This window comes from Oryx dammah, unplaced genomic scaffold, assembly GCF_014754425.2.
Source record: "Oryx dammah isolate SB20612 unplaced genomic scaffold, SCBI_Odam_1.1 HiC_scaffold_9, whole genome shotgun sequence".
Classification (NCBI taxonomy): Eukaryota; Metazoa; Chordata; class Mammalia; order Artiodactyla; family Bovidae; genus Oryx; species Oryx dammah.
Window position 1 is genome coordinate 8155064 of NW_024070193.1, and position 140818 is coordinate 8295881.

A 140818-nucleotide genomic window follows, 5' to 3' on the forward strand; every position below is an offset into this window, starting at 1 on the left:
AGACAGCCAGCTGTTTTGAGGTATCACTGGGTGGTTCCTCTTTTCAGTGTGCCAGGCCAAAGCTCTGCCGCTTCAAATGAGAAGCTGGCTAAGGCTCTAGCAGAGAGAGAAGGTTGTTTCCCCCTCAAAGTGACAGCTGGAGCTGAGTGAGGAAGCTGCCCCTACCTACTTAACCTCGCCTCCTACCATCCCATTCTGCCTTCAACAAATCCTACCCCCACCTGAGGATTCTCAGAAAACTGGTCCTTGGGAAATGCCAACTTGGGAAGGACATACAAGAACTAGGCCTTCAGTCCTATGGTTCCCCGGAGTTCCTGTCTTTGCCAAGAGGGGGCAAGCTTGGCAGTGGCAACAAATCCAGTGTGGGCAGTGTGAGCCAGGGCAATGTGGGAAACCCTGTCTCTACCCATGTGCTCCCACAAATATCTTCACATTGGCAAAATTCAGCCCATTCTTAATGGCCATAGCCCATGCTTAATAATGGTCTGCTGGTGTATAAAAGGTTGAATTTAATATCAGGCAGTTTGGGAGTATATGTGAATGATATACAAGACTGGGTTATATCAAGACCAAATGTTTGAAAGTTGAGACTTGCCAATACAAGGTTTATGAAGATCACAGCAGTTTGTAAGACACCTAATTACTTTCCTTGATTATTTATCTATTACCTTGAATCTATTCCTTAGTGTTAATGATCCTATCATCAATTTGTTTTTTTCTAGTCCAGTGTACTTTTAAATAGAGGAATTGTGTTACATATTCCAGAAATGTATTTTTCATTATTTGTAATGAAAAAACAAAACTGGCTGTTACTGTAGTTGCACATTAACCATAAAATCGTGACTGCAAACAAGTACATCCTAACATTAGAATAGAAACATGATTTGGGTATCAGTGAGCTGTTACATGGGCTTCCCTGGTGGCTCAAAGGGTAAAGAATCTGCCTGCAGTGCAGGAGACCCGGGTTTGATCCTTGGTTCGGGAAGATCCCCTGGAGAAGGGAATGGCAACCCACTCCAGTATTCTTGCCTAGAGAGTTCCATGGACAGAGGAGCCTGGCAGGCTACAGTCCATGGGGTCCCTAAGAGTCAGACAGGACTAAGTGACTAACACGTTCACTTTCAAGCTGTTATATAGGGTTTCCCAGGTGGTGCCAGTGGTAAAGAACCTGTGTGCCAATGCTGGAGGCGTAAGAGACACAGGTTCAATCCCCGGGTCGGGAAGATCCCCCAGGGAGGGCATGGCAGCCCACTCCAGTCTTCTTGCCTGGAGAATCCCATGGACAGAGGACCTGCCAAGTTACAGTCCATAAGGTCACAAAGAGCTGGATGCAACTGAATGACTTAGCACACACCATTTAATAAAAACTCTGTGTGTGTGTGTGTGTATGTGTATCTTTTGATTCAGCAAATTCTGTTTCTGAAATTCTACTTCATAGACTGTTCCTACCAAAGAATATTGTCATTAAAAAGAAAGAATTTTCATTGTACTAGATGTTCTGGAGGAGTTTTCATGATGTTTGGGGATTTTTTGAATGGGAAAAGCAAGATTTTTAGACTTATATGTAAATATACATATATACATGCATATACTTATTTGATTTTGTGAGGATGATGAACGATATGAACAAATATATGCCATTTAGTCAAGTTGTTTTGAGAGTTGGGAGTGAGAAAAAATAAGGAAAAATTACTACTACTATACCCTGATAAATATATATTGATCTATAGATGTTTGTATATATTTAGAGCTCCTTTAAGAAATTAGGAGAAAAAAGTGTGTATCTACTGGCTTAAAGGGGTGTTAACTTTAAAAAGTAAGTATTTGGAGTCTATGTCTATTAAACCAAGATATGCATGAAAGTGAAAGTGGCTCATTTTTGTCAACTCTTTGTGACCCCATGAACTGTATGGCATGGAATTCTCCAGGCCAGAATACTGGAGTGGGTAGCCTTTCGCTTCTCCAGAGGATCTTCCCAACCCAGCAATTGAACCCAGGTCTCGCACTTTGCAGGCAGATTCTTTATCAGCTGAGCCACAGGGGAAGCCCAAGATGTGCATGCTAACATATTAATAAGTGCTTGTGTAAGTATATCCAAACAATGAGAAGGGTGCAGAATGATACAGACAAGTTTGTTAATATTACCAGTGTTTTGTATGTGGGGTATGAGAGAAAGAAAGAAATCAAAGATGAATCCTAAATTTTTACCTCAACACCTAGATAACTGGTGAAGACTTGAGACCGGAAGAAAGAGGTTGGAATTAATAATTATGCTTTCAGTGTATTAAGGCAGGAAGTGCTGATAAACATTCAGATAGAGATATTCAAGTGAGCAGTTCAAAATACCCATCAGGAATTTAGAGGATTCCTCATAAGAAAATAGAAATTTTGGAGTCCTCAGTATACAAGTGATATTTAAAGCTATATGACTGCACAAGATTTCCTAGGGAAAAAGTACAACTAAAGAAGAAAAGCAGATGAAAGGACAGTATTCAGGACTGAACATTTGAGAACTTAGCCTTTACAAGTTATAAAGAATAATAAGCCAGCAAAGGGACACAGGTGAAATTAATAACAAACAGGAGAGTGTGGCCACATAGAGGCCATGAAAAGAAAGCTTCTAAATGAATTAACAAAAAAATTAAGAAGCAATATTGCTTTCTGCTCTTAGCTACTTTGCACATATATCCTTGTATTGGTTCTCAATTGTCAGGCATAGTGGGAAGCCAGAAATCTGCACTTCCATCCAACGAGAACAAGGCACTACTCCCCTCTGGGGTATCATAGAAGGTGAAATGGGAAACCTGAAATTTCACCCCCACCTGGCACTTAGGAGATGACACTGTATTCCATCTGGCCTAGTGTCAGAGAGGTCATTCTAAAATAGAAGGTTTACAAAAGATCCAGAGTCTCATAATGCTCTGACGGTCCAGGATGCCATTAAAAAAAAATCATTCATCAGGAGAATTACAAACTGAATGACAAAATACAATTTTGAAAGATGCTGACACCAGACAGAGAAAGACAAAACCATATGTCACTTACATGTAGAATCTAAAATATGACACAAATGAACCTATCTATAAATCAGAGTCAGAGTCCCCAAAGAAGAGAAGAAAGAAAAAGCTCAAAAGTATTCAAAGAAACAATGGCTGAAAACTTACAAATTTTTCAAAATAGATAAACCTACAGATTCAAGAAGTTGAACATATCCAAAACAGAATAGACCCAAAGAAATCTATACCCAGAAACATCAAATTTAAACTTCTGAAAACTAAAAACAGAAAAAAGTCTTGAAAACAGTGAAAGAGCAATAACACCTACAGGAAACATTTTTTGGATGGGAGATTTCTTATCAGCACCATGGTGGTCAGAAGGAACTAGCACAGCATTATCCAGTTTCTGAAAGAAAACTGTTAGGGACTTCCCTGGTGGTCCAGTGGCTAAGGCTTGGCACTCCCAATGCAGGGGGCCTGGCTTCAATCCCTGTTCAGGTAGCTAGATACCATATAGGCAAATAAAGATCCTGTATGCCACACTAAGACCTGGTGTGACCAAAATAAATAACAATAATAATAAAATAAACCTATGGGAAAAGAAAAACCCTGTCAATTCCAAATTCTACCTATGGGAAGATTATCCTTCAGGAATGAAAGAAAACTTAGAAAAGCTAAGAATTTGTCACCGATGAACTTGCTATAAAAATTTCTGGAGAATGTTCTTCAAATATAAAGGAAATAATGAAAGATGGAAGTTTAAGCTATCAGGAAAAAGGAAAGCACGATAGAACAAAATATTACTAAATACAATATACTTCCTGTTCTCAAGGTTTCTAAATTATGTTTGACGGTTGAAACAAAAAAAAAATCTCTATATAATATCTGATTTGGTTTGCAGTGACTATAGAAGAAATATTTAAGACAGTTATAAATAGGGGAGGGTACAGGGACTTAAAGGGAGCTACGGTTTCTATACTTAATTTGAACGGGTAAAATATTAAAACCAGTTCAGTTCAGTTCAGTCGCTCAGTTGTGTCTGACTCTTTGTGACCCCGTGAATCGCAGCACGCCAGGCCTCCCTGTCCATCACCAACTCCCGGAGTTCACTCAGATTCACGTCCATCGAGTCAGTGATGCCATCCAGCCATCTCATCCTCTGTCGTGCCCTTCTCCTCCTGCCCACAATCCCTCCCAGCATCAGAGTCTTTTCCAATGAGTCAACTCTTCGCATGAGGTGGCTAAAGTATTGGAGTTTCAGCTTTAGCATCAGTCCTTCGAAAGAAATCCCAGGGCTGATCTCCTTCAGAATGGACTGGTTGGATCTCCTTGCAGTCCAAGGGACTCTCAAGAGTTTTCTCCAACACCACAGTTCAAAAGTATCAATTCTTCGGTGCTCAGCCTTCTTCACAGTCCAACTCTCACATCCATACATGACCACAGGAAAAACCATAGCCTTGACTAGACGGACCTTAGTCGGCAAAGTAATGTCTCTGCTTTTGAATATGCTATCTAGGTTGGTCATAACTTTCCTTCCAAGGAGTAAGCGTCTTTTAATTTCATGGCTGCAGTCACCATCTGCAGTGATTCTGGAGCCCAAAAAAATAAAGTCTGACACTGCTTCCATTGTTTCCTCATCTATTTGCCATGAAGTGATGGGACCGGATGCCATGATCTTCGTTTTCTGAATGTTGAGCTTTAAGCCAGCTTTTTCACTCTCCACTTTCACTTTCATCAAGGGGCTTTTTAGTTCCTCTTCACTTTCTGCCATAAGGGTAGTGTCATCTGCATATCTGAGGTTATTGATATTTCTCCCGGCAATCTTGATTCCGGCTTCTGTTTCTTCCAGTCCAGCGTTTCTCATGATGTACTCTGCATATAAGTTAAATAAGCAGGGTGACAATATACAGCCTTGACGCACTCCTTTTCCTATTTGGAACCAGTCCGTTATTCCATATCCAGTTCTAACTGTTGCTTCCTGACCTGCATACAGATTTCTCAAGAGGCAGGTCAGGTAGTCTGGTATTCCATCTCTTTCAGAATTTTCCACAGTTTATTGTGATCCACACAGTCAAAGGCTTTGGCATAGTCAATCAAACAGAAATAGATGTTTTTCTGGAACTCTCTTGCTTTTCCATGATCCAGCGGATGTTGGCAATTTGATCTCTGGTTCCTCTGCCTTCTCTAAAACCAGCTTGATCATCAGGAAGTTCACGGTTCACGTATTGCTGAAGCCTGGCTTGGAGAATTTTCAGCATTACTTTACTAGCATGTGAGATGAGTGTAATTGTGCAGTAGTTTGAGCTTTCTTTTGCATTGCCTTTCTTTGGGATTGAAATGAAAACTGACCTTTTCCAGTCCTGTGGCCACTGCTGAGTTTTCCCAATTTGCTGGCATATTGAGTGCAGCACCTTCACAGCATCATCTTTCAGGATTTGAAACAGCTCAACTGGAATTCCATCACCTCCACTAGCTTTATTTGTAGCGATGCTTTCCAAGGCCTACTTGACTTCACATTCCAGGATGTCTGGGTCTAGATGAGTGATCACACCATTGTGATTATCTGGGTTGTGAAGATCTTTTTTGTACAGTTCTTCTGTGTATTCTTGCCACTTCTTCTTAATATCTTCTGCTTCTGTTAGGTCCATACCATTTCTGTCCTTTATCGAGCCCATCTTTGCATGAAATGTTCCCTTGGTATCTCTAATTTTCTTGAAGAGATCTCTAGTCTTTCCCATTCTATTATTTTCCTCTATTTCTTTGCATTGATCGCTGAAGAAGGCTTTCTTATCTCTTCTTGCTATTCTTTGGAACGCTGTATTCAGATGCTTATATCTTTCCTTTTCTCCTTTGCTTTTCGCTTCTCTTCTTTTCACAGCTATTTATAAGGCCTCCCCAGACAGCCATTTTGCTTTTTTGCATTTCTTTTCCATTGGGATGGTCTTGATCCCTGTCTCCTGTACAGTGTCACAAACCTCATTCCATAGTTCATCAGGCACTCTATCAGACCTAGGCCCTTAAATCTATTTCTCACTTCCACTGTATAATCATAAGGAATTTGATTTAGGTCATACCTGAATGGTCTAGCAGTTTTCCCTACTTTCTTCAATTTAAGTCTGAATTTGGTAATAAGAAGTTCATGATCTGAGCCACAGTCAGCTCCTGGTCTTGTTTTTGCTGACTGTATAGAGCTTCTCCATCTTTGGCTGCAAAGAATATAATCAGTCTGATTTTGGTGTTGACCATCTGGTGATGTCCATGTGTAGAGTCTTCTCTTGTGTTTTTGGAAGAGGGTGTTTGCTATGACCAGTGCATTTTCTTGGCAAAACTCTATTAGCCGTTGCCCTGCTTCATTTCGTATTCCAAGGCCAAATTTGCCTGTTACTCCAGGTGTTTCTTGACTTCCTACTTTTGCATTCCAGTCCCCTGTAATGAAAAGGACATCTTCTTTGGGTGTTAGTTCTAAAAGGTCTTGTAGGTCTTCATAGGACCATTCAACTTCAGCTTCTTCAGCGTTACTGGTTGTGATATTGAATGGTTTTCCTTGGAAAGGAACAGAGATCATTCTATCGTTTTTGAGATTGCATCCAAGTACTGCATTTCGGACTCTTTTGTTGACCATGATGGCTGCTCCATTTCTTCTAAGGGATTCCTGCCCACAATAGTAGATATAATGGTCATCTGAGTTAAATTCACCTATTCCAGTCCATTTTAGTTCGCTGATTGGCTAGAATGTCGACGTTCACTCTTGCCATCTTTTGTTTGACCACTTCCAATTTGCCTTGATTCATTGACATTCCAGGTTCCTATGCAATATTGCTCTTTACAGCACAGGACCTTGTTTCTATCACCAGTCACATCCACAGCTGGGTATTGTTTTTGCTTTGGCTCCATCCCTTCATTCTTTCTGGAGTTATTTCTCCACTGATCTCCAGTAGCATATTGGGCACCTACTGACCTGGGGAGTTCCTCTTTCAGTATCCTATCATTTTGCCTTTCGACGGGCAGCGGCCCAAGGCCAGGGGCGGCGGCCGAGAGGAGCAACCCCAGACATCCAAGGAGCGGTGGCTGCGCGGGCGCAGGAGCACCTAGAGGAGCTATCCCACGTTGAAGGTCAGGAGGGGCGGCAGTGAGGAGATACCCTTCATCCAAGGTAAGGAGCAGCGGCTGCTCTTTGCTGGAGCATCTGTGAAGAGATACCCCACGCCCAAGGGAGGAGAAACCCAGGTAAGATGGTAGGTGTTGCAAGAGGGCATCAGAGGGCAAACACAGTGAAACCATACTCACAGAAAACTAGTCAATCTAATCACACTAGGACCACAGCCTTGTCTAACTCAATGAAACTAAGCCATGCTCGCGGGGCAACTCAACATGGGCAGGTCATGGTGGGGAGGTCTGACAGAATGTGGTCCACTGGAGAAGGGAATGGGAAACCACTTCAGTATTCTTGCCTTGAGAACCCCATGAACAGTATTAAAACCAGTAGACTGTGTTAAGTAATGTATGTATAATGTAATATTTAGAGTAAATACCCCCAAAAAAATCTGTGCAAGAGATACACTCAAAACATTATAGAACACTTCCCAAGTGGTTCAGTGGTTAAGAGTCCGCCTGCCAGTGCAGCAAACGTGGGTTCAACTGCTGGTCCAGGAAGATTCCACATGCACAGAGCACTTAGCCCATGCACCACAACTACTGAGCATGCGCTGTAGAACCTGCGAGCCACAACAGTATACTCGATCCATGTCTCACACCATAAACAAGAATTAACTCTAGAGGAGTCGTAGGCCTAAATGTCAGGCCTCGCATTATAAACCTTTGAAAAACAGGAGCGACCTTTTGTGACCTTGACCTAGGCAATAAAAGCTCAGTCCATAAAACAACAAATTGATAAAATGGACTTTACCAGAATTAAAAATTCCTGCTTCTTAAAAGACAGTGTTAGGAAAATGCAAATACAAAGCACAACCTAGGAGAAATATCTTTGCATATATCTAAGACCTTGAATCCAGAATATGCAAAGAATTGTCAAAAATCACCAATAAGAAAACAGCACAATTTTTTAAATGAGTAAGAGTTCCGAACAGGCACTTCATCAAAGAAGATATGCAGATGGCAAAGAAGAACATGAAAAGTGCTCAACATCATTAGTCATTGAAAGTGAAGGTTGCTCAGTTGTGTCTTGACTCTTTGCGACCCCATGTACTATATAGTCCATGGAATTCTCCAAGCCAGAATACTGGAGTGGGTAGTCTTTTCCTTCGGCAGGGGATCTTCCCAACCCAGAGATCGAACCCAGGTCTCCCACATTGCAGGTGTATTCTTTACCAGCTGAGCCACCAGGGAAGCCCAAGAATACTGGAGTGGGTAGCCTATCCGTTCTCTAGTGGATCTTCCCAACGCAGGAATTGAGCTGCAGTCTCGCACTGTATGTGTATTCTTTACCCAGCTGAGCTATCAGGGAAGACATTGAGGAAATGCAAATTTAAAATGGAACAAGATGTCACTACACACCTATCAGAACAGCTAAAGTCAAAAAGGTTGACCATTTTCAATATGGGCAAAGATGCATTTTACTTTCTTCTTGCTGGTGGGAGGTTCAAGATGGAATAATTTGTCTTTTGTTTTGGAGGTGACATCCCCGACTACTGAACTCCTAAAATTTTTTACTGATGTGGTGGCCCCCAATTCTTCATAAGATTTATCTTCCAGTCGTTGTAGCACATAATGAAGACTCCTCCATGCTAGCCATTTATTGCTTATTTGGTTCATTAATATGATGTCATCTACATAGTGGACCAATGTGATATTCTGAAGAATGTCCATATTGTTTGGATTTCTCCATTTTATAGTTTGACCACAGTCAAAGAGTTAAGGTAGCTTTGGGAAAAATTGTAAATGTACACCATTGTCCATTTCAAATGAACGTGAACTGTTTTTGAGATTAGAGATTGTCCAGTGTTTACAGACTCTTTTAACCCTATTGTAATATGCAGAGCATCTGTTCATTTGGTTCAGACTACTTAACCCTAGCATATGACTGAACATAATTCAGTATAGCCAAGTACCCCATATGGTAGAGAGAGGTTTTTTTGTCATTTTGTCCCTGCTGCTGCTGCTGCTACTGCTGCTAAGTCACTTCATACGTGTCTGACTCTGTGCGACCCCATAGACGGCAGCCCACCCAGCTCTCCCGTCCCTGGGATTCTCCAGGCAAGAATACTGGAGTGGGTTGCCATTTCCTTCTCCAATGCATGAAAGTGAAAAGTGAAAGTGAAGTCACTCAGTCATGTCCGATTCCTAGCGATCCCGTGGACTGCAGCCTACCAGGCTCCTCCATCCATGAGATCTTCCCGGCAAGAGTACTGGAGTGGGTTGCCATTGCCTTCTCCGTCCAGTTGCCAACTCAGCCTAATACAGTCTAATTTCTGCCTCACCAGACAGCATTCACGACTCAGAGAGGAAACTCATGCAGTAATTTTCCATGCTTTTTTAAGATTGAGAAATGGTTTGTGTCTAGAGAACTGATGCTCAGATCTTACTGAAAAGGCTCATTTGTATTGAGTTACACAAATGATGCCCTTTGCTACTGTTTCATCTAACCCAAGGACCTAAGGAAGTTGAAATTAATCCCAAGCCTGGAGTAAATAAATTAGTAATCTCTTCTTTCCTCTATGAACATCCTTTATTTTTATTTTTTGGTTTACCAGTTATGATGGCACTAGAGAACTTTTTCAAAAACGTGCTCTTTCAACAGCAATTTCTTGACTCCTCTCTATCTGCCAAAACCTGTGGGTAGAAACAGAGGATACAGAGATAAATTAATCTCTGGCTTTGGGAAGCTCTCAGAGTAACTGGGAAAACACTTCAAACAGTTCAGGGACAGTACTGTGTTGAAAATACTGTAAAGATGGAACCAGAGTGCTTTGGGAAAAGGAAGTAACTCTTTATGTCTAGAGGAGTTTAGAAAGGACATGATACATAAGCTGAGCACTGATTAATAATCATCTGACAGAAAACAGGGCAGATGAGAGCAATCTAGGCAGTGAACGTTAGCCCCATTAGTGAGTTTCTTAGTAACTTTGGGTTATACTTAAAGCCAAGTATGGATCATACTTGAAGAAGGGTTTGCTTTGCTACAAAGAACCAAAGCAGTGGTTAGACAGCTTTATATGCTAGGTTATGGGAATCTGAGGGCTTCCCTGATGGTAAAGAAGTCTCCTGCAATGCAGGAGGCCTGGCTTGGGCAGATCCGGAGAGGTGAACAGCTACCCCAGTATTCTGGCCTGGAGAATTCCCTGGACTGTATAGTCCACGGGGTCACTAAGAGTTGGACACAACTGAGTGACTTTCACTTTGATGAGAATCTGAATGTCTTTACATGGACTTTCAACAATGGAGCAGCAGCTAGCTAAGGCGAAAGACTACCTGAAATCAGTCTTAAATATTAATACATGCTCATGTGAGAACGTCTGGCTCACCTGCCATGCCTGGCTTCCTAGGGTTTGTACTGTGCTATAGTATCACAGCCATCAGGAATGAGCCTCCTAGTCCCTTGGAATACATTTTCACAGCTTTAAACTTTTTAGTCCTTTACAAATTCATGCAGAATGAGGAATCCAATGGTCATTTATAGTTGGGCTCCTTGGTGGAGTGAGGGCTGTTTTTTTTCTCAAAGGATGCTTAAAGGATAGTTTGGGACATCATGGTTGAATTTTGTCAAAGTTTTTAAAATGTTGGAAACATGACTCATACAAAATGAATATGTGTCAAAGATTTATTATAATAACTTATTAATAAAGGAGCCAGTTAGTTAAAGCTGGTTATAAGAGCATGTTGAAGAATTGGGTATTCATAGAGATTTGTAAAAGAAGACTAAGAGTAAAAGAGAAATGTTAGAATTAAAATGTTAGATTTGATATAAAAGAGGAGAGCATTCAAACTGTACCCTTTGGGGTTATTTTTTCTATTGGATAATATCAAGCATATAATTTGAGATTCTAAGCTCATAATTGATAGTAATAACAATGCTTTATTCCCTTAGGCTATGTAATGAAATAACTCTTGGACAAGACCACCAGCCCTCTTAGTTCCCAGTAATGCACTGAAAGTACATGCCACCTACCTTCTTGCCTTTTTTCCAAGCAATTTTTCTTAACAACATTTCATGTTTCTAAAGCCAGGCATTTGTCTTATCCCACCCCACCTCTGTCTGTCCCAGCATGCCTTTGTAAGCCTAACTGCCCTCTACACCTTACTCTCTACGCATACCACTGTCTTCTACTTTAGAGCTATTGCCCACCCTGTCCCATCAGCCAAAGACCCTGAGGTTCATTGCCAGAGGTCAAAGAACAACTTCTCCTTCAAGGGCAAATGCAGTTGGAAAAAAAAAAAGAAAAACAAATGCAGTTGGCACCCTCTTCTCAGAATCAGTGCCGTAATGAATCCCACTTGACACTCTTCCAAATTACTTAGTACCAGTTTATCTTGGCTAGTCTGAAAAAAAAATGGTTTCTTGGGATTTCACTATTTTATTTGCTTGGAACATCTCTAGAGACAGCCTGATGTAAAACTAAGTCTTCAGCTATTAATGCATTTGCTCTTGTTTAATTGGATTTGATGGCTTGGGCACACCTGCACAAAAGCTTTCAAGTGAAATGTGCATTTTGTTGTGTGGACCTAATTTAAAACTGGCCCTAGGGGATATTTTGTACAATTGGTGGGAAATTTGTGATATCATGTTGAGTCTTAAAGTGACTAAATTCAGCTTTGACTGAATTTTTTATGCAAAAAAATAAATTAAAAAAACCTTGGAAATTGGACCACAAAAAGAAGGCTGAAAGGTCATTAATTCTGACAGTTGATCATGGGACAAACTGCATATCCAAATGCAAAAGAATGAATTTGTTATTATACTAAGTGAAGTAAGCCAGTTAAAGACAAATATCATATATATGTTTTATCTGAAAAACATGATACAAATAAACTTATTTACAAAACAGCAATAGACTCACAGACATAGCAAACAAGCTTACCAAAGGAGAGAGAGGGGTGAGGGACAAATTAGGAGTTTCAAATTAAAATATACAAACTGTTGTACTATATGTAAAATAGATAACCAATAAGGACTTACTGTATAGCACAGGGAACTATACTCAATACCTTGTAATAACCTACAATGGAAGAGACTGTAAAAATATATATATAAAACTGAATCGATTTGCAGTATATCTAAGTAATACAATATTATAAATCAAGTATATTTCAATGAAAAAAATTTAATGCAAAAAAGAAAGTGAATTTCAACTACTACCTCACACAAGTAGCTCAAAATAGACCAAACACCTAAATAAAACTGTAAAACTCTTAGATGAAAACATAGGCGTAAGTCTTTTTGACCACAAATTTGTCAGTGTTTTATTAAATTTGATACCAAGTGTTTTGTGTATTCTTCCCATCTCAGATGGAGTTCATTTCCTTCTTGTGCTGAATCTACTTGTGTCTAATCCATGGACTGTTTTCTCAACCCATCCTCTGATTTAACCTTGTTCATGGGAAAGCCCAGAGGACACTCCTTTTATCAAAGCAGTCAAGAACGCACAGGTGAGAGAGGTACTAGCATCAAGCAAAAACAATGATGACTGGTCTTTGGAGTCTGGGGCTAACAGTGGAGATGCTCTTAGACAACCAGCCTTCCTCATAGGATGCAAAAATATCAATAATAGAGGCCAAGTGATATAGCATGTAACTCTTAAGAAGCAAAGTGGGCACAATTATCTTAATTACATGAAAGCTCTAGAATGGGTTAATAGAAATGGTGTATAGTCATTATCTTACTTTATTTTCCCAACAGTCCAGTGAGGCAAATATTCAATCCCATTTTCTAGAGAATCTGCATGCAAGTCAAGGCTGAGAAGGACTGACACCTTTGCCAAAGATCCACAGAAAGAGGCAGACCTGGCCTCAACTCCAGGGCCACCTACCACCCAAGTCCAAGTATTAGCGTCAGACCACACTGCTTATGAAAGAAGTATGAGAGACACTTGCAACCCCGCCAGTGGCTGATAGATCTCTGGGAGACAGAAACAGCATGAACTTATTCAGAGGAGGAACAGAAATAATGTGTGTTGGAACTTGATTTTATGGAATTTTCATGAGAACTGAGAAGTTAGCACTGAACTGCTTAGATCTACTGCGTGAAGCTGATGAATTGAACAGCACAAAGGGTGCTGTGGTACATCACCCAGATTCCCCTCTGGACTTACTAGGCACTTAGCTCACTAGCAGCCCGTGGGTTCTAATCACAGGACATAGAGCTTCTGAAATTCCATACCGTGCTCCATGCTTGACCTCGTCACAGCAGTGGTGCGCCTTTAAAATTGTGGAGGATCATCCTCCTATCCTTGAACACTGCAAACTCACTTGCTCCCTTTACTTTCTCAGAGAATCATGGGTCAACTACTGCAAAAATTTCCTTTATCTTTACCCTGGCATCTGCTTTCTTCCCTTTAGGAAGCTCTCCTGCTCTTAGACTGAAAACCTGGCTGCTCTGTGTCTAGACGGTAGAAGTTCTGGAGATGAACAGTGCTGATGGTTGCACAACATTGTGAAGGGACTTAATGCCACTGAACAGTGCGCCGAAATACAGCACATGTCATCAGTGTGTTTTCTTCATAACCTTGGAACTGACTGCTACTTTCGTTCCTTTAAGAGATAGAAAATGTTAGCTATATAACCCAGATGTTAACAACTTTCTTCTTTGCCATTAAATCAGAATTACTTACTGCCAGAAGACATCCAAGTTTATTTTTTTACACGAAACAAAAATGTTAATGCTTACTTCAAGGAACATGACAGTAACCGCTAGGAAATAAATCTTATGAGATTTTTAAAATCCATCAGGTTTAGTTTAAAGTGATATAGATCTAATATAATTAAGTTGTCCATTCTATAATTATTAAAAACAAAATAATATATTAATATACTATTTCTTAGGACTTTCTTGGTGGTCCAGTGGTTAAGACTCTGTGCTGCCAATGCAGGGGACCCAGGTTTCATCCCTGGGCGGGGAATAGATCCCACATGCCACAGCTAAGAGTTCTAAGATGCTGCATGCCACAGTGAACACCACAGGTTCTTCGTGCCCCAGCCAAGAGCCTGGTACAGCCAAATAAGTAAAGGGGCGAAATATTTTAAATATAGAAATATATTGTTTCTTACCTAATTTCTAATACAATGTAATGTATAGCTAAAATTATAAATCACTTATGAAGCAAAGAGTATGATAAATGCATGGTTTCCCTGGGTAGAATGTACATATGGATGTGATGCAAATTCTGGCATTTAGCTTTTAAAAAAATAAAAAATCAAGTATGAAAATAGTAAATAACTCGATTATTTTCATTATAAGAAATCTTTTCCTATTTAATGAAGCAAAAAAGTATTTATTACTAAAAACTGATTAAACTAGCAGGTAATTTCTTTCCTTTTTTCCCCCCAGGCCAAAAAACAAACCAAAAAACCCCCTCAGTTTTTAAAACAACAAAGATTTACCATAATAACAAACATTTCATGATATGATTTGATAAAAATTTTAACTGCTTAGTCAAGTAATGCACAACAAATCTAAAATAAATCACTTAAAAGTTTTATCTGGGAGTTTTATCCAGTGTATCTGAAGAGACTTAGTAGTCCCATTAAAACATTCCAGGTATATTTAAAAGAATCACTGTCAATAGTTGATGCTTTTTTTCTTTCAGGAATGATCATTTAACGACCTTCTTATATTACATAAATAAAGATATTTTTGGCATTCAAGACAGAATTTCTTATGTTTTTTTAAATTGAAGTATAGTTGATTTACAATATCATGTTAATTTCAAGTGTATAACACAGTGATTCAGTTATACACACACACACACACAGACACGTATACACATATATTCCTTTTCAGATTCTTTTCCCTTATAGTACTGTGTGTATGTCATTCCCAGTCTCCCATTTTATCCTTCCTCCATCCCCTTTGGTAACCATAAGTTTTTTCCTAGGTCTGTGAGTCTATTTTGTAAATATGTTCATTTGTATCATATTTTAGTTTTCATGTATAAGTGATATCATATGATATTTGTCTTTCTCTTTCTGACTTAGTATGATAATCTCTAGGTCCATCAACGTTGCTGCAAATGGCAGTATTTCATTCCTTTTATGACTTATGCTCATGCTTTTTTTGGTCTGCTCACAAGTGATTATCTAACAAGAGCTAGGCATTCTTGGGCAATAGGGGATAGAGGAGACAAAATTATTTAATAAAAGTTACCAATATTCCCACTGCCTCACTCTATCATTTATCTGAATTCAGAACTTGGGGCAGAGTACCCTGTTCTTAATTTAACTTTACTCTTAATAGAAATGAGCCCAAGACAGAGAGAGAGACAGGAAACCCCCTCCAAGAGTAGAGAAGGGTAAGGTGTTGCCTTTTTCTTATAAAGGGACAAAGGGCTGTTGGTAATCCAGACCTAGATCAGACCAATGTTAGAAAATTTATGGGCAATGAGGACCTGGAAACATGTATCAAAGCCGTAGGAAGGCCTTCTCATGCGCTCAGGGGAATCAGATCCTGCTTTGCAAGACCACACATCTTAGTCACAGTGGAACTGGTGAAGTGATGTTGCCTCTTCACTCTGCCAAATTCAGAAGGAATTAGAGAAGTCCCTTCATTGGCCAGAAAAGGGAGGGACTATGACTTTTTAATGAGTAATTAATAATACCTTTCTTCTTAATTTGTACATGGTTTTCATGAATACACTGTTTATTTTTATGAACTGTTGTTTTATTATTTATGTCTAGTGCTCACACACACTGGTTTTCATGTTTATTTGACATTAAAATTATTAAGAGAGATCTTTTAATTCTTTTAATAGTTAGCCAAAATTTGATTTTCTCTTTAGAACTGTTTTGTTTGAAGATCTGTAATCACTTTGTGATTTTAAGTTCCTTTATTGAGACTACTCCCAAAACTTTTTAAAAGCTCAATCTACCTAAACTCTTACGCTCGGTAAATGGCTCAAGAGATGCTAATTTATCAACATAACGAAATACCATGCAGTCAACAGCAATGTTGAAGGCAAACAATATGGACTTGCACAATAGCAGCTTTTTAAAAAATTGTTTTGCTTTATGGTTGATTGACAAATTTGTGTTTTATGTGTACAGCATAGTGATTCAGTTATAGTGATACATATATTCATTCTTTTTCAGATTGTTTCCCCATATAAGTTAATACAGAATATTAAGTAGAGATCCTGGTGCTATACAGTAGGTCCTTGTTGGTTATCTATTTTATATATAGTAGTGTGTGTATATTAATCCCAAGCTTAAATAGCATCTTAAATGCAGAAACTAGAACACTGATTAGAATGAGTCAGATTATTTCAGTTCAGAGTTGAATTGGAAAAATTTAACATATTAAGTTGGGAGAAACATGAGGAATTTTTCCCTTAAGTCGTTTTCTTCAATGTGGTTAAAATATGTGTTACACAATAAAAATATGCAGTGTATGTCAAGAGCAGTGATCATTGTTAACGAGTAAACTAAAATATTCCTTGAAAATTGATTAGTAAAGAAAAGGACTTTCAAAGGGCAAAGAGCTTAAGTTATAAAAGGGAGAGTTGGTTATAGAAAACATGTATTCCACAAAAGCCTGCCGAAAAGACCGGAAAAACATCTCTCCTGAGGGTAAATTCAAGAAAGGCCAAGGTAATAGGCTCCCAGAGTAATCAACAGATCTGTAGAATGCAGGTCCAAAGACCTGTTGCTGTTGATAAGCTTGAATATTTTGACATTCCCCCACACACACACACAAAGGGAGAAAACCAGACATGGCAAACGGAAATGTAGTGTATTTAAGCTCCACAACCACATAGCAAATGTGTGTAAATCTCTGCCTCTGTGTTACAGCCTTTGCCCCCTGCTCAAGGATTGTCCTCTTCTTACCCTCCTTCCTGAGATCCTAGGTAAGGAAGCTTGAATGGGGGAGGGGATGGTCCTTCCTTGTTAACCTATGTGTACTACTTGGATTCTGCCCCTGTTCTGGCACCTCACTGGGATGTGCGGGCCAGCGAAGCTGAACTCAAGCTCCACTGCTGGGAGATCTCCTCAGGCCACAGTTACTCTGCAGCTCAGTTGCCTTGTTGGCTCTGATGTCATGTTGAAGTAGCGCCGTGTGGGGTAGAGTGCCACTGTGTCGTGCAGCTGTCTGGTGATGCGCCACTGTGCTGGTAGTGACAGCATGTAAAAGGAATTCCATGTCAGATGGAGTGCCACGTTGGCAGCAGTACCACGTTGGATGTAGCACCATGTTGGCAGTGGAACCAAGTAGAAGGGGGCATGTTGGTGGACCATCAGGGGTTACTGAGTGCTGCACAGGCTTTCTAAGTGGCTGCTCCAGGGAACCCAGGACAAAATGTCTACTCTAGGATTTCTCAGCTCAGTATCAGTTCAGTCGCTCAGTTGTGTCCGACTCTTTGCAACCCCACGAACTGCAGCACGCCAGGCCTTCCTGTCCATCACCAACTCCTGGAGTTCACCCAAATCTATGTCCATCGAGTTGGTGATGCCATCCAACCATCTCATCCTCTGTCATCCCCTTCTCCTCCTGTCCTCAATCTTTCCCAGCGTCAGGGTCTTTTCAAATAAGTCACACTTCAAAACTGTGGGTCCTTAATACATACATTGTCCTTGGAAATTCAACGCTGAGAGAAGTGTAGAACTAGAGCCCCTATCTCTGACATCCTCCTCTCTTCCAAAAAAATCATAAGAAAGTAAAAATCACCCATCATTCCACCCTACATAGGTAGGTACTGATCATATTTGGATAATATTATTTGTGTATATATTTGAGTGAAATGGCACACATTATACATAATGTTTTATAGTATTTTTATTTATAGTATATCTGTGAGTCTCTATAGTGTGGGTAATTTAATTTTTATTAAATATAATTGATTTACAATGTTGTGTTAGTTTCAGGTGTACAGTAAAGTGATTCAGATATGTGTGTGTGTGTGTGCATGCATGCACGTGCACACACAGTCTTGTCTTAACTCTTTGCCACATGGACTGTAGCCCACCAGGCTCCTCTGTCCATGGAGTTTTCAAGGCAAGAATACTGGAGTGGGTTGCCATTTGCTGCTACAGGGGATCTTCCTGACCCAGGGATCAAACCTACAACCCACATCTCTTGCACCTCCTGCATTGGCAGGCACCTGGGAAGCTATATATATATATATATATATATATATATTCTTTTTAGTTTCTTTTTTATTATAGGTTAACATAAGATATTGAGTATAGTCCCCTGTGCTATACAGTAGGCCCTTGTTGTTTATCTGTTTTACATATAGTAGTGTGTATATTTTAATCTCAAACTCCAAATTTATCCCTCCCCAAAGGGTTTCCCCTTTGGTAACCATAAGTTTTTTTTCTATGTCTGTGAGTCTATTTGTAAATTATCTTTATTTTTAATGGCTATATACTCCTCTGTAGTATAAATGTACAACTCCTTTAATCGATCCCCTCTTCATTTTGGGTGCTAACAGTTGTTCGCTCTCATATACAGGGGTGTTTATCCTTGCAGAGAAATCTGTTCACCACCATGATGTTTTCATTAGTGAATTTCCTAGAATTAGAATTTCTAGTTCAAGGGATAAGCTGAAGTGATGCATGCTCATGGTGAAAATTCAAACAACACAGGAGTTTCTATTACTGATAGGTATATACTCTTCCAGCCTTTTTTCTCTGCATGTTCCCACACTATGTGTACATGCGCACACACTACACACGCTCATGAAAGGTAAAACGGTATCCTACTATGCATACTGTTGCAAAGCTTGCTGTTGTATAAAAAGTACAGTAGATCATGAACATCCTCCTGGTGTATACGTTTACCTCATTTTAAGTTGCAAAGATTCCAGAATATAGGTATATTTTGTCAGCCATTCCTGTGTGGACAGACATTTAAGTTGCTTTCAATTTTTCTCTCATAAATTTGGTGGCAGTAAATACTCTTGTTAGTAGAACTTTCACATGTGTAATTCGTAGTATAAATTTCTAGAAGTGGATTTCTAGGTCAAAGGGTGTTAGGAATGTACTGAAGTTCAGTCTCAGTGTTGGTATTCTACCAAAATCTGATTTTTAAGTTTGGCTTTAGCCAAATATCAAAATGCTTACCTCATGATCACTTCGATTTCCTTAACCTTGTCATCAGTGCTCACATGGTAGCCTGGATGTCAACAAAATTACTGCTTTACTGCTTTACTGTGAATATGGTAAGTTACATGACAAAAGGGGATCAAAGATGCAGACAGAATCAAGTTTGCTAATCAGATGATATTAAAATAGCTTATCCTGGATTATGTGGATGGGGACAAGAAGGAAGCTGAAAAGGAGGGTCAGAGGGAGTCAAGACTATGGAAGAATAGTCAGAGAGATGGCTTTGAAGATGGAGTAAAGGGGCCACAAGCCAAGGAGTATAGGCAGCTTCTAGAAACTGGAAAAGGCAAAAAAATGGATTCTTCCCTTCTGTTACATTCATTTTAGCCCCATGTCAGACTTCAAACTATAAAATAGTAAAGTTGTATGTTTTCAAGGTATTAAGTTTGTGGTACTTTGTTACCAGGGCTTCCCTGGTGGCTCCATGATAAAGAATCCGCCTGCCAGTGCAGGAGATACAAGAGATGTGGGTTCAGTCCCTGGGTCGGGAAGATCTGAAGGAGGATATGGCAGCTGGTTCCAGTACTCATGCCTGGAAAACTCCACAGACAGAGGAGCCTGACAGGCTACAGTCCGTGGGGTCACAAAGAGTCAGAAACAACGGACCACACACACACAATTTGTTACAACAGCAATAGAAAACTAATATAGTGATCAAAAGGTTTCTGGGCTAACAGAGCAAATCTGGTTAAGTAAGTAGCATGGAAAATCAATGAAGAAAATATCTGTTGCGTGTCCAACAATGGAACACACATGGTAAAGATTGTGGGCAGTTTTGGAGTCATAAGCATATAGTGTTTGGTCTGTAGCCTTCAGCAGTTTCTTCAGAGTCCCTTTAGTGCACAAGGATGTGTTGGTGAAAGGCAGAGAATGGACGACTTTCATCAGTTTTCTTCAGGCAAAGAATTACTTGACCTGTCAGATTGAGGAACTGTCTTGTCACACATATACAAGTTGCTCAGACAAGAAACTGCAGCTATTAGGTGCAACAGGATAACAAGAAACCTTATCACTATATTTTGATAATACCACCATAGTAGGACTTAATAACAACCAATGGTTGCTTACAACAAAAATAGTTTGCAGGAACCTGATAAAGGGAACTGAAACCAATTTAATTTCCTCTCTTTGGTTTTAAAAAAAATACTGGGACCAGGCATACTTTCCTGTCCTTATACACTGAGAACAGGCAAAAATAACTTGGCTCTTTGCTTCAGTAAATACTTGATCCTAGAAGACTGTGAACAAGCAGAAGGAGCTTACTTGACAAAACTAGCATTTTACTCAATACTTGCTTAAAGGCTATTGCCTCACAGTGCCTATCAATCCAGAATTATTGTTATAAACTCTGCCAAATTTCAGTCAGTTTTCTGCTTTGCAAGATGTTCCTTAGATCTACCCAGTTTGGGTCCTATGTGTGTGTTACTCACTCAGTTCAGTTCCGTTGCTCAGTCGTGTCTGACTGTTTGCGACCCCATGAATCTCAGCACGCCAGGCCTCTCAGTCCATCACCAACTCCTGGAGTTCACCCAAACTCACATCCATCGAGTCTGTGATGCCATCCAGCCATCTCATCCTCTTTCGTCCCCTTCTCCTCCTGCCCCCAATCCCTCCCAGCATCAGAGTCTTTTCCATTATGAGTCAACTCTTCGCATGAGGTGGCCAAAGTATTGGAATTTCAGCTTTAGCATCAGTTCTTCCAAAGAACACCCAGGACTGATCTCCTTTAGAATGGACTGGTTGGATCTCCTTGCAGTCCAAGGGACTCTCAAGAGTTTTCTACAACACCACAGTTCAAAAACATCAGTTCTTCGGTGCTCAGCTTTCTTCACAGTCCAACTCTCACATCCATACGTGACCACAGGAAAAACCATAGCCTTGACTAGACGGACCTTAGTCAGCAAAGTAATGTCTCTGCTTTTGAATATGCTATCTAGGTTGGTCATAACTTTCCTTCCAAGGAGTAAGCGTCTTTTAATTTCATGGCTGCAGTCACCATCTGCAGTGATCTTGGAGCCCGAAAAAATAAAGTCTGCCACTGTTTCCACTGTTTCCCCATCTATTTCCCATGAAGTGATGGGACCAGATGCCATGATCTTCGTTTTCTGAATGTTGAGCTTTAAGCCAACTTTTTCACTCTCTTCTTTCACTTTCATCAAGAGGCTTTTTAGTTCCTCTTCGCTTTCTGCCATAAGGGTGGTATCATTTGCATATCTGAGGTTATTGATATTTCTCCCGGCAATCTTGATTCCAGCTTGTGCTTCTTCCAGCCCAGCATTTCTCATGATGTACTCTGCATATAAGTTAAATAAGCAGGGTGACAATATACAGCCTTGACGTACTCCTTTTCCTATTTGGAACCAGTCTGTTGTTCCATGTCCAGTTCTAACTGTTGCTTCCTGACCTGCATACAGGTTTCTCAAGAGGCAGGTCAGGTGGTCTGGTATTCCCATCTCTTTAAGAATTTTCCAGTTTATTGTGATCCACACAGTCAAAGGCTTTGGCATAGTCAATAACGCAGAAATAGATGTTTTTCTGGAACTCTCTTGCTTTTTCCATGATCCAGCGGATGTTGGCAATTTGATCTCTGGTTCCTCTGCCTTTTCTAAAACCAGCTTGAACATCTGGAAGTTCATGGTTCACGTATTGCTGAAGCCTGGCTTGGAGAATTTTGAGGGTTACTATACTAGCATGTGAGATGAGTGCAATTGTGCAGTAGTTTGAGCTTTCTTTGGCATTGCCTTTCTTTGGGATTGGAATGAAAACTGACCTTTTCCAGTCCTGTGGCCACTGCTGAGTTTTCCCAATTTGCTGGCATATTGAGTGCAGCACTTTCACAGCATCATCTTTCAGGATTTGAAATAGCTCAACTGGAATTCCATCACCTCCACTAGCTTTGTTCGTAGTGGTGCTTTCTAAGGCCCACTTGACTTCATATTCCAGGATGTCTGGCTCTAGGTGAGTGATTACACCATCGTGGTTATCTTGGTCATGAAGATGTTTTTTGTACAGTTCTGTGTATTCTTGCCACCTCTTCTTAATATCTTCTGCTTCTGTTAGATCCATACCATTTCTGTCCTTTATTGAGCCCATCTTTGCATGAAATGTTCCCTTGGTATCTCTAATTTTCTTGAAGAGATCTCTAGTCTTTCCCATTCTGTTGTTTTCCTCTATTTCTTTGTGTTGATCGCTAAGGCTTTCTTATCTCTCCTTGCTATTCTTTGGAACGCTGCATTCAGATGCTTATATCTTTCCTTTTCTCCTTTGCTTTTCACTTCTCTTCTTTTCACAGCTATTTATAAGGCCTCCCCAGACAGCCATTTTGCTTTTTTGCATTTCTTTTCCATGGGGATGGTCTTGATCCCTCTCTCCTGTACAATGTCATGAACTTCTGTCTATAGTTCATCAGGCACTCTATCAGATCTAGTCCCTTAAATCTATTTCTCACTTCCACTGTATAATCATAAGGAATTTGATTTAGGTCATACCTGAATGGTCTAGCGGTTTTCCCTACTTTCTTCAATTTAAGTCTGAATTTGGTAATAAGAAGCTCATGATCTGAGCCACAGTCAGCTCCTGGTCTTGTTTTTGCTGACTGTAGAGAGCTTCTCCATCTTTGGCTGCAAAGAATATAATCAGTCTGATTTTGGTGTTGACCATCTGGTGATGTCCATGTGTAGAGTCTTCTCTTGTGTTTTTGGAAGAGGGTGTTTGCTATGACCAGTGCATTTTCTTGGCAAAACTCTATTAGCCGTTGCCCTGCTTCATTTCATATTCCAAGGCCAAATTTGCCTGTTACTCCAGGTGTTTCTTGACTTCCTACTTTTGCATTCCAGTCCCCTGTAATGAAAAGGACATCTTCTTTGGGTGTTAGTTCTAAAAGGTCTTGTAGGTCTTCATAGAACCATTCAACTTCAGCTTCTTCAGCATTACTGGTTGGGGTATAGACTTGTATTACTGTGATATTGAATGGTTTTCCTTGGAAACGAACAGAGATCATTCTGTCATTTTGAGATTGCATCCAGGTACTCCTTGGAAGAAAAGTTATGATCAACTTAGATAGTATATTCAAAAGCAGAGACATTACTTTGCCAACTAAGGTCCATCTAGTCAAGGCTATGGTTTTTCCTGTAGTCATGTATGGATGTGAGAGTTGGACTGTGAAGAAGGCTGAGCGCCGAAGAATTGATGCTTTTGAACTGTGGTGTTGGAGAAAACTCTTGAGAGTCCCTTGGACTGCAAGGAGATCCAACCAGTCCATTCTGAAGGAGATCAACCCTGGGATTTCTTTGGAAGGAATGATACTAAAAGCTGAAGCTCCAGTACTTTGGCCACCTCATGCGAAGAGTTGACTCATTGGAAAAAACTCTGATGCTGGGCGGGACTGGGGGCAGGAGGAGAAGGGGACGACAGAGGATGAGATGGCTGGATGGCATCACCAACTCGATGGATGTGAGTCTGAGTGAACTCTGGGAGATGGTGATGGACAGGAAGTCCTGGCATGCTGCCATTCATGGGGTCGCAAAGAGTTGGACATGACTGAGCGACTGAACTGATCTGAACTGAACTGCATTTTGGACTCTTTTGTTAACCATGATGGCTACTCCATTTCTTTTAAGGGATTCCTGCCCACAGTAGTAGATATAATGGTCATCTGAGTTAAATTCACTCATTCCAGTCCATTTTAGTTCGCTGATTGCTAGAATGTCGACGTTCACTCTCACCATCTCCTGTTTGACTACTTCCAATTTGCCTTGATTCATGGACCTAACATTCCAGGTTCCTATGCAATATAGCTCTTTACAGCATCGGACCTTGCTTCTATCACCAGTCACATCCACAACTAGGTATTGTTTTTGCTTTGGCTCCATCCCTTCATTCTTTCTGGAGTTATTTCTCCACCTATCTCCAGTAGCATATTGGGCACCTACCGACCTGGGGAGTACCTCTTTTAGTATCCTATCATTTTACCTTTTCATACTGTTCATGGGGTTCTCAAGGCAAGAATACCGAAGTGGTTTGCCATTCCCTTCTCCAGTGGACCACATTCTGTCAGACCTCTCCACCATGACCTGCCTGTATTGGGTGGCCCCACACAGCATGACTTAGCTTCACTGAGTTAGACAAGGCTGTGGTCTGTGTGATTAGATTGGCTAGTTTTCTGTGATTATGGTTTGTGTGTCTGCCCTCTGATGTCTCTCGCAACACCTACCGTCTTACTTGGGTTTCTCTTACCTTGGACGTTGGGTATCTCTTCATGGCTGCTCCAGCAAAGCGCAGCTGCTGCTCCTTACCTTGGACGAGGGGTGTCTCCTCACAGCCGCCCCTCCTGACCTTGAACGTGGAGTAGCTCCTCTTGGCCCTCCTGCGCTGGCACAGCCACCGCTCCTTGGACGTGGGATTGCTCCTCTTGGCTGCTGCCCCTGACCTCGGGCGTGGGGTAGCTCCTCCCGGCCACCCCTGACCTCATGCGTGGGGTAGCTCCTCTCGGCTGTCACTCAGTTGTGTCCAACTCTTTGTGATACCATGGACTGTAGCCTGCCAGGCTCCTCTGTCCATGGGATCTTCTAGCCAAGAATATTGGAGTGGGTTGCCATGCCCTCCTCCAAGTTTGGGCCCTAAAGCTCTATACATATCCTCTCTGACTTTCCCTTCTGAGAAATTTTTTTATGACACTTTGGCAGTCTTTTTAATGCTGTAAGTTTATTAAATTTAACTTTACTTGAACAGGTTTTCAGGGGGTCCTTTGGAGAGGTTTACTCAACAGAAGTAACCTTGAGAGTGCTAGTCTACTGTGTGTGCACATGCACTCAGTCATGTCCGCCTCTTTGTGAACCCCATGGACTGTAGTCTGCCAGACTCCTCTGTCCATGGGATTTACGAATACTGGAGTGGGTTGCCATTTACTTCTTCAGAGGATCTTCCTGACCTGGGGATTGAACTTGCATCTCCTGCACTGGCAGGCAAAAACCCTGCTCTGAAGATGCGCCTATATTGTCACTCCAGGAAAAATGCTGCAGTTGGTGTGTATGCAATGGAAGCTGAGTACCACATGGATATTCATCGACAATTTTATTTTCTTAAACTCAAATCCCCTTGCTCCACAGCAACAGTTCTCGGTCCAAGGTCAATGGAATCTATATATCAGAAATAAAAATATATAAGTGAAAATAGCAATGTTACCTCTGATATTTAGTGTTTCCTTCAAGTAAAGCAAAACGCTTCAGTTTGTGTGTTTGCTTCAGTGAAATTGTATCATCAGCCTAGCATCAAGTCCAGGAATTGAAAAGGAGATAAATCTTTACCCATCTGTTCACTATTAAAAAGGAAGGAAACTTTAATAACTTGATGACAGCATCACTGTCAGCTGAACACTTGACTGTAGAACATACAGAAATAAATCTGGCTTCTTTACTCACTGCTGAAAATGAATGACTATTTAGTATCTCAGAAGTACACACAGCAATTGACAAGCCCATGGTACTTGGAAATCATGGTGCCCATGAGTATTAAAATGTAAAACTTACAAAATCTGGCAATAAATAAAATAATTATAATTATCTATAAAATAAATAATTCTATATAATAATATTTTGAAATAATTTTACAATAAAATAATTTATATTTGCATTTGAACAAAATATGCTTATGGTACACATCTGTTACACACAATTGTTAAAGATATGGCCAAATTTTTGTCCAAAAAGTTTATGCTAATGCATAAAGTGTGTACCAGTATATATTGTTAAGGCTCTGGAGATACACTGCCTAATTGTCCTCCAGAAAATGAGCCAGTTCATTCTCCAGCACTGAAGAATAATCCATTTATCTGTTGTTAAAAGAGAATTTTTCACGGAAGTTATGAACAGGAATAAATAATGGGTATTTCATGTGCCTGGCCACATCTGTGACCACATTCTCTATGCTCTCAGTTTATCTCCTCTAGGGACTGGGAGCCCAGTTTGTACCAAGATCATCCATTCTGCGGTTGGAAAACTCTTGTTCCATTTTTGCCTCCTAAAATAACAAAAAATGTCCCTTTTGGATTTCTCTCGTTCTTTCTCCATGCAGTGGGAAAGTTTTTCTAGCTTCCTTCTTTATCAGATGCCGCCACCTTTCTGCAAGGAGTTCCATTTCCATCTTTATATGAGGCATGCTGCTGCTGCTAAGTCGCTTCAGTCGTGTCCAACTCTGTGTGACCCCAGAGACGGCAGCCCACCAGGCTCCCCCATCCCTAGGATTCTCCAGGCAAGAACACTGGAGTGGGTTGCCATTTCCTTCTCCAATGCATGAAAGTGAAAAGTGAAAGTGAAGTCGCTCAGTCATGTCCGACTCCTAGTGACCTCATGGACTTCAGCCTACCAGGCTCCTCCATCCATGGGATTTTCCAGGCAAGAGTACTGGAATGGGTTGCCAGGGGCCAAGTCTTATTTCTCACACTTACGTGGACATGAACACTCAAGAGCAACCATCCACTCACACACCTCCCAGACACAGCTGGTTGACACTGACCACTCTGGTTTTCAGTTCTCCAGCTCCTGGCAGTTCCCTTTCTTTCCTACAAATTTAGCTTTGCATTTAAAAGAATGGTATACTTTAGACAGCATCTCTGTTTGTAGTCGGAGTATCTTCAGATTATCTTAATCTGTCACATTGATGGAACTGGAAGTCCCCTTCAGGGATGGCCATGATGATCAGATTAGCTCAGAAGGAACTACTTTCTAGAACAAAAGGTACATCTGAGTGGACATGATGCCCCTAGCTCCCTGTCATGTTGGAAGCATCTGCTCCTCTAAGGAGTTTGTGTGGAGGGTGAGCGACTAAGCGGCCATCCTGGCTTATTCCTGTGGCTCTGCCCACACTGATGATTACTTGTTTCCTTTTGTGCCAGAACTGACCAGAGAGGCCTGTGTAATGATGAATGAGCTAGAAACAAACGGGACCAACTGCCATGACAGAGGCCAAGCCTGCCCTGGCCTGCGGGCCCCAGGTCTGGCTGCCCAGGAGTTCTGTCCATGGACGTTCAGGATGCCATATGCTATTCTAGCCAATGATGGGAAATGAAGGGAAGAGGGACTTGTAATGCTACGAATGGCCACTTCCTTTGGCACCCAACAAAATGTACCCCTGTGTTTCTGTTGTTATTTAGTTGCTAACTCTTTTAAAACCAACTAAACTATAGCCCGCCAGGTTCCTCTGTCTGTGGGATTTCCCAAGCAAGAATACTGGAGTGGGTTGCCATTTCTTTTTCCAGGGGATCTTCCTGGCCCAGGGACTGAACCCAGGTCTCCTGCATTGGCAAGCAAATTCTTTACCACTGAGTCACCTTTACTATGTTCTATTTCCTGAGCTGTTCTAAAGACCCAGGAACCCCAAACAAGTCCTGGTAATGGCAAGGGCAACCAGAGAAGGGAAAGAATCTGAACTCTCTAAGGCCTCCAGCTGCTGGGACAATGAGTATTGCCTGGACACATCTGCAGTTTGGCCACATTTAAAGGAAACATGAGGACTGACCATCAAGGCTGTGTGCACACTGTCAGTGCTGATCAGTGACAGCCCCCATGTGTCATCAAGGAGAATGAAGTCTGGGGACTTCACAGCTGCTCTGGGGATCTGTTTTAGGACCACTGTGCACCTGCCAGTCAGTGAAAGAGAAAGGGGCTGGACGGGAGAGAAGGGACAGCCCTCAGGGAAAGTCTTTCAGGCTTCTCTCAATAGAACCCCCCATCCAGCTGCTCAGTGAAGGCCTGAAGAGCAGAATCATGGGGCCTTTGATTGGAAAGGTACTATTTAGTTCAATCTTGCAAATAGTGCAGTTTCTGCAATCTCCTTGTCAGCCTCCCACCATGGGGTTCTCACTACTAACTTCATGGCAGGAATGATCTCATTTTAAGCCTCTTATTATTTTGTGATAAAAACCTACAGTCATTTCCACCTACACCCCATCCTCTCCCTGTTGCTGAAGAGAGTCCTGCCTTCAACTGGCTCAGGAACACAGAAAGCTATGGCCTGAGCCATGAGAACTAGGGCTCCTCAGACCCAGCTCACCCAAGGATGGCCATTCAGGAAAGGAAAGAGGCTGACCAGTGGGACCAAGGCCTGCCAGGGGCTACTTGTCCACTTTCTGTCTGGAGACTTGTTAGGACCCCACCTCTGCATAGGGAAGACATCCTCCCAGATAGGAAATAAAGTTATTTGGGGACTTCCTTGGTGGTACAGTGGTTAAAGTGCTTCCACTGCAGGGGGCACAGGTTTTATCCCTGGGGGTGGGATTGGGACAAAGATCCCACGTGCCATGTGGCATGACCAAAAATAAAAGTTCTTGGATGAGCACTGAAAGTCGAGACCAAAAAGTTATTTTATCCTGTCCCTGCATATAAGAGCGTATTGAAACCAAAAGCGTTCTATGAACGTAGTCAAGAGTGTCCTTTGAAGGCTGTTCCGGCAGGCAGGCCACTGTGTTCCCTGGACTGGGCCCCAGTCTCGGAGCAGAGGGGTTGGAGTCTGGGCAGGAGTGCTGGCAGCTTCTCTAGAGCAGGCAGGACTTACTGGGGATCTCATCCTTCAATGCACTGGCTGTGAGTCTCTATTTTCTGTGTGCCTGCTGGAGGCCCATCATGGTTTTCAAATAATTATGCTGGACACAGAAAGGGGGAGAAAACAGCAACTGATTAGGACCTGCAGACCTAGCAAGGCCTCAGAAGCCACACCACCTATATCCACCCCAACATTCTTCCTGCAGGTATCACTGTTTGGGGACAAGTACCCCCCTTTGATGAGTCCCAGTTCTGTGAGGAAAAAATGTTCCATTCAATCTGTCTCATTCTTTCATCCTAAAGTGTATAAAATGTTTTAAATGTTGAAAAGCAGACATGCATGTTTCAAGGGCTCACTTGAAAGTTTCTCACAAGAATTAGGTTCAAAAAAAGAAAAGAAGAGGGCTTTCTCTCCAGAGGGATGGGGACCCATGTACTCTGAAGGGCTTTCCCTCTGCAAATCAACTAGATGTTCATGAATTCTTTTAATGCACTGCTAGGCTTTTGGGAAGCAGGTGGGAAAAGGAAGCTGAAACATCAGTGGACAGGGCAGTGACCAAGCAAATGCCAAACCCACCAACTTGGAATATGGGGGTGAATCCTAGATTCCCCACATGGTGAATCTGAACTGAAACTGAAACGTCCACCTGAAGCTGGAATTATTTTTTATTGTGGTAAAATACACATAAAATAAAAATTTCCACCTTGGCCATCTTTAACTATACAGTTCGGTGGTACTGAATACATTCATAACGTATAACCATCACTACCACCCATCTCCCTAACTCCATCATCCCAAACTGAAACGGCATATGCGTGGAGCAATAACTCCCCATTCTCCTCTCCTGCTAGACCCTGAAAAGCACTATTATACTTTCTCCCTTTATGATTTTTAAGTCATTTTATTTTTAAAAATAACTTACTGGCGAATACTTGATTTACAATGCTATGTTAGTTTCAAGTATACAGCAGAATGATTCAGTTATACATTATATATACATATAATCATTCTTACATTCTTTTCTCATATAGGTTATCACAGACTATTGAGTTCCTTGTGCTATCCAGGAGGTCCTCACTGATTATCTATTTTATATATAGTAGTGTGTGTATGTTAATCCCAAGCTCCTGATTTATCACTCCCTCCCCATGTTTTCCCTTTAGTAATCATAAGTTTGTTTTTGATATCTGCGTGTTCCTGTTTTGTAAATAAGTTCATTTTTTTCATTTTTAATTAGATTCCACATATGAATGATACCATATGATATTTGTCTTTCTCTGATTTGCTTAATGTGATCATCTCTAAGTTCATCCATGTTGCTGCAAATGGCATTATTTCACTCTTTTTTTATGGCTGAGTAATACGTACCACATCTTTATCCACTCCTCTGTCGATGGACATTTAGGTTGCTCCCATGTCTTGACTGTTGTAAATAGTGCTGCAGTGAATATTGGGGAGCGTGTATCCTTTTGGATTATGTTTTTCTCTGGCTATACCACTAGGAGCGGGATTGCCGAATCACATGGTTGTTCCATTTTCTAGCTTTTTAAGGAACCTCCATACTGTTCTCCACAGCAGTTGTACCACCTTACATTCCCACCAACAGGGCAGCAGTGCTCCTTTTTCTCCACACCCACTCCAGCATTTGTTATTTATTGTCTGTAGACTTCCCCCGCCTCAGCTTTATTGAGATATAAGTGCCATAGAATATAATACCGCATAAGTTTAAAGTATACAATGTGTTGGCTTGACATACTTATATATTACAAAATGACTGCAACCATAGCATTAGCTAACACTTCTATCACTTCACATAATTACTATTTCTTTTTCTGTGGTGAAATCCTTTAAGATCTCCTCTCTTAGCAACTTTCAGCTATTGATATATTATTAACAGCATTATTAACTATAATCGCCATTTTATACATTAGACCCCCAGAACCTACTCATCTTATAACTGGAAGTTTGTATCCTTAGACCAACATCTCCCTGTTTCCCACACTCTACCCCCATTCCCTGGTGACCACCATTCTAATCTCTGTTTCTATGAGTTGAACATGTTTGTAGACTTTTTAATGATCATGCTGACTGGTGTGAGGTGATATCTCAGTGTACTTTTGACTTGTATTTCTCTGATAATTAGTGATATTGAATATCTTTTTATATGGTTTTGGCCATCTGTATGTCTTCTTTGGAGAAATGTTCATTTAGATTTTCTGCCCCTACAATTTTTTTTTTCCAGTAAAAAACTTAGTTTTTTATTTGTCCAAGGCCACCTGTTGCAGGCACTGAGGCCCCAAGACTTCCAGAAGGGATGGGGGGAGCGAGCCATCCTGCCTCCCAGATGCTGCCTGCCCCATTCTGCTTCCTGCAGGAGATGGGAGAGTAGATAAAGTATACCCTTGTGCCATCAAGTATCTCCTCAATTTTGTGAGTGTGTCATTTATTCGTGTCCGACTCTGCGACCCCATGGACTATAGCCCACCAGGCTCTGTCCGAGGGATTCTCCAGGCAAGAGTACTGGAGTGGGTTGCCATTTCCTTCTCCATGCCCCTATGATTTTTGACTACCTCATATAAGGGGAACCATTTATTTCAACTTACTTCATCTAAGTGAAACCAAGTAATTTCAACTTATTCAGGACTCCTAGAGTTTAAGTTCAATCACATTTTTGGTCAGCTGAATTTCAACAGAGGTACCAAACAGTTCAACAGAAAAAGAATTATTTTTTCAACAATTGGTACTGGGAAAACTGAATAGCCACACGGAAAAGAATAAAGTTGAACCCCTGCCTCACCTCATATGCCCCCTCCTCTGGGCCAAGAGGGGTAGGCCTCTCTGTGGTCAGATAAGGAAGCTCCTGCAAAGTGGCCACAGTCAAATGATCTCTGAGGCTAGACTGCCTACGCCTAGTTGATCTCACTCCATCCTCTCTCACAGAGCCCTGCCTTTCCACAGAGGCAGGGCCCTGTGCACTGATCTGGGCCTCCCTTCAGGGGCCAGGGTTAATAAAGCTTAATGTTCACAGCATAAGACTAAGTGGCTGCCTGGGAAAAGCCATCCTCTTGCTGAAGGAGTGGGCCCAGGCAACTAGGATGGGCAGGTGACCCTGCCCCAAGCTACAGCTGATTGAACCAAGACTGGACACTTTACACAAGGAGAGCCTACCTGGCCTGCGCCTCCATCGGAGGCCTCCATCTGAGAGGCTCTCCCCAATAGGCAGTGGCCTCAGGGGAGCCCCAGGCCCTGCCCTGGCATGCGAACCACACATGGGCTGTCTTAGCACTCACTGACCATGTCCACGCCTGGCCAAGGTCTGTGGGACCACTACTGTGTGCCACTCTGGGGTTGGCAGAAGATACCCACTGACTCTGGGTGACTGGATTTCCCTGGGCTGGCGTTTTCCTCCTCTGCCTCTAAACTGGGGAGGGCCATCCTGGGTGTCCCAGAACTGAGGTCCCTGAGGCCTTGCCTTCCTGGAGACCCAGATCCCCCAAGTTACCTTCTGTTCCATCTTGACTTTGGCGTTGTAGAAGGAGACAGAGTCAGCGCCCTCGGGCAGCGTCGTCTGCTGCAGCTGGCCAAACCTGTCCTGGTCGTCTTCTCCCTAGAAGAAGCCCAACTCAGCACAGACCCTTCGCCTGGCATCGTCAGGATCTGCTCTGACAGGGCCTGTGGTGGGCATCAGGGCAGACCCTCCTCGGGCTGGCGAACCTCCACCAGGAGAGCTCACAGTCCTTCAGCCCCAAGTTTCCCAGTGTCATCACAGATGCCTGTAACTGCCATCCGGACAAGGTGAGCCACTCAAGAAGGATGGCAGCAGCACGTGGTGTTTCCTGGGTCCTCATCCCCCAAAACTGGGGAGAGATCTGTGCCTGCCCACCTGCCTGGGGCAGCTGTAGGAAGGCCAGGAGCAGCCCGTCCACTGCCATGCTTGTGGAGGGGGCAGGGGGCACTGCCCTGTGCTCATCCACCATCCCCACCCCTGCCCTGTGCCACTCACCAGAGACACAATCTTGCTGAGAGGCATCATGCCTGGCCGGATGCCACCACCTGGCTTCAGTGCCATCTGCAGGTCCTCGGGGACAAAGAAGGACTCATTGTACCAGATGTCAAATTCTGTAGGGAGATGCAGAGAGAGCATCATGAGGGTGGGGAGTCTTGAGGAAGCAGGTCAAGGCTATGTGTGCCTGTCTTGTGCCTGTCACAGGCTTGCCCGCTGTTCACTTCCTGCTCCCGGGTCTCACCCTTTCCCATCTTCATTTCCTGCCCTCAGAGTCCTGGAAACACATGTAAAGCCCTGTCTCCCTGCCTCTGCCACAGAGAAGTTCTGAAGTCACTTCTAGAATCCAGGCTGTGGCCCTGCCCCGAGCCTCCTGGAACCCCAGGTGGCTGGCCAAGCTCCCTAAATGGCACACCCGTGAGCAGGCGGTGTCGACACTGGTCCACCAGGTGCTGGCAGTACTGGACCTCAGCCCTGAGGTCGCGGAGGCCCTGATGCTCCGTCCGGTACTGCTTCTTGAGGTCTTTGAGCTTCAGGATCAGCAGGAATTCTTCCTCATCGATGATCATCAGCCCTTTGTTCTCATACTCGCCTGCAAGGGGATGGAGGAGGTCAGGGAATGAGGGGCCCACCTGGGGTGCAGGAAGGAAGGTGGTCAGAAAGGGGGCAGTGCTGGCAAAGCACGAACACAGGGCAAGGGGAAGGGCTGGCCACGCAGCGAAGAGGTGGACAAGGCATGAGAAGGCTGGGCTACCAGGACAGGTCTCACAGGGAGAGGGAGCCCAGGTGAGGGGACCACAGGAGAGGCGAGCAGAGGAAATGGTACAGATGGCCCACATTCCATGGTTATTTTGATCTTAAACCCCATTAACCAGAATATCCAGTAAATACCTATATTATACAGGTGTTTATCTTTCATAAGTTATATAAACAAGCTGCCACGACTGGCTAGTACCACAAGGCAGTTGGGCAAGATTCCTTATTAACAGTAGATGTAAACCCAAATTTCAAATTGTCTTCTTAACTTCAGCATTCACCAGCTACCTTGTTAGAGAGCATCAGACATCTGTATTGTGTCTGGTGGCTGGCAGAGGGCTCCAGGAGGGAGGGGTCAGTCATCCTATGAGTCATGTCCTCCACTCACGGTCTCTTTGCACAGTCCTTTTTAAGGTCTGTCAGTTTGATGAGGGTTGTTGGGTTAAGACAGAATTATCTGTGGAGCCACTCACCTGGCGGTCTACTGCCTATAGCACTTGAAAGTTCAGCAAAGGCATCATGTCAGTACCCAAGCCCAGGCTCCTGAAGAGTTATTCCTGTGTGTGACTGAGGTGTGTGGCCAGGGTGCATGAGGCAGTCCCCAGTACCTGGGGAAGGCATTAGCACTTCCGCTGAGGTTTCCGGGGGGAGGAGTGAGGCACATGAAGTGTCACTGACACCATTCATGGAGAGGCAAGGGCTCCAATTCAAGGTGTCTGCAGCGGGGAGGCCAGAGTTGCCCTCACCTTCACTGCAGGGCAACCTGATCAGCGGGCTGTGGGCCAGTCCCAGTGTGGTTACCTGATAGACATAAATCTGTCTTTTTTTTTTTTTTTTGAGCTGTACCATGGGGAATGTGTGATCTTAGTTCCCTGACCAGGGATCAAACCCACTCCTCCTGCACTGGAAGCACTGAAGGACCACTGGACTGCCAGGAAAGGCCCCAAGATCCATCACAGAGACTGGACAGCACTCTGTTGAGATAGGGAGTGATAACATCTCTTACGCTTCCCAGGGGTTCTCTGAGAATCTCCAAAGAAAAAAATTTCTAAGAGTTGAACTTAAGATGATTTTCATTTTTCTTTCATGGAAGACATGTCTCATGTCTAATGTCCCAAATTAAATGACCACTCTGGGCTGACAAGTGGCTGCCAGTCAAGGTACCTAGCAGGTATTTTTAAAAATGAACTACTTGATCTATTTCCTTAAGATAAAGTTATTTTACTTGGTATTTTACCAACTAATGGGAAAACAACTGCTTGGGGGGTAGGGAAGGGCAAAAATGTTTTCTGATATTCATAAAATTTTAACTATTTAAAAATACTGTTTATTTTTTCTACTTCCCATCCTTTAAAAATATACATTTTCAGGTATATTGAGGAGTAAGTGATATATCAGCATAATATGCATATGATTTAAAATATGTAAATATATAATCAGTTCAGTCACTCAGTCGTGTCTAACTCTGCGACCCCATGAATCGCAGCACGCCAGGCCTCCCTGTCCATCACCAACTCCCGGAATTCAAATATATAATGAGGCGTTGCATATTCAAAGACCTGGAGGAGGGTGTGGCAACCCACTCCAGTATTCTCACCTGGAGAATCCCCATGGACAGAGAAGCCTGGTGGACTACACACAATCCATGGGGTTGCAAAGAGTCAGACACGACTAAGCGACTAAGCACATATTCAAAGAAGCTGTGGGCAGAGGGAAAAGGACTCTGGCTCCCCAGGGCTGACCAGAGCCAAGTGATGCCCCAGGGAGGAAGGCTGCAGCCCGGCCTCCCCTGCGGCTCCCCTTCCAGCTCGGTCCTCCGGTGCCCACGTTTGCCCATCCTAAGCAGGGTGACTGAGATCCCACTGTCCCCCAACTACCTTCTCAGCGCGCTCACCTTGCTTCTCTCGTAGTGATTTCTGTGAATTGAGTGCCTCTTTGGTCATGTCGATCTCCCGCTTGATGGCATTGATGCGCTGTGTAGTCTCGCTGGCCCTTTTCCTCCGTTCATTCAAGATGGATTTGTTTTCTTTGAAGATGCGGTTGATCTCACTACCCCGCTCATTCTTAAAGTCCTCAAAGGCCACAGGCTTGGTGGGTGGGGTGCTGGGCCTGAAGATGGAGAGGGAGATGAAAGGAGAAAAGGGGCAGCTTGTCTTGGAGCCACCAAGCACTTCACATTTCTTCCCTGGGGCTTCTGTGAGCTGGGGGTTAGAATTCCTGGGCACCACCTACCCTAGATGAGAGGTAAACTGTATAGGAATCATTCTCTCATCTCTGTTCTATTCAGCCCATTGCAGAAAATTAAAATAAGGAAAAATAAAAAAACAAAGTACCACTCATTATCTACTGGCAACCACACTTTAATGTATCTCCTTCAGGAATTTATTTGATAAGTTTTTTGATATTTGGATCATGCAGTATATATAATCACAGAAGCATTCTTTCATGCTATTAGAAACTCTTTGAGAATCCTAGTTATTATTAACTAGATGTAAGATGAAGTGCCGTGTAGGTGAAAGTAGATTGTCTGCAACTTAGTTTGAAATCCGTTTTAAAGAAAAGATGGAGAGAAAAACACGTGATGAAATACTATAGTAACAGTACAATCAAGAGGGTGTTGACTATACAGATCTTTGAACTTCTCTGAATGTTTGGAAATGTTCACAAGCTGGAGAAAAATTCTTCATGTACATCTTTGTACATTTCAAGGGCAGAGAGAATCATTCATTTGGTGCCCTTTCCCTAATATTGACTATTGAAGGTGTTACCAGGAAAATTTTCCTTTTGCTTTTTAAGTTAATGACACAATCTTTTTATATAAAGTTTTGTCTAAATCTCTGATTATTTCCTCAGGACAGATTCCTAAAAACTTAATTACTCAAAACTCAATTCCTAAAAACTCAATGACCGGAGAGAGGAACTGGGTGGCTGGAGGAAGGGTCTCACACTTGAGAATTTTGTATCTTTTGAATACATTACTTAGCCATAATGTGCGAATTTAATTATTTAAACAATTGCTATTTGGAGGGTGGCCCCTGAGGTTGAGCCAGTTTGCGCCTGTAGAAGCCACCGTGTTTCTCCTTTGGGGCTGTGCTCCTAGTCTTTGCCTGTCACCCTAGTTTATCTCTCTTGTGTCTGCAGGTGCTCTTTCCACGTCATAGTCTGGTTTTGTATGATCTGGCGCAGGAGCTAGCATTAGATGGTCACCTGGGTGGGCGTAATTCCTCCTTTGGGGAGTCAGAGGCCAGGGGCTCAGTATTGGAGGTCTCCCGGTCCCGCACAAGCATGTCTTTGACATCCCCATCCTTGAAGGATGGAGTCAGCTGGGTCTTGGAGGTGGAAACATCCAAGTCCTTGCCACTCAGAGGGCTGCTGGCACCCTCCTTTCTTGCTGAGGAGCTGGAAGGAGAAGGGAGGGAGACCACAGGCTCAGTGTCTCTGACGCTGAGGGGAGTAATCCTGCTCAACACTCATACACCAGAACCCCATCCCACTCAGCTCCGGTCTTAACACACACCTCGGCCAAAGGGTGGAGAGTACAGCCCTAAGCCGTGTACGTGGGGAGGAGGAGGGGAGCATTTGTCTCCCTTTTATCAGAACAAGAGGTCCTCCCTCAGCCGTCCTGGCAGGAGAAACCTGGGAGGAATGGGGAGTCTCCAGTTTGGAAGCATGAGGACCTTGGGGTAGGCCACGGCTCTAAGGAGCACCCCGGCTGCTGAGGCAGGAGTCACACAGGCGCTCCTGGGAAGGAAAGCAGAGCCCTCACCCTGGGCGCATCTGTCTGAGGCCCAGCAGTAAAGACAGACACGTCTGCACCCCTGCTCTGACTAGCCCACGACCTGCTCGCCCACCTACCATCAGTGCCCACACCAGCTCCTGGGAAAAGAGCCATCCCTCTCCACATGATGGCGCCCAGGGCTCTGCCTCCCGAGAGGCAGGTGAGAGCAGGGCGGAACTGAAGGAAGGCTGCCACGGCTCCCTCCATGACTGCTTCCTTCTCTGGTCTTGCAACAGGTGTGGCCTGGGACCCAAGCTTCGATCTACTGTCACACTGATTGCCTGACCGCAGCACAGAGGGGTGACTGCCCTGCCTGAAGAGGCAGGAGGGGACCAGGATGCCCTGCTACCCGACGCCAGTCCTACATGGGACAGTTTGCTACCGCCACCTTGGACCCATGTCCTTTCACAAGGAAAAGGTGATGATGGTTAACAACATGGTGGTATTGAGGTCTTCCAGGGACGGGCACTGCGTTTACTCACTTATCCTCAAAACCACCCCCGTGACTGATGCTATTATTATGATTATTCCCACTTAGGGGGAGGAAACTGAGGCAGAGAAGCTCTCATGCCTCACAGAAAGTGACCCTCTTGGGTGAGAGAAGTACACAGCGAGGTGAGCCCATGAGTTACCCTCAGAGTGGGGGCTTTGTCCACCACAGCACTTCCCAGAGAGGCTGGCTCATTAAGGGAACCTTGACATTCCTCCCACCTTGCACCTACAAATGTGTCTTGCCTGCAAGGTGGGCTGGGGTTTTTAGGTGACATGGGTGCCAATTAGCTGGGTCACAGAAGGAATGTGGTGGTGGGGTGGGTTTCCACGTGAAGTACCAGTGGGCGAGTGGCAGCCCAGCATCTCATTTCCACTCTACCACTCCTCAGCAGTGTGACCTTGGAATGACCTCCCCTCTCTGAGCCTTGGTTTCCTCATTAGTAAACTGGAGACGTCAACTCCCACCTCACAGAACCACTGTGAGCACGACAGATGAGCAGTCCCAGCCTGGGCCCCACAGACACTGTTAGTATTGGCAGGGGTGATGTCCACTGTGACCACCCCAGCCCATCACTAAGACCGGGGGAAGGGAGGGACAGCTGTGTCCTCCCCTTCGCCAGCCAAGGAGGGCAAGGTGCTGATCAGCGGGAGCATCAGGAACATCACTCACCTGAGCTGCTCTTTAAACATCTTCTTGGACTTGGATTTCTTCCCGGGTTTGGTAGAGAAAGGGGCAACTCCAAGTCCGAAGCCTTGTCCATCAGGCTCGCCCACTAGGTGGCCATCAGCGTCTACGAGCCCTGCCTGGAGGCCAGTCACAGGTCTGTAGGTCAGATCAAGTGTTCAGGCCCCTGGGGGACCCAGGTGTATATGGACCAAAGGTGGACATGTTCATCCCACACACCGAGATGTGGCTCCTGCGGATGTCACTTCAGGCTGTCCCCACGTCAGCTGTCTCCGACCACCCCACCAAACATCCACCGTCTACACCAACTGTTCTCATAGCTGGGTGTCTCATCCATACTCTGAGACTCCTGAGGCCCATTTCCAACCTAACTGTGGCAATTGTCTTGTTTGCTGCTGGGCACATCTCCAATTTATGGAGATCATTTTGAATTCATACGTGGTTGACTCTTGCATGGGTCATTCCATGCTCATGCTGGTGTTAACCTTTACCTGTTACAACCCTGGATCTGCTTTAATGCAGGACACTCGCTGCCTCTGGCAAGATCTGGGAATGCAAAACTCTGATGTGAGTCTTATCGGCAGGAGGCAGTCGTCCTTACCTTCTGGACAGCAGAGATGGCTGCATAGTCATTCTTGTCTATGAGGGTGTACTTCCTGCGCAAAGTGGACTCCACTTCCTGTTCCTGTTGGCTTGGGAGACAGAGTGAAAGAACCCCTCGCACCTGGGCAAGCTGAGCCCACTGGGGCAAGCACCAAGTTCTGGAGTTAGAAGTTGTTTGTGTGTGGCCTCTGAGACAGAGCCACACCCTCACTGTGAACCAGACCAGACAGAACACACTCACTCCCCGCTCCCCGCTCCCCGCTCCCCAAAGCATGTACCCACTGTCCAGTCCCCAAATCCACAGGGGTCACCCTATGTGTCAAGGACAGCTGCTCTAAGATGACCTTGGACAAGGACCCCAAGCCTGCATCGTGCATCCCTATCTGTCTCTAACAGGCCCTTCGGAATCATGTGCCCAGCTTCTGTGATAACACCCAGCATGAGCCAGTCAGGCTACAGGTATGTCTGTACCCCAGTAAACCACAAATCCCTCTTGAGGTGGGGAGGAGGGTGCCAGGAACATCAAAACGCCCTGCTCTGGCCACATAAAGACCTCCTGTCCAGTGAACGAACTCAGGAAACCAGGGCCTGCCTCCTCTCTGCGTAGCCTTAAAAGGAGGCCTGTCCCCACTTCCAGGGGAAGGGAAGGGTAGGAGGACCTGAGAGCTCAGAGGCAGACTGCTGGGGTCACCCGGGGCTGCCATACCCAGAGGCCTCTGATCCGGCTCCGCGCACACCAGACAGAAGGCAGAGCACCTGGAGGTCGGCACCCAGACCATGGGAAAGGAGAATGGCAGCCTGATGCAGGACTGGGTGGGTGTGGTGGCTCCCTTACCTCAGCACCACCCGGAACTGGTTGAACACCTCCTGGATCTGTCTGAGGTTGATTATCTGGAGAGGAGAGCAAGGCAGAGGTTAGATCAGGGGCACCATGGGACTAAGGCTGTGTCTGTAGAGAAATCAGGACCCCTTGACTAAGCCTTGGACCATGTGTCTCAAGAAGGGGACATGTACCAACACCCTCTCAGCAAAGTGCCAGTCAAGCCCTCCTCAAGAACAGAGAAACCCTTGATTAGTAATTTGGAAACTATTTATTGAGGCAATAAAAAAATCACCTTTTCTGACCGAAGATTTATATAAAATTGAAATGACTCTAGTTCTTGAAGGTACTAAGAAAACATCTAAATAAAATCAACTGTCCTCAGCTCTCTCCTGCTTCCAAAAGGATCCATTATGAACCATTCTGTGTGGGCACAGACACATACACACACCTGCGGCTGAAGGGAAGACCATCGGCCTCTCTTGGCCCCACTGCCCTCTAGCATTAGCCTTGATGGTCATTCTGGGGCTGCCCTTCCTAGAAAGACCAGAAGAGCCCTCAGCTGTCCCAGGCTGCCTCTGACAGCTGCTGACAGTGACAGGCTGGACAAGGCTCGGGCTGTGAGCCCCTGATGAGAGGCCTGCCAGGCTGTGCTCTGAGAACAGAATGCCTCTCTCCCCCTGAGAGCCTTCCCTTTGTGGCTGCTCTATTTCTCCTTGGCCCACTCCAGCATGGGCCCTGGAGGGGTCCACCTTGTAGACAACCAGCATGACCGTCATCCTTTAATGTCCCCCTCTGCTGCCACAGACAAGCCCCTGAGGTGCTGCCTCTCAGTTCATCCCAGCCGGTTTCCCTCCCCACCGTACAGGTCAGGCCACCAGTACACGAGCTTGAGCATTTTCCTGAGGCCACTCAGCAGGGAGACTGCGGAGCTCTGAGATTCGACCTAGAGCAGCTTGGCTCTAGGATCTGTACTGGTGGCCCCGTGACAGACCACCCCCACTGTATTCAAGGCTTGGACCACCTCCCCTATGTTCAAGGCTGTGGGCCACACTGTGGGGCACCCACAGCCTTGCAACCCTAAACATGGATGCTGCAGCCTCAGTGGGCTGAAGGGCCCTGAGGCCAGGAGTCCAGCACCACCTCCCCTATACCCCCTGCACCCTCTCAGTGAGGTTCCCAGGCTAGCGCAGCATACATCACGGTGTGGCCGGGAGACAGAGGCCCGGGCCAGCTGGACATGGGGGTCCTGAGGGGCTCCTTACGTCAATCTCTTCCAGTGTTCCCTCCAGGTACCTTCGCACCTGGGAGTTGATCTCAGCAATCTGGATTTCATCCATAGGGTCATAGTTCACGAGGGTACGGTTGGCCTTGGAGAAGGAAGAGGAACGTACTGTTAAGCTCCAAGCACCCGAGCCCAAGCAGGGTGGCAGGGACCGTTCTGAGGACCAAAGTGGGGAGGCTGGGCAGAGAGCCTGGCTACCCAAGCCACTCTACCCCCTTCATAACCATGTCCTGGTAGGGAGGGCCTGACTCACAGGCCAGGTAGTTGGGTCAGCACGGGACAACCAGGTGGGGTGGGGAAGGAAAGGCTGCCAGACAAGGGCCTGCTCCTCCAAGCCGGGGGGCTCTGCTGGCTGAGTCTCAGCAGACTGTGGGATGAGGGCCACAGGAGGGAGTGGGGCGCCTCTGCCTTGAGACCCTCTGGACCATGAGCATCAGCTCAGACCAGCACTGGAGGTCTCCTGCCCCCCACCCCTACCTTCCAGCTCCCTGCTGCCCCTAATAACCATCCAGCCTGTCCACCTCCCTGACCTTGAGCCATCATCAGGCTGTCTGCCTCTGTACCCACACCTGCCAGGCCTGTGGCCCCTGCCCTTCATCCCCCTGCCTACTGCCTGGCTCTGCTCCCTGACCATCTGACAGCCCTGCCCACATCTTGTTCTTCCAGAGTCTCTGCCCAACAGGCATCCCTGTTCCCCCAGTCCCCTGTCTACTCAGCCCCTGACCCACGTGGCCCCCTGTCCACCCAGTCCCTCTGTTCACCCAGCCCACCCTCTGATCCACCCCTGCCCTGACCCACTGCCCTCTCCCACTTCTGCCCACTTGGTACCCTGACCCCAGTCCCTCTAGCATTCCGCCCATCACCTCTAGCCCCTTACCAGGCTGTCATGGATGGCTAGTTCCTGCTTGAGCAGTGCTAGCTCCTTCTCCAGGTTCTTGACCATTCTCTGCCAGGGAAGCATATGCGGAGACGGGGGTAGCAAGGAGGACAGTCAGAGAAGCCACTTAATAATTCCCCACCCTGTCCTTGGACATCCTGGCCCTTGCAGGTAATCCATGGAGTGTGATCTCAACATTTGGACGATTCCCTCCCAGCTGGTGACTATTCCCCAGCTGGGTGAGTTTAGGGTTTGAAGGGTTTCAGCACTTCTCTGTCCTTTGCCTCTTACTTGCAGGGGAGACAGAACAGAGTGAGTATGGGCTCCACTAGGACCACCCTAAAGCCCGACTCCAGAAGCTCCAGCATACTTCAGTCCACCAGGGTCACCGCCCTCTCCGTGCAGCCTGTGCCTCCAGGATGTCACCCTCATCCTCTCCAGCCACTACACAAAGCATCACCATTCCCCACTGATAGGTATGCCACCTCCATTTATTGCTGCTATAAACGCTACAGAACACCTTGCTCTTACATCTTTGTGTAGGATGACAGTGACCTATGCGTTATGTCAGAGAAGGCGATGGCACCCGGCTCCAGTACCCTTGCCTGGAAAATCCCATGGACCCAGGAGCCTGGTAGGCTGCAGTCCATGGGGTCACTAAGAGTAAGACACGACTGAATGACTTCACTTTCACTTTTCACTTTCATGCATTGGAGAAGGAAATGGCAACCCACTCCAGTGTTCTTGCCTGGAGAATCCCAGGGACGAGGGAGCCTGGTGGGCTGCCGTCTATGGGGTTGCAGAGTTGGACACGACTGAAGCGACTTAGCAGCAGCAGCAGAAACGCACTGTGATCTGCCACATTACTCCTTGCCTATGCTTCTGCCCCTGCTCATGCCACTCCCACCAAATGAGCACGCTCCTGCCTCTGTGCTGCCTGTCCCCTCTGCCTGGGACACGCTTCTCCCAGGTATTCGCATAGCTCACCTTCCTCAAGTCTCTGTTCAAACACTGCTAAATTAGGCGCCCCTCAGTTACCCCATGTAAAACTGCAATCCCCTCCCACTCTCACGCCACTCTTTTTAAAAATCTTGCTCTAGTTTTTTTTCATAGAACATACCCTAGAGCAGTACTAACAGAACTTGCTGTAATGATGGAAAGGTTCTGTTTGTGACACAAGCCACATAAAGCTATGGAACACTTACAGTGTGACTAGTGGGACAGAGGAAGTGAATTTTTAATAAATGTTTAATTTTATTTAATTTTACTGATTTCAGAGCACTTTCTTGGAGGTCCCGTGGTTAAGACCCCACACTTCCACTGCCGGGGCTATGGGTTTGATCCCTGGTTGGGGAACTAGTATCCCTGTGGCATGTTCAGTTCAGTTCAGTTCAGTCGCTCAGTCATGTCCGACTCTTTGCGAACCCATGAATCGCACCACGCCAGGCCTCCCTGTCCATCACCAACTCCCTGAGTTCACTCAGACTCACGTCCATCGAGTCAGTGATGCCATCCAGCCATCTCATCCTCGGTCGTGCCCTTCTCCTCCTGCCCCCAATCCTTCCCAGCATCAGAGTCTTTTCCAATGAGTCAACTCTTCGCATGAGGTGGCCAAAGTACTGGAGTTTCAGCTTTAGCATCATTCCTTCCAAAGAACACCCAGGGCTGATCTTCAGAATGGACTGGTTGGATCTCCTTGCAGTCCAAGGGATTCTCAAGAGTCTTCTCCAACACCACAGTTCAAAAGCATCAATTCTTCGGCACTCAGCTTTCTTCACAGTCCAACTCTCACATCCATATATGACCACAGGAGAAACCATAGCCTTGACTAGACGGACCTTTGTTGGCAAAGTAATGTCTCTGCTTTTGAATATGCTATCTAGGTTGGTCATAACTTTTCTTCCAAGGAGTAAGCGTCTTTTAATTTCATGGCTGCAGTCACCATCTGCAGTGATTTGTCATGAGGTGTGACCAAAAAGAAAGTTTTTTTTGTTTTTGTTTTTTTACTGATTTCAGAAGCCATGTGTGAGTAGTGGCTACTGTATTGGACAGTGAAGCTCTAGAACTTAAGCTATGTTAGTTTTAAGAAAAATTATATATTTAAGGTGTACAACATATGATGTTTTGATATACATGTACACGATGAAATGACTACTACAAGCAAGCTAATTAACATATCCACTAGTCACCATTTTTTGTGTATGTGGTACAGCTTCTGAGATCTACTTCACTTGCAAATTTTCAGTATACAGCACACTACTATTAACTATATTCACCATGCTATATGTTAGATCCCTGGAACTCATTCATCTTAGGACTAAAAATATGTACTCTTTGACCCACATCTCCCATATCTCAGCCTGCCTGCTCCCACTCCTGGTAACCACTGCTCTGCTTTCTGCTTCTGTGAATTTGACTTTGTTAGGTTCCACATATAAGTGAGATCATGCAGTGTTTTTCTTTGTGTATGTGGCTTATTTCACTTAGCACGATGTCCTCAAGGTTCATCCATGTTGTTGCAAATGGAAGAATCTAGAACTGACTGATTTCTTATGTTTATTACATTTGTCTCTCCCATCTCTAGTGAACTGTCAGCTCTTCAAGACAGCTTTGTGTTTCTATTGGTCCACTGACATGTCCCAAGTGCTTCAAAAAGTGCCCGGCACATAGTAAGTACTTCATAAATTTTAGCTGAATGAATAAATGATACATTTCTAGAAGCAGAATTGCTTAGTCATTTTACATCTGATATTGTCCTTGAGTCTTTCATATAAGCCCAGGACTTCATGTTGAGAACCTTCAGTGTGAACAATAGGCTTCTTTTAGTTGTTCAAAATGGTCACTAGAGGGAGCCCCTGACAGCTGGGTCTCAGGTTTAGTTGTTTGGTCACTACGTGATGTCTGACTGTTGCGGCCCCATGGACTGTAGCCTGTCAGGGTCCTCTGTCCATCTGGTGACCAAAGCAGTGACCAGTCTATAGCAAGGGGTCCTGGTGGCTCACTGGCAAATCAGAGCACAAAGCCTGAACTCAAGGCCCATGACCAGGGTCCAAATTCTGACTCTGCCCCTCTGGGCAACCTCAAGCTAGTCCTTCAGTGGACTTCCTATGAGCTGACTGAGGGAAGTCCTATGAGAGAGGACTGGTGGCCAGCCCCTACTCATCTTCATCCCCTTGTCCCACCTGAGGGGCCTCAGTTCTAGAAAATGCACTCTACGCAGCCAGGGAAACTGGCTGAGCTGCTGGGGACCTCCAGCTCGATGATTCCTCCGTCCAGCGTGGTGTGAGGAGCCAGGCTGAGACCTCTGGGCCAGTCAGGTGATGGAGGAAAAGGGCCATCTGCTGCCCTGGCTCCCTAGGCGCCAAGCTGCACCCTGAGAGCGTGAAAGTGAAGTGAAAGTGAAGTCGCTCAGTCGTGCCCGACTCTTTGTGACCCCATGGACTGTAGCCTACCAGGCTCCTCCCTCCATGGGATTCTCTGCACCCTGAGAGTGTGGAAGCCACTTTCTCAAGAACTTGTGCACAGAAAGGAAAAGGCTCATCACAAAGATTATAAACACATTTGCATTTCGCGACATGGCAACTTGGCTGTCCAGGACCAACAGTGCCGATTTCAGAACAGGAATTACATTAAAATGAAAGTCCTTGCCATCAGGTGCAATGCCCACCCAGCCAGGTTCACAGGTGGTAATGTGGTAGTCCTAAGCTAAGTGAATAGCAAATAAGAAAAATAAATAAGAAATGCTCCAAGCTACAGAAAAGCATAGAAAATAATGCCATGAAACTTTGGGAAGACCACCCTAAAATCTGACTTTTTAACAGCATGCTAAATACTGGCTGCAGGTATTTTTTGTTTTTAAAAGAGATAAAAAATTTAAGATAAATGTGAAGCCCCTGGACCCCACTCTGAGTCCATTCCCCACCCTGACATCCAGAGGGAACCCCCAGCTCAGTTTGATCTTTTCACTCCTACACATTTTTTTCTTTGGCTGCACTCACACGTATGCACTAACAATAATCAGCATTGCTTTTTATGTTCTTTATACTTGGTATGAATGATAGATGCCACCATTTCAATCCCCAAGTTGTTTTCTCCCTAGAGATTATCCATGCTCAGAGCTCAAGCTCTGCTCCCTCCCTCCACCACCTGCTTAGCTACTCCCGTTAAAGGCTATTAGTTGCGTTCCTAACTTTTCACCATTGCAGTAAGCGGTACAGCACCGCTTTCTGTAAGTCTCTGTGCGTCTGTGAGAATGCCACTGGACTGTACACCGAGGACTGACACTGCCTGTCTGCAGAACCGAGTGGACTGCTAACTCACAGTCCCTAAACATTTACGCCATGACAGCACTGTGCTAAATGATTTCTACTCGTTACGTACTCTTCACAACATCTCTTTGAGGGTGGACTCTGTTATCCTTCCCTTAGAAAGAACAAGTATCTCACTGAGGCTAGACAGCTGAGAGAACAGGCTACTGAACCAGGATAGCCCAATTCACGTGCCAGGGCTCTTAACTACAGTGCAAGTCGTTCTCCAAGTGAGGTCCCAGAACAGCAGCACTGGGAACACTTAGGAGAAATCTGAACCCTCAGCCCCACTCCAGACCGAGGCCATCAGGAACTCTGGGAACGGGTCCAGTGACCTGTGGTTCAGTGAGCCCTTGGGGTACTCTCTAAGCTCTACTTCTTCCTCAACCTCCACACCATGGTTTAGATACACAGAGCCCTGGGACTGTTATTTTCCTTCAGGATTTAAAGTCTGGAAAGTTTAGGTGATTTGTCATGGGTTTAGGGTACACATGTGCTCCTCTCCAATAACTATGATTGCATAAGCATCTTAAAGGAAAAGCAAATTATTGGTAAATGTATTTTTACTTCAGTAGATGTTGCCAAAATGCTCTCCAAAGTGGTTGGCAGTTACCCTTTGACCAGAAATAAATAAGATCTGCTGTTCTGCACATACTCACCCTGTTTTGCATTGTCAGAAAATGTCTAATTTTTGCTAGTCTGAAGGTGGAATTCCACTAAGGTTTTAAATTGCATTTCCCTGGTTGGTGTTGATGCTGAACATTCCTCCTGATTGGTCAGCTGTATGCCAAGAGGGATCACTCAGGCTGGGAAGAAAGCAGTTCAGTAGTGACCTAGCCAGATGAGTCTGAGAGACAGCCCACACAGATTAAGCTCAGAAGCAGCTCTAAGGACTCCCATGCAGAAGCCCGGGGTACTCAGAAGCCTTGAGGCCCCATGCATTGGGTGAGGCCCTGACCTAGCCCTTTCACCTTGGTGGCAGCCCCTAGGGGGGTCTTCAGGGACTCTGAACACTAACCTACCCCAGAACAGAAAGTGACTCACTCAGAATAGCATGGGTATCTTTGGCGGAAGCAGGAAGGGAAGCCAGGCTCATGGGACCCGGGCAGCAAACCCATACATCTTCCCCAGAGGGAGACACCTGCCTACGCCTTAATACCTCAGCATCATACTTTTCATTGATGGCAGGCTCAGTGGTGACCAGCTTCATCCTGCTGGCGAACCGCAGTGAAGACAACTGAAAAACAGATCAGACAGACCTCTATGTTCTCGGCAAATTACTTGTGACTAGAGACACTTGCTAAACAATGTCTAAAGGAGTCCACTAGAAAACAAATCTCCCCAAAGAGAGGAATGCTCCATGGGCCCATGGAGTGACATCTGGGGGGTCTTGTCTGTCTCTCCGGGGGCACAGGCAGCCAGGGGAGATTATGGCTGGAGGCTCATGGGTAGGCACTTGGGAGACAGCCCTGGAGCACTGATATTCCATGAGGAGTGGGGGGCTGCTCCCTGGTGTGAGGAGCAGCCAGAGGCACATGAGGCAGGCCCTGACATCCCAGCCTCAGACTACGCTGGGCTGACTCAGGGCCTGAAGCAGGGAGGCAGACTCAGAGGAGGGATGGGCCACCCAGAAATAGCCTGAGGAATGCCTGAAAGGGCTCTTCCACTGGACAGTCTCGCCTAGTGGTTAAGAGCTCTGCACAGACTGACCGACTGTACATCCTCAGATGGGTCTTGTAACCTCTCTGTAAAATCGAGGAGACCTGGCTCACAAGGTCACTGGGAGACTTAGTGCTTAGGTGTGTAATGTGCTCCGGACAGAACTGGCCCACAGTCAGCCCTCAGAGAGGCCCCTGTCATTAGAGTTACTTCTGTGTGGGGTGAAAGCAGACTCCTGCTGCAGATACAGCAGCACGTGTGCCCACGACTCCCTTGTACACACAGGCAGGGTCACTGCAGAAAGCAACACGAACCACAACAGGCACTGCTTTAAAGTTAGAACATTTGGAGAAGAGAATCATGATCTTCCACACTGCCAATCTGCCTTTGTCCCAAGCAGCTCCTTGGGGCTCCTGTGGGCCCAGTCCTGGGCAGAGATCCCAGGTGGTATGGGGACGAGCCTCTGGGGACAGCAGGTGCCAGGACAGCTGCTTCCAGTGTGACCATCTCAGAGGTGGGCATAAGGGGAGAGAGGGTCTTCCACGGTCTAGGACAGATTTCTCAACCGGGCAGCCAGGAGGCCCAGTAGTCACATGACTCCTCTTGGGGTTCACTCACGCTTTATGATACTCTGAGACCAGTAGGTCCTGAAGCCTTCCTCTGGGGATGCTGCCTGCACGTCAGCTGGAGCTCCCATCCCTGGCTTCCCACGTCCCAGGATGCTGAGTGTGCAGCAGGAGAACTCCCCCTGGAAGCTGGGATGGTCGCTAATGCACCAAGCTGGGAGGCCCTGCAGGAGCATCTCGCCCTGCAGTGTCTGACCTGTGTTACTGAGTGGATTCTGCATATGACTGAAACTTGCCCTGAGCCGTCCACATTTGAGCAAAATGTCTACGGAGAGATTTCCAGTCCTCTCTCACTTATGATGAGTTGGGAGGAGAGGCGGGGAGCCTCAGCTATGTGGACTCTCCTGTGTCACTAGCTCAGCTTGCATTCCTGCCTCTGGTTCTCATAAGCCTCTCGCCTCCTCAGATCACCTGTTTCCTGCTGCTGGGTTCATCTCCCTGAGTCACGAGTCTGGCCACAACCCTCTTTTACTAACGCCCCGTGACAACCCTTGCCATCTTCAGGAGAGCAGCCAAGGCCCCAGCATGGCCACCAGGGCCCATCCAGCCACTCACCTTCTCCTTCCTCTTTCCTGAGCCTCCCGCTGTGTGGGTCAGAAAACACAGTGCTTGTCCTGCCTAGCTGATGCATAGCCTCGTCTCCTCACAGAGGCTCCCACACTGAGCTTGCTCCCTGCCTTGCCTCTCCCTTGACACAGCTTCTGCCCCTTGGGACTTGGTATCTGGATCCCGGCTGGAGCCCTTTTGGCTCAGACTCATCCCCTGGATCCGTCCACTCTTGACCATGTCTGTGTCTACTGAGTCAGTTTACCCAGTCCGGCACGCCTGAGGATAGATGCTAATCTGGCTGCACTGACTGCCCTTACGTACCGTCTCTTCTAACTGAGCAGCTTCTCCATAGATGTTTGTCACGAGGACCATGTTGCAATTTCCCCCTGCAGAAAGCAAGACACAGAAGGTCCATGAACCACGTGGGTTTTCTGCCAAGACAGTCCTTTGAGGCTGGTGGCGGTGATCTGTTATTATCGGAGCGCTTGTGTCCCCTCAAACTTCATATGTTGAAGTCCTAGTGCCCAAGGTGATGGCATCTGGAGGTGGGGCCTGTAGGAAGTGATTAAGTTTAGATGAGGTCATGAGGGTGGAGCCCCATAATAGGATCAGCGCCCTTAAAAGAAGAGAGAGAGAGAGACCAGAGCTCTGTCTCTCTGTGATCTTTCTCTTTTCTTTCTCTCTCTCTTGGTCATATAAAGACACAAGGAGAAAGTGGCCATCTACAGGTCAGGAAGGCAGTGTTCACCAGGAACCCTTCCTGCTGGACCTTGATCTGAGACTTCCAGCCTCCAGGAGGGTGAGAAACAGATGTCTGCATAGTGTAAGCCCCTCAGCCCATAGTATTTGGTTCTAGCAGCCTGACCCGACTGAGGGCCAGAGAAGACACACGGAAGCACGCACAAGCCTGGGAGGCAAGGGGAAGAAGGAGAGAAGAGGGAGAGGCCGCCAAACATACCTAAAAGAGGAGCTGGGGAGAAAGCAGAGGCGAGGTGGCTGGGGCAGGGCAGAGGCCTGTGGCCAGGGCTTTGCTTATGGGCGGCACACAGTTAATAATCACACACCCACCTTCAGGCCCAATGCAAAAGCTTGGGAACACAGGATGACAAGACAGCCCCTGCTCCTCAATCAGAGAGGCTGAAGGAAAGGGAAGACCTCACAGGAGAGCCCCTCCACCTGGGCTTCAAGGTGATGAAGGATCCTGCCAGCTGGTTCAGGGATGGCGGGACATGAGAGGGTGCCCCCAGTAGAGGCCAAAGCTTAGGCAAAGCCTCTGAGGAGGGAGCAGAATGGCATGGGGGACACGAGAGGGCACTGTGCTTGATTTTGCCTTTCCAGGTGTGTCTGAGGTCACTGTGAAAAGGCTGCAGGCAAGTCCATGCCACCGGGAGGGAGCAAGTCCATTACCACCAGTACTGCAGACACGCCAGCCCTGTCCCTCCTCCCTGCACACCAGCCACCCCTCACCTAACGAGTCTTTGAGGGCATGGGTGAGCTTGCACTGCCGGAAGGGGATGTGGTCTCGCTTCTGGTCCCCGAGGGCAATGATGGCCTGCTCCAGGAATGACAGTGACTTGTTGATGTAGGTGGCTTCCTTCAGGACTCGGCCCTCAGACTACAAAGCAAAGGTCAGTTCTGCTTCAGGCCAAGTGGAGAGGCTGCCCCACAAAAAACACTGCAGGTCTGTGGCCAGGCCAGAGCCTCCTGCCCAGAAGCAGGGTCTTCTCTTCCTGTCTTGTATTCCACGTTGGGCTAATAAGAACACTCCCAGGAACACTGATGCAGATATTCATATGAGTGGATGCTCATATGAATATGAATACTTGTGTGAATATTCATATGAATACTCCCTTAAGAGTCACACTGTTATGAACACACAGGGGAATATTTGTGCAGATATTTGAGCAAATAATCCTGGGGAATATACAAACATTCATTCAACACACCAGTACAAACATTCATCTGAATGCTCTTCTGAATGCTTATGCTAATACTCATATGAATATGTATGTGAGATGAAAAATTCATGCAAATATTCATCATATGAACACTCATGCACAGAGAAATGCTAATATGAGCATGGAGCACTGACTGCCAGGCACTTTGCTAAGAATTTAGGAGCCATCATCTCATTGAGCATTTACAACAGTCCTGCCAAGTAGGAATGGCCTCTCTGATGCAGCTGTTTCACCTCTGCTAGTTCTGTCCCCCCCAGCTGAACTGTGCCTAGCTAGGAACGATGCTCACGAATGCCCAGTGAGGGACAGTCCACGCACACAGACACTAAGCTGGAAACAGGGCCATGGCTTGTTGAGGAGGAACTTCCTGCTCCCCCACTTACCCTAGACTTCCCCAGCCTCTCCGAGCCTGCTAGATCCACCAAGTTAATTTTGGAAGTGATGTACTTTTCATCTGATAAGGTCCGTGAACGGGCCTGTGAAACACCCAAAACAGAGGTTAGGCTGTCACAGTGAGAAGCTTCTTACTGAACAAGCTCCATGGGAATCGACCTCCCTTCCCAAGCTATTCAAAGAGCTTGTACTTACCTCCACATAGATGGTGAAAATGCAGTGTGACCTGGATGAGTTCTTGTTCATTGTGTGGGAGGCTATAATCCTGTTGGTCTCTCCCTGAAGAAGAGAGAAAACATGTAGACATTTTGACATATTGAAATAACAAGGCATTTGAGTCATTTTTTAACTATACAGAAATGATCTTTACATCACAGCCCTCGGTCAGGCCTTCCAGGGAAATCTGATTTATAAACTAGTAGAACAGAAGACAAATTGGAGTCAGACCTATATTTTCACTCACTGCTAGCGACATGTGAATTTGTATAATAGCTTTCTGAAAAGCAAAGTGGCAACAAAAACTATGAGCCTAAAAAATATTCATAGATATTGAGTCATAACCAACCTACATATCCAACAATTCAGGAATGATCTGTCTGGAGAACAATGTTATGTGACCAGAAGAATGCTGACAAATAGCTTTTAATAACAATAATGCAGAATCCAAAAATCGGAGCAAACTGCCTTCAATAGCACAATAAAAGGACGTATCCACCACAGCCAAATGGAATTTACCCCGGATGCAAGGATGGTTTGACATACACAGATCAGTGTATATACACCTTATTAACAAAACGAAGGACAAAATCATATGATGGTACAATCTGAGGAATGCAGAAGCATTCATAGAAGAAAGAATAAACAGATGGTACTACCAAGATGTTACTAATGGTCACTTCTGGGTTGGAGTTTATAGGTGGATCTTTTATATATACAGGTTATGCTTCCATATTTTTAAAGTGAACATGAATTACATTTAAACATTAGGGAAAAAAATCAGTAATTTGTATCTTTAAAGAGACAGCCCTTGCCTCTAATTCACAGGATTAGGCACTGTGACCAGAATATACTTAAAAGGAGACATGTAGAAATGGCTGTACTCAGAGAAAAAGATTTGTACAGGAGGGACTCCTGTCTCCTTAAAGGACCCTGAGAAGTGCTATGAAGAAACCCCAAATCAGCGATACTGCCTTCCTCTGCAGAGAGTAGAGCACCTAAAGAGGAGGGGAGGCCCTGGGCTGTGGAGGAGGCCTGGCTGGCTCCCAGGCTACATCCCCAAGGTCTCACTGTCACATTCAACTAACCTAAAATTAAGCATATTTGTTCATCAAATTGACATATCAAGAAAAAAAGCCACAGGAGATAGAAAACAGCTGTAATACATACAACTGAGAAAAGAACTAGTTTTCAGAATATATAAATTTATACAAATGAGAGGAAAAAAAGATATCTGTAAAGATAATAATCAAAAGACATGAACAGGGAAATCCAAATGGTCAATAAACACATAATGAGGTCCCTAATCTCACTGGTAATCAGGGAAATAAAACCCAATGAGTGGGGCCATAGTGGGAAACACTATACACCAGCCAGACTGGTCAAAATTTTAGAATCAGAATAATGGGAATTCTGACAACCTGTTGAGGGAGTATGCCATTATTGGTATTGTTTAAGAAAGCTTAAGACACATACTCTCTGTGACCTAGCAGTTACAATTCTTGGCTTTACCTAGAGAAATTCATGCTTATGTGCATCAGATATATATAACAAGAACGTCCCCAGTTCTAGTTCCTAGTGCCATTGTCTGATATATCCCCAAATTAGTAAAACCCAACTGTCCATCTGAAGTAGAATGGATAACTAAACTGTAGTATACTCACACAATGTAATATGATAAAAGTGAAAAACATATAACAATACCAGATGAATTGCACATAAACAGTAGGTAAAAGAAATAAGACAATTCATCCTACATGATTCCTTTTATATAAATTTCCAAAAAGGTTAACTTATACTATTTGAGGAGATATAAGTATTATGCTACAGGTGGTTAAGCCCTAATGAAGACCAAGGAAATGATTACAAGTCAGGAGAGTGCTTGCTTCCAGTGTTAGTTGCTCAGTTGTGGCAGACTCTTTGTGACCCCATGGACTGTAGCTCACCAGACTTCTCTGTCCATGGCATTCTCCAGCAAGAATACTGGAGTGGGTTGCCATTTCCTCCTCCAGGGGATCTTCCTGACCCAGGGATTGAACCCGCGTCTCCTGTATTAGCAGGCGGATTCTTTGGGGAAGCCCAGTTACTTCTACGGGTATGAATAAATACTTATTCATGATAAACTCTTCACAAACTTGGACCTTCTTTAACCTTAAGCCAAGAAACTTTAGGCAAACATCATTCTTCATGGTGAAATGTTAGGAGCAGCAATAAGATGAGAATGTTTTTGCTGCCTCCTGGCAGGCTCTTTCTTCTGTGTACATGCAAGGGATCTGTGTTTAAATCACCTCTGAGGACACCTAAGTGACTTTTTTTTAAAACTTTTATTTGACATTTATTTTAAATACCCTAAGATTCACCATTTTAAGTATTATAGTTCAGTGATTTTTTGAATCAGTAAAATTACAGGGTTGTGTCACTATCACCACAATTCTATTTTTAAAATGTTGTATCACTCCAAAAAAGTTTTCTCAGGCCTATTTGCAGTCACTTCCTGCTCCCCTCCCCCAGGCAATGTTTTTGTCTCTATAGATGTGGCTATCAGGACATTTCAAATGAATGGAGTCATACATTAGGTGACCTTTTAAAATTTCTTTTACTTAGCATTTTCCGGGGAGGGAGGAGGAATTTCATCCATGTCATAGCATGTACCAATGTTCCATTTCTTTTTCATTGTTAGTTTTCTATTGTTTGGATGTACCATATTTTGCTTATCCAGTCTCCAGTTGATGAATATTTTGGTTATTTCTGGTCTTTGGCTATTATGAATAATCTTATTAAGAATATCTGTGTACTAGTCTTTGTGTGCACATAGATTTTCATTTCTCTTGGGTAGATCTCTAGGAGCAGAATTGCTAGGTCCTATGAAAAAATTAATGTTTAACTTTTTAGGAAACTGCCAAAATGGCTACAGCACTTTATAGGTCACCAGCAATGCATAAGAATTTTAATCTACATGATTTCAAAAAGAATAACACATCCCAGGGAATGTTTTTTTATTGATTTGTAAGAGCCTTTATATTTCAAGGACATTAATTTTTATTTTTTTCTATATCACAAATGCCCATGGTTAACTTTTTAAAGGACAGTTTCAACTAAATAAAGAAAAAATGTCAAGAGAAAAAAAGACTAGAAGTCAAATTTATTAAGCCAAAATATACATTATTAGGACTTCCCTGGTGATCCAGTGGTTAGGACTCTGCGCTCCCAATGCACAGGCCCAGGGTCTGATCCCTAGTCAGGGAACTAGATTCCACATGCCATAACTAAAGATCCTATATTCTGAAGACCTGGTGCAGCCAAATAAATAAATATTAAAAAAAATATATATATATACACATTATTATTGCCATATGTAGAAAACAGATAAGTGAATTCTTTTTTGCTTCTATATTTTTTCATTATTATTTGAACTTGCTAAACAAGTATATATTAATTTTAATTCTGGTTATCAAAATAAGTAAGAAACTAAGAAGGAGAGAGGAAAAGGGGAACAAAAGGAAAGAGAAAGAAAAGGTTAGGAAGAAGGCAGCTGTGGTCCTGATCATCTCACCTCAAAAAGGAGGCTGAATGCATCCTCCTCCTGACTTGTGAGGTGGACCGACAAGCCCTTAATGAAGACCCCTTGAGGATTCTCCACGATGGTCATAGGTGTGACCGAGGGTCCAACATAAGGCAGCGTGGACAGGAGATCAAACAGGCTCTCATTATAGATTTCCAGGTAGGAAACGCGCACAGTAATGGCATGTGTGGGACGTTCTTCAATCATCTTAAAAACCTAGATGGGAGATTGGACAGCAGTCACCAAGAGCAGAACTCCAACGACCAGCCAGGATTAGGGGGTTCTTAGCTCAGGAGAGAATCCTCACCCTGGAAGAATTTACGGTCTAGTTACTGTGATGGTGCTTATCAACAGCTAGTAGCTCATCGGGTGATATTCACTATCATCTTGTAGCTTTTTGAGGCCTGACTTACAGATTGGTTAATAATTATACAGTCTCAAGAAGTAGAGGCATGATGAACGGAAAAGACTCTGAAGTGAAAATATCATTTTGTGGAGTTTTACCACACAGAAGCTTCTTTCACATCCATTATTTGACTCTATCCTGTGAACTCCACTGCAACTGAAGCAGGGCCACACCCATGTGTGGTGGCTTGGCTAATAAGGGAAAAAGCCAAGCCAGAACTCAGCCTTCTCAACTCCTACTACCCTCCCCAGTGCTTATCAGCAGGTGACTTTAGGCTGGTCTTTTCCCTGTCTCTGGACCTTAACTTTCTTATTTGTTAAATGGGGAGCTGGGCTGGATGATCCCTGAAGTCCCCCCTTATCCTAACAGGCTAGATCTGTGCTGTGCCACATGCCAGACACTAACCACAGGTGGCTGCTCAGCACTTGAAATGTGGCTCACACAAATGAGGAATTGAATTTTATTTAACTTTAATTAAATAATTGAAACTGATACTAAATTCAATTACTGGTAAACTTTTAAGTATGTTTGGAACAATTTGCGTTTATGAGTCCACCCTTTCAACTGTCAATTGCATGAAATATAAATACAGAGAAACTATTTCTGATGAATATTTAGGGTCTAAATTGAAATGGGGATTTCCCTGGTGGTCCAGTGCTTAAGACTCGATCTTTCCAATGCAGGGAGTGTGGGTTCGATCCTGGTTAGGGAACTGTGATCCCACATGCTGTGCAGTGCAGCCAAAAAAAAAAGGATGAACTGGGCTATAAGTATAAAATCTGTTGTTGTTTAGTCGCTAAGTCATGTCTGACTCTTGGCAACCCCATGGACCGTAGCCTGCCAGGCTCCTCTGTCCATGGAATTTTCCAGGCAAGAATACTGGAGTCAGGTGCCGTTTTTTTCTCCAGGGGATCTTCCCAACCCAAGGATCGAACCTGGATCTCCTGCATTTGCAGGGTCGTACTTTACCATTGAGCTACCTGGGAAGCCCATGTAAAATACATTTCAAGGACTTAGTGTAAGGAAAAAGAATGTAAAATATCTCAATAATTTTCACATTGATTACATATGGAAATGATATTTTGGCTATATTGAGTTAAATAAAATATATTACTATATATTATGTATCATTTAAGTGAAAGTTGCTCAGTCATGTCTGACTCTGCGACCCCATGGACTATGCAATTCTCTAGGCCAGAATACTGGAATGGGTAGCCTTTCCCTTCTCCAGGGGATCTTGCCAACCCAGGGATAGAACCCAGGTCTCCCGCATTGCAGGTGGATTCTTTACCAGCTAAGCCACAGTTCATTTTACTTGCTTTACTTTTTAAAATGTGGCTACTGGAAAACCTAAAACTGCGTATGTGAGTTACACTAAATTTCTGTTGGGCAGCACTGAGCTAGATTATCAAGTCTAAGATGCTAAAGATAGCAGCTTCGGCAGCAAGGGGCGCTATGGTGCTGCGTACAGATATCGGCCGACCAGTCGCGTTTGTCAGAAATATTCCAGGGACGGTGGCCTCAAGTGAGCTGAGAGAACACTTTGCACAATTTGGCTATGTAAGAAAGTGCACTGTTCCTTTTGACGAAGAGAGTGGCTTTCACAACGGTATGGGTTGGATTCACTTTTCTTCAGAAGAACTTTACAATGCACTACAACAGGAAAATTATGTTATTGATGGAGTAAAGCTCCATGTTCAACCTCAAAAACCCAAAGCTTTACAAGGAGACCAAACATCTGATGAAGAGAAAGATTTTTGAGACCCTCACTGCCTACTGAATAAAGTAAATAAGAGGGGGAAAAAAAGGTCTAAGATGCTGAGGCATTGACAGTGGGATGTTAAGGATATTGCTCCAAAAAATTATAGCGTGGATGGTTATGCACAAGAGGGGCAACTTCACTTCCTACTGGACAGGGCTATAAAACCTCAAGTTGCTTTTTAGGGAAAAATCCTCTGCCTCCCACTTCCAAAACGAGGGTCCTCACAGAATACAGGCTGCTGCTACTGCTGCTACGTCACTTCAGTCGTGTCCAAGTCTGTGCGACCCCATAGATGGCAGCCCACCAGGCTCCCCCGTCCCTGGGATTTTCCAGGCAAGAACACTGGAGTGGGTTGCCATTTCCTTTTCCAAAGCATGAAAATGAAAAGTAAAAGTGAAGTTGTTCACTCGTGTCCGACTCTCAACGACCCCATGGACTGCAGCCTACCAGGCTCCTCCGTCCATGGGATTTTCCAGGCAAGAGTCCTGGAGTGGGGTGCCATTGCCTTCTCCAAGAACACAGGCTAGCAGACTCCAAAGGAACGCCCTCCTGTCCTGTCTTCAGTCACACTTCTCAGACCCCCAGGGCTGGCTTGGTCCTGAAAGCTCATGTCGTGCCCTGCTCCTTCCCTTTGCTCTTTCTGGGGTGACGGTGGTGGAAGAAGCCAGAGCAGGCCAGTAAGGAAGCTCTGCAATGGTCCCTCCCCCTCATTAAAACCAGGAAGGAACAGAACTAGGTTCCCTCTGTTACAGGGCCACAGGCCAACTGAGCAGCAAGAAGCCAGTCTGCACATCCGACTCACTCTTTACCAAATGGGAAACAAGCTTAGCATGGGAGTCGGTCAGAGTCAGTCACACACATACGCACACACACACACACTCCACCATGCATAACCTGTCTCCCCTACAGGCTGCAGCTCCTTGGAGGCCTGGATCCCACTGGTGCCAGGAGCTGGCCTGGGATGGGCAGCTTCTGTGTGCCATCCCGCCCACTGGCCCACTCTCTACCTGCTGTAGGGCACGAGGGAGGATCCCTCGGTGCTTGTAATTCTCAGTTGCCCCCGTCATGGTATACGTCTTGCCAGCTCCTGTCTGCCCATAACACATGATGGTGCCTGCAAACATTTCAAAACACATTTTGGTGACATCCAACAAAACAGATCTAAGGACAGCTTTTCCCTCCCCCAGCATGCCCAGTGCTAGCCAGAACCCTGGTGTGAAGGTGGCCATCAGGAGCAGCTAAGGACATCGGGAATTCTTGCCATGTAGGTTGAGTGGCTGAGCAGGGAAACAGGATGTAAAGGGTCAAACACAGACAGCTGCTCTCAATCTGTGGTCCATGGAGGGCTCTACTGCTTCCCCTTCCAAGAGGGGATCTGATCCTAGGGCTTCTGAGGAGAGCAGGGAATTCCAGGCTACAGAGGACCTGGGAATTTTCCTAGCAAGATGAGGGTGATGAGAGCATTGAACCCAGCCCTTCTTCAGCAAGACCATGGACAGCCAGGCTCTCAGGGCTAGGTCTCCCCATGAGGCTGCCCAGACAGAAAGAAAGAAGAGCTTTCAAAATCCCCAGGAAGAGATGGGAGTGGGAAGGGCATTTTCTGTTACTGGTGAGAATTCTTTGTAGACAGCACATTCCCAAAAGACTAAAGTTGGTCCCAGGCTACTTTCAGAAACCGAATACTGTGACTAGGTCCTGATCTGTCCCAGTGCCCTCTCTGGGAAGAGGTCACCTCACTTGTGCTTTAGGTCTACCATCACCACCAGGCCCTGGGACCCAAACCAGTCACCTTGGGCTCCAGTTCCCATCTGCTTTTCCTCCTGACTTGGGCAGCCTGAACCAGACCCAACCCAAAGGCTGCTTCTGTAGGTATTCACACAGCAGAAATGTCCAGGCAACACTGGGTGGTGGAAATCAGTGTCTGCCTTTTCCACATGGATGCTCTAGTTCCTGGGGTTGGTAGGTTTTAACACAAGAGGCCTGAATTCAGCATCTTCACTGGAGTCAGAAACAGTATCTTTAATCCTGCAGCAATTTGCAGGAAGGAATCAGTTTAGCTGGGACCCAGAGCCCATGACTCTTAGCCTCCCTGGGCCTTAGCTCCTCTGTCTCTACTTCCTCAGGGCCACATCCCCTCAGAACGAATGAGGACCACACCTATATATCACACACAGGCTATAATGTTCGGGCTTCTACACTCAACTGACTTTTAAACAGAAGACCTAAAACTTGCAAACGGGGAACATGGTAGTCAGGAGCCACCAGACAGACAGTCTACAGACTGTGATGTATTTTTTCTAAGGATTTTTAAATCTTAGATTTTAAAACAATATTAGACTGAACAAGTTTGTACAAATTTCCCTATAAATTTTAATTTGCTAAATGGCTTTTTTTGTTAAGGTTTTACCTTAAGAATATCAAACTCTACTCAAGTTTTTAGTGATCTATGTAAATAACCTAATACTGGAATGGAACAGATTAATTGTGCTGGTAGGATAAATGGAAATAGCTCCTAGCAGGTAGCCAGGAGGAAAATGTTTTGACTCCATCAAATTTATCCTAAAGACACTGTTTCAAAACTAATATTTTTAGTAGTTTTAGTTTTAGTAATATTATGAAACAGGATAATATTTGAATCCCCATGACCTATAGAGAGACAGGGTCATTAAATCGTCCTATGAAGGTAGGAACCCAGGACCATGGGTCAAGCCATGACCACCATGTCACCAAAGTTTTCCATCATGAGAACATGGAGACAAACAAAAGTTAGTAAGAGAAATTGTAGTTTATTTTATTCACCATAAAATCCTTGTACCTCTTCCTGGGTGGGGGTGTTCCCCAGGTTCTTACATTAAAACAACAATTAACTAAATTACCGTTAAAGCCATTGAGGGCCTGAGAAACCACATCCTTCGCGACTGTCTCGTAAACCAAGTCCTGGGAGGCATCATGGAGAACTCTATCCAGTTTGAATGACCAGTCTGTCTGCTGGTTATTGACAACTCCCCTCCGAGTATCTTTTTTTAAGTGAATATCAATGGTCTAGGAAGAAACGAAGACTTCTTAAGAAACTGGTATAAAAAAGTCAATGGCAGCCAAGCCCTGACCTGGAGGAAACAGAGGAGGTGAACTCGAGGAAGAACAGGGACTTGTATCTATCCTGGATGACCTTCAGGATGCGGGGAAGGGAGCCACTTCGGGGAGGCCAGACACCCTCAGGGTGGAAGGAGCAGGAGACAGGAGCACGTGCTGGTTCCAGCACATCTCACCCTCGTGGACAGGGGGCTGTCTGTCTTAGTTCCCTCATCTGTGATATGGGGTGAAGCACGTTTATCACATTCTCATTAAACAAGTTTTAGGTAAGTCCAATAAGCACAGGAATGCCTTGAAACAGGCCAGAGAGAATAGTGTGCTTGGGAATGGAGGCCTGGGCTAGCGCCCTAGCTCCTTGGTGACTGGAGGCAAGACCTCCCTCAGCGTTGTGGCGAGCAACTACTCCCTCACACACTGGGTCATGGTGAGCAGTGAAGAAATGATGGCCACAGGAAAGGCACTGGACTATTCCGACATAGCAACTCACTGGCACTAAATCAAGCGTGCCTGCCAACTTGTAATCAGCACGTTTTCACATGCAAAGGTTTCTAAAAATTTTATTTTTAGATTTTTAGACCCCTCTATGGCAAGCCTCTGTGGCAGCAGCTGGTTTAGAAATATATTGGGTTAGGCTAATGGTAGATTCCTATCTTTGAAATGAGGACTTCTGATATAAATGGACTTTCACTGGACTCTTACACTGGCTGCCATAATCCAGAAGCCAAGACACAGCCACATGCAGAAAAAATAAGATCAACAGAGCAGGGCTTGGTCCATTCATACGTTAAATGTTCTGTGCTTCAGGGTCACTGAATCCACGTCCAGCAGGGTGCACTTCACAGGGTTGCACCTGAGTTTCTTTCTGACTGCTAGGACTTTAGAAGTTTGAAAAGTTGACCTTTGAATTGCTCCCTTGAACAATGTCTCCATGCTGCCCATAGTAGATCCACAAATGTTTGCTGAATAAAAACATTTCATAACTCTCAAGGTGGGCTAAATCTGTCTCAGGCTTCAGAATAGTCCTCACACATTGGTGAGGACGTGGGGAGGGATAGATCTTTCCAGTTCTCGCCCTAAGAGTTTCTCCCACTCTTTGGTAAGTTGAACAATAATCAACTGAAGACATTCCTACTGTACTCCCTGGGAGATTGTACAGTGGGAGATCTGATCACCAGAAAGTTTTATTTATGAGTGTGGACAAATGTCACCTTCCAGTGTCAGATACAAGGATAAAGTAAACTATTCACCAAAAAGGCAATAAAAATGGGAGTTTCATGAGCTTCCTCATCGAGAGCATTGGTGGGGGGAGTACTCTGGACTTGAAAGACTCTAGATTCCACCTGAACTTTTACCAGTTCTGTCCCGGTCCTTACAAGGTGGTTTGAAAACAGTGTAGTGAGAAAGCACTGAGAGATTCTCAGGCAGGTAAAGGCAGACACAACGGTACTTACTTTGTTGTCATCTCTATATTTGATCATTTCATGAGCAAAGTCATCAGTGGGTCTGACACGGACAAACGTGTGAACTTTTTTCCTAGAACCCATTTTAGCTAAAAAAAAGAAAACAGCAACATTTTCAGTAGTCATCCTCAAACAACCATTAGAACAGAGATGTCACTGATCAAGATTGGAAAGCATGATGTGTGGCCCATGTTTTCCTCTCTCAGGAGCCAGCCTTCCTTTTTGCCCCCTAGCATCTCAGGGCTCTGCCCACAGGATCCTGCTCAACAAGTCTGTGTACACCCAACTTGATCAGGTGCCTCACCGTTCTCCACCGACCCCCTAAGAGACCAAAATACAAAACAAAAAGAATGCTCCCTTCAGTGGCCTGAGTTTAGATGTGGATTCTAGAAATGTTCCGTATCAGAGTCCACCTACACTTTGCCTTCTTCATTGTATTTTCCTCTTAAAATACTTACTGTGAAATGCATTAGAACTAGTTTTTTTTTCATTAACATACCTTACCTGAGATGTAGCACCTCCTCCTCTACCTCCATTAGACTAACATAGATCAGAAAAAAGATTACCTGGAAGTATATTTAATGGAGCCTGCAATCAAATATTCTTTATTCTCCACCACTCCACTGAGAGAAAAATCAGTCCCCTACCTCCTCTGCCTCTCTTAAAACCTAATTATGTGCATTCTCATCATTTTCGGGTAGACACACATATGTTTGTATTCCTTCACTTATACTATCATGAATGATTACCATGTGTAATAAAATGTTAAACACCAAATGTAGTTTCATCAAATAGGATGAAGGCTTAAAGCTGTAAGTGACAGGGAGGGGAATTTAGGTAAATAACATTATTACGTAGAATTTTCCTATAGTGGAAAAGACTCTCAAAATAAGGACTATAAACATCTTAGATAGTCAAGCAAAACACCAATTAGCAGAGATGCTAGAAAAGGGGCTGTTGTCAATTAGATCTCTAATATCTTGTATGACTAAAGTATTTCACAAACATTAAAAAAAAAAAAAACGAATTGTACCACACCCTCCAAATGATAACTAAGAAATCTCACATTTTATTGGATACTAGTCTCATTGGTCAAATCACACTAGGCTCTCCTCAGAATGTCTGTGTAAATATATTTAATACTATCACCTAGTAAATTCTGGTTCTAACATTGATCAAGAGTGGAGAAGCGAAGAAAGTTATTAAATAGAAGTAATAATCACACTGATTTTTACTGCTTTAAGGGGGAACTTAAAATGTAATCAGATCTTTAGATGCCTCTTATACACTGATGACAAAAGATGAAGTACTGAGAGAAAATGTCAACAAATTCTAAGGAAAGCTAAAAATCTTTCCATTTTTAGAAAATGAATGTGAAAGGTATTCAGGTGAGTAAGGATTGTGCCTTGTCCCATTTCAGGTCTAAAAATTTTGTTTGTAAGATTGAGCTCTAGAAACAAAAAGTCCCAAGTAGCTCTAACAGGACTGCCGAAATGAGAAAACTGAAGAGATTATCTCATCTCCAGGTTCACTTTGATCTAGGCTATGGGAAAGTGGAGAGTGGAGGGAGGTGTGCTTACTTAGGCAAGCAGTGTCACTCTCTAAAGTTCCCCATACCAGTCTGAGGGCCCATCCTCCTGCTCAGGGAAGTTAAGATGCTGTCCAGGGTGCCCTCTGAAAAGGAGCATGTTCTGGGGCAGGTGCCTAAAACTCCCTCCTGGCAGCCCCTACCCACGGACAGCCCAGGAGCAGCACAGGCCAGCTCCAAGCATCACCCTCCCTTCAGAGCCTGCCCCCTTTCTGCCCAGGAATTTGCCAGCATGCACATGCAGCCATTCTATCTGTGCTTCCCAATTCTCCCCATGCTCGCGCCATTGCTCCAGGCATGCCAGGAGCCATATTCTCCTCAGACAAACCTTCTGTATTAACTGCATGCCTCCTTTGTGCCCCTCAAACGCCAGACATTTAGGGACCCCAAGAATGCCATCTTGCACTTACTGAAATAGTGCTTGTTACTGTTCTTAGACCGCATCATTTGAGACAGTTGCAGCTCCCAAATTATATGACAAGCTGCTTGAAGGGCTGGATGGTGCCTTTTATCTCGTTTGAATCCCCCGCTAAGTCCAGAACAGTGCCAAGCACAGAGCAGGTGCTTAAGAAATGGTGACTGGTGATGGTGGTGGTCATGGCTGGAAGTCAGAGCATGGCTGGAAGTCAGAGCGTGGCTGAATCTCCATGTGTGGGTCCATCTTCAGTCACTACTGAGACAGTCCCAAAGGGCACAGGATGTCACTTCCTCCCCTCACCACCACCAACCCCTGAGCCCACAGCCCTTCCAGGAGGACACTAGGTTTCCAGGCACCATTTGGAAAAAGCCATCTCAGCTCCTCACCACGCTCACCCTTTTAGTAGGGTCCTTCTCTCTAGGATCTTGTGGGGAATGCCTCTCCCTCATGGACACCACCCTTAGATATCTCTGGTGTAAATAAGTGAACCTCTGAGTAGTCACCAGGAGCCCTCTCTGCTTAGAGGCTCACAGTTTCCTCACTTGTTGTGGGGGTGAGAATGAACAGATTGCCACCCAGCACCCCTAAAATGGAGAAAAGGAGAGGTTCAGATGGGTTCCTGTCTTCCAGTGCTCCTGTCCAGAACAGACTCTCAAGGAGAACAATCACAGCCACCAAAAAGGCAGCAGCATCTTAGGTCCCCAAACTCGGACCCAAGCCGAACTGGCCTTTCTCCTTTTTCTAACCCAACGGGCTGGACCTGTGCGTGGAGTCTAGGAGGCAACGGGCCTTGGGACCATTTCTGTGTCTCTCTGGAGCGGTTTCTGTATCTACAAAGCAAAGGGTCGGGACTGGTAATCCCGAAGCTCTCTATAGTAAGTCAGTTCAGTCGCTTAGTCGTGTCCGACTCTTTGCCACCCCGTAGACTGCAGCACGCCAGGCTTCCCGAGTTAGAAAACCGAGGAATAAAAAAGGGTCCAGAAGAGCAGAGGTCCCTGAACCTCAGGCGCGACGCAGAACCTTCGTAAAACCAGGGAATATTAGATCCGAAGGCCCTAAGCGGCAAAAAGGCTGAAAGAATCCCCTCGACACCGCACCTTCCTCCGCCCGGTGGAGGAGACCAGTGAGCCAAGCCTGGGAACTCCCGCGAGGAGCGGTCTTCAGATTCCAGCAACTGTCCGTCAGCGGGCGGACACCCCCCTTTCCAGCCTCCCTTCTCCCCATCCCGAGCGCGCGTGACCCCTGCTCACCGCTCGGGAGGCAGGAGCCCTCTCCCAGCCGGACCTCTGCATTAGCAGCTACGGAATACCGGCAGCGCTGCTGCAGCCTGTGTATACGGTCGCCGTGGCAACGGGCCGCTTCTGGCTATTCCGGAAGTACGAGGTAGTGGCGGAAACGAAGTCCGCGGTCCTCTGTTGCGATACGAATAAGGTCAGGGCCGAAAGAGGAGGACGAGCGATGGGACCGATTAATCCAGAAAGACTGCGGGAGCTGCAGGCACGAAGCCAGGGTCGGGGTAGCTGGGGAACGGAGCCGCAAAACCTGGGAAACCGCGAGGCCCGGCTTCCGGCGCAGAGCAGTTTGAGACTACGGCGGCCGCGCAGGCCCATTCGACGCCGACCCAGCGCCTCGGGCCGCCGTCCGCCCGCGCCCTCGCCCCGCCCAGTTTAGTTCCGAGCCAGCACAGCCAGGCCTGCGCAGTCTCGGCGGCCGGGGAAGATGGTGGAGGACGGCGCGGAGGAGCTGGAGGACCTGGTGCACTTCTCCGTGTCCGAATTGCCTAGTCGCGGCTACGGCGTCATGGAGGAGATCCGGCGGCAGGGCAAGCTGTGCGACGTGACGCTCAAGGTCCCAGGGGCCGGGCAGCGCGGGGCTGAAAGGCCTGGGGGCCGAACGGGGAGGGAAGAGAGATGGGGGCATCGGGGAAGAGAGGTCTAGCGCGCTGAGGGATGGGGAAACGAGGTGGGAGTGAGAGCGACCGGCGGGGAAAGAGAGGTGCCGAGCGGCAGAGGGGGCTTGGGGCTGAGGGGTAGACGGACAGGGTCAGCCTCTCAGTCTCAGACCTTGGAAGGAATCGCTAAGAGGTGCGCCGCTGAGGCCCTCGGGGACCTTGGGGTACCCGCCTCCTTTTTCTGTCACACAGACGAGAAAAAAAAAAAAAAAAAAAAAAAAACCACGGACTTGCAGCCGCTCTGTGGAGGAAGGGGGCGGCGGCTCTTTCTACCTTCTGATGGGCACCACGGAAAAGCACCTTTTCTTGTCACCACAGACGTGCCCCCTCCGAGTTAGCTGCGGTGTGATAGAGGCGTGGGCTCTTCCTGAGGAGTCATTGCTCGCCCTGGACTGTTAGATTACTGCCTTGTCGCGTAATAAGAGCTTTTAAAATCGGATCTGGAAATCTTTTGAGGCGGGCCACTCCCCTGACTCCACACTGGAAGGCACGCTACCAGCACCGCAGAGGTCCCGGAGAATGGACTGGTGGCCTCCCGTGGGGACAGGGCTCTCTTAACCACCTGTTCCTTGTTGGCATTCTGGGTACAAGACCCAGCCTTCCTCCCGTGCTTTTGTATCCGTTCCTGCTGGGGAGGCATGCTGTCCTGCTCCGCGGCCGAGCTGCTGAGCCAGGTGGAGCCCTCCAGGTGGAGATGCTGGAAATCCTGTTCCCTGTTGGGCTTTGGCTAGAAGGATGTTAGCATCTGCGAAGGACCCTGTTTAAAAAATAAAACTATGCAGAGATCTTTGTGCTCTTCTTGGTTTCCGCAGGGTTAAGGAAACTTCCTCTTCCACATTTCTGAGTCAGACCTCCTGAGACAGTGAAGTAGAGTGGTTAGGGGTGTGGCTTTGGAGATAGAAGAAGGATTTGGATTAAAATCCTTGGGCAGGTTACTCTTAGCTTCAGCTTTCCAAATGTAAAAATAGGGATGATTTCTAATTCTTAGTATTCATATGAGGATTAAATGAGAAAACTTGCAGTGTTCTTTGCATAATGCCTGGCCTAAGGTTTTTGTCACTCTAAACCCCTTCTGAGACAGAAACCAACACAGTATTGTAAAGCAATTATCCTTCAATTAAAAATAAATTAATTAAAAAAAATTTTTAATAATAATTTTTAAAAAGGCCTCTTGAAGGAGATTAGTTTTCCAGGAGAGGAGTGAAGCGGACAGCAAGGGGACAGCATCTTTTGTGGGGAGTGAGCGGTTTGAGAAAAATGAGCTGGGCTAAAGGAAACAGAGAAAATAAATATAAATGAGAGGTTTTTTTGTTCACAGTGATCACATGGAAGCAGGTGTTGAGGGTTCTAGAGATTTGTAAGCAAGAGAATGATCTGCTTGTGGCAGTAACGCTTGGGGTGAGTAGAGACTGGTGAAAAGCAATAATGGGGGTGAATTTTTGGATTAAGATTTAGGCTGTAAGAGTAAGCCAGGGAAAGCTTCTAAGACACAGATGAAAAAAGGACATGATGGAATAAGATAGTCACACTGTATAACCCTCACCCTAACCCACTAAACCCAAGTACACAATTTTCACTGACGCTGACTTCAAGGGCCACATACTTGAGTCTGGAATCTTGCCTAATTTGTTGTCGTACTGATTTCGTGATGAAAGAGTAGGTGGAGGCGAATATCAGGAAGTGAGGTAAGGACTTGTTGGTGCACGCCATTTTTATGTCATGTGTTGTTAGTGAGTTGCACTAAGGTATAATTAGAGAGCTAGAATAATCATATTAAAAGGAGCCATCGAGGTCTTCTAACAAAGCCATCCATTTCACAGATGAAAAAACCCTGGGGCTTAGCGATATTAAGGGATTGCCCAAGGCACAAAGCTGTATTATCTGAGATCCAACACAGCTGTTGGTTGGTGGAAGCGATGCTTTTACATCCTCTGTGAGATTACTCACCTGCCCTGCTAATGGTATATAAAGCAGAGCAGGAAACAAGCTGTCCTCTGTCAGCAGCGTCCTCTGTGAGCACAAAGGACAGTGATGTGTATGGCCAGGTTGCAGTATCACGCTTCTGTTTCAGGACAGGAGACAGACACGGGCTTTTTCTGCTAGTCTTTTGGATCTAAGACTTCTTGACTCTTGATTTGGAAATGACCCTGTATTGGGAAGTACTGTGCTTCTGAATATTGTTCATTACGGGGCTCTCTACTCACTTTTTTCAGGTCGTTGTTTCCTTTTCAGCCTTGCCTCTTTTTGATGAGCAGTTAAAATTAAGGGGAAGAGTGTGTTCCATTAGAGCACCTGTTCACATATCACAGTGGGAACCTGTGTTATGAATTCATATTCATCAAAAAGTCAGTTTTGCTCTTTTGTGAGTTATGTCTGGGGTGTTGTTAAATTTGGACACTGATTTAGATGAATGAAGGAGCTTGATGCTGCCTGACTGTAGGTGGAGAAAGAGAGTTACATGGTCAGGGTACTCAAGATGGCTGTTGTCTTGCTCTCTGTACATCTCCTGCCCAACCAGTACCTGCTTCATCTATATCCTGCTCACATGACTGGCCTTTCCACCTTCTTATTCCCCGCCCCTCACCCCGTGATTATTCTTAGCAAAGGAGCCGGGGGCAGGGGGTCCCTCTTTGTTTCCTTGGTGACTAATGAGCCCACCTGACATCAGGTTCCCTAATGCTGGTCAGCTCCTTCCACTTGGGAGTGAAGACTACTGCCATGTCCTGCCTGCCTTCTGCACACAGTGGGATGTCACTCCAGGACCTTGTTTCAGACGTATAAGATCCCCGCTATCCGTTAAACCATTGATGGCTCTGTTGCTGACTTCAGGTTCTTTCTTTGGTCTTAAAGCTGGGCACATACAGGCCTTGTAGGCCTGCTGTGTGCAGCCCAACTGAGGTATCTTGGAAAATCAGTTCCTAACTGAGCAACATTCACTGGGTTCATCCTGTGGCTTCTGGCGCTTGGCCAGCCATCTGGGTGAATGTCAGAAGCCTGTCTTTGGGGATGCTTCTTACTGCAGGTGGTTCCTTTATTGTTTTGTACATGAGATCCCATTGTTTGCCCCTTGGCCACACCTGGTTCAACTTGTGGGCTGATTGATGGAAAATGAGACCTTGTCCTTTCTCCAAGATGTGTTTTTAGCCCCTCGTGAATTACAAGTATGGCATCTGCCTTCCTACTTTAGGTTTGTTGACTGTTGGCACTCCCGTTGTCTCCTTGGCATAGAAACCAGCCAACTTCCTCACAGTCCATTTAGGCCTTTTCTACCCAAACAGCAGGATCACATCATTACTTGTTTCTAGTTGGGGAGAAGAAAGAATGAACCAAGATGTGTGAATCAGGAGCTGGCAAGCATTTTCTGTAAAGAGCCAGATAGTAAATATTTTAGGATTTGTGGGTCACACTGTTTAAGTTGCAGTTATCCAACTCTGGGTGTTGTAGCACGGGAACAGCTGTACATAGTACATAAACGAGCAGGTCTGGCTGTGGTCCAGTAAAACTTTATTTATAAAAACAGGTGTTGGCCAGACCCATTGGCTGACCCCTATTGTATACTGATACAGCCTCTGTAAAGTTTAAGACTTGTGGATTCAGTTACACTTGCTTTATAGCCCCAGCGCCTACTTCTGTGGTTTCAGAGATTGGAAGCAGCTCTTGTTAAAGAGTACAGGTGAATCAGAAAAGAAAAACTTTTTTTTTTTTTCCCGCTCACGGCAGTTGATCAAGGGACTGGCCTGGTCTGTGACCGATAACTGACATAGGAGAAGCTACTGTTACGTTGTACATCTCATCTTTTTTTTAATTATTATTTAAATATTTATTTATTGAGCTGTGCTGGGTCTCTGTCGTGGCACATGGGTCTTCTGTCTTCTTTGTGGGATCTTTTTAGCTGCAGCACATGGGATCTAGTTCCCTGACCAGGAAGCAAACCTGGGCCCCCTGCGTTGGGAGCACCTCAGCTTCCGGACCCCCAGAGAAGTCCTAGTATCTCATCTTTAAAGCCTTGCAGCTCTGTTGAAGCTTGAAGCTGACTATTCCGAAGTATTAACCAAAGACACCATGGTCCCTTTCTATCTTAATGGTAGCTGAGGATGCTTAGCTGCTTGTATAGGGGCAGGCCAGAGAAGACCACGATGGCTCCTGTGTTCACATTGGCCTGACTGGCTGTCTGCAGGGCTGGGAAGGTAAAGGCCAGAGTTCAGGCTTGTGGCAGGCCAGGTAGATCAGTAGCTCAGGTGCAGCCCAATATGTCTGGGCAGTGTGCTGCATATCTGATGAGAACACAGAAATGCTTTTTTTGGAAAATAAGCTCAAGAATAGATATTTGTACAAGCAGGTTCATAGCATCACTGTTCACAGTGTCCAAAAGATGAAAGCAGCCCAGTGGCGTGCTGCATCAGTGGTTGAATGGACAAACAAGATGCAATCCATTTTGTTCCATACATGCAGTGCAATAATATTCCATGTATCCACTGGAATATTACTCAACCTTAAAAAGGAAGGGAATTCTGACCCTAAGCGCAAATGGATGAACCTTATAGACATTATGCTACGTTTCAAAATAAGCTGGTCACAGGACAGATATTGTATGAGTCTTCTTAAATGGCATAACCAGAGTAGTCAAATTCATAAAAAGAGAAAGTAGAATGACAATTTCCTGGGGCCTGGAAGAAGGAAATCGGGGTCAGTGTTTCGTGGGTACCAAGTTTCAGTTTAGGAAGATGAGGTTCTAAAGATAGGTGGTGGTGATGGTTCTGCAGCAGTGTGCCACTGAACTGTACACCTAAAAATGGTTAAAACGGTAAGTTTTATGTATATATTATTGCAGTCATGAAATTAAAGGACGCTTACTCCTTGGAAGGAAAGTTATGACCAACCTAGACAGCATATTCAAAAGCAGAGACATTACTTTGCCAACAAAGGTCTGTCTAGTCAAGGCTGTGGTTTTTCCGGTCATGTATGGATGTGAGAGTTGGACTATGAAGAAAGCTGAGTGCCGAAGAATTGATGCTTTTGAACTGTGGTGTTGGAGAAGACTCTTGAGAGTCCCTTAGACTGCAAGGAGATCCAACCAGTCCATTCTGAAGGAGATCAGCCCTGGGATTTCTTTGGAAGGAATGATGCTAAAGCTGAAACTCCAATACTTTGGCCACCTCATGCGAAGAGTTGACTCATTGGAAAAGACTGTGATGCTGGGAGGGATTGTGGGCAGGAGGAGAAGGGGACGACAGAGGATGAGATGGCTGGATGGCATCACCAACTCGATGGACCTGAGTTTGGGTGAACTCCGGGAGTTGGTGATGGACAGGGAGGCCTAGCGTGCTGCGATTCATGGGTTTGCAAAGAGTCGGACACGACTGAGCAACTGAACTGAACTGAACTACTACAATTTAAAAAGAAGAGATAAGCTGAAGACTTATTAGCTAGTGGGCCAGTGAGATTACTTACAGTGCTTTGTAACTGGAAAGACACTAAAAACAGAATTTGTCTCTCTCCCTAGATCCACTGGTCAGAAACATTTCATGCTAAGGAGTAATCTTCCTTACTCTTCAGTGTTTGCAATAAGTCGCTTCAGCCGTTAGGAACCTCATTTTTTATTAGCTCAGCCCCATGACTGCACTTCCAATGGTCACGTAAATGGAATCAACTTCTAAGAGATGTACATTTAAGTGAAGCACACATGTTATAAGGTTTTTATTTCTGTGGCGATTTGTAAAATGAAAAAGTCATGTCATCTTAACAGAGCTAGAGGATCAGCGAAACACATTATGCTAACCTGTCTTCCAACAGCATCTTTCTTGGCGTAGTCTACAAATTAGAAATGCCTTTCAGATCTAGGTTTCGACCTCTTGTTTCGCTCCTGAGCACCGAATCTGTATTTCCATTTGTCCTGTTGACCTTTATGCTCATTGAATGTAAAATGAGGCCTCTTCTAAACCATCTCTTCTTCTGTTTGCTTTGTTTAAAGATGGCACACCACCTGTCTAGTCATGTAGGACTGAAACTCTCAGGTTGGCTTTATCTCGTCCTCTCTCTTTGACATTTATCAATAATGATAATTACATAGTTATCTACAGGATTATAACTCTGTGAGAACAGGGGCTGTGAGTGCAGCATTGAGTGAGGCTTCTGCAGAGCAAGTGCTCAATAACCCACTGTCCCTCTTCACCTTTTCCTAACCCGGGGTTTCCTTAACTCTGGCAGCGTGCTGAGAATCGCTGCAGACCCTTTATGGGATGATCCTGGTGCAGCCGGGGGATTGGTTTCCAGGTGTGACCACGTCATTCTCCTGTCCTGAGTGGCCTCCCTTTCATTCTCACTCAACAGGGTATCAGCAGATAATGTCAGCACCTTCCCTGAGTCAAGCACTGTCTGAAGTGCTGGGGCAGGAGCCGAGCAGGCAGAGCCCCACGGGTGTGAGCTTACCTTCCCCAGCGGGGCACAGTGAACAAATGAACAGGTATAAAATGTCCAGCGGTGACATGTGCTATGGAGAAAAGTCAAGAAGAATAGTAAGGGGACTGGGTGCTGGGTTTTTTGGAGGGACCTGAGTCAGTATCTGAGTAAAAGACCTGAAAGAAGTGAAGGAGGAGTCCATGAGCATATCTGAGGGAAGAGTATTCTAGGCAGAGCGAATAATCAGTACAAGTGAAACAAAAGCATAGTTTAGTTCGCGTTTGTGGGGACAGCAGGCAGCTGGTGTAATAAGAATAGAGTGGCCCAGGAGAAAAGTAAAAGGACGCAAGATCGGAGAGGCAGCCCCCAGCCCAGCATAGCTCCTTGCGCAGCACAGTACGCCTCATAGATACGTGTTGAATGAGCATGTGAATGAATGAAGCCAGATCGCATTTATTTATCTGTGAATGAATGAATGAGGGGACAGTGAAGGCAAGGCAGAGTGGGTCTTAGAGGTGTATCTAAGGTTGCAGGTGTATCGAAGGTAAGATGCATTTTCCACAATTCATGAAGCAAGCAGACAGTATCGTTTGCACTTTCCTCTTCTTGTCCCACTCAGGAGGGAGAATGCTAATGGCCAGAGCAAGAGAGACCAGTTCTGGCTTGTTCTTGAAGGAATGTCTGTTCTTCCACACCACAAAGAAAATCAGAGGTTAAAAACTTGTCGGTGGAGCAGGAAAGTAGAACAGAGCTGCTCAGCTCTTGGTGGGTTTCAGAGGGGCTCCTGCCCACGTTTGGTGAAGCCCATCTTTTGTCCCGCATGTCTGTAGGCTGTCACATCTCTCTAAGTCAGCGAGATGTGGGGAGAGCCGTGGGGTGGTGGAGCCCAAGAGCAGCAGGCGGTGGCTGGTTTTCCGTAGGATGGATGGAAGGACTGCTGATCTAACTGAACTTCTGATTATCCTAAGCTGCTCTCAGAAATCCGTGGCTGCCTCCTGTGAGCTTTAAGAGGGAGAAGCTTAAGGATGTTCTGGGGGTGTCTACGGCCGCCCTGGACAACTTTTCTGGATCTCCACCTGTGTTCTCGATACTCCAGTTCCTTCAGACCCGGCCCCTCTCTGCCCTTCTCTCCTAGCTGCCCACGATCTCAGCTGCTGACTCTGTCTTAGGACGTCAGTTCTCCGTCTTCTGGGCCTCCGCTCTGATATTCCCAGGGCTTGGAGTATCCGCTCCCCTCGGCCAGCAGAGTCCCACCCACGCTTCCCACTCCTTTTGCAGTTTTCTCTTCTCAAAGGGAAGCGGCCAAACACTCCTTCCTCTGTTCTCTTAAAACACTTTGCATTTATGTCTGTTCAGCACTGTCTTGTGGTCCTAAATTTGCACACCTGACTCCCTGCTAACCTGTATGGGCAGAGACCCGTGCCATCTGCTTTCTTTTGCCCTATCACGGTGGGGAGATGTGTGAAATATGACAGTTTTCTCACGTCCTTCCAGGTATAGTTAATCTCTCCCACTTTACTTCAACCCCTGCTTACTCAGAATAGCATCATGGCATCAGCCTCAGCCTTGCCTCAGAGCCTGTAAGCAGTGCAGACTCTCAGGCCCCACCCTGGAGCTTCTGAAGTAGACTGGTGATTTTTGCGTCCTGTGTACCTGCCCCCGCCATCCCTGCTTAGCACACTAACACAGAGACGTGAGAGAGTCTTTCTCCCCCTCTAGATGTTGAGCTTCGGAAGCATGGGAAGCATCTATTATCTAACACTGTTCTTGGCATGTTTCAAGCTCTCAAAAGTGTTTGCTGAGTGCCCCTCCAGGGCCTCTGGCGTTAGGTTGGAGATACTCCTTCAGTCAGCGTATTGTCGCAATGCATTTAGCTGTGCGTGATGCTTTGCTGCGTGTGTGAGGCACCTGCCATGAGTGGGAGTCAGCCCCTTTCTTTGGCCTTTAAAGATTGGTAGGGGAAATAGATAGCCATCAGTTAACTGAGACAAGGCAGAGGGTGGTAAGTTTTGTAACTGCACCAGTATCACCAGAGGCCTGAGGGATGGCAGTTACTTCCAGTTCAGAGGGTTTGTGATGGTTTTGTCGAGAGGATGGTGTCTCGTTGGTACCTTGCAAGATGAATAGGACTTTGACAGACAGACATGGTAGGAAGAGCCTGGGGAGAGCTGGTTCAAGGGCCCAGGCTTGCAGGAGTGTATGCAGGATGTTTCTTGAGCAAGTAAGACATGGGGGGGCCAGGCGGAAGGTGCGATTGGGAAGGTAGGTGGAATGCTGACTGAACTCCTTGAATTCTCACGGTCAGGCATCTGAGCTGGTGAGAAACATTTGCAGATCGAATGTGGTTGGTATGGTTAGATGCTCAGTGGTTTCTGAGGGCTCCTCCTTCCCGTCTCCCTTTTTCCTCCCATCCTTCTCTACTGGACGCGGGTGAAGCGGGGGTGGGTTTGAAGGAGGTGGGGACAGGCCTGAATGTTTAGCCAGCTCTTGACTGGCTCATCCGTGGGGCCATAGCCCCAGGTCTTTTTTTAGTGCTAGCTGGTCAACCACTTCCTCCCTCACCCCCTTCCTGAATCACTTACCCAGGGAGGCCCCCTAAAGCGGAGAGACCCAAGCTTCCTCACAGAGGGTTTCACACTGTGCTTTTTTTGTTGTTGTTAATTTTTATTTTGTATTGGTGAAAGTGAAAGTTGCTTGATCATTTCTGATTCTTTGTGACCCCATGGACCATACAGTCCCTGGAATTCTCCAGGCCAGAATACTGGAGTGGGTAGCCTTTCCCTTCTCCAGGGCATCTTCCCAACCCAGGGATCGAACCCAGGTCTCCTGCATTGCAGGCGGATTCTTTACCAGCTGAGCCAGAAGGGAAGCCCAAGAATACTGGAGTGGGTACCTTATCCCTTCTCCAGCAGATCTTCCAGAACCAGGAATTGAACCGGGGTCTCCTGGATTGCAGGCGAATTCTTTATCAACGGAGCTATCAGGGAAGCCATTTTTTTTGCATTGGGGTTTAGCCAGTTAACAAACAGTGTTATAGTTTTCAGGTGTACGGCAAAGGGACCCAGCCATACATATACATGTACATACCTGTACATACATGTACATATACATTCTCCCCCAAACGCCCATCCCATCCAGGCCACCACACAACACTGACCAGAGTTCCATATGCTGTAGAGTAGGTCCTTGTTGGCTATCTATTCACAGAATGTGCTTTAAAACAGCATCAAAACCCCAGACTGAACCAGTTCTGTGCATTCTGTTGTACTTGTCTCATTCCCAGCCCCATGGGTTGGTGAGGACTAAACATTTCTACTTGTAGTGGGATGAGCATCCTTCTGCCCCTGTCCAGGGCTGGCAGGCAAGCTATCCAGGAACACAGCCCCACCCCCTTGTTGGACATGGCCCTGAACCGGACAACTACAGCGAGGCTTGTTCATTTCTTCTAGGGTCCAAGATGCACTGTTAGTGTGGAAGGCAAGCCCTCTGCGGGTTGGCCCCAAGCTTTATCCTCTTTTTCTTGAGGCTTTTGCTTCAGCTGATGAATTTTCAGATAAGGTCAGAAAGTAATGCTCCTTATCCTCTCTTTAGTCAAGGGCCAGTGTCTTCCTTCCACTGGCTCCCCCAGCCCTGAGCCAGAAAGATGAGGTGAAACTCATCAAAAGTTGTGTGGCTTGTACCCCGGATGAAGGACTGAGAGCTCTCACCTTTTAGATGAAATCATTTTAGGATTCATTCTGCAGATTCAAGAATGAGGCACTGTGTTCAGTGCTAGGATTCAATCTTTCCTTTCCATGGGAAGATTCTTCAGCCTGGATGGGGAGACATTCATTAGGGGCAACATAGTGTGGTATATCTTATCTCCTGTGCTGGAGGCTCATATCAAGTGTGCGGGAATGGGGGAGCCTACTGCCTGGGGGTCAAGGAAGCCCCTCAGAGGAGGGAGCATTTGAGCTGGATCTTCAGAGGTTGAGGAGTAAATCACCAGGCAGAAAAGTAAGGAATAATGATCCAGGCAAGGGAATAGGGCCATGTAAGGGAATTGGCAGCAGCTCAGAAGAAAGGCACGAAAGTGTGAGTTGCTCAGTCTTGTCTGACTCTGTGACCCCATGGACTGTAGCCTGCCAGGCTCCTCTGTCCATGGAATTCTCCAGACGAGAATACTGGAGTTGGTAGCCATTCCCTTCTCCAGGGTAATCTTCCCCACCCAGGGATTGAATCCTGGTCTCCTGCATTGCAGGCAGAGATTCTTCCCACCAGGGAAGCCCAGAAGAGAGGCCATGGTGAGGCATAAAACTGGTTAGGTAGATGGGGGCCAGTTTAGAATTAGGATCTGACTCAGGCAGTAAGGAGCTCAACAAAATAGGGACTGACATGATCAGACTCAATTTTAAATCTAGTTGATTTATTCACAAGCTTCATTCATTCAACATATAAGGAGTGTTAGTTGCTAGACAATCCAAGGAAACATGAGAAAGATTGCTCCTTTGGTGGAACCTCAGGATAGGTAAGTTCATCATGTCAGGGAACCACCATCTGCTCTTGTCAGGGTTACCGGTGACCTCTGCTTCCTCAGCACAGAGCTGCCCCGTGACCTCAAAGATGTCCCTCGTGCTGCCCCTTCATCATCACATCCACGCCCTCCCTCCCACCATCCCTAATTGCTGGCAACCGCTGATTTGTTCCCCACCTCTCATTTCAAGAGTGGTGTATAAAATGGAATCACAGAGTATGTGACCTTTGAGATTGGCTTTTTTCACTCCGCATAGTGCATTTGAGGGTCATATAATTTTTTGTATCAATAGTTTGTTCTTTAACAGATCTGAGGAGTGTTCCATGGTGTGGATGGATGTACCACATTTTGTTTAACCATTCACCCACTGAACCTTAGGTTCTTTTCCAGTTTTCACGTATTACGAGAAAGGGTGCTGTGAACATTCATTTACAGGATTGTGTATGAATGTCAGTTTTCATTTCTCTGGGATAAGTGCCCAAGAGTACAATTGCCATGCCACGTGGTAAATTGAGTTTTAGTTCTAGAAGAAATCGCCAAATTGTTTTGCAGAGTAACTGTGCCATCTTACATTCCTGCCAGCTTGTTTGGTACAGTGGTTAATTTTGTGTGTCAGCTTGACTAGGCTGTGATGCCCAGTTGTTTGAGCAAACACCAGTCTAGATGTTGCTCTGAGCGTATTTTTTTAAGGTGTGATTAATGTTTAAAAAGTAAACTTAGAGTAGAGCAGATTACCTTCCAAAATGAGATGGACGTCATCCAATCAACAGTCTTAAGGTGTCTAGTTGCTCCAGTCCTATTTGCTAAAAAGACTGTCTTTCTCCCATGTATGGTGCGCAGATGCTTTTGTACGTTTGTGAGAAATCAGTTGGCTATCCCTGGATGGGGCTTTTTCTGGGTTCTCCATTCTCTTTCATTGGTGAGTGTCTCTCTCCCTGCTCCAATACAACACTGCTGTGCTTACTCTAGCTTTATGTGTGACAAGTAGTGAAATGGGGAGAGTTACTTCTCTCCCTTTATTTTATTTTACCTGTTTCCCCCATTTGAACCATTTTTAAGCATACAGTTCAGTGGCGTTAGATGCATTTGCAATGTTGTATAGCCAGTGCCACTGTGTATTTTGGAAACTTTCATCAGTTGAAGCAGAACTCTATAAACATTAAGTAACAAGTCCCCAATGCCCCTCCCCCCAGATCCTGGTTTCCTTCGTTTTATAGGGCCAGCCAAAAAGTTCGTTTGAGTTTTTCCTTGACATCTTATGGAAAAACCCAAACAAACTTACTGCAGAACCCAGTATTTTCTTGTCCGTGTGGTTTTCATGATTCTACACCCTTCATATAAGTGGAATCACATAATATTGTCCTTTTGTGCCTGGTTTATTTCGCTTAGTATAATGTTTTCATGGTTCACCCATGTTGTAGTGTGTATTAGAATTTCATCCCCCTTTAAAAAAAAAAGTCTTCTTTTTTATTTTTAGAGCAGTTTTAGGTTCGCAGCATAACTGAACTGAAGACAGAGATTTCCCATACACTCCCTGTTCGCGCTACACACAGAGCCTCCCCACTGTCAGTACCCTGCACCCGGGTGGTACATTTGTTACGATCAGTAAGCCTATATCGACACATCAGTATCACCCAGAGCCTGTACTTTACGTTAGCATTCACTTTTGGTGGTGTATGTTCCAAGGTTTTTGAGGAATGAATGGCACGTGTCCACCATTATAGTGTCACAGAGCCGTTCCATGGCCCGGAGGCCCATCTGTGCTCACCTGTTGGCCCCTCCCTAACCCCTGGCAACCAGTGAGCCTTGTACTATCGCCATAGTTCTCGCCTTTTCCAGAATGTTAGGTAGGTGGATGCATATAGTATATACCTTCTAAAGATTTTTTTTCTTTTCACTTGAATATGTATTTAAGGGTCATCTATGTCTTTTCATGGCTTGATAGCTCTTTTCTTAACTCCTTTGGGAAAATTCCAGGGAGCGTGATTGCCAGATTACATGCTAAGAATATGTTTAGCTTTGTCAGAAGGTGCCAAACTGTCTTCCAAAGTAGCCATCCCGTTCTCCATTCCCACCAGTGATGAATAAGCATTTTTGTTGCTCCACGACTTTGCCAGCATTCAGTGTTGGCAGTGCTCTGGGTTTTGGCCATTCTAGTGGATATGTATTGTTACTCCATTGTTTTAATTTGCATTTCCCTGATGACATGGTGTGGAGTGTCTTAATATGCTTATTTAATACACTTATTTTTTGCCATCTGTATTGGGGAGATGTCTGTTAAAGTCTTCTGCCCATTTTTAAATTCAGCTGTTTTCTTATTGATGGATTTTTAAAAGTTTCTTGCATCTTCTGAATAACAGTCCTTTCTCAGACATGTGTTTTACAAATATTTCCTTCCAGTCTGTGCCTTATCTTTTTCTGGATTCCATCCTTTTTAGGGAGGAACGGTGATCTGTTATATGTATATGCCGCCCTTTGTTTATCCACTTATCTATTGACGGGCGCCTGGGTTGTCTCCATCTTTCGGCCACTGTGAATGCTGGCGCTGTGAACATGAGTGTACAAGTAAATCTTTGAGACTCTGCGTTCAGTCCTTTCGGATACACACCTGGGGGTGGGACTGCTGCGTCAGATTGTTATTCTGTGTTTAACTTTTTGAGAAACAGCCAGACTGCTTTCTGCTGTAGCTGCGCCATTTTGCGTCTCACCGGCAGTGCACACGGGTCCCCCAGTATTGTCACATCTTCATCCACGCTCGGTATTTTCTGTTTGATTTTTCTTTTTCTTTTCTTCCTTTTTTTTTCTTCTAATAATAGCTATACTCATGAGTGTGAACTGGTATCTCGTTGCAGTTTTGATTTACATTTCCCGGATGACTAATGATGTTAGACATCTTTTCATGTGCTTGTTTGGCCCTTTGCACTTAATTTTTGTTCAAAACTGCTTTAGGTATTTTAGTTCCTTTGCCTTTCTGTATAAATTTCGGAATAATCTTGTTTATAGCTATAAAAAGACTCTTGCTGGAATTTTGGTAGGAATTGCATTAAATCTATACACTAATTTGGAGAGAAGCAACATCTTTATTGTGCTGAGTCTTGTAATCCTTGCACAAGGTATGTCTCTCCATTTGTTTAGATCTTTGATGTCTTTCATCAGCATTTTGTAGCACATCAATCCTGGTAACTCGTTAAATTCACATCATTTAATTTTTTTTGAGCAATTATCTAATTATATTTTAGATTTTGACTTACACATGTTAACAGATAGTATGTGGAAGTACAGTTGATTTTCTACGATGGTATTGTGTCCTGTGGCCTTATATTACTGTGACCTTGCTGAACTCACTCACTGGTTCTAGGTTATTTCTGGTTGGCGTTTGGCATTTTTGTGTGTGTGGGGGGAGGGGACTGTGGGGGTTGGTAGATTGCCTTGGATTTTGTACATGGACCATTGTGTCACTGGCAAATAAGGAGACTATTATTTCTTGTTTTCTGACGTGTATTCCTTTTCTTTCGTTTTGTTACCTTACTCCACTGGCTGGAACTTTCAGGACTATGTATAATAGCAATGGCAGGAGTAGACAGCCTTGCCTTTCTCCTCTTCTCAGGGAAGAGTATTCAGTCTTTGACCAGCAACTATGCAGGTAGCTCACGGTCTTTTGTAGATGTTCTTTATCAAGTTGAGGCAATTCCCCCTATTCCTATGAATAGGTGTTGAATTTTGTCAAATGCTTTTTCTTTTGTACATCCCTGATTGAGAGGGTCATGTGATTTATCTTTCTTCTAACCTGTTTTTATGGTGGACCTGTTTTTTATGGTGGACCCAGGGATCGAACCCGGGTCTTCCGCATTCCAGGCAGATACTTTAACCTCTGAGCCACCAGGGAAGCCTAACCTGTTTTTATGATGGATTATATTGATTAAGTTTTGAATATTGAATCTGCTTTGGATCCGCAAAATAAACCCTATTTGGTTGCAGTATATGATTAATTCGTTTTGTATTTTGTTAAAGGATTTTGCATCTATATTCCTGAGGGATATTGGTCTGTAGTTTCCTCTCTTTTTGTGCTCTTTTCTCTACTTTGAGTATTAGCCTAATACTGACTTCAGTTTGAGTTGTCCCCTTCTCTTCTATTGTCTATAAGAGATAGTTTAGAATTGGTATTAGTTCTTTTTTAAATGTTTGGTAGAATTCTCCAGGTCTCAGCCTGGAGACCTTCTTTTTGAGACTTTTAAAATTACAAAATCAATTTCCTTATTAGCTCTAGGGCTATTGTAATGATCAGGGTCTCATTTTGGTGGGCGAGGGGGAGAGGGGAAGGTAAGCTAGGAGTCACATGGCTCCGGAATCCACCGTTCACACTTACACAGTGGGGCACCAAGGGGCCCTAGTTCCTGTCCACTTGACCTCAGGGAGGTCACATGCCCCAGTTACGATGGGCAGTCGGACACTGGGTGTGTTTATCCCTATCCAGAGTCAGGATATTTTCCCCGATTCAAAAAGTGAGTTATCTTTGCGGCAGATAGCTGTCCACCATTTCTGCGTCCCCTGCAGTGTGTTCCCAGTCAGTTCAGCACTCTGTGCTCTGTCCTTTGCTGCCTGCAGCAGATGCCGTCTCCATGGTGTTTTCATACATGGGGTCCTTGAAGACCTAACTGGTGAGCTGAGCGGGGGCCTTCAGGTAACCACCAGCGGCCAGTCAGAGCCGAAACCACCTTTGGTTAGAGCCCATTTGTTAAGACCAGGAAGGAAGGTCCCCCTTTCTTGCATTTTCCCAGGGCTTTCTCCAGACCACAATGCTCAGAACTCTTAACTCTTAATAGCAGAACCAGCCTCAGCAGTCTAGACCAGTCATTCATTGTCTCATGTAATCAAACAGGAGAAAAGATGGGGGGCTGAAGGGCTGCCAAGGCTCTTGCCGTGTGTGGTTGGCATCTTCCCACCGCAGACTGCTTCATCACACACGGAAGTTGATGGAGCCCCCACCAGCTCCTTGTTACCTAGAGCTGTTCTCATCATCATTGTGCTATTACAGAGGATTCGTAGCAAATGTATTATTAAACATTATTCATACATAGTTAATAACTTTATATTACATAGCTATATAGAGGTCATCTTATATCTAGATGATAATGAATGTTCGTGATAGATTGTTGTACTAGCCATCAAGCATTGTGGTTATCTGAAGGTTTATGGTATCTGGTGGTGTTGGTTTAGTCACTAAGTCAAGTCCGACTCTTGCAACCCCATGGACAATAGTCTGCCAGGCTCCTCTGTCCCTGGAATTCTCTAGGCAAGAATACTGGAGTGGGTTGCCATTCACCAGGGGATCTTCCCAACCCAGGAGTCAAACCCAGGTCTCCTGCATTACAGGCAGATTCTTTACCAAACGAGCTATGAGGCAAGCCTTACTGTATCTACTTATATATGTAAAAAAAGTTTTGAAGGAAATGAGTAGAAAATTCATAATGTCCGCTGCTCAGTCTTCCATATCCTTCTCTAAATTTAACTGAAGGAACCTGTGGTCCATTTTGGCTATCACTTTTAGTGAAACTGCCGTTTTTTTCCTACCATATTACTTTATTTTTGCAAAGATTCGTTGATTTTCTGGGTAGCCATTAAGGATGGAGTTGGTATTTTAATTTCAATAAATATTTACTGAACTATTTTGGGGGATGTGCATGACCCTTATTACCTCAAGGAGTTTGAAGTCCACTCGACTGATAAGAACAGAAAAGTATCATGCTTAATTAAGACTGAGGCTTCACATCTCAAACGTGGAGGAGCCTTACTTGTCTGACACGTGAATAAGATTCTGGTTTGGGTGGCAGCTGGGCCTCACTGGCTTTGTGCTGGGTGGTTGCTGAATAACATGGGGGATTGGTAGGTTCCTGAGGTCTGAAGGCAAGTGCTTCAGGGCATCTCCAGGCAGCCCACCTCCTGCATTGCTGATGGACAAGGCTGCGTTATTTGCTGAGGCTAATTAGCACTGAAACTCCATGGGGGTGTTGGAGAAAGGATGATTGATTGTGTAACTATGGTTAAGAAGCTGAAGTTTAAAAAAAAAAAAAAAAAAGGCAACTGGTGGTAGCAGGCCCATACAGGCCATTCATGACTCCTCTGTGAATGCCTCTATTTTTCAGGCTGAGCTCACTTCCTTTTTGAAAGGAACGAATGTTTTTGTATTAGACACTGTATCTCAGTGTTGGGTTCCACAAGGTGTAGACAGTTCATCCTAGTTCAGCAGGGTGTGATCTCTGAAAATCAGGTGTGATGTGGGTGGGGCATTGGGTGGTATCTTAAATAAGTGATCAACATCTTTCCCTTTCTAGAGAATGTGTCCACCTCCCTCTTCATAATATTTGTTCCCTGTGACTCTAGAGCAGAGGTCAGCAAACTTTTTCTGTAAAGAAGCAGGTAGTAAATATTTTTGGTTTTGCGGGCCAATGGTCACTATCATAGCTACTCAGCTTTGCTTTTGTATGGGCATGTCTATGTTCAAAAGCAAAAACTTTATATCTGGTTACTGAAAGTTGGATTTTATATGATTTTCACATGTCATGAAATGTGAGGCTTGATTTTTTTTCAACCATTTAAAAATGTAAAACCTATACTTAGCACAAAAACAGGTAGGGAAGCCAGATTTTGGCCCATAACTATGGTTTGTTGACTCCTTCTTTAAAGGAATTAAAAATAACTTCTGTGAAATTCTCAATATAAGGACATTTTCTTTCTTTCTTTCTTTAACAAGCACTTATGTAGCACATCATATGTGCCATGTACTGTTTTAAATGCCTTGCATTAAATGCCAATATTAACCTCCTAATAACCCCATGAGGGAGGTACTGTTTACCCCACTTTTGCAGATTTGTGAATTGAAGTAGTAAAGTTAAATGACTAACCCAGGGTTACACTGTTAGTAAGTGGCAGAACTTAGATTTGAACCCAGAGTAATTAATAATTTAGCTAATTTAGTCCCAGAGTATCTGTTCTTATCTACCATGATAACTGTCTCTCTTAAAGAGACAATTATTGACTTTCTAGCCAGAAGGAATTTTACAGATTCACCCAAGCCTACTCATCTTTATAGGCGCATCCTTACCCACAATATTCATAGCTTTTATGATTCAAATGTGTGCCTTAGTGAAATTATAGATTACTACTTGTCATGCAATTTCAGCATCTCTTGTGACTGCCTAAAAGCTTAGTCTTAAACCCCACTGATCCCAAAGGGATTCTGTCTGCACAGGCAAGGCACTTAACTGTTCACTTACTGTTTTATTTATGTTTATTGTGGGCTCCTTGAAGGTAGGAGGAATAGTATCAAAATGTTTCCCATCAAACAGAAATCTATTCTAGGAGTAGCTCTTGCTTTCTTTGGGGACGCCTGTCTCAGATTACTCCCAACTCAGATTTCGCCCTGCTGCTTTTCCTGCCTGAACAAGCAACTAGTTGAATCTTGAGTCTCACTTGCCTTTGACAGGAACAGAGTTCATGCTGCACTATCTGTGTGCTGATCCAAAGATCTGGGCAGGGTCAGGAATGAAAGATTTCTTAGTCTTTCCAAGGAAAAAAATGGAAAGAGGTGTGTGTGTGTGTGTGTGCGTGTGCGTGTGTGTGCATGTGCGTGTATGTGTTAAAGCAAGTCACAACTTAGGTAGAGCTGAGGTGCTCAGGATTTCTGTTGCATTTGCTCAGTCAAGGTCTCAGACACCACTAACTAGGAGAGATCTCCAGGTACCTCTGGTGCAGGGGTTCCCATGCTAAAGGGATTCTGCAGAATTGTTGCAAAGGGCCCTCAAATCAACACCTGCACCAGTCTGTGGGCCAGATAACTTATATTTTTTAGGTGTAGGTACAGCTGTTTTTCAAATGCATGTAGGTGCCATCACCTAAAGACAAATTAGTTGTTCCCCTTAACTGAGCACGGAATTCAGATGTAATCTGGCTAGCATATCCCAAGATAGGCCTGTCGTCTCTTTAGCTGAGCTTTTTTGGGAAATCAGGTCACCCAGTTCGTGCACATACAGCCTGTCCTTTTGTCTTCTGTTTACTTTCTACATGAAAAATAAATGCACAGGAGTTTAACACAGCAAATTGAATACACATTTTATCCTCCATTCCTTCCTGTAATACCTTTAAAATGATAGTAAGAGGGAGAAGGGGGCTCCCTGGGTGGCTCAGTGATAAAGAGTCCACCTGCCAGTGCAGGAGACACCCAGTTAGATCTCTGGATCAGAAAGATTCCCTGGAGGAGGAAATTGTAACCCACTCCAGTATTCTTGCCTGGGAAAGCCCATGGACAGACAAGCCTGGTGGGCTACAGTTCATAGGGTTGCAAAAAGTCAGACATGACTCAGCACACAGAAGAGGGAGAAGAGAGATCAGCAAATGAGAGGTCATTGGAATGTCGAAGCCAAGAAGCGAGTGTGATGAACTTAATGGACCTGAGGAACTGAAAGTTCTTGCTGGAGATGGGGGGAGAGAAGTAACAAGAAAGAGGATTTGTAATGTGGAGCCCTGGATTAGCTCCAGAACTGGAAAAACCAAATACTGAAAACAGGAAGATTAGTTGAAAGCCTGTGTAAAAAACAGATGCCTACAGCTCCTCCCCTACTCTTTGCAGAAGACAAAAATTTTAGTCTTAGATATTGAATCAGAGGCACACCAGTATGGAGCAAAACTGAAAATAGGGGCTTTAAGACAAAGTTATAAATAGTGATTAGTGGAACAATTCCCCTCTCTCACAGTTTTCAGAATATTTGCAGGCAGGTGCTCCCATGCAAAAGACTGAAAGATCTTTCTCTGATAAATATAGTTCCAGAGAAGAAGTCCTAAAGATACTGCCTACTTTGAAGGACCCTCAAAAAAATGGCAGATTCTTCTTGCCTGATTACACTAATGTGAAGTGCACAAGCTGATGAGCTTAGCCCTCATAAACAGAGCTTTCCAGCAGCTTTCAAAGTCTGAGCAGATAGCCAGGTTTACCATTTCCTTCTCCAGGGGATCTTCCTGACCCAGGGATCGAACCTGGGTCTCCCACATTGGAGGCAGACGCTTTAACCTCTGAGCCACCAGGGAAGCCCAGTGAGACACTTAAAGGACGTAAAAGACAGAGTCCAAAGCAAATGGGAGAGAAAAGAACTCAGAGGAAACAGTAAAGTCAAGGAGAAGGAGAAGGAAAGATTTTAATTATAATGTCTTGAGAGAGATTAGACAAATATTGCATTCATAAAAGATGAACTAGATTCTTTAAAAGTAAATAAAAGGAACCTCCAGAAAAGAAGACTTCTTAGAAACTAAAAGTACGATAGCAAGTGTGAAAAATACCACACAGAAATATTGAAAGGGTAAGTAGATTCCCAGAAGACAGACCAAATGAAAGAGATGAAAAATTGGGGAGAAGAGATAAATTATAGAGGCTCATTCCAAGAGGTCTAATACCTAACTAATGGGAATATGAGATGAAATAAACAGTAGACAGGAGGAAATTATCAAAGAAATGTTATGAAAAGATGTTCTTAGAACTGAAATAATGTCTATAGAATGATGCTGCACAGTAAATAAAATCGACTCCAAGTCACAGCCTTATGAGGTTTCAGATCTCTGAGGAAAAAGAGAAAGCCCCAAACGCCTCTAGAGAGAGCAGTCACATACTTAGGGTTAGTATTCAAAATGGCATTAACTTCCCTGAAAGTAACAAACTAGAAGACAGTGGAACGATACCTTGAAATTCTGAAAGAGGGGAATTCCCTGGCAGTCCAGTGGTTAGGATTCCACACTTTCACTGTCAAGGGCACAGTGAATCCTGTGGTAGATCCCTGGTTGAGGAATTAAGATCCCACAGTACTGCCCCCCCCCCCAAAAAAAATTCTCAACACAGAATTTTATAGCCAGCTAAAATACCACCCAAGTTTAAAGGTAATAAAGACATTTTCAGACATTTTGTGCATATGCCCTTAGATATTGTGATATAATAAGAAATACATATTTGGTCTTTGTCCCTGATTCCTGGCACAGAGCTCCAAAAAGCCTTGTAACTTTCTGAGTTGTAGGGCTGATAAGAGCATCTTCTGTTGTAATACGTGCCTTTTGTTCCCAGTTCCCAACCCAAGAGCTTCTAAAACCCTTGGAATTTTCTAAGTAATAGGGGTAAGAGGAGAAGTCAGCCATACCTGTTTATGCTAATGAGGTAACTCTGTGGGCCCCTCCATAGCTTCAGAATGAGAACTGGTTGCCAGAAGAACCAACCGTATGATTAGAGGTTTGGCACTTTCAGCACCACCTCGCTGCCTCTAGAGAAGGGAGAGGGACTGGAGATGGTGTTAATCACCAGTGAGCAATGAGTTAATCATTCATGCTTACTTAAAAATACCATTCTGGCAAATTCTCACACCTGAAGAGGGGGATTGTGGGGAACCCCACCACTCTTCTGACCTTATAACCGATTGGTCAGAAGTGCGAGTGGCCTAGACTTGCAGTTGGCATCTGAAGCAGGAGCAGTCTGGTGGAACTGTTAGGGTTCCACACTAACTCTAGATAGTGTCAGATTTGAATTCAATTGTAGGATACTTTGGCCGCCTGATGCGAAGAACTGACTCATAGGAAAAGACCCTGATGCTGAGAAAGATTGAAGGCAGGAGGAGAGCGGGATGACAGAGGATGGGATGGTTGGATGGCATCACTGACTCAATGGACATGAGTTTGAGCAAACTCCAAAAATTGGTGATTGACAGAGAAGCTGGTGTACTGTAGTCCATGGGGTTGTAGAGTCAGAAGTGACTATCTGAACTGAACTGTAGGATACCAATTGGTGTCTGGAAAGTTGGAGAATTGGTGTGAGAACAGAGCCAACATATTTGGTGTCAGATATGCTGTGAGTTAAAAACAGTTCATAGTACGCCCTTTTGAAAGACGCTCTGCTAGAAGACACTTTTCACCAGAAAAAGGCAATTAAGTTAAAAGAGAATTAAATGAGATCCAAGAAACAGGTATTCCAATACAGGTTAGGGGAAAGGAATTCCCAGAAAGAGTTCTAGTATAGATATACCACAAGAACAAACAAGTAGTTGATGGAACACATTAAAGGGAGTTCAATACTTTATTATCTTCAGGGAAAATAGGCTTTATACCAACAAAGAAATGCAGTCATAGTATACATCTTGGCTTGGCTACAAATAGTATTCACATAGACCTAATAATACAACTCTTAATGCTAATTTAACCAAAACTTGTCATAATTCTATAGAAAAATTGAGAGTAAGTGGAGTAGTATGTGACGAAAGCATTAGAACAAAATCCTAATCTTCCATCATAAGAATTAAATAGATAACGTCATAGTTATATTTTGCTGCATAACAAATCACCCTAAAACTTAGTGACTTAAAATATCAGATACTTATTACCTCACAGTTTCTGTGGCTCATGAGTTGAGAAGCCTTCATGGGGTTGCAGTCCACATGTCTCCTTGGGCTGTAGTCCTGTGGACCTCTCCTTAGTAAAAGTCACTCAGTCGTGTCCAGCTTTTTGCGACCCCATAGACTATACAGTCCGTGGAACGCTCCAGGCCAGAATACTGGAGTGGGTAGCCGTTCCCTTCTCAGGAGATCTTTCCAACCCATGGATTGAACCCAGGTCTCCTGCATTGCAGGTGGATTGTTTACCATCTGAGCCACCAGGGAAGCCCGGACTTCTCCTTCGGATATGTTGTTATCTGGCTTCTCTGAGAGAGTACGTGATCCAGGAGACACAACCAGAAGAATTGCCAGTGTGTTCTGTGATCCAGCCTTGAATGTGACCTACCGTCATCACTTCTGCTACGTTCCATCAGTCATGCAGACCGACCCTGAGACATTGTGGGAGGGGCCTGCACAGGGACATAGATGCCAGGAGACAGGGGTCAGTTAGGAGCTGTTTGGAGGCTGACTACCACAAGTAATAACTAGCAGTGAAAATTCAAGAAATAATTGTTGTTTATTTGCTAAGTCTGTCCATGGGATTTCGCAGGCAAGAATACTGGAGTGAGTTGCCATTTCCCCTTGCAGGGTATCGTCCCCATCCAGGGATGGAACCTGCGTCTCCTGCATTGTCAGGCGATTCTTTACCACCGAGTCACCCAAGAGGCCTCAAGAAATAATATTATAGACGTATTACTTAGAAAGGTGGAGAGAAATACCACAAGAAAGAGGCTGCCCTTAGGAGCAGGAATCGGGGGACCAGAAACTTCTGGTTTTCATTACAAGCCTTGTAGAACAATTTTAAGAAATATTGTGTGTATTGGTGTGATTTTTTTTGTTCTTAATTATGAAAAACCCTCAGCATGCAGCCATATAATATCACCAGCACTGGTAGTAGAACAACACGTGGATTATATGAGGAGCATGTAGAATCTGAATCTGGTTAAGGATCCTTTGGTATTTAGAAGGTGGTGTGCCTGTTCTTGAAGCAGTTAACAGATAACAAACCTAAAGTTCAGTGAAAAAGAGGACACGGTGACACAGCCTGAGCTAGAATCCTTGAATAAATGTGACCCAAAGAGATGAGTATGAGGCAGTGAAATGGCTTTGGCATTTCACTAATGTGGGACTTGGATGAAAAAGGAAGAAAAAACCCAGACTGTTTTGCTTTTTCTGATGAGTAGAAAGTTCTTAAGTGGAAATGTTTATGTGTCTTGGAGCTATAAATGGCAAAGCTCGTTAAAAGGAATATCCTTTTGGCAGACAGTGGGAAAGCACTTTGGAGAACTCCCCAGGATTAAGGATGTGTCCGTGAGGGTTTGGTACAGATTAGAAAGAGTCTGCCTCTGTCCCTGTGAGCCCTGTGAGCTGTGCAGAGTGCCAGCCAGTCCACAGCCCGAGTCCTTCCAGCCACTGCCTGGGTCACGTTCCTAAGAGAACTCTGGGCTCCTTGTGTCTACCACAGCCTGCTTGGCACCCTGGGACCCCATAACATCTGTGCCCATGGTATGCGCTCTGTCCTTGATCCCCACATGTGCCCCCCGCCCCCTAGCACTTTGCAAGCTTGGTCTTATTTCTCATGTGTTTAGTCCTCTTGAGGAGCCTCCTGTTAAGTGCTTCAGGGCTCTTGGCTAGTTTGTCTCTTCCATCTGAAAATTGGGATCAGGAAAAAGGGTTCAGGAAGTCAGGTCTTTGAGTTGCTAGGAGATCTTTGGAGGGGTGCAGTGAAGACTGCTGTGTAAATAAAAACTTCTAACTACTTTAATACCTCTTAAAAATGTGCTATTTGCATTCTCCTACTATAACTGAGTATGCTGAGTTTAAAATACTTCAGGGTCTTTGTGGAATGCCTCAGCCATCACGTACTGGGATGCCTTCAGTACCTCTCCACTGGGCAGACAGTTGACCTGTGGAAGGAATAGGGTGGGTTTTCACATTTGCGTTGCTCAATGTCTGTCTTTGTATTTTACTTTGCCCACAGATTGGGGACCACAAATTCAGTGCTCACCGGATCGTCTTAGCAGCCTCTATCCCGTATTTCCATGCTATGTTTACAAACGACATGATGGAGTGCAAGCAGGATGAGATTGTGATGCAAGGGATGGACCCAAGGTACGAAGTTTGTCCGTCAGGTTCCACAGCCTGCTTTCAGCCTTGTGTTTGGTGCCCTTTGAGGGCCTTCCAGTGGGACCCAGTATCTAGCACAGCTCCACACACATAGTAGGTGCCCAGCAAACGATCTAGAACCTCAGCCACTGGCCTGAGACAGGGTTAAAATAAGGAGTTTTGATGTGTTTTTCCTCTATTAGAGTAACATGTCTCATAGGAACTAGGGTTCAGTACAGAGTTGGTGGCGTATTATTCTCTTCACTTTTCTCCCAGCCTTTTAAGCTGACAAAGTAGTCTTTCCAGTAAGTGTCTTCATTCATTACCCTTTCCTCAGTCAGGAACAGCGTTACTCATTAGAGCTTCCTGTATTGATGGAGATGTTCTGTTTGTTGTCTCCAAAATGGTAGCCCTTAGCACATGCAGCTGTTGAGCACTTGAAATGTGGCTGGTAGGGCCGAGAGACTGAATTTTAAATATCATTTAATTTTAATTAATTTAAATTTAATTTTAGGGGAATCCCCTAGTTGTCCAGTGGTTAGCTGTCCACGCTTTCCCTGACAGGAGCCCAGGTTCAGTCCCTGGTTGGGGAACTAAGATCCTGCAAGCCACATAGCATAGCCAAAAAAATAAATAAAGTAAATAATAATAAATTTAGTTTTAAATAGCCACGTGTGATTTAAATACTCTCCTGATCAGGAGAGTTTTCCCATGAAGAGAATCTAGATGTAAGGACAACTTTAAATAAGTGCATAAATGATGCACTTTCAGGGTTCCCTGAAATTCCTGAAACTCCTGACCCTAAAATTCATCCAGGGCAGAATTTCTCAGCCTCAGCGCTCCTGACATCTGGGGACAATGGTTCTTTGTTATGGAGGGCTTTCTGGGACACTGGAAGACATTTAGATGGGACATATCTGATACTTATGCCTTTTTTATTCTTCTCCCTGGAGAAGGGAAAGGCTACCCACTCCAGTATTCTGGCCTGGAGAACTCCATGGACTACAGTCCATGGGATCGCAAAGATTCAGACACGACTGAGCAACTTTCATTTTCTTAAGCCTTTTTTGGGCCTTGAGAGGAAAAAGGCATATTTATATGAAATAGAAGAGTTGACTGCAAGTCTGTGAATCGGGGCTGTTTGTTTATAACCCTGGCTACATTCAGAGGTCCATTGCACCTACTCTGCCTGGCATTGTGCTGGGGTCTGGACACACAGCAGCAAAGAGGACACACAGGATGACTCTTGTTGGGGGAGAGACGAGAAACAAGTGACTCTAAAATATTAGCCAGTAACCTGTCCTTTGTCACCCAACTTCCTGATCTCCCAGCGGTGAAAACTCGAAGGAGCAGCTAGGAGACTGTGCAGTGTCCTGTGGATAACTGAAGGTGACCTGCCCCAGCACAGGGCGACGGTTTATATACCCACTGCAGGGGTGCAATCCCAGGCCAGCTACCTGTAAGGAGAGGCACAGCAACGTGTGTATCTCCACGGGCAGTTGAAGACGCTCTTCTCTGAGGTCTGCGTCTGATGGAGCCGTGCTAATCACCACGCACCATCCAAGTGCCTCGTTTAACAGGTAGATGGAGCACCTGTGAGCTGTGCTGCTGTACGCACTGAGACACGGTGTTGAGGAAACAGCACCTCTTATTCTGCCAGCTTTCTAGCAGTGATCTGGCAGTAGACAAATGCATGATACAGCTGGGAAGTGAAGAGAAAATGAGGTAAAGCAGAACAAAGGCTAGCGAATGATGGTGGGGGTCCATGCTATCTCAGGGTGATCAGGGAAGCCCTCTGTGTTGAGGTGACATTTGAGGTGAAGTGAGGGAGTAAGCCATCCGGGGAAGGAGCCCTCCAAACAGAGGGAGCCGCCAGTGCAAAGGCCCTGAGGTCAGAGTGTGTTCAGCATGTTGGAACAGAGTAAGGGGAAGAGTGACAGGTGGAGAGGGGCCAGACCACAGACAGCCTACAGACAGAACTTGGATTGCATTCTTGGTGTGAACTGGAAGGCAGAAAAAGCCTCGTTCTGAAAGTTTATCCTAAAGAAATAATCGGAAAACATTATGTGTAATAGCTATTATGCTTACCAATAAAGAAATAAATTATAGCATATTTATGTGTTGGACTACTATTTAGCACCTGTTAAAAATGTTAAACATGGGGAGTTTGCTGGTGATCCAGCGGTTAGGACTTGGTGCTTCCACTGACATGGCCTGCGTTCAGTCCCTGATTGCATAACTGAGACCCTGCAAGCCTCACAGTGCAGCCAAAAAAACCATGAATACAGTGTAGAAAAATCGGAAAGGGCTTCAAAATGATTATATCCATACAACTTAAGCATACAGGCAAGTAGGAAATGAAAGTGAACCTAGAAATGACTACAGTTGACTCATGCAGTAGTGAGATTCTGGGTTGTTGCTTTCTCTTTGTAGAACTTTCTGCAATAAAAATATTTGGGCAGTAAAGACACCCTAAGAAGTAGAATTATAGCTATGGTGAAATGATGATTCTTTTCAGGAAGATTCTCAAAGGACACAGGCTAATTGTATCTGCGAATGGGGGGCCATCTGTTCTCAGGTAACAGTGTCAGCTCACTGAGGGCCCAAGTCTCCTATAAGCCAAGCCCCATCTCTGAAGAGAGTCTTTCCTCTTTGCTCTAGTGCCCTGGAAGCTCTGATCAACTTTGCCTACAACGGCCACCTCGCCATTGACCAGCAGAATGTGCAGTCGTTGCTGATGGGGGCGAGTTTCCTGCAGCTGCAGAGCATCAAAGATGCCTGCTGCTCATTCCTCCGAGAACGGTGAGGTGATGTGATGGGCGGGGCCCATGGTGGCGAGCAGACCATCTCATTCCTGGAATCCTCTGCCACTTTGCTGAGTCTTGGGGGCGTGGAAAGTCTTATGAAGGGAGTGAGAAGCTGGGAAGATAACTCTGCAGAAATGACCTTTCTTGAAATCAGTCTGAAGTAGTACCCAGTTCTTTGGGATGCACCTTTGAGGAGCAGGATTTATGGAGCCCTGCCTGCACTCTCCTTGGCCTGACGTGTACGTCCTCTCCTGGTCCTCTCCCTCCAGTCTGACCAGCCACCTCCAGATTTGGTCAGCATTGCCTAACTGTTCCACAGCTGTCTCCGTCTTTGTGTGGATCCTTCCCTTGCTTGAATTTCTTAGCCTTCCTTTTTCCTTCTGCTCTGAAAGACCCCTCCCAAACTTCACCTCCTAGAATTCTCTGTCCCCTTTAACCTTTAATCCCCTGGGAACAATCATTGTATGCTTTTAGGGTAAGGGCCATGCATTATGGCCCTACTTATGTCCAGCGCTTGGCCTTGACCTTTTGAGGACTTGAGAAGATAAAAAGGCTCTTCCTCCCCCTCAAGAGGCAGAGATCTTAGTCACAAAGTAAAAGCTGACTCTGAACACTGGAGGCTCAGGGCTGAGGGTTAGTGCTGGGCCACACACAGGCAGAGACAAACCAGAGCAGCACCCCACAGCGCTCCTCTGTCTGTGGTCTCTCCAGGGCCTGGCTCCAGCTGAGCTCCCCTAATCACAGGGCCCCTGGTCTCAAGACCAGCATTCCTCTCGCCTCACACCTGCCCTCCTGAACCTCATCCTGTCTGAGAGCCCCTCTCCCTCTCCCGTTTCTGCTCCTTAGCCCAAATCACTTAACAGCTCTGTGGACCCCCACTGCTATCCATGTCCTGCCACATGGTGCTCAGGGGCATCAGTGAGCACTGCTGTGTGTGCCACTGGACTCAGCAACTGTGGCAACAGTGCTAACATGCAGGGGCACCCTTTGCTGGTTTCCCTGGGGGGTAGGTGGTCCTGTTTGAGTTTTGTAGCTGGAGACCATGTTGTGAGTGCAGCTCCAAAGCCTGACTTGACCTGCCCTAAGATGCCTTCTGGGTCAGGCTGAGTGTGGCAGGCCGTGGGGCACTCACTGTCTGTCCTACTCACGTGTGAGCTTAAGGAGACAGACTGGACATCCCTATATTCCCACAGAACCTGGAGATTGACTAAGGCCCTCTGGAAGGGAGGAAAGTTGGCCGTTCTCACGAGGGGACAAGAGCGCCACCTAGTGGCCTTTGAGATCCTCGCTGTCAACACTGGATCCAGGCTCTATTACAGTGTCACTGAAAAGATTTTCAGACCAGTGCAGTTTTTACATACACCAATAATGACATCTCAGGAAAAGCTGCTTAAACACAAAGCCTGATGTTTTGAGTCCATCCTTGACATTTTTCTGTTCAGCACTGGGAGCCCCCTTCTGAAGCCTAAGCTCACACCTTATTCCTGTTTATTATTCCCTGCCACAGGCCCCAGAGGCTTGGCCTCCTTTCTTTTTCAATGGCTACCATCACTGCCTGAGTTTCTGGGGGGTGATTCTCCCTGAGGCTGACTGCAGAGTGTGATGGAGTCTCCCAGCTGCCCCCTTGATGACAAGTACGTGGGCCCTTCACTTTCAAGGTCTGATTACTAAAGACTTGAGGGAAGCCATCCTGAGTGGTAGTGGAAAGGCCAGGGCTTGACAGCACAGGGAAGGTATGAAGCCATCAGAGTTCTTAGAGCAGTAGTTCCTGAGGCCACTCTGCCTGTGAGGTCTGCAGTCTGCTGATATATTTTTCCCCATGAGATTGGGGTTGATTTTTTTCTCTTGGCCCCTTTTCCAGCCTTCAGATGAATGGACCTCCCTGTTTTTAGGTGGACATTAGAAGTGGGTATTTTCCAAAATCTCCCAGAACTGGATCGGAACATCAGATGCACTCATGAACCAAACCAGTAACTTATTCAATTCAAGTCGCCAATTCCTGCCTCCAACAAAGCATTGCATCTTATCCTGGTCGAGCAGTGTCAGCCCGGAAGGAGGCTGGGAAGCGGCTCTTGACAGATGTGGGCCTCTGTCGGCCCTGTGGGTTACTGTCCCTCTTGTCTCCCTCCTCCTTCTGAGTGGCCCCCTGTCCTGTACAGCTCTCCCTCCTCCTTCCCCACCAGTTGGCTTTCAGACAGGCTCCCCACATCCCATCCTCTTAGATGTGAAAACCCACTTCAGTGGAAGGTGTGTTTTGTACTCAGTATCACGGCAAGCCAGTCAAAGACAGTCAAAGGAGAGATGTAAGAATCCTAACCAGAGGGAGGGGTTGGACATGTGTCCCGGGCAGCAGTGTGCATTGTCCTTTCCCATGTCTGTGGACTCTACCAGCTCCCCATCCATGGCATTTGAACTCTCTTCTTGATGTCAGAGCAGTGGAGTTGAGTGAGCATGTGCTTATAGAGGCTGGAGTGGGGTAGGGGGTCTCTCTTCGTATCTCATCTGCCAAATGGTATGAGGTGCTTTGAGTAGGTCTCATCCTGAGAAAGGCTAATGATATTTGACAGATGACTGAGCTGACACTCTGACCCTGAGCCCTGTGTTCCCCCCTGGCCATGCTGCTTGCCCAGGGATGCTCCGTGCTCATGTTTCCTTGGCCTTTGAAACTACACTTAGCTTTGCAAAGCAATGGATAGAGCCATCTCAGGCTGGAACAAAAAACAACTATATAGAATTTAGTCTAGTCATAAACCAGGCTCCCGAGACGCTCTGCCTTCTCAGTCCCTGACGGGTCTGCTGCTGGGGGGCAGTGTTGAATATTGGTTGGTAAGTATAGCTTACTGTAACCCTTAAATCAATAGGGGTCGGAGAGGAGGGAAGGCATTCTCACAAGGAAAGGTCAACCTGGGCAGTTTTTAATGTAATATTTACCATCTCCCACCACAAGACTATCAGTCACAAAATCAAAATAAGAAAAGCGTTGTCCCTCAGGGTCTGCTGGTACCATCAAGATTTCGGAACCACATTGAGCTCACTGGGAATTTTCTCAGATGCAATAATAGTAAGAAAAACAAGCATGCTAGAAAGTACTAGAAATTAAACCCGCCGCCGACTTCATACCAGACGCCATGCTGAGTGCATTTCCTACATTCCTGCCTAGTCGTGGCCACAGCCCCAGGAGGTGGGTAGCTGTTGTCATCACCTTTTTCTAGGTGAGGTTACTACTGACACTTGAGGAGCCTAAGGAATCCCCCCAAGTCGCCCAGGGTGGCAGGGCCAGAACTGACCCCGGGTTTCCCTGGCTCTGATGAGCACACGTCTGCCTTAGGGCTTTGGGAACGTTCAGTCTCAGCATCCCCACTTGCTTGTAGAGAGACTGTGAGCACATTTCTTTGTTTCTCTGAGCCTCAGTTTTCCACCTAAAAATGAGTGCAATTACTGTTATTTCGGGGTGTTGTTTAAAAGATCCTAGAGAGGGACTTCCCTAATGGTCCAGTGGCTAAGACTGTGCTCCCAATGCAGGGAGCCCAGTTTCGATCCCTGGTTGGGGAACTAGATTCCACGTGCTGCAACTGAAAAAGAACCTCATGCTGCAACTAAGACCTGGCCCAGCCAAATAAATAATTAAAAAAAAAAAAAAAAAAGAGATCCTAAAGAATGTGTATGGAAGGCCTGGCACCACATAAATAATGCATGTCACTGTTGTCTGAGCAGTCAGGCTCAGAGAGCCTCTTTCTGTTTATAAAAAAAAAATTAAAAAGAAAAAGAGAAAAAACGTGGAAGGGTCCTGATGTAAGAGAACTCATCTCTCCATGTGATTTAAACTCGCATTCTACAACTTCAGGGCCTTCCCGGTGCCCAGAAGTGGACCTTCAACCAAGATTGTCAATGCCCGAAGGAAAGCACGGTTTCCCAGAATGTGCTCCATTCTTCTCTCCCGAAAGCTGCTTCTCAGGGCTTCCCATAGAGCTGCCTCCACCCTGGTGACACTGGAGGCCCAAGAGGCAGATGTCTTTGAGGAGAATCTGCCTCAGTTTTATACCTTTAACAAGTGGAGTCCCAGAGAGGCTCGGCCGATGTCACCAGGGAGTTTCCAACAAAGCTGAAGGCCAAGCTTGTGTTTTTTTCCCCATTCTGTAGCTCCGCCCAGAACCAACTCGAGAATGATGCAAGGTCATGTTCCTCCTCTTAACTTTCTTCTTCTCACCTTCTCTTATGCCAAAAGGCTTCACCCCAAAAACTGCCTGGGCGTGCGCCAGTTTGCCGAGACCATGATGTGCGCCCTGCTGTACGACGCGGCCAACAGCTTCATCCACCAGCACTTTGTGGAGGTGTCCATGTCAGAGGAGTTCCTGGCCCTGCCCCTGGAGGACGTGCTCGAGCTGGTGTCTCGGGATGAACTGAACGTGAAATCGGAGGAGCAGGTCTGTAGAGCAGAGTCTGCAGGTGACACGGGGGCTGCTGTTCTTTCTCATCTTTGGAAAAAAGTAAACCAGAACACAGTGCAGTTCATAGTGTGGGTGCCCCGTTGCTGCTTATGGGTTCACTTTATGATACCATCTGCATGTTTCATGAGAACCTCTTTCCCACGCATTTTAGGATCTAAATAATACTCAGCTGATTTTATCAACTGCGTGGTCCTTATTCTTCGATGTTCGGGTTATTTTCCAAAATCTACTGTTAGAAGTAATGTTTCCATGAAATGAGAAATGACCACAGATAACTTCTTGAAAGACTCTTACTCTAAAGGCGAGTAGAGATGGGGGCAGTGGCTAGGGGGATATGAAGTCAAGAAGGTCTTGATTGTTTTAAGATGAGAGAAATTACAGTACAATTGGACTGTTGATGGGAATATTCCAGAAGAGGGAAGGATTGGAAATATAGGAGAAAGGGGAGATTGTTTTCCTGGGGTAAATGAGAATAGACAGAGTGTAGGGTACAGGGAGAGTGTCTGAGAGGAGCTCAGGCCCCTTATGTCCACAGCGGAAAGGAGAGCCCATGCCCAGCACGGCAGGAAGGGCACTGCTGAGAGAGTCTGCTCACATTGTCTTCTGGTTTGTTCCTGTGCTCTCAACTGAGAGCGAGGGTGAGGGAAGAATGTTAGACATCTGAGGAGAGATGAAAAGGTACGAGCTAGGCATCGAGGAAAGAGGGGAGAGTAAATGGACGCAGCTTGGGACTTGGAGAGGGCTGGATAGGAGGCAGGGCCAGGTGAGATCTGCAGTCGCAAATGTAACATAAGCTGGTCAGCCCTGTTGTGTGTTGTCTGGCAGCTGTATGTACTGGTACAGGGTAGAGAGTGGGTTGCATTTAAAGAGCTGGGCTTCATCAGGGTACTCATGTTTTTTCCAGGTAAGTGTGACTAAGAGAAATAGGAGACTAACATGGGGATGATAACCCATGGAACCCGTGTAGGTGAGAGAGCTGAGGAAATGGCTGGAGGGGGACCTGAGAGGGAGGTGTGGGTGAGGGAGAGCCATGCGCAAGGCAAGGTAGAGCTGGTTGCTGAGCTGGAAGGATTGGAGGCAGTGGTCAGGTGCTGCTGCTGCTGCTAAGTCGCTTCAGTCGTGTCCGACTCTGTGCAACCCCAGAGACGAGACGGCAGCCCCAGGCTGCCCCATCCCTGGGATTCTCCAGGTAAGAACACTGGAGTGGGTTGCCATTTCCTTCTTCAATGCATGAAAGTGAAAAGTGAAAGGGAAGTCGCTCAGCCGTGTCCGACTCTTCGTGACCCCATGGACTGCAGCCCACCAGGCTCTTCCGTCCGTGGGATTTTCCAGGCAGGAGTACTGGAGTGGGGTGCCATCGCCTTCTCCAGGTCAGGTGCTAGTACACTGAAAATCATGGAAGGTACTGGCCAAGCGAGGTGTGGGTGATTATAGGGTCCTCTCAGGATAAAGACAACATCTTAGAGTGGTCAGGAAAAGCTTAAATGAGGGGCTTCCCTGGTGGATCAGTGGCTAAGGCTTCACACCGTCAGTGCAGACAGCCCAGGTTTGATCCCTGAGCCGGCACCATAGGGAACCGGTACCACAGGCCGCAACTAAGAGTTTGCATGCTGCAACTAAGATCCCACGCAGCCTAATTAATGACAAAAGAAAAGCTTAAATGAAAGCATACGGTTTTAATAGCCAGAGAGGAGTGAAGGTCATCCTTTCTGTTGAACAAAAGTGTGGTGCAGGTTGTCTTAAGAGGACAGTGAGTTGGAGGGCACTGAGGGCTGGGCAGTGAAGGACATCAGCCGCAGGGTGGCAGGGAGGTATATTTGGACCCGGCACTACAGACACCCGGAGCACCATGGCAGCAAGGACCCTGCTCAGCTGGTCACGGGTCCTGGGGTGTCATGAAGCTGTACCTTGGCCAGAGGAGCCCCAGGCTCCATCAGACACTCGGCAGAGATGTTAGTCCCAGCTCAGCTCCTTTCCTTAAAGTCCGAAGAGTCTTTTCCCCTGCATGTTAGTGACCATTAGAGAAGCAAAGCCTGAGCTCAGCAACATGGACCCTGAGATTTAGAGGAATACACCCCATCCCAGGAGCAAGGGGCCCTGTCCCTGGTTCATCTGCTAGTTAATATGGCCCAGGGCAGCTCGCATCTACTGTGATACATTCTTCAAGGGCCTTTGGGCTTCAGAGGGAGAGATCCTTGTGGCTGGAGCCCCTGGGGAAGGCTCCTTGGAGAACCTGGTTCTGAATCCAGGCCTTAAAGAAATGGGAATGCGTTTACATGGAAAGGAAGAGATGCGGGCATTCTAGGTGAAGGGGACAGCCGGCCTGCCCAGAGAAGAGGATGCAGGAGCTGCGGGAATTAAGGTCGACAGCGCTTTGTTACAGGAGAGAGGAAGAAGGAACCTTGGGCAGGTTTTCATTAGGAAGTCATAATGAAAGCGAGGATGGTGTTCCAGTAGCCTCAGCTTGCCCCTCAAGAGACTGGACCAGATGGGGTAGCTGGGTACATGGAGAGAAAGCAGTGGATTCAGGAGACAAGCCGGAGGAAAGATGGGTGGGCCCAAGGAGCGGAAGGTTTGAGATTAGGAGGTACCGGGGTGCAGGCTCTGGATGGACTGGTTGCCACCAGCGCTCCCCTCTCTGTCGTGGCAGGTCTTCGAGGCCGTGCTGGCCTGGGTCAGGTACGACCGGGATCAGAGGGGCCCCTGCCTGCCCGAGCTGCTTTCCAATATCCGCCTGCCCCTCTGCCGGCCCCAGTTCCTGTCGGACCGCGTGCAGCAGGATGACCTGGTGCGTTGCTGCCACAAGTGCAGGTGAGCAGAGGTGGGCCTGCACACAGATGCTGCCCAGGGTCTGGCGGGGAAGAGAACCTGGCCGCTTCATTCAGAGGAAGAAGCATTTGGAGTGGTCATTCTGAATTTGTGGCACACAGGTTGATCTGCCTTCTGCCTAGAACCTAGAAGGGTCCAAGTCTGTCACGGTGAGCAGAGAAATGTGCCCCGTGGAAGCATCAAGGCAGAAGGGTCTTCCTCCCCTAAGTTATCTGAGGATTTTCTAGCATCTCCATCCATCAAGCTGTTTATGAGCCTACAGACATCTATACTGCGTGCCCTGACCCTGTTCTCACCAGCAGCTGACTTAGTGGTGACTTCCTGGGGCTCCTCATCCTCCTCCGTAAACATTAGTCAGTGTGCTGGCCTCGGGTGGGTTTGTCCAGCTGCAGTGCTGGGTGGGCTGGGGGAGGGGGGCACATTTAGGAGCAGGGAGAAATGGTACCCAGAGTAAACCAAAGAGACTGTGATGCGGCAGAGCCACCAAAACAGCTCAGGAGACGCCAGCCACGGGGGAGGAGGTCATAAAGTAGAGCAGCAGAGGAGCGTCTGCGTCTTCCTTCCGCTTGCTCGTCACAGTCGCAGCTGGCTCAGGAGGAAGTCAGCGGTGGGGGGCAAGCAGTGTGAAGGTGTGTGTCAGATCGGGCTGGAGGTGTGGCTGGAGGCAGCTAAGCCCCTGAGATGAGCGGTCTCAAGGGTGCTGTTGGGGAGTTTGAGCTTGGTTCTGTAGGCAGTGGGTAGTTACGGAAGGGTCTTAATTAGAAAACCAACCTGGACGGCAGGGTGGAGGCTGGCCTGGAGGCAGGGGGTCTCTCAGGAGCAATTGGCTTCTGCCGCCTCAGTCCAGGTGAGATGGTTCATCGCAGGGTGTGAGTTACAGGAACGAAAAGGAGGAGCTGGGTCTGAGTGGCAACAGGATGCAGGCAGCTTGTTGAGCCTCCCCAAGGCCAGCTAGTTTACAGAAGACTGCTTTTCTTCTATTTAGCTAGCAGAGGTGGGCTCTACTTGTCCTGCCCCTCTGGTGTCGAGCAGGTCTCAGTGGCTGTGTTTAGTTTGCCCTGGACACATCTGTGTTCTTTGAGACCAAACCTTCCTCCTAGGCTTCCCCTGCAGTTGTGGGTGGGACCTGAAAATGTGGGCCACGAGGAGAGAGTCCTTCCTGTCCTGGATTCTTGCACTTTATTCCAGGGACCTGGTAGATGAAGCAAAGGACTATCACCTCATGCCGGAGCGCCGGCCCCACCTGCCAGCTTTCAGAACTCGGCCTCGCTGCTGCACGTCCATCGCCGGGCTCATCTATGCTGTGGGGGGCCTCAACTCAGCAGGTATCTTGCAGCTCCCCTTCATAGAGCCCTGTCTTGGCCGCCGTGGTTGAAGAAGCACCCAACAAGCTAGCCTGGCTCCCTTGCTTCCTCCCCCTGGTGCCTCTTGATTTTATATCATCGCTCTGCTGTTAGGGCATGTCAGATATTAATACTCTTGAAACAGAATATCAGAGCACAAAAGGTCTTTAGAAGTCCCGCAGGCCTGGCCCCCTGCCTTCGCAGTGAGGAAATTGAGGCTCAGAGAACTTGATCTGTGTTCACACAAGTTCTTTGGGCTGAGCAAGGGCCTGGCTCCTGGGCCTGCACTCATTCTCTAATATCCCATCAGCTATGGGATTTACTCAGCTCTGGATGGGATATAATCAGAGGCCCAATTCTGTTACCAGGCTAATCACGTCGGGTCGTGTGGCCCTCTGGGCTTAGACTCTGAGCATGTCACCGTAAGAAGGAAGAGTCTCCAAGTGCACAGGGTCTGCACTGTCAATCCTTCTCACTCTTCAACTCTTAACCTCTAGAGAAATACACGTGCCTTATAGTCCTCGTGTTCTTGGCAGCTCTTGTGTCAAACAGTCAGGCTCTCAGGAGCGCTCCCTGGAGCCGGTGCCCCCTCCTGCCCACCCCAGGCGTCACTGTCGGGCGGGAGTACTCTAGCAGAGGGCAGTGGAGACTGCTGAGTCCTTGCAGTGCAGAGGCACAGGGAGTTGTCACCTAGGATGTGACGGCCTGGCCTCTTCAGAGTCAGCCAGGCCGATGGGAGGTGGGGAGCTGGTGGGCAGTCCTGGGCAGTTTTGCTTTTGATTGAAACTTCGTGGGGAGATGGGTCGTGGCCTCTGCTGCTCGTTAACCGTATGACCTGGAAAAGGTAAGTCCTCAACTAGTGAACGTAGAGCATGGCAGGTGCTGAGTGTCCCAAAGCAGAATAAAACAGGGAGGGGGTTATTTTATTTGATCTTTAAAAAAAAAAACAAAAAACAACAGCAGAAATGGCGGGGTTGGAGTTACTCCTGCTGCTGTGATTACTATTTGTTGAGCACGTGGTATAGTCTAGAACTCTGCTAGGTGTTCTATCCTTTAATCCTCGTGGGAACTCTGCCCTGGAAATGATCTTACGTGTGAGAACAGAAGATGGGGATGCCAAGCAGCTTGCCCAGGGCACCCCGCTAGGCAGCGGCAGTCGCACTGGAGCCACGGCCTGCTCTGTGGCATGCCGCCCAGGTCGGGGAAATGGCGGACCCCATTTGCCTCCACCTTTGCCTTTCAGCAGGTGAAGAACCGCCTTGCCACTTAAAAGCGCCCTGTCTAGAAAGGAAACAACTGCCTCCAGTCTGCTTCTGATTTCCCTTAAAGAATTAGGTTTGAGGTTATCCCCGGCTCCAGTTCCTCAGGGGGCCCTCCAGCCTTGAGTGATTTTGTGGGAAGAGCTGATAAGATCAAGTCGAACATGCCATGTAATCATTGCCCAGCAGCCGTGATCTAAACGAGCGGTCTCATTTGTTTTAATTTGAGTAGCAAATTTTTATGCAGGTGACTCCCTGAATGTGGTGGAAGTGTTCGACCCCGTCGCCAACCGCTGGGAGAAGTGCCATCCCATGAGCACAGCCCGCAGCCGCGTCGGCGTGGCCGTGGTGAACGGGCTCCTCTACGCCATCGGCGGGTACGACGGCCAGCTGCGGCTGAGCACAGTGGAGGTCTACAACCCGGAGACGGACACGTGGACGCGAGTGAGGAGCATGAACAGCAAGAGAAGGTATTCCAGGAGCGGGCTGCACGTCCTGGGTCACTCTTCGGGAGCCCGTGGTCTAGGATGGGGGCACCATCCTAGATCAGCAGGACACGAAGGGAAACAAACACAAGCCTCGGCCTGGGGATCCCTGCAGCCGCTGCCCATACCTCCTGGGAGCCAGCACCCCCGTCTGCTTGTAGTAAACCCCTGCCTGGTCCTTGGAGGAACCTGGGAAGGTGACACAGGGGCGTGTGGACGTTGTACTGTAACTTAAGTGCCAGATAAGGACTGAAAGTTTTTATTATGGAAGACGCGAGGAGGGAGAGAAGCTGGGCTGGAACGTCAGGAAGGTTTCGGCGAAGAGGTGCCGGGACCACAGTTTGAAAGCTGAAAAGTAAGGAGGATTTAACTTCATCAGTCACACGAGGCAGTCGGAGGGAATTCTTCTCTATGCTCTCTCTACCCCCAGGATCCCCGCCCCACATGCTTTCACTGGCAGGGGCTTTGTGGAGTGCAGCAGTGCTCTTTACCTGGGGGCTCCACACAGTCCCCAGGCTTGAGCACACAGCTGGCTGTGAGGTGGACGGAGCTTGTGTCTCCTAACGCCTTCCAGCCACTTGTCTCTTCCTGCCCACGTTTCCTGAGTAAGACGAGAGATGAGAGGACATCCACACAGAGCCTCCGGTTATCCTGCTTCGTGCTGCAGTGACTGGCGATGTCCTTCCTTACGTCAGTTGTGTGTGGACTGTCCTGGTTGGACGGCGGGAGCTTTGGAGCACGAGGGTGTACCTGGACAGACTTGCCTGTTCTCCTGCCCTCGGGGCGGTGGCACACATCAGTGGTGTCACAGGACACGCTGCTGTTTCTCTTCCGAGACTTTAATAGAGCAGTCAGCCGTCCAAGGCACCCTGTTCGTTTAACCAGAACAGTTCTGCGTTGATTTCTTTTACGTATTGCGCCTCCTGGACATATGCCCGACTTCGGGAGGAAAAAGTTAAAATGATACTATTTTTGAACACCTCTGGACCAGCCGCCCTTTAAGGGCCTTGTCTGCTTTTGTAATTCTGTGGCCTGAGTATTTACCTCATAGACCCCTCTGTCTGGCCGTGATTTGGGTTTTGTCCTCGTAAGCTCATTTGAAAAAAAGAGAGATAGAGATGCCAGTCACTGTGTGTGTGAGGAAGAGGAGTCATGTTTCAGCGTGGAAGTCCTTTGCCACATGGAAGAGTCACAGCCGTGATACACGTGGTCCGCGTTCAGCCGTGTTTGTGTGTGACCTCGAGCAGGGAGGAACCTGCCTTTGTATTGGTGAGATTCACGAAAGGCCAAAGAGCTTCGTTGTTGGAAGAAAACATATGTAGAAAAGCTCTCCCCTCTCGTGGTTCCTTCTCCTCCTGCCTCTGCCTCGGGGCTTCCCCTTCTGGCTCCTTCGGTCCTTGGCAGCTTCCTGTGGCCTCAGGTGGCTCACTGCTCAATATCCGCCTTCAGGAGGGCCTCTTTCGCTTTAACGGCCATGAGTTGTTCTTCACTGTGTGTCTGCTCTGGGCTGCTTGCTAGCTGCGACGTCACAAGGTCTGGAGTGCTGTCTGGGAGGAGCCCGCCGGGTGGCGCCTTCCCTCACTGTGGTTATTAGGCGCACAGGCCCAGCTCCATTGCATCCCCCTAAAGTGACAGACTGCCTTAAAATGTGCGTGGTCACTTCTCCCCTGATGAACCACATGCCTTCTCTCCTGCTGGCTGGTGACAGCCTCCTTTCTACTGTCATTCCCTGCCCTCCTCTAGTCCTGCAGGCTGCTTGCCCAGAGCCCTCTCCCGTGACTGTTCCAGTCCACAACGGTCATTTCAGTTCAGTTGCTCAGTCATGTCCAACTCTTTGTGACCCCATGGACTGCAGCACGCCAGGCCTCCCTGTCCATCACCAGCTCCCAGAGCTTGCTCAAACTCATGTCCATCAAGTCGCTGATGCCATCCAACCATCTCAACCTGTCTCCCCCTTCTCCTCCCACCTTCAATCTTTCTCAGCATCAGGGTCTTTTCAAATGAGTCAGTTCTTCACATCAGGTGGCCAAAGTATTGGAGTTTCAGCTTCAGCATCAGTCCTTCCAATGAACACCCAGGACTGATCTCCTTTAGGATGGACTGGTTGGGTCTCCTTGCAGTCCAAGGGACTCTCAAGAATCTTCTCCAACACCACAGTTCAAAAGCATCAATTCTTCGGCACTCAACTCTCTTTATAGTCCAACTCTCACATCCATACATGACTACTGGAAAAACCATAGCTCTGACTAAATGGACCTTTCTCAGCAAAGTAATGTCTCTGCTTTTAATATGCTGTCTAAGTTGGTCATATTAACAACCTCAGATATGCAGATGACACCGCCCTTATGGCAGAAAGTGAAGAAGAACTAAAGAGCCTCTTGATGAAAGTGAAAGAGAAGAGTGAAAAAGTTGGCTTAAAGCTCAACTTTCAGAAAACTAAGATCATGGCATCTGGTCCCATCACTTCATGGTAAATAGATGGGGAAACAGTGGGAGACTTTATTTTGGGGGCTCCAGAATCACTGCAGATGGTGATTGCAGCCATGCAATTAAAAGACACTCTGTGGAAGGAAAGTTATGACTAACCTAGACAGCATATTAAAAAGCAGAGACATTAGTTTGCCAACAAAGGTCCGTCTGGTCAAGGTTATGATTTTTCCAGTGGTCATGTATGAATGTGAGAGTTGGACTATAAAGAAAGCTGAGCGCCAAAGAATTGATGCTTTTGAACTATAGTGTTAGAGAAGACTCTTGAGAGTCCCTTGGACTGCAAGGAGATCCAACCAGTTAGTTCTAAAAGAAATCAGTCCTTCATTGGAAGGACTAATGCTAAAGCTGAAACTCCAATACTTTGGCCATCTGATGCGAAGAGCTGACTCATTTGAAAAGACTCTGATGCTGGGAAAAATTGAGGGCAGGAGGAGAAGGGGACAACAGAGGATAAGATGGTTGGATGGCGTCACTGACTCAATGGGCATGAGTTTGGGTAGACTCCGGGAGTTGGTGATGGACAGGGAGGTCTGGTGTGCTGCAGCTCACGGGGTCTCAAAGAGTTGGACACGATTGAGCGACTGAAGTGAGGTTGGTCATACCTTTTCTTCCAAGGAGCAAGCGTCTTTTAATTTCATGGCTGCAGTCACCATCTGCAGTGATTTTGGAGCCCAGAAAAATAGTCTGTCACTGTTTCCATTGTTTCCCCATCTATTGTCCAAGAAGTGATGGGACCAGATGCCATGATCTCAGTTTTTTGAATGTCGAGTTTTAAGCAAGCTTTTTCACTCTCCTCTTTGACTTTTATCAAGAGGCTCTTCAGTTCTTCTTTGCTTTCTGCCTTAAGGGTGGTATCATCTGCATATCTGAGGCAATCTTGATTCCAGCTTGTGCTTCATCCAGCCCAGCATTTCACATGAGGTACTCTGCATATAAGTTTAATAAGGGTGACAATATACAGCCTTGACATACTCCTTTCCCAATTTGGCACCAGTCTGTTGTTCCATGTCCAGTTCTAACTGTTGCTTCTTGACCCACATTCAGATTTCTCAGGAGGCAGGTCAGGTGGTCTGGTATTCCCATGTCTTGAAGAATTTTCCACAGTTTGTTGTGATCTACACAGTCCAAAGCTTTGGCATAATTAATAAAGTAGAAGTAGATGTTTTTCTGGAATTTTCTTGCTTTTTCTATGATCCAACAGATGTTGGCAATTTGGTCTCTGGTTCCTCTGTCTTTTCTAAATCCACCTTGAACACCTGTCAGTTCACAGTTCACGTACTGCTGAAGCCTGGCTTGGAGAATTGTGAGCGTTGCCTTGCTAGCGTGTGAGATGAGTGCAGTTGTGCGGTAGTCCCCCTTATCTCTTCACACTGGATTTCATTGAAAGGTGATCTCACATGGTTTGGTGGCACCTCTCAATCCTTCTCACATTTTTGTTGAATCCCACAGTTGTTACTTTTGTCTACTTCTAGAAGGACAGTAACATGTCTAGTGAGTTTGTGGCCTTCCCACAGCCCTCTCCTCGGGCAAGTCCTCGTCCTCTTCCAGGCTGACTCAGGGATGTCGTGTGGACCACTGTGATTCGCTGTGTACATTAGAAAGAGGGCTGTAAAAGTCTGGCGTCCTTTATCTTACTGTTTGTTAGACACCAAGATTCGCTTTTAATCTTCTTCAGCGTCAGGTCTGAACACAGTGAGTCGGGCAGCTTGGCACTCATGTTTCATTTTCCATGAGGCTTTGTGTAGACTAGAAGTCTGTATGATTACACCAGATCCCTGGTTCTTTGGTATTAGGAGAGCTTGGCACCATGAACAGTGTGGGAGACAGGCTTGTGGCATTGAAATCCGAGGCAGGCCCTCTGGGCAGCCCTGAGAAGATCGCCTGGCCTCCTCAAGCCACAGCTGCCCATCTCTGCAGGGGTGATGGTGATGCCTCCCTTGGGATGTGCTGAGGGTGCGAAATAGCAAGTAGAGAGCACCTGCTGTGTGCAGTGGGTGTGAAATAAACAGGAGCTGTTGCCTGACCCCTCAGACAAGTTAGGGGACATGCAGGGCCATGTATGTAACAAAAAGATGTCTGCATACCTTATAGTGAATTGTGTGGGGAATTCACAGTCACCCATATGTTGAGGGCTTGTTCCTTACAAAGCACCACACTCAGCAGTGTCAGGGTCTCACTGTGAGGACCCCCGTCTTCCAGGAGGTCCCCACTTGTGAAGAAGTGGCGGGTCGATGTCTGGTAGCCCTCTGGGCAGGGCGTTTGGCTCACTCGGCTCTCTAGACCCGGTGCCCGGGCGGTGTGCCTGGTGAGGGCCTGGTGTGCTGGACAAATGGGTGACTGACAGCTGTGAGAAAGGAGCTGCGCTGGGAGGGCGGGGTCGGGAGGGACTCATTTTTGCTGGGGGATCCAGGATGGCTTCTGGAGGAGCAGAGGGAGGAATTTGACCCGGGCCTTAAAGGTGAATCCGACCCTGAGCACGGCAGGGCAGAAGAGTGTATCAAGGGCTGAAGAGAAGGTGGAGGAGGCACCCCGGGCAGGAAGGGCAGGAGGCAAGAGGAACCCCAGGGCAGTTCCGTTTCCATTTTACGCCGTTGCTTAGGCACACACCTGGGATTTAGGTCTGTTCTAGAAGAAGGTAGCTGGGGGCTCGGCTTACTTCTCTGTACGTGAGAGGTCGCCTTGGGAGGTCTAGCACCCTCGGGGTGACAGCTGTGTCTGTTTCAGTGCCATGGGGACGGTCGTCCTGGACGGACAGATCTACGTCTGTGGCGGCTACGATGGCAGCTCTTCTCTCAGCTCTGTGGAGACCTACTCACCTGAGACAGACAGGTAAGGGGCCCAGCTCCCCTGGGGCACTGGAGCTCCCTAGACAGTATGAAGATCAGAAGTGCTTTACTCACGCTTCTCGAGGTTACGGAAGATTTCTCCTGCTCAGCCCCTGTGGTGTATGTTAGTTGTTCGGTTGTGTCTGACTAGACTATAGCCCTCCAGGCTCCTCTGTCCATGAAATTCTCCAGGCAAGAATACTGGAGTGGATTGTTCCCTTCTCCAGGATATCTTCCCAACCCAGGGATCAAACCCTGGTCTCCTGCATTCAGTAAAGAATCCAGGCAGTTTCTTACTGTCTGAGCCACGAGGAAAGTCTAGCACCTGTACTTCCTTGCATGTAATAGGTATTTAATAACCTTTGATTAAATGAATGAATGATTAAATAAATTTTAAAAACAAATAGTCTGCATAGGTACTTGGAAACATTTGTTACTGCTCTGTACCACTTAAATAAATCAACTCATTTTAATGGAAATGCAGGTGAAAGGGCATGGGAAATAGATGACTAGCACTTTCCAAAATGGGTAATATATGATTTTGAGGGGAAAAAAGTTACGCATTAAATGGTTAAAGAAGCTTGGGAAACATTGATGTCTGTACCACCAGAGGCCTCGTCTTCCCATAACATATATTAACGTTTTAAAAGACTGAAAAATTCTGCAGTAGAGAAGCCTCTTTAATTTCACTGTATCTGTCACCATCCTGTGGTCTCATTTTGCGGAAAACTCTTTGAAAAACACCAGCAAGGTTAGCCCAAGATTTTCATTTCAGTATTTAAATCTGCTTGTATTCAGTATTTGAATCCTACAGTATAAACACATTGGATCCATCACAGAGCATTTAAGCTTTTATTCCACGCACTTAACCAACCTGTTAAGTGTCAGGCAGTGAGCGGGATGTCTAAGATGCTTAAGCAGCACCTCGTCTGCCGGGGCCACTGCACACAGCGATGGCCCCCCTTTGGGGGCCTGTGTCTGGAGCTCTTGGGTACAGATTGGGGAGGGTTTCCATCTTCCCACGGCTGAGGGGGCAGAGTCAGGTTGCAGAGATACCTTCTGAGGGGAAACTCACATCCCAGGAGAGGAGACAGCAGGGAGAGAGGCTTGCAGATAAGAAAGAGCTGCTGTGTGAGGTTGAGGAGCAGGTGTGGGTGGCACGTGGCAGAAGGTACATCTGGAAAGGAGATGAGGACCCAGTGGCAAAGAAGCACATTAAGGAACTTGGAGCCTGCCGTAGAGGAAATAGTCATCAGAGGACATTCTGTGCCCAGGTGGGATGGGAATGATCTGAAAGCCAGGCCCCCCCAAAGCAGGCAGTTGCAGTGGTCCCACAAGAGGCCACAGCCAGCGCAACGGTAGTGCAATGGGGACAGGCAATGACCAGGAGGTGAACCAGCAGAGATATGTGGCCACAGAATGTCGATGATAGAGAAGTGGCCTAAAAAGTTCCCAAACTATAAATCCAGCAGCGAGATGGCTGGTGGTCCTGTTCACAAGACCAGAGGCATTAGGGAGAAGCAGATCTGTCAGAGAGGCCTTGCTTGGGCGTCCTGACTTTGAGTGCATGGGCCTGAAGCTTAAGCGAAAGGCGGCAGCCAGGGTGACCTGAGCAGAGGTGGTGGAGGAGGCCGTGAGAATTGGGGGGATTGTCCAGGGTGGGACAGAACACAGCAGAGCTCCTCCAGACCCTCCTCTGCCGTCTTGGGAGGGCAGGACCCCCAGATCTCATGGCTCCTTTTCTCCTTTGCCTCTTTCCTGAAGGTGGACAGTGGTGACCCCGATGAGCTCGAACCGCAGTGCCGCGGGGGTTACAGTCTTTGAGGGCAGGATCTATGTGTCGGGCGGCCACGACGGTCTGCAGATCTTCAGCAGTGTGAGTCTGGGCTCCTTCTGGGCTAAGGGCACCTACACTCCCTTTACCTGCAAGAGTTATTTTGAAAGGACGTTCTTTGGAAAAAGGCTCAGCCTGGCCACTGCTAGGGAAAGTGTCACCTTGGGGCCTCAGGCCATCTGCCACGTGCTCTAAAATGACGCCTTAGAGCGTGGGAACCCGTGTGCACAGAGAGGGTTAGAGTGTGGCCTTAGCACTCTCACCCCACCCTGGTCATCTCCTCAGCGAACAGCGCCTGAGCCCTGCTGAAGTTCCCGCCCAGAGGAGGTGCAATTATAGACAGAGTGGGAATGTGCAGATAGTTGCGTTCTTCTGGCCACTTGACTTGAAATTGCATTTATTTTAAAAAGAGCTCCAGAGCCACTGAGTGGTCATTCCACCGTCCGTCAGGGCTGCAGGGGGAGCACACATTGGGGATCTCGGGAGACCCCACACTCCCGCTGCTCTGTCACTACACAGAGTGAGCGCATCACGGGCAGCTCCTCGGTTTCTTTCTGTGGGTGTAGACAGAGCTGGTGAGGCCAGGACGTCTCCCTGTCATCTCACAAGCAGGTGTACAGCTGAGGAACGTGGGCCTCGGGGCCAGGGCCCAGCCCAGCAGAGCTCCTCGCCCCCCCAGCCTCCCCCTGGGCACTGAGGGCAGCCGGGCCGCCGGCGGCCGAGCCGGTGCCTGACCGCGCCTCTCCCCACTGCAGGTGGAGCATTATAACCAGCACACGGCCACGTGGCACCCGGCGGCCAGCATGCTCAACAGGCGCTGCCGCCACGGGGCCGCCTCCCTGGGCAGCAAGATGTTCGTGTGCGGGGGCTACGACGGCTCGGGCTTCCTCAGCATCGCCGAGGTGTACAGCTCGGTGGCGGACCAGTGGTGCCTGATCGTGCCCATGCTCACGCGCCGGAGCCGGGTCTCGCTCGTGGCCAGCTGCGGGCGGCTCTACGCCGTGGGGGGCTATGACGGACAGTCCAACCTGAGCTCGGTGGAGATGTACGACCCAGACACGGACCGCTGGACGTTCATGGCCCCCATGGCCTGTCACGAGGGCGGGGTCGGTGTGGGCTGCATCCCTCTGCTCACCATCTAAGGCGCAGGGGTGGGCCGTGGTGGGGCAGGGATCTGGTACAAACACGGGCAGCACTCCCTTCCTGGGACCGTCCCCCTGGGGAGAGGTGCTGGACCAGACGACAAGGTGAAACGTGAGCTCGCCGGAGGTCCAGGGTTTCAGGTGCTTAAGTCCTCCTTGGCTGTGCAGCCCTTGTGATCTTCAGGCCTGGGTGATCAAGATACACAGCGGGGGACAGAGCCCCTGTGGGTCCCGCCGCCGGTGACAGGGCAGCTCAGCTGGTCCACACATCCGCGGGCTCCATCCAAGCCCACCTCCCAGCTGCCGCAGCTCCGTGGGCCGCCCCTCTGCCAAGGGCTTTCCATCTTGACAGTCCTCGCCCACCACGCACCAGCTGTATCGTGGCCAGTTTGCAATGGGGCAGCTGCAGTGGCCGAGGCCGCTGGAAACTGCTGGATGTGGCCGGGGGAGAGGGAACACAGGCCAGAGGTCCTCACTTTGAGCCTGCAGCATGGCAGGGCCAGCTGCACACGGGCCCCTGCGCCTCCTTCCATCCAAGGGCCCCAAGGATTCTTATCTACATTGCTGAGCAAGCAGGGAGAACAGAAGCTTTTCCTGTGTCTAATTTTGGGATTGCCACAAGGTCTTTTTCATCTTATTCGAGAGAAACTAAGGAGGGAGAAGAAAAAAAAAAGATACTTGAAGGAAACTGAAGGAAAGTTAAAGCAACACTTGAAAGAAACTAGAGGAAAAATACTTTTTTTCAAGTGAGCTTTTTTTTTTTGCAAGAAGAAAACATAAAAGACACTAAAGGCAGTTACGTGTTTAAATGGAAAACCTCCACCCGCCATGAAAAGGGTGGTATCCGCTCCCACATTCTTCGGATCCCAGGGTCCCGAGGCCTCGCAGGGCACGCGGGATTCCCTCTGAGCCTCCTGCGTGTCTGGAACCAGTACACTCTCACCCAGTCCTGTAGCACGGTGCTCACGGGGTTTGTCTCCACACCCACTGTCAGAGGACTTTTTTAATTGTAGGCTTAGCGAGTTGGCTGTTACCGCCGCCCTTCTAGGTGGGAGCTCCCAGCTTGTCGCCGGCGGCTCCGCGTGCCCCGGTGGTCCCCTCCTGCTGCCACTCGCGTTCCTCCCTTCCTTGACCAGATGCTCATTTGCCCACCTGTCCTTCTCGGATAGTTTTCCTCATCCTGACGCTTCTGAGGCACATCGACCATTTGTACCTCGAGAACCTAACCAGGGACTTGGTCCTTCCACCAGCCCCGGGGCTGGGTTGGTCCAGCCGCCTCCTCTCCCCCGCCAGTCCGCTGCTCCCCCATCCACTCGCCAACTCCAGGGGTCTGGCCTCTCCTCCAGCCCTTGGCAGACCAACCAGCAAGGTGGACCTTTACACTCTCGCAAAGCCGGCTTTACGACCCAAAGAAGTAAAAGCCGAAAGAATCTCTTGCTGCTGCAAAGAACAGATTTTATATTTCTTCCTATGATCTTAGCAAACAACCTCTTGAAGAGACTCCATGCTCCTCCTTCACCCTCCCTGGATAGGACCTTGACGTTGCACAGCGGGAAACCGATGGGAGGACACTTCTGTGACCAGTGTGCTGGGCAGGGGAGCTGTTCCTCAACTGCTGCTGCCAAAATTAGGTTTTCCTAAAGTTCTTCCAGTAGAGACTTAAGAGAGGATACATTTCCAATGCGAGATTGGGTCTCAGGGTCCCAGTCTCTTCTTGGTTGGTCTCCTGCCCATCGCCGCCTCTGCCCGGGTGTCCTGGAAGCCCTTCAGAAAGGCAGGAAGTGGCATTCTGAGACATCTCTCCTACCCTGGGACCAGGAGGCTTACCAGTGTGTGCAATCGCCATATTTCCAGAGGAAGTACCTTTGACACCTGCCACTTAGGTGGAGCTGGGCCTCTGCTAAAAGCGCCCGAAAATGTTTTTATTTTAAAAGACTTAACAGTCTGATCCAGTTTAAGCCCAAGCTCACGGCGGAGCTCCAGCATATCTCACTCCCTGTCTGTCTGCCTCTCGAGGTAGACTTGGAAGGAGGGTGGGGTCTGTGTTTCCTGTTAAGAAAGGAGTTTCCAATGCACATCTTCTTATAAGCCCCTTCCTTTTGTGAATTTGCAACAGCACTGACAAGCCTGAGCTGTGAATGTGTTAAGAATCAGCAAGTGGGCCTCGCCAGGTCCTTAGGATGCTGACCCAGATTTTGCCATCGGGGTTGAGAGCTCAGTTTCCCATGATCTGCCACTCTTGTGGTGGCCTTCCTATACCCACTCCCACCTCCTGGCGCAGAAGTCACACTGCCACACCTGGGCTCAGTGTTTCCAAGTAAGGTGGTGCTTTGACTTGGGCTCTGAGCACAAGCGAGCCGACATCATTTCACGCTCTCCACAGTAGGTTCCTCAGTCCGATGGTCATAACTTTTCATAGGTGGCTGGTCTGACCCTTTGGTGTTGGAGCCTTTCCAGGAAAACCATGAGACAGCATCACCCAGAGATACTGTGGAAAGACACTGAACAGTGAGCCTTGGGATCCAGCCCAGCTCTGAGCAGAGGGCCGTGGCATCAGCCGTCCTTGGGTATTTCCCCTTAGGTAATAACACAAGGAGCCTTCTCTTCTGGGTTTCATCTGAGAGCAAAGCCAGGATGGGAGCTGAAGACCAGCCTTTTGACTTGGCCACAGAGATGTGAGTAGGTAGGAATTCTGACTCTCCGTCCCCCCAATTTATTGTTTCCCAGAAAATCTTCATTCCTTTTATTTATAGAATGCATGTCTTTTGTGTTAAGAAACCAAAGAGAAATAAAGAGTACACTCCTAATACCTTCTTGCCCTTCCCTGATTTATTTGTTTCTTTTAATTAGAGGTAAATCATATTTTTATTGTAATTCAGTGAAAAAATATTGAACAAAGTGAAAATGTTTCTGTGAAAATAAGAAAAAAGCCTAACTGGATGGCAGATGTAGTTTTCAAAGAGACGTATGCGTATTTTATAAGAATGGGTTCCAATGAAAAAATACGCAAAAAACTTCATGAACGTGTTGCATGCTTGCTCCTGTCCAGACCACCCCTTTCTTGGATCGCCCCCCTTTTCTTTACTCCCTGCCATAAAACTCCACAAGAGTTCCTCAGCAGAATGTGACTGGCCTGTGACTGCCTGGAACCAAAACACCCAGCTCTATTTTTTTATACTCCAAGCCAGAGGTACTTAGCTTTGGTGCATGTAGAAGTCACTGGAAGGGTTTTAAACTACAGATTGACCCCCTTCCCAGAGACTGGTTCCCTCGGACTGGAGTACAGCTCAGGTCCTTATGCAGGGAAGTCTCCACTGTGGTTCATAGGCTCATCCCTGTGTGAGAAGCAGGCCCCTGTGTGTAGTTTCCACTTCCCCGGATGGAGCCACGTTCCACATCTGTCTTCCTGAGACTGCACACTGGTTACTGTGGCAGTGGACCTTAGGAAACTGCATTCACACTCTTCCTAAAGTCAGCTGTTGGCTAGTGTCATCCAGTGGGTAATGGTTACACTCTCGGATGACAATTACGTTTTTGGAAGGGTATGTCACTCCCACATACACCCTACCAGCACTGTTGATTCTCTCTTGGTCATCTCAGTAAGTAACCTCCATGCTCAGGCCCTTGTGCCCGTTACTACCAGGTAACGTGGCTCATTTTAGCATAAAGAAATTATCTCAAAAGGTCTGAGCAACTGACCCGATTTCATCAACTAACCAATAGTATTGTCAAGAACCGAGGCCAGATCTCCACGCTCACTGTCCAGTTCAGCTGAGGGGAGCAGTGTCTTTGTCCTCTGGAGCAGCTGATCCTGCAAGCCCGCAGCGTGGAGGTCTGCTGCCCAGCACCGTGACAGGCCTTTGAGAAGCAGGCTGGGCAGCGAGGGAGAGAGAAGAAACCATGTTTGGATTATGGAAACAGGTACCTTTGTGTCGAAACAGGAAACCAGTTTAGCTGTGGGAGAAAGGCCAAATGCCTGTGATGTGCTAACAGCCCTTTCCATGTAACCTACACCACTTTGCTCAGAACCGAAGAACCTAGGAGCACAGGGTAGCCCGAGGAGCTCTAGCTTGGCTCATCTGCTTGACTTTCCGTTTCCCTGTTGTTCACTGAACTCCTCTGCCTTCACAACTAGCAACAGAGCCCACTCCTCTTCACCCCAGAGACCAGCGGCACTGGTTTTTACTGCTGCTCACAATAACATAGTTTTACCCAACCGAAAAATGGCAGGGGAATCTCACGGTTCTCACCAATTATCTCCCAGGCTTACTGTTCCCGATTTCATCTCAAGTGATGACACAAAATGTTTTTCTCTAGTGGAGCTCGGTTCCCTGTTTAACTCTCTTTTTCTAGGTTTGCTGTTCAGGGTAAAAATGCAAACCACCTAGCGGGGGCAGAGAAGGCTGCTGTGGTCTGGCCTCTCTGGTCAGCCTAGCACGTCTCCTCCACGCTTGTTTCTGACGGAACCCCAGCTGGGCAGTGCCTGTGTGCTTGTCTCACCCACGAGATGGTGAGCTCCTTGAGTCACCCCTATTGTGTGCCAGCGCCAGACACATAAAAGAGACAACCATTATTTTCTTGAAGAACTTGAGGGCAGTCAGATATATGCAGATCCAAAGTTCACCTAATCATGCTTCCTAGTTTCCCTTTGTTTTGCATCACTGGGTTTTTAAAAATAATTTTATTGAGGTATAATTTATTCACTCATTCTAAGTGTGCAGTTCAATAGTAAATGTGCAGAGTTGTGCCACCATTGCCGCTGCCCCGTGTTAGGATATTTTCACCACTCCATAAAGTTTCCTCGTGCTCATAGGCAGTTAGTCCCCATTCTCACCCTCATCCTTGGACAACCACTATTTTGCTTTCTGTTTCTATGGATTTCCTTGTTCTAGATGTTTCATATAAATGGGATCATACAATATGTGGTCTTTTGTGTCTGGCTTCTTTCCTTGGAATATTGTTTTTGAGATTCATTGATGGCATAGAAGGTATTGGTAGTTTGTTCTTTTTATTTTATTGTTCCTGTGAATAGTATTCCACTGTAAGCATATACCACATTTTGTTTATCCACTTTTTTTTTCACCAATTGATGAATGTTTAATTTGTTTCCAGTGTGGGGCTTCTATCAACAGTACTGCTATGATGTACAAGTTTTTGTTCTCATACATTTTCATTCCTCAGGTAGACTGTTAGGAGCAGAATTGCTGGATCATACATACGGTAAGCTTACGTTTAACCTCGTAAGAAACTGACCATTTGTATTTCTCTAATGGCTAATGGTTTTTGAGCATCTTTTCATGTTCTTGTTAGTTATTTGTGTATCTGTAATAAAATATCTACTGAAAACTTACCCCGGTAAGCTGGGTCATATGTCTTATTGAGTTGAATTCTTTACATATTCTAGATACAAATCCTTTATCTGATAAATGATTTGCAAATATTTTCTCCCAGCCTATAGCTCATCTTTTCATTTTCTTAATAGTATTGAAGAATAATATCCTAATAGTGTTGTAGAAGTTTTTAATTTTGATTAAGTTTAGTTTTAGAAATTCTTTTATGGATTGTACTTTTTGGTGTCATATCTTAAGAGTTTTGCCTAACTCAAGGTCATGAAGAAATTCTTGTAGAGGTTTTATAATTTTAGCTCTTGTGTAGGTGTAGAATCCATTCAAGTTAACTTTAAAATTCATTTTGTGTCTGTCTGTGTGTGTGTGTATCCATTTGTCCTAGCACATTTGTTGCAAAGGCTATCTCTTCCTCCATTGAATTGCTTTGGTACCTTTGTTGAAATCAGTTAACCATAAATATAAGGGTTTATTTCTAGACTCTCAGTTCTGTTCCACTGATCTATATGCCTGTCCATGAGCCAATAGTATAGTACTGAGCTTTCCAGCTTTAAAGTAAGTCTTAAAAATAGATAATGTAAGTCCTCCAGCTTTGTTCTTTTAAAAAATCCTTTTGAATATTTTAGGTACTTTGCATTCTGATTAGCTTTTATAGATCAGCTTGTCAGTTTCTACAAAAAGCTTCCTGGGTTTTTAATAGATGCTGTGTTGAATGCATAGATCAATTTGGAGAGAATTAGCATCCTGACAATGCAAAGTCTTCCAGTCCATGAACATGGAATGTTTGTCATTTGTTTAGATCTTCCTTGATTTCTCCCAGCAATATTTTCTCATTTTTGATGTTGCACTTTCTTCTGTTAAATTGATCCTAACTGCTTTTGTTTTTTATGCTGTGTGGATGGAACTACACTGACTTAATTTTATATGGGGAGGTGTTTTTTTGCTAGTATATAGAAGTACCATTGGTTTTTTGTATATTGATCTTGTATCTTGTGACACTGCCAAACTCATTCATTAGTTATTCTTTCTTTCTTTTTTGGCTGTGCTGCACAGCTTGAAGGATGTTCCCCAACCAGGGATTGAACCTGAGCCGTGGCAGTGAAAGCCCCAAATCCTAATCACTGGACCACCAGGGATCTGCTAATTACTACACTACCAGGAAATTCCCTTTAAAGTCTTTATCTTTAAAAAAATTTTTCACATACGTGTATTCGTTGGGATTTTCTACACATATAATATTCCATCTGTGAATAAAGATAGTTTTATCTTTCCAATACAGATGCCTTTAATTTTTTCCTGCTTTGTTGCACTGGCTAGAACCTCCAGTATAGAGAGTTCCCTGGTAACCTCATAGTTAGGACTCAGAGCTCTCACTGCCATGGCCTGGGTTCAATCCTGGTTGGGGAATAGATCTCACAAGCTGCGTGCTCTGGCTCAAAAAAAAAAAAAAAAAAAGAAAAGAACCTGCCATACAGTGTGGTATATAAATGGCACAAATAGACATGGTTGCCTTGTTCTCAGTCTTACGTAGGAAAACATAGTCCTTCACCAGTGAATATATTAAGCTGTGGAGTTTTCATCAGTGACCTTTTTCAAGTTAAGGAAATTGCATTTTATTCTTACTTAGTTGAGGTTTTGTCATGAATAGGTATTAGATTTCATCAGACGCTTTTCCTGCACCTATCAGCTTTTTCTGTCCTTTCAGCTGTTAATATGGTATATAACATTAATTGATTTTCAAGATACTGATGCAACCTTGAATTCCTGGAATAAATCCCACTCAGTCATGGTGTATAATCCCTTATATGTTGCTGAATGGCTTGCTGATATTTTTTAAAGGAGTTTTTTTATAATACATCTGTGTTCACTAGAGCTATATTCTGTAGTTTTCTTTTCTTGTGATGTCCTTGGCCGGTGGTACTGGCCTCATAGAACGAGTGAAGTGTTTCCTCCTTCTTTATTTCTGTAAGAGTTTGTGAAGAAGTAGTAGTATTTTTTTTTAATATTTGTTAGAATTCACCAGTGAAGCCATCTGGGCCTATTATTTGAAGGATGATTCTAAATTTCTAATTCAGGTTTTTCACTTGTCTCCAGGTCCCCTGAGGGTGGATACCCACTTCTCTTAGGAGATTGGAATGATTGATGTTTTGATACAACATGAAAAATCTCAAAATAATGATGCTTAGTGAAAGAAGCTGGTCAAAAAAGGAGGACATTGCTGTGTGCTATGTCTTGGTCTGTTCAGGCTGCTGTAAAAATTAGCAAAAACTGACTGGCTTATAGACAGCAGAAGTTTATCTCTCACAATTCTGGAGGATGGGGAGTTCAAGATGAAGGGACTGGCAGATTCAGTGTCTAGTGAGGCCCCGCTTCCTGGTTCACAGACAGCTGCCTTTTTGCTGTGTGTCTTCACATGGCAGGGATGGCATGCGAGCTCGCCACAGTCCCTTTTATAACATCAGTTATGCCAGAGCCCTCATGACCTAATATCAATACATCCCAAATGCCCAGTCTGCAAACACCAGTACTTTAGAGGTTAGGATTTCAGCATGTGAATTTTGAGGGAATACAAACCTCCAGTTTATAGCAGATTTCCATTTATATAGAACTCTACCCAGCACTTCATGGCAAATAGATGGGGACACAATGGAAACAGTGACAGACTTTAGTTTTCTTGGGCTCCAGAATCACTGTGGACAGTGACTGCAGCCATGAAATTAAAAGACACCTGCTTCTTGGAAGAAAAGCAGTGACCAACATATTAAAGAGTAGAGACATTACTTTGCCGAGAAAGGTCCAGACGTCTAGTCAAAGCTATGGTTTTTCCAGTAGTCATGTATGGATGTGAGAGCTGAACCATAAAGAAGGCTGAGCGCCGAAGAATTGATGCCGTCAAACTGGTGCTGGAGAAGACCCTTGGACTGCAAGGAGATCAAACCAGTCAGTCCTACAGGAAATCAGTCCTGAATATTCATTGGAAAGACTGATGCTGAAGCTCCAATCCTTTGGCCACCTGATGGGAAGGGCTGACTCATTAGAAAAGGCCCTGGTGCTAGGAAGGATTGAAGGCAGGAGAAGGGGACGACAGAGAATGAGATGGTTGGATGGCATCAGCGACTCAATGGACATGAGTTTGCGCAAGCTCCGGGTTGTTGAAGGACAGGGAAGCCTGACGTGTTGCGGTTCACAGGGTCACAAAGAGTCGGAGACGACTGAGTGAACAACAAGTAGAAAATGTAAACTAATGTAGCAACAGGAAGTAGATCGCGGAGTGCCTGGGGACAGCAGGGTTGATGAGGAGGGCGTTGGGGAGGACTCAGAATTTAAAGGGTGTGAGGAGACTCTGGAGGGATGGTGGGTATATGCCCTATCTTGTGGGGATGGTTTCACAGATGTACATATGTCAGACTTATCAAATGTATACTTTGAATATGTGCAAGTTATTCTATGTCAATTACAGCTCAATAAAGCTGTTTAAAAAAAAGTTGGACACTGATTTGCACAGGCCCCAGGGTTTACTGTCTCTTCTGGGCTCTAGATCCTGGGGTGCATTTCAGGCCGAGATGATGAGGGGGCCTGTGGACCCCAAGGGCTCTCTGGTCTCCATCACGTGGAGACAAACCCAGCTTAGCAGGTCCTTTGCTCGAGTCTAACACAAGCATTTTCCTTGATATAACATTGTCTTCAGATTTACCTTAAAGGCTGTACAATATGCAATCCAGTGAGCATAACACAAATTACTTAACCATTCCTCTAGTGGCTGGGCACTCAGGCCATTCCCTATTTCCAAGTAGCATAAATAAAACTGCCAGAAGAGCAATATTGCTTAACTACTGTCTACAATCCTAGATAGTAATTTAGCAATACATTAAGTTCTTAACGTGTTCATACACTCTGATACTATTTCCATTCTAGGAACTTATTTTTATCTCAACATTGTTTAAAAACAAAGCAAAAAACCGGAAACAACTTCAACAGCAGGAGTAAGTTAAATAAATGGAGGTCTGTCTAGTCACCCAATGGAGCATAAGACAGAAAAAAAAGAAAAAATGTGAGCCAATAGTGACTGAAGTGTATTGGCTGATAGGTTAAATGAAAATAAGCTGGTTGTAAAATGGGACATAAAATGACTATGGTCATTTTTTCTTTTAAAAAATAAAGCTCACATCCTATCTGTCTATGGTGATGGTGGTTTAGTCGCTAAGTCCTGTCCAGCTCTTGTGACCCCATGGACTGTAGCCTGCCAGGTTCCTCTGTCCATGGGATTCTCCAGGCAAGAATACTGGAGTGGGTGGCCATTTCCTTCTCCAGGGGATCTCCCCGACTCAGGAATTGAACCTGGGTCTCCTGCATTGCAGGCAGATTCTTTACCAGCTGAACTACAAGTATCTGTACAGGGAGTGAAAGTTGATTTCTGCAGCCATTTAGATGTTAACCTAGAGGTCTGTTCACCCACTGTGTTCCCACGCCCAACCGCGGTGAATTCTCCCTTCTCAGTCTTGCTCTGATGGCTCTGAAGACTTTCAGAAGCTGCCAAGGCCGAGAGTCTGAGCTGTGTTTGGTGCCTTGGTGCTGTCTCAGGGCCTGCTCGTGCTGGCGCTAGGAGAACGCAGCAGGGCAGCCCAGCAGAGCCTGGTGGCTGGTCCCATAGGCCTGCCTCTCGCTGGGTACAGTATGATGCACCAGCTTCCCCGACCTCGTGTGATGGGGCATTGACTGCCACACATGAGTCTTGAACTTCCGGGGAGAAATTGCTGAGCCCCGTTAGTGTCCAGGGCCCCACAGAAGACCTGGCTGAGGCCTGGGAGTACTCTCTCGGGCTGGAGGTCAGGCAAGGGAGTGATAGATGGTGTGCCTCGGCTGCTGGCACCTCCTGTGGGGCTACAAGGGCCTTCTCCAGGTGAATATCATCACCCACCACAGGGAGAGATGGTCTGCGGTCTAGTTTATCCTGGTCCACCCAAACCTGCCCATTTCCCACCTGAGGGTCAGTCCCTCAATTTAGATTTAGATTACACACTCCTAGATTTAGATTACAAGGGGGTTGGAATGTGGACTACAGTTGAGTCAACCAATTTCCTTGAGGCATAGTTTTCTCACTAAAAGTTGCTGGTGATGCATGCACCTTGCAATACTGTTCTAAGACCTGAAAAGTGTGTTTCCATTCACTGGGAAGTAGCGATCATAAATCATGGCTGTTATCATTAATAGGAGTCCTTGGCCTCCCTGTGCTGTGCTTAGTCACTCAGTCATGTCCGTCTCTTTGCAGCCCCATAGACTGTAGTCCACCAGGCTCCTCTGTCCATGGAATTCTCCAGGCAAGAACACTGGAGTTCGGGGCTTCTCCTTTCTTCAGGGCATCTTCCCGACCCAAGAAGTGAACCAGGGCAGATTCTTTACCAGGTGAGCTACCCAGGGAAGCCCTGGCTGAAAAAGCCCATTCCCCCGAGGGGCTCTACTCCATGGCCCCTCAAATGAGAGAGTTTCCCACAGATATTTCTCTAGCAAAGATTTGAAAAGGGGGGCCTACTGGTGAGAAGAAAAGGGCTCTCATCCACTCAACAAGTATTTACTGAGCAACTGCCATGTGCCAGGCCCTCTTCTCAGGGCTGGATGGATCAGGAACCGAGACCAGCTTTCTCCAAAACCAGACTCTCCCTAAGAGACAGCAGAGAGTCTGAGTGAGGCTCGGGTCCTTGGGTGGATGAGGCTGCCATCAGCTGGATTGGGCTGGGATGGTCACTTAGAAGGGTGGTCTGGAGGGAAGATTCTGAGTGGGTGGCACCCCTGGGACGTCCATGGGGCGACGTCTATGAGGCCATCTGACGTGCGAGTCTGGGGATCTGGAAGAGGTTCTGGCTGGAGCTTTATGATAAAGGAGGAAGAATAAAAGTAGCCGAAAGGAAGGAAAGGTGGTTCCAGAATAACCTGGGGGCAGGTTACTTTGCCTTCTTGAGCTCCCAGGATGGCCCTCAGATGGCGCCCCTTGTTATCCCATTTCTCGTCATTGTCCCTGCCCTGACTGCAGGGAGTCTGTGTGCCCCAAGGTGCACAGTGGAATCTCACCCCCAGGACCTGCCTCCTTGGTCTCTTCCTCCCAAGTCCAGCTGGCTCATCCCTGACACTTGATTCATTCACTTATTCACATAATCATTTAACTTAGAAACTTTTTATTGAGCTTCACTCCTGGCGCTCTCAGCAGAGGATGCCTTGGCCCCCTCTTGGGGGTGCTAGATATATGAAGGGACATTTCATTGTCACAGTGACTGGGCAGGGAACAGGGGCACTCGGTCCTGCCCAGGAAGAACTGCCCTCCCGGGATTCAGGAGCACTTGTCAGAGAAACTCCCTCCCAGCCCCCTGCAGCTGGCACAGGAGGGCCCCGCTGGGAGGAGAGACAGTGCTCTGTAGCCTGGGACGCAGCTGGTATTTGCCAGCGTGGTTTGAGGATCATGACTGCACCACGGACCAGAGAAGAGCGGAGAGGCTTCCCTGGGGAGGTGACTTTGGACCTGTGCCTGGAAGGATGTGGAGCATCCACAGACACAGGATGGGCAGGAATTCCCCGGCAGAGGGAAGCAGGTATGCAAAGGCTGAGGAGTGTGGGTGGGCTCATTTACCGGCCAGGGAATGCTAAGGGCAGCAGAGGAAGAGAATGGGGTAGGAATCGCAGGTTGCTGTGGGCTTGCAGAGCATCCCTTCCCTTCTCCAGCCCTAGAAATTCCTCAGGATGTTGGAGAGGATGTCGTACTTGGCTCTCTCGTACAGGTCCCTGGCCGCAGGTGGCAGATTGGAGCTGTCAAGTTGTGGAGGGTCTTCCCCTGGAAGACTCAGTAGAGTCCTCCCCGGGCGGCGGGGCTGCAGAAGTGATGCGGCGGTGAGCGCCCTCATCAATCGCCTCCCCGCTTCCTGTCCCACGTGTGGCCCCTCTCTCCCCAGGTTGGGATGAGTCTGGAGGCCCAGGCAGTGACCTTGGTGATGGCGCTGGAGGGGTCCCCAGTCAGGCCCTCCCCTCAAAGCCCAGAGGGGCTAGGAACGCCTGCCACTCTTGTCCACCCCGGCTATTGCACTCACTTACCGGGAGGCTTCATCTCCGGCTTGACTTCCCAAAAGTGGTATGGGGAGACGGGTTACCAGAGCTCAGGGTCCAGAGAACAGCCGGTGGAAGACTGAGTCCCCTCCCAGCCCCAGGAGGAGACCATCAGTTCCTGCCCCCATCCCCTTCTACCAGACGACTAGCCGTCAATCATCAAGGTCTGGCCACGCCTCTCCCCTCCAGACTACTTGCGTTTAGACCAGTTCAGTTTCCAGGTCTAAGGTCTGGGACCCCCAGAACTGAGGTTCCACGCGCCTAACTCAGTGGCCCAGGTGAGGGACCCTCGATCACTAGGGGTCACCGGGCAGAGCGCCGCTGAGACGGGAACTGGGGCAGGTGAGGGCGCAGGGGCTCACCTTCGGCTCCAGCTCCCGGTCCGGCACGCAGTTGAGCGACAGGAGGCGGAGTTGCCGCAGCATGAAGAAGGAGCCGGTGCAGTTCCGCTCCTCCTGCCGGGGAGCAAGCACACTGGCTGCAGTGGACGGCGCCCTCGCCCAGGTCCCCCGACTCCCGAGCTCCAACCCACCCGCTAGACGCCGGAGGGAGCAGCGGTCGCTGGGGACACCCGGGCAGGCTCCGTGCGCGCCCGATAGCATTAAGGACTTTCATGCAAGTTCTTACACGGGAAAGGGTCTCCATAAATTAGTCGAGAGGGAGTTATATTGTTTAAAACACTCCTTAGTAGTGGGGTTGCAGAGTTTTTGTTTTTTACTTCGCTTCTCTAAATTTTGTTAGTTTGCTATAATAAAATATTTTCCTAATTTTAGAAAAGCAGTTATCTGTTCAGTTCAGTGGCTCAGTCGTGTCTGACTCTTTGAGACCCCATGAACGCAGCTCCCAGGCCTCCCTGTCCATCACCAACTCCTGGAGTCCACCCAAACCCATGTCCATTGAGTCGGTGATGCCATCCAACCATCTCATCCTCTGTCATCCCCTTCTCCTCCTTCCCTCAATCTTTCCCAGCATCAGGGTCTTTTCAAATGAGTCAGCTCTTCGCATCAGATGGCCAAAGTATTGGAGTTTCAGCTTCAGCATCAGTCTTTCCAATGAACACCCAGGACTGATCTCCTTTAGGATGGACTGGTTGGATCTCCTTGCAGTCCAAGGGACTCTCAAGAGTCTTCTCCAACACCACAGTTCAAAAGCATCAATTCTTCGGCACTCAGCTTTCTTCACAGTCCAACTCTCACATCCATACATGACCACTGGAAAAACCATAGCCTTGACTAGATGGATCTTTGTTGGCAAAGTAATGTCTCTGCTTTTTAATATGCTGTCTAGGTTGGTCATAACTTTCCTTCCAAGGAGTAAGCGTCTTTTAATTTCATGGCTGCAATCACAATCTGCAGTGATTTTGGAGCCCAGAAAAATAAAGTCAGCAGTTATCTGGGTGGATTATAAAAGCATCAACAAAAACTAAAAAATAATTTATGCTTTTCAACTGTGGTGTTTAAGAAGACTCTTGAGAGTCCCTTGGACTGAAAGGAGATCCAACCAGTCCATCCTAAAGGAAATCAGTCCTGAATATGCATTGGAAGGACTGATGCTGAAGCTGAAACTCCAATACTTTGGCCACCTGATGCGAAGAACTAACTCATTGGAAAAGACCCTGATGCTGGGAAAGATTGAAGGCAGGAGAAGGGGACGATAGAGGATGAAATGGTTGGATGGCATCACTGACTCATGGACCTGAGAGTGAGTAAGCTCCAGGAGCTGGTGATGGACAGGGAGGCCTGGCGTGCTGCAGTCCATGGGGTCACAAAGAGTCAGACACGACTGAGTGACTGAACTGAACTGAGGTGGATTATGGTCCCCCTTTGTTCTTTCTCTTTTAATATTTAGTCGCTTCTGTAGCAGGTATTGCTTTTCTAATAAGGATGGATAATTTGTAGGAATAAAAAGCCGTAAGGAAAAACCCAATTAAAAAAAAAAAGCTTCCACAGTCAAACCTCACCTGTCTGGTGGGGTGGGTGGAAGCAAACTCGGCCTCCGGGAAGGAGGTGAGAGAGAGGGGAGATTCCTTGTCCTGCTCATTGGGACAGGGAGCCAGGGGATGGATGGGAGACTCACCCCGCCCTCCCTGAAAGGGCACTGTCGGGGTCTTCGGCGGTACCGGAACAGGAAGCACACAGTCTCTTTAATCCTGAAGTTGAGCGGGATTGTGGTGGAGTTCTAAAGAAGCAGAAGAGTCACGGTCATCTCCCGTTTCCACAGGAGAGAACAAAGGCAGGGAGGAGAGAGATCACAGTTCCAAGTTGACAGGGCTTGCCCAAGGTCTGCACTTCCCACCTAAGAGAGGCGGCCGCTTCAAACAGCCTCAGCAGAGACTGAAGGCACGCAGGGCTTCTGGAAACCAGCAGAGGCCACCACTTCATGGCTGGACCACCTTGAGGGCTCACCTCCCATCTCTGCACCTCAATCTCTTCTGTGACAAAGGACCTAGAATACTTGCCTCCCAACTGCCAGGAGAGAGGGAAGGGGGTGGGAAGGGGGACCCTGGAAGGCCCTGGTGAGGTGCCTTCTGGTGGGACCAGTCTGGCTCCTGTCCATCCTTTGAAACAGCTCTGCTTACTCCTTCAAGTCCAGGGCCTGAGTGCAGAATGGACTCCCAGACCCCACATTCCACCCTGGGGCAAATCCTGGAATTGATCAGCTAGCCAGCTGTCAGGCCGGAGAGAGATTACAGTCTCTGTTTTACCTTCTGAGTAGAGAAACATTATAGTAATAACACCAGCATCTGCTGTTAACCAAGCACTTTGTGTCTGTTTGGGGCACTCGCTCCTGCCTGCTGGCCTCACAGGATGTTGTGAGGTAGGTGGTACCCACTCCCCAGGCTTGAGACCCTGACCCTCACCAAATCAGGTGGCGGCGGGGTGCTTTCCAGCAGGCCAAAAATGCGCTGTCCTCGCCGCCCCTGGTTGAAGAACTTCAGGGCCTGGGTGACAATCTCTTCATAGCTCAGACCACGCTGGGCCACACAGGCCACGGCTGCCAAGCCTGCTACCAGCACCAGTGCCTTCCAAGCCCCTGCCATCGTCCCTTCTCGGATCCTCTGCCACTTGCGGCCCCTTTTAGGTGGTAATCACGCAGCCTTGCCCAAGGCCTGCTGGCGACATGCGGGGGCTTAGGCCTTCCTGAAAGGGGCCTCTCTTTTCCTTTGCTAGGCACCCAGTGTTAGCCAACATTCCAAAATACCAGTGACTAAGAGGCAAGTAGGATTAGGCAATAGGCCTAGGAGTGAGGCAGCCCCGAGCTGGGGGCAGGAGACCAGTGTGATGCTGGGCACGACCCTTCACTTTGGTCTCAGTGGCCATCTCTCCCCCCACCCTGTGCCACAGGGAGGCCACCTCTGGCTCTGACACTCCAGGACCCCGTGCCATCTCTTGCCTGGTTGGTGTGGTTTGGTTCCAAAACAGCTCCCTGGGATCCATGAGTTCTCTGTGTGACCACTTCTCACCTGAGAGCACAGACAGATGGTCCGGTCGAAGGCTGTACTCTGGCTGACACCTACCATGTTGCATATATGTTAAAAATACTAATTGTTGTTGTTTTAGTTGCTCAGTCATGTCTAACGCTTTTGTGACCTCCTGGACTATAGCCCACCAGGCTCCTCTGTCCATGGGATTGCCCAGGCAAGAATACTGTGGTGGGTTGCCATTTCCTCCTCCAGGGGATCTTGTCCACCCAGGGATCGAGCACACATCCCCTGCGTTGGCAGGCAGGTTCTTTAACCGGGGAAGCCCTAAAATACTGACCGTCAATCCTTAGAAATCTGGATGCCTGACTGACTAAAAAAATCATAAGATCTGACAATTCATGGCTCACTAGTCCCTCTCATTGGCTTTGATGGAGAACCTTTCCAGGGAGGGCCTCACTGCCCACATCCCCCAGGTTGATCCCTGCAGGCAAAGAGGGGAGGCTGTCCCCAACAGGATCAGGGTAGGGACCCCTGGCTGTTGACACAGGCAGCCCCAGGCAGCAGCCCACAAGGTGAGCCGCAGGAGCCTGCCCCTCCTCCGAGGGCTCCCATTTTCCTCAGCTCCCTGTTACTGGGGCCAGCGTGTTCACTTGCCAGCCCGCCCTTGGTTCTGGGTTCCTGTTCCGCAGGAGACTCAGAACTGGGGAGGAGGGGAGCAGCTATGGTGTTCTCACTGAAGCCCGCCAGTGGGGAAACCAAGGCACAGAGCAGCCCACCCTTGCTCCAGAAGCTAAGGGTGGAGCTGAGAAGGACAGAGCCGGAAGTAGGGAGAGGGGGCAGAGCACAGAACAGTCCTTGGCAGACCCAGCAGGTCCTCAAAGGCCCGAGTCTCATCATCAGATCCATGCAGCCGTGGCGTATAATGGTGAAAAATTAGAAACAATATAAACGTGCTTCAAGAGCAATTTGGTTAGAGCACTTGGGGTATTTCTACTCATGGAATACTGCTACTACCTGTTGGAATACGTATCCAGTTGTCAGCGGGATTGCATTCATCAGAGGTTCTTAGCTGGAGAATGAAGGTTCTGCTGCAGCCGATCTTGTGTCCATGCCAGGAAGTGTGATAGGGCGAGAATCCTATGCTCTTCCTATCATGAAACGTCCTAATTTCTCCTCTGAGTTAAAATGCAATGAGAATCTGTGTGGTAAAAAGGAAAGTGCATTTTTAATTTTGTTGCTCTCAAGAAAGCTTTTCCCTAACCTTCACACTGGCATCCTATCTCACTTTCAAGTCCTCAGGAGGACTTCCTCCTCAGGCCTTCCTACGCCCCCATCTCTGCTTTCTTATTCAGATACAACTTTCTTCATAGCACTTGCTGTTGAGTAACAACAGTTGTTTGTTGTTTATTTTATTTCCCACTTTGAGGGTAAGCTCCTTGAAAGCTGATTGTTTACCCAGTGCCAAGACGAGTATCTGGCATACAGTAGCTGCTCAGTAAATGCTGGCTGAGGGAATAAATGATTTTGCCCTTGAAGGATTTTATGCATAGCTCAAAGACCAGTTCCTCATACCCCACACATTTCCACCCAGTGTGGCTCAGCGAGATGTCAGCAAGGTTCTCTGACACTTAGAACATCCGGAATGGAATTTTGTTATAGCCAGGCCTCTTTTTTTCTGGATGTCTCGCTGCAGCATATCTTCTATTTCTGGTACAACAAGTTGACACGAAGCAAGGATTCCCAACTGGGGAGATTTTGCCCCTGGACACCCAGGACAATTGTCAATGTCTGGAGACAGTTTTGACTGTCACAGCTGGGGAGAAGGCGCAACTAGCACCTACTGGATACTGCTGATCACCCCACAGTGCATAGGGCAGCCCCCACAAGGAAGAACGGTCCAGCCCCAAATGTCAGTGTCCTGAGGCTGAGAAATCCTGAGACAGAGCAACACACCAGACGAGCACATAGCAGCTGGACAGATCGGTCTTAAATACATGGTGCTTGGCCAGAGAGGAAAGAAATAGAATGAGATCTGTAACAACCTCCCCACCCACTTCTCTCTAGCCATGTATATGTGTGGAAAATACATCAGAATACATCCTTCAAACTGATAAACATTTTATAACACCTCCAAGGCACAGGTAAAAATGAATGATGGTTGAGAGGGCAGGAAATGGTATGGGAGGGAAAAAAGGCAGAGAGGGGGCTTGCACAGATCAATACAGCCCCAACTGTAAAGTTCAGTTCCTTGTACAGAAAAGTGTACACTGGTCAGTATCCATGACAACATCACTAGCAAGGTGCCTGAAAGGATGTTTGCTAAAATGTTAGTAATGATTACCACTGTGTCTTTCTCTGAATGGAGTTGGCAAAGGATTCTGAGGTGTTTTTATTTTTTTTTCAACTTTGTTATTTGAAAAATTTTTTTACAATAAACATCTTTGTTTTACAAAAACAACACAAATATTTTTATTTTTAAAAATTATTAATTTTAATTGGAGGCTAATTACATTACAATATTGTAGTGGGAAAACAACAAAAATATTGTTAAAATACTCATATGGAGTCTGTTTTATTCCATATCTGCAACTGTTATTTTTTAAAGATGAATGGAGCTCTTTTTATTGAGAGGAAATTTACATATCATAAAGTTTGCCCTTTCAAAGTGTACAACTCATAACATTTTCATCCTCCTAAAAATAAACCATGTGCCAATTAGCAGTCACTCCCCGTTTTCCCTTCCCCTTTGCCCCTGGCAGCCAATAATCTTCTTTCTGTCTTTATGGGTTTCCTTTACTGGACATTTCATGTAATTGAAATCATAAAATATGCGGTCTTTTGTATCTGGCTTTGTTTACTTAGCATCATAGTTTCAAGGTTCATCCACGTTGTAGATTAATTCCTTTTTATGACTGAGTTAGATTTCATCATATGGATAAACCACATTTGTTGATCCATTCATCAGTTTATAGACATTTGGATTATTTCCACATTTTTGCTTTTGTGAATCATGCTACTATGAATATTCACATACTAGTTTTTTATGTGGACATATGTTTTCAGTTACCTTGGGCCTATACTTAGGAATGGAATTTCTGGGTCATATGGTAACTCTGTGTTTAATTTTGTGAGGATTTATCAAAGTGTTTTCCAAAGAGCCTGTACTGTTTTACATTCTCACCAGCAGTCTGTGGTATTCCACATCTCGCCAACAATTATTATTGTCTCTCTTCTTCTTAGAGCCATCCTAGCGGGTGTGAAGTGATATTTCATTATGGTTTTGATTTGTATTTCCCTAAGAGCTAATGACATTGAATATCTCTTCGTGTCTGTTTATATATCTTCTTTGGAGAAATGTCTCTGCAAATCCTTTGTACAATTTTTAATTGGGTTGCGTGTCCTTATATTGTTGAGTCGTTCACATAATGTTTTTAAAATTAAAATGTTTTAGATTTCCATTGGAGGGGGAAATACCTCCAGTAAAACCAAGGCTTTAGAGGTGTAGAATATTTCTTCAGGGACTTTGCAGACCCCCATCACACAGCTCCCCATCAGCGTGAGAAGCTCCAGTTGTCCCCAGCCTTGATCAGTGAGGCTGATGAGGCCTGGAAAAGTTAGTAAGCATGCCCAAGTTACACAGTTGAGTCCTGTGTAGAACGATGGGGAACTGGGAAGTTTTATCTTGAGGAGAGGGCTGACAGGGTGACTTTGATTCCCTGCTCTGTCTCTGAAAGGCTGCCATGAACAAGAGGACCAGATTGTTTTTGTGGACTCAGAGGACAGAGACAGAACCAAAGGTTGGATTCCCAGGAAGAGACATGTCAACAAGAAAGGTCTCAAATCCAAGAAAGGTCCCCTTGACAAAAGCTGGAGTGCGGCGTGGTTGAGGAGGCCTGGGAGATGTTGAACTGAGTCTGGAAGACCACTTGGCAGGGAAATTGTAGACTTGAAGGGTCATTTGACGCCTGGCTTCCCCAGCATCCATTTCCCCCACCCCTTCTCCCTACCAATGAGGCCCAGTTCCCCTTAGAGGATCTGCATGGTTCTGGGAGAGGAAAACTCAACTTGGTCTAAGTCAAGAGAACCTGTCATCTCTCCACCACTACTGATGATTGATTCAGGGTGTGCATGTGATTAAGCTGCTCCACTTAGAATACATCTCAGAATTTTCGATGGGAATACTAGGCACTTGCCCTCCTCCTGGAAATAAACAAGGAAGAGTGACTAGCTGTGACAAAGAAAACATCTCGGGATGTGAGGTAGGCCCCCTAAGGATGAGGTCAGCACCACAGAAGCCAGAAAGAAAAACAGCTCCTGATGACATCACTGAGCTGCTGGGTCACACCTGGCCTGAAGGTGGAGGGCCTCTGGATGTTACCGTTTAAGCTTCTCTGAATGGGCTTTTCTGTTACTTGCAACACATTACAACAAATTTAGCATTCAAACATCCAGTAGAGAGGCATAGGGACAAACTATGTAGCCTTTATAATCCCATCAAATCGTAAGACTGACATGTCCAGAGGTTTGAGGTTGGATGGCATAGTCAGGGCTGGGAACTCAGGTTGGGGGCTCTTCAGTGGAAAAAAATTGGATTTTTTTTTTGACAGGTAGACTTTACAGCGTATGAGTTCAAAAGGTCACACTCTGTGATAGCCACATAAAAATCCTTCAATAATTTGTGCTCAGTAATTGACCTAGAGCAATGCAGAATACAGCTGTCTGAGCCCTGCCTCAGCTTGAGGATTCCATAGATCTGGGTTCAAATCCCACTGCTGCCACATCTCCACTGGTTCTTGGCCAGTCTCTCTGGGATTCAGTGTTGTTGTCAATTGCTCAGTTGTGTCCGACTCTTTTGCGACCCTACGGACTGTAACCCTCCAGGCTCCTGTGCCCATGGGATTTCCCAGGCAAGAATACTGGAGTGGGTTGCCGTGTCCTTCTCCAGGGGATCTTTCCCATGCCAGGGATCGAACCCACTTCTCCTGCACTGGCAGGTGGCTTCTTTACCACTGCTGGTATTCAGTATGTCTCATCCTTGCAGCAGAGATAACAACTCTTACCTTTTAAGTACGGTAAGAGTATTAAGGCTAATGTGAGTGGAGGCAGCTCAGGTGTGGTAACTTTTATTTAAGGCTGTGATAAGTCAGATGCAGCTGAGACCATTAGTAAGCACGGAGCTATTAACCCTCCAGTCTCTGACAGAGGGACTCAATTTTGCAGAGAAACCCTGATTGCAGGGCTGGTCAGTGGAAGTGCCAGGATTCCAACCCCGGGTCCCAGAGTCGTGTCCTCCACTGTGCCGCTCTGCCTTCAGCCTGGGGGCTGCGTGTCTTATTCCCTGCATGCTGGGAGCTGAGCTGCAGAGGGTGAGGGCAGGATTCCACATGTCCAGCAGGAGGTTTCTCCAAGACCCACCCAGCCTGTGACTGGACCCTGGGGCCCGAGGTTGGAGCAGGGCATGGGTGAGGCTCTGGAGGGCAGCTGGGGGTGCAGGGAGCAGGAAGTGGACACTCCAGGGAAATGTTTCCCACCTGCTGGAGCTACGAGATCCCGTTTGAGTGACCGTTTCCACTGCACATTCTGCTGGCCAGAACCACAGACAGCTGAGATCCCTGACTCCTCCTGAATGACCCCATGGCTTCCATGCCTCCTTGAAAAGATGGTTGGAGCAAAAAACTTTCACAAGGTCTGAAATAATGAAGAAAGAAGCCTGTTGGGATATTGGGCAAGCTCTGCCCTTCACGGGCCTCAGCTTTCTCCTTGCTGTAACAGGGTGGTCAGGAAGGGGACACAGATTTCAGAAACTCTTAGCCCTTGCCCAAGTGACCTGTGCAAGTCCAATAGGGTGTGGAGAAAGCGGCTGTGGCCACATTGGTCCCCCGGGAACACACATCTGATGTTCTACAACCAGCAATCTGGATACAAGCTGCCCCAGAGACACAGAGACCTAGGAAGACTGTGGCCTCAGTCCCACACGTTGACCTCAGTCCTGAGCCAGCAGGTTTGTACCCCCTGCCTTGCTCCACCCCCTACCAGGGGGTGCCACCCAGCCTCAAGGCTCTCACTGCCAAGGCCAGAGTGTCTCAAAGTTCTGCCGCATGTGGCGCGCTCACAGCCTGGCACCAAGAAGTTGGGAGGGTGTGTCTGGGGCATCCCGAAGGCCCTGTCTACCCTGAGGCTCTCCCTGGCAACGCCTGAATGAGGACATCTGTCCTCGGCAAGGGAGGAACGAACCCCCATTGCCCTCCTTCCACTCACAGACACCCCAAGAAGTAAACCTGGTTCTAAGCAAAACAAAACACGACCCTAATTTCCAACCTACGGGGCTTTGGTGCAGTCAGTGACTCCCAGGATTGCAGCTGCATCGTTACAACCCTGTGGCCTTGCTGCCATCTGCTGGCCAAGTAACTTGGGTGCTCGGGAGAGGTTTGGTTTCGTGACTGAGCCTCAGAGATCCCCAGCCTTCATATTTGCAAATCTGTCTTCTTGGAACCTTTTCTGTAGGGAGAAAGTAACCAATGCCTCGAGGGCTCCTGGAGGGCTCTGGACACTCTGGAGGGAGGAGCAGCTACTTCTTCGCTGCTCTTTCTGAACCAGGGGAGCGGGGGGCCACTTCCGCAAGTGCCAGGAACACGGATGCTGGCTGAAAGAGAAGAGACACAATGGGATTCTTCTGCCTCTGGCCTGTAGCCTGCCAGGTCTGAGACCAGGAGACCTCCTATCTTCCCTTCACCCTTCTTCTTCTCTCCCTTTCCTGGCCACAGCAGACCTCTCCTCTGACCTTCTTTCAGAGGCTCCATGGTGTTTGGGACAGCTTCTTTCCCCTCTCCTTGCCTCAGTTTCCCTACCTGTAATGCAGTGATTCTGGCTTCACATCTAAGAAAGGTGGCCCCAGGGGAGGACTCCATGTTTCCTGTTTGGGTGGCTATGACCCTTCTTTCTGGACACACCTCCTGGTGTTCTCTGGGCAGGAGTTGTTCAGATGTCCTGAATACCCTGTATTCACACACCCAGCAGTTCCACTGCTGGGGCACAGGGGACATAGAGAGTTGTCAACTGAAAAAAGAACAACCTAAAACTTGAGAATTCGGTTTTATTCAGAAGCCTTACTGAAGACTTAAGCCTGCAATGTAGTCTCTTAGCTCCGAGGAACTGTTATAAAGATGTAAGGGAGGAGCCAGAATGTATGAGGTTTTTTTTTTTTTTTTTTTTTTTTTGCTGAGGAAAAAATGCACAGTTGGCCATCCAAGGGCTTCCCAGGTGGCAGGGTATTAAAGAATCCACCTGCCAATGCAGGAGATGCAAGAGACATGGGTTCGATCCCTGGATCGGGAAGATTCCCCTGGAGTGGGAAGTGACAACTCACTCCAGTATTCCTGCCTGGAAAATCTCAGAGGCAGAGGAGCCTAGTGGGCTACAGTCCATGGTTGCAAACGTCCTCGCTCATTTCCTTGCTTCTACTTTTGCCCCAACAAACCATTCTCCATTTTATGTGTTTTTAAAGCTAGGTAATATACACATGATTTTAAAATCCTTGCTCTACAGGTCATCTCTTCAGAGCTAATAACTGTTCTCTGCTCCCTGGTCCCCTTCCAGACTGAAAGGCATTCGCGTGGCTGTATATAGTCATCCCCACCCCCATCGCTCTAGGCCTCTCTCTCTCTTTTTTCCTCTTACGCTTTACACTTCGTTTACCAGTTCTCTCCCCATCATCAAAAACGACTTGGCCGTCTCTTAGGCAGTGCCCGGTCTTACAGGCTCAGCCGAGCGTGCCAGTCTCCAACCAGTCACTCCTCTGTTCCAAAGCTCGACACCTGGGGTGCAACACCTTTGCTTCTTAGCCCTGTCTCCTTGGCCAGGCAGCCCCTACTCCCAGGCTGTTTTTAAGTCACTTCTAGGGGTGGCCCGCCACCACGTTATCTCTACCACAGCATCTGATCCCATCTACCAAGGCCCTCGACACTACTTAGGGTCTACAAGTCTATGGCTACGTTCTCTAATGTCCTTCCCCTGAGTGGGGAGCGCCTGGAACCCGAGCCAGATCCCTGCGGTCTACTTTGCCCAGGAAGAAGAAACCAGTTACCCCACCTGCTTAGTAATTAGATGCAGATAGACTACGACTCCCAGAAACCCTTTCGCCTCGGGCTGGAGGTTTGCCCTCTACACGTGCCCGCGTGCAAGAAACTGAGCATGCGCAGCGGAAAATGAGCATGCGCAAAAGGCTGCACGGGCGGGGACAGCCTCTCCCAGCAGGCAGTAGGGGCATTTTTTTTCATCCCCGCGTGACAAGTGACTTCCGGCGTGGAGGGGCGGGGTGCGTGGCTGAGCCTGCAGCTGCGAAAGCTTGGGGAGCGGCCGGGGGGCCGGCGGGTGCCTGAGGCCATGGAGGCCGTGCCCCGCATGCCCATGATCTGGCTGGACCTGAAAGAGGCCGGTGACTTCCACTTTCAGCCCGCCGTAAAGAAGGTGAGGGCAGCTCCTCCTCCCCGCCCCCTCCCCTTTTCTCCCGCGTCTCTCCGTCCGCCGGCGCGTGACGCCCCCTGCGCGTCTATCATCTCCCCAGGCCCTGTCGCAGAGTCGGTGAGGCCAGGAGGGGCCTCCGCTGGCTTTCTTTCGCCTGGCGCACCCCCATCGCGCCTTGTCTGACCCCTGCGCGCTCGCAGAGCGTCTCCCTCCCCACCCCCTACCCCACCAGCCCCAGGTAGCCCCGGCTGTCTGATCGGAACCTGCTTTCCGATTCCGTCCCCCGGCCGTCCACGATCCCCGCCGATCCCCGCCGAGGCACCTCACTTCCTCGGTGTGACGCTTTGGACCTAGCTCTGCTCCTCCCCTCATCCACGCCAGCACCGCCCTGGGAGAATCGGTGGGTGGCCCTCCTTAACCGTCAGGGTGGAAAGGCTGTGCCTGGCCCTCGTTGTGCTGTCCGTCTACGACCGGACTGGGACGGACGCCGAGGATGGCTCAGGATGTGTTTTAAGGCCCCGGCCAGCCTGACCTCTGCGATTGGAGTCGCTCTAACACTTGGTGCAATTCTGTCTGGTCTCAGAAGAACCGTAATCTCGAGCCCCTTTGGACCGAAAGATACAACTTTTAGCGGAGCGTTACTGCTTTCGCGACTGCGCAGAGGGGATAAATAGTATTGTAGCTTCCAGAGCGACCCTAGCAGTCCTTTGTTGACGCTTCAGTTGGATGGAAGAGACAGGCAGTTTTGGCGTTGAGGGAGGCAAGGGACCGCTGTGGGGAGATCAGGTGTGTCGACTGGGCATCAGGTACCCTGTGAGACATCTGCCTTGGGAAGGACTGTCTGGTACCGTTGAAGGACAGAGCAGAAGTGAAAAGGAACAACCAGGAGGCTGCTGCAGGTTGACATCCTTGTGGGTTTAATGTGGCTGCTGCCAGAATATTGACGGAGCCCCAGTGAGTAAGGTGGTGGAGAAGAAAAAAAACAGAAGAAAGAAAATGGGTCGGGGAAGAAGGTTTCCAAGAAGCTCTCCCTTTCTCCGTTCACACTGCCACTACCTTCCTTCGGACACTAACAGTTTGTGTTCCTTTGAGTCCATCATTTAATCTCTTTGGGCATCTTTTTCCTCATTTGTAAAACCAGAAAATTAGATTAAAAAAAAAAAAATTGGCCGAGCTTCCCAGCTTATGGGATCTTAGTTCCCTGACCAGGGATCAAAACCCCAGGCCCCAATGGACCAATGGAGACATCCCAGAAATTAGGTTAATTGATCTAAAGTTCCAGAATTTTACTTCTTTCCCAAAGTTTGGTCTCCTTTCCATCTACTGTTTTAATTCCAAGATGTATATCAAATTAAGAACAGAAGCTAAACACTCCCATCATCCATGGGGGGAAAAAAGAATACACAGAGGAATGAGACCATGTTAGTACCAGAGAAAGTGAAACAAAATCTTGACCCTGGGTCAAGAATTAGGAAGTTTGGCTCAGAGTTCTAGAACTGCCATTGCTGATCTCTGGTTCCCATTTTTCTAATCTGCAAAAGAATGCCAGGATCTGGTGATCTCATCTACCCCTAGTGGCTCAGCTGTAAAGAATCCCCCTGCATTGCGGGAGACCTGGGTTCGATCCCTGGATTGGGAAGATCCCCTGGCGAGGGGAAAAGCTACCCGCTCCAGTATTCTGGGCTGGAGAATTCCAGGGACTGTATAGTCCGTGGGGTCACAAAGAGTTGGACATGACTGAGCGACTTTCACTTTCATCTGCCTACAGAATTCTGGGCCATTGGTTGCTTGGTAAAAGGGCAGAGTAATGGCACAGTATAGACACTGGAATCAGGCCGACCTTGGTTTAGGTCCCACCTTTTCGACTTAATAGCTGAGTGATGTCAGCTGTTACAGATGATTACCTCACTAATCTGGGCCTCATTTTTCTCACCTGTAACAGAACTAATACTATACCTTATAAGCTTATGGGCATCAAGAGTTAACGCAGGGACTTTGCTGGTGGTCCAGTGGTTAAGAATCTGCCTGCCAATGCAGGGGACATGGGTCTGATCCGTGCTGCAGGAAGATTCCACATGCTTTGGGACAGCTAAGCCCGTGTGCCACAGCTACTGAGCCTGCGCTCTAGGGCCCACGTGGCGCAACTATTGAAGCCCTGGGCCCAGAGCCTGTGCCTTGCAGCAAGGGACGCCGCCACCGCGAGAAGCCTACGCAGCAGAGCAGAACAGCCACGCTCGGAGCAGTTACAAAGGCCGGAGCACAGCAGCAAAGACCTAATGCAGCCAAAAATAAATGAAAAGAGAAAAGATATACTTAAAAAAAAGAGTTAATGCATTTGAGTCCCTAGTACAGGCCTTGGCATATTGTAAACAATACTTTGAGCTTAGCATCCTCTTTCTCTGTTTAGGAAATAGCTGAAGTCCTGTGACAGCTCTGAGTTAGGCAGAGCAGGTAATTGCCGTCGTTCAGTAGGTAGGTCATGTTCAGCTCTTTGCGACCCCATGGACTGCAGCACGCCAGGCTTCCCCGTCCTTCGCCATCTCCCAGAGCTTGCTCAAACTCATGTCCATTGAGTCGGTGATGCCATCCAGCCTTCTCCTCCTGTCGCCCCTTTTCCTCCTGCCCTCAGTCTTTCCCAGGATCAGGGTCTTTTCCAGCGAGTCGACCCTTCATATCGAGTGGCCAAAGTATTGGAGCTTCAGCATCAGTCCCTCCAATGAATATTCAGGATTGACTGGTTTGATCTCCTTGCTGTCCAGGGGACTCACAAGAGTCTTCACTACAATTCAAAAGCAGCTACTATGAACACTGTATTACAGGTGGAAAACCAAGCCCTGGTCTCACAGCAACCTAGGGGCACGGCCAGGACTTCCTCTGTTTTGGTGTTTCTCTTTGGAAAAAGTCTTTCCAGCCTATGTATTTTTAACTTATAACTTCTTTCCCTGCTTTTTCCTCCCAGTGGCTCTGAACCCTGGACATGCTTTCAACATAACACTGTTCACAGGTCTCATTGTTCGCTCAGGCAAAAAGAAGCCCAGCTTCTCCAAAGCCTGGCTGGGCTCGGGAGGGCCCCTGGCCTTCTCAGCCCCAGCTGGCTGGCGTTTGTGTAGGTGTGCTTGGGTCCTGGCGGCACCTTCTAGTATCTTACTCCTAATCCATGTTGCCGAGGTCCAGGCTCTGTCTGCTGCAGGGCCTGCCTTCTCAGGCTCTGTGGCGACCCTCATGTCCTGACCAGACCTTGTTTCTCACTCTGCAGAAGTCTGTGCTGTAGGGACACTGTCTGAGAGAAGGTCTCTGTCCTTTATTCTCGAAGCTTCAGCCGCCTCTCACCTCTGTGTCGTAGGGGGAGTGAGTGAGCAAGCCACAGAGGGTTTTGTCAGAGATTAAAAAATCACCTCTCTGCTCCATTGACTCACCTTGTGGCCGGAGATTTGTTTTCACTTCACTTTTTTTTGGTGTTTTATGAGAACTGTGTTTAAAAAATAGAAATGGATTGGTCTGATGTGTGGTCAAGAATAAGGGCTCTGGAGCCCAAACCCCGGGTTTCCAGTCGGTGCTCTGTCGGTGGTTAGTGCTGTGACCTTGGCAAGTGTCTTACCTTCCTTGCCTCAGTTTCCTCAGCTGTAAAATGGGGGCGACAACGCTGTCTACCTCTTTGGGTTGTTATTAGGGCTGAGTGACTTACTAGGCACTTGGCAAGTGTCTGGCCCGTGGGTAGGAGCTCTGTGTTTGCTGAGATCTTGGAGGAGGAATAAGACAGCCTCCTTCGGGGACAGTTTGCTGCGATCAGAGGCACCATCTCTCACCCCTTCACCACTGTGTGACGGAGGGACAGGTGTTCCCAGCGGTGGCAGCTGAAGCCTTGTTTCTGGGACTCTCAGATGTCACTCAGATCCCTTCGGCCTCTGTCCTACAGGGCCTCTGGGCTCCACTTTGACTGTCGCCTCGGGGTGAGCAAACAGGAGCCTCCTATGAGAAGGGAGTTACTTGGAGAAAGAACATGTTCCTATTTAGATAGTCAAGTTTTACCCTATTGCTCAGGTCACATTTTATGTCTGTGAATTGGGGGACGGGCGGGGTGAGGGATTGGCTAGATCACAGCGAGGATTGTAAACCAAGAGCCCATAAATGGGCTTCAGCGTGTCTGTAAACCCCCCGAACATGTTGGCAAATCCTTATGTTTATGCATGGGTGGACGTTGGTGGGGAGATTGTTTCGTGGCTTTTATGTTCTCAGAGGATCCAACAAGAGGCTAAGGAATGATGACGTAAGGAAAGTGTTTTTTTAGGTATCATTTAGCTCAGCAACTCATTTTTTTTTTGGCCGCATCGCTTGGCCTGTGAGATCTCAGCTCCCTGATCAGGGCTTGAACCCGGGCCACAGCAGTGAGAGTGCCAAGTCCTAACCGCTAGACCACCCAGGAGTTCCCTCAGCAGCTCTCAAGACATTCATTTTCCAGATTTCCCCCTTTCTCCAGGAGGGCGGGCTGGTGGGGAAGGCTTTGCACGCCCA

At 46.7% G+C, this 140818-nt stretch overlaps 5 protein-coding genes and 2 long non-coding RNA genes across 16 annotated transcripts in view; 5 read left to right on the forward strand and 2 right to left on the reverse strand.

Annotated features, from left to right (window-relative positions):
- Nucleotides 1-7112: 7112 nt before the first annotated feature.
- LOC120868187 lies at nt 7113-14014 on the forward strand. 4 transcript variants are annotated; one of them, XR_005722174.1, is made up of 5 exons: nt 7113-7149; nt 11041-11106; nt 12460-12599; nt 12850-13118; nt 13509-14014. It is a non-coding gene; the product is annotated as an uncharacterized LOC120868187 (long non-coding RNA). The 4 variants fall into 4 exon arrangements; XR_005722172.1 differs by lacking the exon at nt 7113-7149 and having other exon boundaries at nt 10296-11106; nt 13509-14013; XR_005722175.1 differs by lacking the exon at nt 7113-7149 and having other exon boundaries at nt 10296-11106; nt 12884-13118; nt 13509-14013.
- Nucleotides 14015-16956: 2942 nt separating this feature from the next.
- LOC120868185 lies at nt 16957-53384 on the forward strand. 4 transcript variants are annotated; one of them, XR_005722169.1, is made up of 6 exons: nt 16957-17008; nt 37576-37757; nt 39516-39578; nt 42399-42577; nt 44686-44770; nt 49944-53384. It is a non-coding gene; the product is annotated as an uncharacterized LOC120868185 (long non-coding RNA). The 4 variants fall into 4 exon arrangements; XR_005722171.1 differs by lacking the exons at nt 16957-17008; nt 37576-37757 and having other exon boundaries at nt 39373-39578; nt 49944-50041; nt 50581-53384; XR_005722168.1 differs by lacking the exons at nt 16957-17008; nt 37576-37757 and having other exon boundaries at nt 39376-39578.
- KIF9 (kinesin family member 9) lies at nt 25315-66559 on the reverse strand. Of its 2 annotated transcripts, XM_040246842.1 has the most exons (22): nt 65349-66559; nt 64091-64353; nt 62084-62181; nt 60416-60581; nt 58547-58653; nt 55363-55587; nt 51789-51872; nt 51584-51676; nt 50710-50857; nt 49564-49628; nt 47568-47645; nt 42102-42170; nt 41205-41309; nt 39955-40010; nt 39118-39208; nt 38502-38635; nt 36769-36960; nt 35456-35670; nt 33221-33397; nt 32806-32921; nt 32305-32409; nt 25315-28902 (listed from the first exon to the last, which is right to left on the reverse strand). In XM_040246842.1, the coding sequence occupies exons 2-22, from the start codon at nt 64125-64127 to the stop codon at nt 28852-28854; spliced, it is 2412 nt and encodes an 803-aa protein (XP_040102776.1). In that variant the 5' UTR covers nt 64128-64353; nt 65349-66559; the 3' UTR covers nt 25315-28851. The 2 variants fall into 2 exon arrangements, with proteins under 2 accessions (XP_040102776.1, XP_040102777.1); XM_040246843.1 differs by lacking the exon at nt 64091-64353.
- On the forward strand, nt 57182-57573 carry LOC120868184 (SRA stem-loop-interacting RNA-binding protein, mitochondrial-like). The gene has a single exon (XM_040246846.1). The coding sequence runs from the start codon at nt 57197-57199 to the stop codon at nt 57536-57538; it is 342 nt and encodes a 113-aa protein (XP_040102780.1). The 5' UTR covers nt 57182-57196; the 3' UTR covers nt 57539-57573.
- KLHL18 (kelch like family member 18) lies at nt 65711-117246 on the forward strand. 2 transcript variants are annotated; one of them, XM_040246845.1, is made up of 10 exons: nt 65711-65946; nt 90399-90529; nt 93185-93325; nt 97556-97754; nt 100429-100589; nt 101796-101932; nt 103457-103679; nt 108909-109013; nt 110774-110885; nt 111599-117246. In XM_040246845.1, exons 1-10 carry the CDS (start codon nt 65818-65820, stop codon nt 111983-111985), a joined length of 1725 nt encoding a protein of 574 aa, XP_040102779.1. In that variant the 5' UTR covers nt 65711-65817; the 3' UTR covers nt 111986-117246. The 2 variants fall into 2 exon arrangements, with proteins under 2 accessions (XP_040102779.1, XP_040102778.1); XM_040246844.1 differs by having other exon boundaries at nt 65787-65946; nt 103442-103679.
- Nucleotides 117247-123511: 6265 nt separating this feature from the next.
- On the reverse strand, nt 123512-127462 carry LOC120868188 (15 kDa protein B-like). Its single transcript, XM_040246847.1, has 4 exons — nt 127280-127462; nt 126496-126597; nt 124782-124874; nt 123512-124187 (listed from the first exon to the last, which is right to left on the reverse strand). The coding sequence occupies exons 1-4, from the start codon at nt 127457-127459 to the stop codon at nt 124044-124046; spliced, it is 519 nt and encodes a 172-aa protein (XP_040102781.1). The 5' UTR covers nt 127460-127462; the 3' UTR covers nt 123512-124043.
- Nucleotides 127463-135041: 7579 nt separating this feature from the next.
- The window catches only part of PTPN23 (protein tyrosine phosphatase non-receptor type 23), a 21268-nt gene continuing 15491 nt past the window's right edge, over nt 135042-140818 (forward strand). The window contains exon 1 of one of the 2 annotated variants that reach the window (XM_040246849.1): nt 135042-136309. In XM_040246849.1, coding sequence (XP_040102783.1) covers nt 136226-136309 — 84 coding nt within the window. In that variant the 5' untranslated portion in view covers nt 135042-136225. The remainder of the gene's footprint in view (nt 136310-140818) is intronic. The other variant, XM_040246851.1, reaches the window with a different exon arrangement.

What these genes read in the sequence shown, in the direction of transcription:
- LOC120868184 (XM_040246846.1), top strand. Translation starts at nt 57,197, where the DNA reads ATGCTAAAGATAGCAGCTTCGGCAGCAAGGGGCGCTATGGTGCTGCGT.
- KIF9 (XM_040246842.1), bottom strand. Translation starts at nt 64,127, where the DNA reads ATGATGCGGTCTAAGAACAGTAACAAGCACTATTTCA. An exon ending in TAGCCATCCATGACAGCCTG is followed by an intron (nt 41,310 to 42,101) that starts GTAAGGGGCTAG and finishes TCCTTCTCCAAG; the next exon opens with GCCAACCGTACCCTCGTGAA. An exon ending in TCGACACCGCCTGCTCACGG is followed by an intron (nt 32,922 to 33,220) that starts GTGTGCCATTTA and finishes ATCTCCCTACAG; the next exon opens with AATTTGACATCTGGTACAAT.
- KLHL18 (XM_040246844.1), top strand. Translation starts at nt 65,818, where the DNA reads ATGGTGGAGGACGGCGCGGAGGAGCTGGAGGACCTGGTGCACTTCTCC. An exon ending in TGCTCATTCCTCCGAGAACG is followed by an intron (nt 93,326 to 97,555) that starts GTGAGGTGATGT and finishes TTATGCCAAAAG; the next exon opens with GCTTCACCCCAAAAACTGCC. An exon ending in GGGGGGCCTCAACTCAGCAG is followed by an intron (nt 101,933 to 103,441) that starts GTATCTTGCAGC and finishes TAATTTGAGTAG; the next exon opens with CAAATTTTTATGCAGGTGAC.
- LOC120868188 (XM_040246847.1), bottom strand. Translation starts at nt 127,459, where the DNA reads ATGGCAGGGGCTTGGAAGGCACTGGTGCTGGTAGCAGGCTTGGCAGCC. An exon ending in CCCCGCCGCCACCTGATTTG is followed by an intron (nt 126,598 to 127,279) that starts GTGAGGGTCAGG and finishes CTGCTTCTTTAG; the next exon opens with AACTCCACCACAATCCCGCT. An exon ending in ACCGGGAGCTGGAGCCGAAG is followed by an intron (nt 124,188 to 124,781) that starts GTGAGCCCCTGC and finishes TCACTTCTGCAG; the next exon opens with CCCCGCCGCCCGGGGAGGAC.